Source organism: Eubalaena glacialis, chromosome 13, assembly GCF_028564815.1.
Source record: "Eubalaena glacialis isolate mEubGla1 chromosome 13, mEubGla1.1.hap2.+ XY, whole genome shotgun sequence".
In the NCBI taxonomy this organism is placed as follows: domain Eukaryota; kingdom Metazoa; phylum Chordata; class Mammalia; order Artiodactyla; family Balaenidae; genus Eubalaena; species Eubalaena glacialis.
The window spans coordinates 79635784-79759351 of record NC_083728.1 but is presented as its reverse complement, the minus strand read 5'-3'; the positions used below and the strand labels follow the sequence as shown (position 1 = coordinate 79759351).

The 123568-nt window shown below is 43.7% G+C and overlaps 6 protein-coding genes, 2 non-coding genes and 3 pseudogenes across 13 annotated transcripts in view; 6 read left to right on the top strand and 5 right to left on the bottom strand.

Moving 5' to 3' along the window:
* Positions 1 to 3832: 3832 nt before the first annotated feature.
* On the bottom strand, positions 3833 to 4387 carry LOC133104012 (large ribosomal subunit protein uL22-like; annotated as a pseudogene).
* A 32813-nt stretch (positions 4388 to 37200) lies between these two features.
* On the top strand, positions 37201 to 37297 carry LOC133104574 (small nucleolar RNA U3; annotated as a pseudogene).
* A 5979-nt stretch (positions 37298 to 43276) lies between these two features.
* On the top strand, positions 43277 to 43674 carry LOC133103012 (calmodulin-like; annotated as a pseudogene).
* Positions 43675 to 54964: 11290 nt separating this feature from the next.
* Positions 54965 to 55826, top strand: NUPR2 (nuclear protein 2, transcriptional regulator). Of its 2 annotated transcripts, none has more exons than XR_009703371.1 (2): positions 54965 to 55345; positions 55623 to 55826. XR_009703371.1 is itself a non-coding variant. In XM_061209285.1 (2 exons), the coding sequence occupies exon 1, from the start codon at positions 54993 to 54995 to the stop codon at positions 55284 to 55286; it is 294 nt and encodes a 97-aa protein (XP_061065268.1). In that variant the 5' UTR covers positions 54965 to 54992; the 3' UTR covers positions 55287 to 55292; positions 55623 to 55826. The 2 variants fall into 2 exon arrangements, 1 of the variants encoding a protein (XP_061065268.1); XM_061209285.1 differs by having other exon boundaries at positions 54965 to 55292.
* Positions 55827 to 61207: 5381 nt separating this feature from the next.
* CHCHD2 (coiled-coil-helix-coiled-coil-helix domain containing 2) lies at positions 61208 to 67186 on the top strand. Its single transcript, XM_061208634.1, has 4 exons — positions 61208 to 61371; positions 63542 to 63791; positions 65485 to 65635; positions 66889 to 67186. The coding sequence occupies exons 1-4, from the start codon at positions 61322 to 61324 to the stop codon at positions 66897 to 66899; spliced, it is 462 nt and encodes a 153-aa protein (XP_061064617.1). The 5' UTR covers positions 61208 to 61321; the 3' UTR covers positions 66900 to 67186.
* A 2308-nt stretch (positions 67187 to 69494) lies between these two features.
* Positions 69495 to 78421, top strand: PHKG1 (phosphorylase kinase catalytic subunit gamma 1). 2 transcript variants are annotated; one of them, XM_061209150.1, is made up of 11 exons: positions 69495 to 69657; positions 71857 to 71948; positions 72467 to 72645; positions 73079 to 73133; positions 75585 to 75650; positions 75929 to 76092; positions 76473 to 76563; positions 76700 to 76853; positions 76999 to 77124; positions 77226 to 77332; positions 77494 to 77580. In XM_061209150.1, exons 2-10 carry the CDS (start codon positions 71866 to 71868, stop codon positions 77310 to 77312), a joined length of 1005 nt encoding a protein of 334 aa, XP_061065133.1. In that variant the 5' UTR covers positions 69495 to 69657; positions 71857 to 71865; the 3' UTR covers positions 77313 to 77332; positions 77494 to 77580. The 2 variants fall into 2 exon arrangements, with proteins under 2 accessions (XP_061065133.1, XP_061065132.1); XM_061209149.1 differs by lacking the exon at positions 77226 to 77332 and having other exon boundaries at positions 77494 to 78421.
* SUMF2 (sulfatase modifying factor 2) lies at positions 78108 to 92091 on the bottom strand. 3 transcript variants are annotated; one of them, XM_061209151.1, is made up of 9 exons: positions 90988 to 92091; positions 87973 to 88129; positions 84689 to 84803; positions 84211 to 84255; positions 83695 to 83968; positions 82775 to 82830; positions 80520 to 80604; positions 80195 to 80339; positions 78108 to 78935 (listed from the first exon to the last, which is right to left on the bottom strand). In XM_061209151.1, exons 1-9 carry the CDS (start codon positions 91130 to 91132, stop codon positions 78851 to 78853), a joined length of 1107 nt encoding a protein of 368 aa, XP_061065134.1. In that variant the 5' UTR covers positions 91133 to 92091; the 3' UTR covers positions 78108 to 78850. The 3 variants fall into 3 exon arrangements, with proteins under 3 accessions (XP_061065134.1, XP_061065135.1, XP_061065136.1); XM_061209152.1 differs by having other exon boundaries at positions 83695 to 83845; XM_061209153.1 differs by lacking the exons at positions 82775 to 82830; positions 83695 to 83968.
* Positions 92092 to 92188: 97 nt separating this feature from the next.
* Positions 92189 to 101843, bottom strand: CCT6A (chaperonin containing TCP1 subunit 6A). The gene is made up of 14 exons (XM_061209148.1): positions 101601 to 101843; positions 101084 to 101147; positions 99528 to 99662; positions 98475 to 98648; positions 97826 to 97929; positions 97099 to 97209; positions 96708 to 96867; positions 96538 to 96620; positions 95779 to 95875; positions 95316 to 95463; positions 94758 to 94891; positions 94102 to 94204; positions 92838 to 92910; positions 92189 to 92584 (listed from the first exon to the last, which is right to left on the bottom strand). The coding sequence occupies exons 1-14, from the start codon at positions 101735 to 101737 to the stop codon at positions 92512 to 92514; spliced, it is 1596 nt and encodes a 531-aa protein (XP_061065131.1). The 5' UTR covers positions 101738 to 101843; the 3' UTR covers positions 92189 to 92511.
* On the bottom strand, positions 95128 to 95267 carry LOC133104547 (small nucleolar RNA SNORA15). The gene has a single exon (XR_009703611.1). It is a non-coding gene; the product is annotated as a small nucleolar RNA SNORA15 (small nucleolar RNA).
* Positions 98781 to 98914, bottom strand: LOC133104554 (small nucleolar RNA SNORA22). Its single transcript, XR_009703617.1, has one exon. It is a non-coding gene; the product is annotated as a small nucleolar RNA SNORA22 (small nucleolar RNA).
* Positions 101844 to 123177: 21334 nt separating the features above from the next.
* Positions 123178 to 123568, top strand: part of PSPH (phosphoserine phosphatase) — a 24975-nt gene continuing 24584 nt past the window's right edge. For both annotated transcript variants that reach the window (XM_061208814.1, XM_061208813.1), the window contains exon 1: positions 123178 to 123420. The gene's annotated coding sequence lies outside the window, so the exon portion shown is untranslated. The remainder of the gene's footprint in view (positions 123421 to 123568) is intronic.

Sequence of the window (123568 nt, the reverse complement as noted above, 5' to 3'; positions counted from 1 at the left end):
GAGCGCAAGCGCTCTGGAGCCCACACACCACAACCAGAGAAGCCCGCATGCCACAACTAGAGAGAAGCCTGCGCACGCACTGCAATGAAGCGAAGAGCCCACCCTCCACAGCAAAAGATCCCGCGTGCTGCAACTAAGACCCGACGCGGCAAAAAATAAATAAATTAATAAATTAATTATCAGCTCTGTGCTTTGTGACCACCTAGAGGGGTGGGATAGGGAGGGAGGGAGGGTGGGAGGGTGGGAGGGAGGGTGGGAGGGTGGGAGGGAGGGAAATGCAAGAGGGAAGAGATATGGGAACATATGTATATGTATAACTGATTCACTTTGTTATAAAGCAGAAACTAACACACCATTGTAAAGCAATTATACTCCAATAAAGATGTTAAAATTAATTAATTAATTAATTAATTAATTTTTAAAAAAGGAACACAGACAAGCAGGCCATAGAGTATCACATAATTATTAAAACCGAGCCATAAATTTGGCTCTGAGCTTCCTGGTGGCCAAAACTAAAAGAAAAATACATGTATGTTATTCTCACTGTCTCTAAGAAGAAACACACTGTTCTTGGAGATTGCTAGATTTTTCCTGGTTGCCGCTGGCCAAGAGATTTCAGTTTTATATAGTGATTTTGAGTAATTGATGTCCTATTAGTTATGTATTGTTGGGTAACAAATTACCCCAAACTTGCAGCTTAAAACAACAACAGCAAAAATCTCTTATTTTCTCATAGTTTCTGTGGGTCAGGAATCTGGGTGTTATTTAGCTGGGTCCCCTGGATCAGGGTCTCTCACAAGGATGCAGTCAAGATGTTGGCTGGGGCTGCAGGCATCTCAAGGCTGGAGAATCCTCTTTCAAGCTCACTCACAGGGCAGTTGGCAGGCCTCACGTCCTCTCCGGCTGTTGGCTGGATCCATCAGTTCCTGGCCACTTGTACCTCTCCATAAGAAGCTGCTAGCTTCCCTTAAAGCAAGGAATAAGACAGAGTGAGGGAAATGGAAGTCACAGTCTTTTTTGTAACCTAATCTCAGAAGAAACAGCCCATCACTTTTACATATTCTGTTACTTAGAAGCTAGTCCACCAACCTAAGTGTCCATGGATAGATGAATGGATAAAGGAAATGTGGTATGTACCCACAATGGAATATTATTCAGCCACAAAAAAAGAAGGAAATCCTACCATTTGAGACAACAAGGACAAATCTTGAGGGCATTATGATAAGTGAAATAAATCAGACAGAGAAAGACAAATACAGTTGACCCTTGAACAAGGCAGGGGTTAGGGGCACCAGCCCCCCTGTGCAGTCGAAAATCCAAATATAACTTTAGAGTCAGCCCTCCATATCCGAGGTTTCACAGCCACAGATTCAACCAAGGATCGTGTATTACTGTCCTATGTGTGTATTGAAAAAAATCCACATATAAGTGGACCTGTGCAGTTCAAGCCTGTGTTGTTCAAGGGTCAAGTGTACTATACAATCTCACATGTGGAATCTAAAAAAGCTGAAATCATAGAAACAGAATTGATTGGTGGTTGGCAGGGGCTGGCAGGTGGGGGAAACGGAGAGATGTTGGTCAAAGGGCACAAACTTCCAATTATAAGATAAATAAAGTCTGGAGATCTAATGTACACTATGGTATCTATAGTTAATAATATTGTATATGTGAAAGTTGCTAAGAGAGTTGCTAAATCTTACATGTTCTCATTCCCTCCCTCCAGGCCCAAAAAAAAAAACGGTAATTATGTGAGGTGATGGATGTGTTAACTGATCTTATTGTGGTAATCATTTCACTACATATGTATATCAAACCATGTTGTACATCTTAAACTTTCACAATGTTATACGTCAATTATATCTCAATAAAACTGGAGGAGAAAAAGAAGCAAGTCCCTAGGTCCAGTCTACACTGAAAGGGAGGGGATTACACAAAGGCATGAATACCAGAAGGGGAATCACTGGGATCATCTTTTTTTTTTTAATAAATTTTTTTTTTTTTTTATGGTTGCTTTGGGTCTTCATTCCTAGTTGTGGCGAGCGGGGGCTACTCTTCGTTGCAGGGCTCGGGCTTATTGCGGTGGCTTCTCTTGTTGTGGAGCACGGGTTCTAGGCACGTGGGCTTCAATAGTTGCAGCATGCAGGCTCAGTAATTGCAGCAAGCGGGCCCTAGAGGGCACGGGCTTCAGTAGTTGTGGCTCGTGGGCTCTAGAGCACAGGCTCAGTAGTTGTGGCGCACGGGCTTAGTTGCTCCGCGGCATGTGGGATCTTCCTGGACCAGGGATCGCGTGTCCCCTGCATTGGCAGGTGGATTCTTAACCACTGCACCACCAGGGAAGCCCTCATTGGGATCATCTTAAAGCCTGCCTACCACTGTCCTCAAAAAGATCGACTCTCTAACTCTCTGGTGGTTTTCATACTTCTGAGTGGACTCATTCTCCTGTAGCCCCCACCTTCTGGATTCCTTTACTGACTTGATAAGATCTATTGATTATCTGGTTTCTTTTACTCATCATTATGTCTGTGAGGGTTTTCCTACGTTATTGTACACAGCTGTGTAATAGTCCACTATATAACTAACCACAGTTTTATTTATCCAGTCTGTCCACTGTTGATGGACATTTGGCCAGTTTTTAGCTATTATGAATAAAGCTGCTGTGAACATTCTGTAAATGTCTTTTGGTGGCTGTATGCAGTCGTGTCTATTGGGAATACATCCAGGGGCGGAATTAGAGTCAGACAGTATTAGTTATAGTGCCTCAGCCAATTTAGGTCCTCCAAGGAGGAGATGCCAAAGTGAAATCAGATGTGTAAGAGACTGACAGGGGGCAATTCCTGTGAAGGATAAAGGAGACAGGGAACAAGAACAGGCATGGAGAGCCTCCAGATCATCACAAAGCAGGTCTGACCACTATGAAAGCTCTGCAGTCTCATCCAGGCTGACAGGGAGCAAGGCAGGAGTAGCCCCTATCTAGTAGCCCTGCCAGGCACAGTCATGGGCTGGGAGCAGCCTGGGGAGAGCATGGCCTCAGCATGAGTGCTGTGATCGATCCAAAGGTGTAGCCAGCCACTGGAGGCTACCGGCCAGCTAGCCTCTTTGCAGCAGACTCTCTTGAAGGGAGACTGACTGGTGTACCACCAGGGCCACCACACTACCAAACAGTCTTCCAAAGGGGTTGTACCAATTTAAGCTCCCATTAGCAAAGTATGAGAGTTCTGGGTACCCCACATCCTCACCAATCCTTGGCAAGGTCAGTGCTTTCCGTTTTAGAAAATTTGGTGGCTCTCTAGAGGGATCGTGGTGGTTTTAAAATTGCCTTTCCCTGAAGACCAATGAATCTGAGCTCTTTTCATATGCTTTTTGACTACTTAGATGTTCTCTTTTGTGAAGTGCCTATTTAAGCCTTTTTCGCACTTTAAAAAATGGGTCGTCTTTTTCTTATTGGTTTGTAGAAAGAAAGTCTTTATATATTCTGGATACAAATCTTTGTCAGTATGTGTATGGCAGATATCTTCTATGCTTTTTAAAAAAAAATATTTATTTATTTATTTAGGCTGCGCCGGGTCCTAGCTGTGGCAGGCAGGATCTTCATTGTGGCATGCAGACTTAGTTGCAGCATGTGGACTCTTTAGTTGCAGTATGCGAACTCTTAGTTGTGGCATGCATGCAGGATCTAGTTCCCCAACTAGGGATCAAACCCAGGCCCCCTGCATTGGGAGCGCAGAGTCTTCCCACTGGTCCACCAGGGAAGTCCAACCTTCTCCTATACTTTGGCTTGCTGTTTCCCCCCTTTTTTTTTAAATTTTTATTTGCCTTTATTTTTTTGCGGCATTTATTCCTGGGCCATAAGTTTCTGTTTCTTCAGTTTCTTCTGGGATATCTTTTTCTTCTGTGCAACGTCCTCTTCTGGTTTAGGAACAATCTGTTCTTTTTTAGTAAGGATCATCTCAATGTGGCAGGGAGAGCTCACGTATGGTTTGATCCGACCGTGAACTCTGTAAGTTCTATGCCACATCTTGGGGGCTTTGTTCAGCTGGATGTTCTCAATGACCAGAGAATCTACATCTAAGCCCTTAAGTTCAGCATTACTCTCTGCATTTTAGAGCATGTGCAGTAAAAATTCAGCACTCTTTTTGGGTCACCGACCCTGCGTCCAGCCCCACTGTTTGGCCTGGGCACACCTACCAACTCCACCATTGTAACGATGGAATGGCACACGTTGCTTCTTTAAAGTGACATCCTTCAGATACTTGGTGGCTTTTTGGATATGCATACCCTTAACGGCCTGGGCAGTTTCACGAATGTTCTTAAAGTGAACACGAAGATCTGAACCTCTTGATTTGCATGATTTTGTGGGGTTTTCTGGGTCAAGTGAATAGCACACCATTTTTAGAGGTCACCTCAGGCCGCTTACCGGAAAAAGTGCCCTTTCTCCTTCTTAATGGTGTTTTTTGCTGAACAACTGAAGAGACTTCTTTGAATTCCTCATACACATTCTACCACCTTCACCTTGGAGCTTTCAAACTCCTACTTACCCACATTTTAGATACCTCTTTCTCCTTGAAGGCTTTCCCACTTCTATTGTACTAATCGGGCTCACTAGGCCAGGGATTCAACCCCCCTCAAGACTCTCTCTGTCCACTTCCTACCTCTATGTGTCAATTTTGTTCTCTCAGGCCAGTTTTTTGCCTATAGAAGGAAAAGTGGTCCCATAGTTCCTCCATTTGCATCTTTGTTTTCTCCTGCCAGTAAGGAACTGCCTCTCCTCCCTTAAATCCAATTTTTAAAATCCTGATGAAGAATTCAGACAGCTCGACCAGCCTCAGGTCACTCATGAGCCCTGTAGCTAGAAAAGAAAGAGTGCTGGAGACGGCAGCCGCCCCCCAGACCTACAAGAGAGTCTATGCAAAACCAGTTTTCCTAAAACCAAGAAAGTGCTGTCCCCAGAAGCAGGAAGGGGTAGCTGGGCAGACCCAGCAGGAGGAAGCTGCTGTGGGAGGATGCTGGGGGAGGCTGCCACTGTTGGGGGCTCACAGGGAACAGCCCTTGTCTCTGTCCAGAAGAAGCTCTTCTGCTCTGTAAAGCGGTTCATCAACCTTTCTGTAGTGCCAAGAGGCAGCTGAGGCCTTCTGTACTTGGTGGGCACAACTCTGGGAGGTCACTTTGTGCCAATCCAAGAATGTGAACTTCAAAACTTGTACATAGGGAATTCCCTGGCGGTCCAGTGGTTAGGACTCAGCTTTCACTGCCGAGGGCCCTGGTTCCATTCCTGGTCGGGGAACTAAAATCCCGCAAGCCACGCAGGGCGGCCAAAACAAACGAACAAACAAAAAAACTTGTACATAGATGGAAACTTCATACGTTGCTGGGAGCAGTGTAAAATGGTGCAGCCCCTCAGAAAACAGGTTGGCAATTTCTCAAAATGTTAAACATAGTTACTCTATGGCCCAGCAATTCCACTCCTGGCTATATTCCCAAGAGAACTGAAAACATGCGTCCACACAAAAACTTGTACATGAGTGTTCATCACAGCATTATTCACAATAGTCAAAAATGCCCATCAACTGATAAATGGATAAACAAAATGTAGTATATGCATACAATAGAGTATTATTATTCAGCCATAAAAAGGAATGAAATGGGGAGTTCCCTGGTGGCCTAGTGATTAGGATTCTGGGCTTTCACTGCCATGGCCCCGGTTCAATCCCTGGTTGGGGAACTGAGATACTGCAAGCCACACAGCGTGGCAAAAAAAAAAGGAATGAAATACTGATATATGCTATAACATGGATGAATCTTGAAAACATTATGCTAAATGAAAGAAGACAGACCCAAACATAGAAGGCTACGTATTATGTCATTACTTTATTTTTTAATTGAAGTATAGTTGCTGTACAATATTAAATAAGTTACAGGTGTGCAACATAGTGATTCACAATTTTTAAAGGTTATACTCCATTTATAGTTATTATAAAATATTGGCTATATTCCCCCTGTTGTGCAATATATCCTTGAAGCTTATTTATGTAACATTCCTTTTAAATGAAATGTCTAGAGTAGGCAAGTCCCTAGAGAGAGAAACTAGATTACTGGTAGCCAGGAGCTGGGGTGATGGAAAATATGGAGTGATTGCTAATGGGTATGGGGTTTCCTTTTGGGGTAATCTAACATTCTGGATCTAGACAGTGGTGGTGGAAGCACAACTCTATGAATATGCTAACACCACTCTAAAAGGGTGAATTTTATGGTGTGTGAATTACACCTCAATAAAACTTATTTTTTAGGGACTTCCCTGGCGGTCCAGTGGTTAAGACGTCGCCTTCCAATGCAGGGGGTGCGGGTTCAATCCCTGGTCCGGGAGCTTAGATCCCACATGCCTCACGGCCAAAAAAACAAAACAAAAAAAAGAAAAGAAAACTGTTATTTTTTAAAATGTGTACATAGAGCTTCCGTGTTGTAATTGCTCACTTAATGTCTGTCTCTACCAACTGCAAATTCCGTGAGGGCAGTGGCTGGGTCTTTTGTATTCCCAGCAGTTGGGGTAGTGCCTGGCACAATAACACGCGCTGAAGAATTATTTGGTGAATGGATGACTGAATGAATGATACCAGCTTAAATGCCACCTCATTCAGGAAACTCCTCCCCCCCGTGCTCCCGAAGAGCACCCCACTCCCCCACCATTCTCTTTCCTGGAAGGACAGACTCAGGCTGGGACGAGTCTCCACTCCAGTTTATCACCCCAGCTTCTGGGGCCAGCTCCCTGGCCACATCCCCTTGGGCCACTGCAGCTACAGCACTTCATTCCTGGGGCTGGTTTTAGGGTCCCTTTCATCAACACCTGGAGATGTGCCTTTCTTCCTACTGAGCTCAGCTATGTGTTTAAGCTTTTCTTCTTTTTTTTTAAGATCTCCTATTTATTTATTTATTTTTAATTTTTGGCCGTGCCGCGCGGCTTATGGGATTTTAGTTCCCCAACCAGGGATCCAACCCAGGCCCTTGGCAGAGTCCTAACCACAGGACCATCAGGGAATCCCCTAAGCTTTTTTTCTTAGAAGGTTTTATCTCGTATTTCTGTATTTGTATTTCTGTAGTTTCTGTGTTGGCTCAATCCATCATACCAGAACCAGAAATCCCAAAAGGCTTCTATAAGCTTGTTCATGACCCCAAACTTGCTTTGCTGGTTTAGAACACTGTATATTTTCTGTCCAAGTTTTGAGAAAGGTCACAGCAAGGATACAGCAGGACGCTGTAGGTGTGGCAGTCGCTGGCTAGAAATCTTTTTTTTTTTTTGGCCACACTACGCAGCTTGTGGGATCTTAGTTCCTCGACCCGGGATCCAACCCGCGCCCTCAGCAATGAAAGCCCAGAGTCCTAACCACTGGACCGCCGGGGAATTCCCTAAAAATCTTTTTATAACAGAGTCTGTGAAATCCCAGGCCTCCCAGTGTCCTTCGGGAAAATCCCACTCAAAGTGAATATCCTATTGAAAGGGGATGGATGTGTCATCTTTGCTTTCAAGCGATAATGGATTCTGATATCATTTCATTATTGTCAGCACAGACGAAATGCTCTTTTTATAATACTGGATGAGGAGTGGGCTAGTAAATATCCTATGTACATAGATGACCTGCCGACCCACCAGATGAAGAGGCCGTCCACTGAGCACACATCTACATACCAGGCACTGTGTTGGCTTCTGATACGTTATATTTAAATTTCATAAGCTCTGTACAAGGTAGGTATCATTATCTCCAGTTTCCATGGGAGAAAAGTAAGTCTCAGAGGGCTAAGTACCTGGCCCAATTACTGTAAGAGGTAGAGCTTCACTTAGTACCCAGGCCGATCTGGTTTGTGTTCCCCATCTTTCCACCAGCCCGTGTGGCTTCCCTCTGAGAAGGCATCTCTCAATTTGACATGGGTGCTCTGTTTGTTCCCAGATGTATGAATGGATTATTCACCAACCATCCCCTTCCATTCTACTCTATGCGTGTAACCAAGTTCCAAGGTCTTTCCCTGTTCCTGCCTCAATGTAAAAACCAATATATCCCTGTGGTCTGTGGTAGGCTGGACCCAGGGTTACATGCTGACGTCTGCTGAAATTCCCTCTGCTCACTGCCATCCCAGATACCACGCTGGGGCAGCCTGAGGCTCCACTGAGATCATTTCCTCCCAAGATCCATGAATCTCAGCATGGCCACCCTGACCACCCAGCCCAAACTTGGTCCCAGAGCTCCAGTAGGAACCCTGAAGCTGGTGACGTTCCCCACCAGGCCCTCACCCCTGCCATCCTGTTCTCAAGATCTTTACCTGTATTTAATTCCGACAACAACCTCTGATGTAGGAATTATTGTTTTCTATGTTTTACAGATAAGGAAACTGAGGCTCAGAGAGGCTAAGTAAACTGCCAAAAATCACACAGCTAATAAGTTGTAGAACTGGGATTCAAGCTCCAGCAGGCTGGCTTCCTGATCTATGCTCTTAGCTTCTGTGCTATGAGCTAATATACACAGAGAATTCAGATTTCTTTTTCCTTAGCATTTACCACCATATAACATAATATATATTAATTTTTAAAAAATCTCTTTTATGTCTGTCTCTCCCACTATAATATAAGCCCCCCAAAGGCAGAGATCTTTGTCTGCTTTGTTAGCTACTGTATCAGCATCTAGAACAGGACCTGACCACAGAGTAGGTACCCAGTAAGTACGTTTTGCATGAATGAATGAATGAGCACTGAAAAAATGTTAGCTATCAGTATCTTTGCACAAATAATAAGCCCACAGCAAATATCCTTTTCCAAATAAAAGAGAAATTCTCCTCCCAGAGACTACTTTTTTCACCACCCGGTAACAAAAGGCAAAAACTCAAGAAAGCCTTTATAATAGAATTTGACCTCTGAATTTGTGCCTTCAGCACACCTCTCTCAAGTCCTCTGCTTTCCTGAGGATGTCAGTGTCCTTGTGAATGGCCATGCAACTCTCCTGACTCATTGTCCCATATCTTCCTCAACTCTGATGACCTTTGCTTCCATTCTACTTCAGCTGCCCACAGGAGTGGTCCTTGTGATCCTTTTGAATGGCCAGATTTCTGAAATCCTAAACACCTATACTCTGCTCTTTGTTCTTCCCTATTATAGCAGATTGCATTTTCCAAGATGGCAGCAATAAGGTCTCCCATCCTACATGCTCTTCTTCACTGTGATATTGGCCCTGCTCCCATCCAGAGTTTGGGGCTATGTTTCTTCCCCTTAAATCTGAGAGTCTGACTGTGGCAGAAATGATGCTCTGTGCCTTTTGAGGTCAGATCGTAAACCATTCCTCCATGGTCTTCTTGGGGTGCTTGCTTGTTGAAGCCAGCCACCATGCTGTGAGGAGCCCCAGGACACATGGAGAGGCTGCATTTAGGTCTTTGAGCCAAAAGCTGCAGGTCTTAACTGACAGCCAACATCAGTCGCCAGACATGGGACTAAAGAAGTCTTTAAGATAACGCCAGACTCAGCCACAGCAACAGTATCAGAGACCCAAGTGCAAACCACCTAGCGGAACCCAGTCAACGCCCAGAACCATGAAAAAAAAAAAAGACTATTGTTTTAAGCCTCTAAAGTTTGGGGTTTATACATTATGAAGTAAGAGTAATTGAAACACCCTTCTTTCCTTCTAGCTCTCTGATTCTCTCACTCACCAAACCTAGTCTCTCCCTAGAGACCTGCTGTGTCCTAATCAACGTTTTCCCCATTGTCCCAGCAGGAGACAGGTTGGGACATCTCCCTGATCTTCATGGCTATTTCAAGACCATTTTTCATCCTGCTTGGTTAACCTAAATGTCTCTCTCTTCTCCCGCAGTCTATCACCTTAAATACTCAATCTACGTAGCAAGCCCTGACTTTGCAGGGTTCCCTCCCTAAGAATTTCTGAGATTCTCTGAGGAGGGTCATATGCCACCCATAAAGAGATGAGTTAATTTGTCCAGGGTCCACACTCCAGCCAGCAGTGAAGCCAAATACAAGCTGCACCTGGCCCTCCCTGCACAGCACACTTTCTCTTCTTGCATATATTTTCTACACTATATGAGGATGAGAACACTTTTGAGCTAATCAATGTGCATGCTTTCTGTTTAAAGGAAGACAATAAATAATCCCTGGCAAGTTGCTGAATTCCTAGTGGGATTGAAACCCAATCCCCCTAAAAGTGAGTTCCCTTATGGAGTCCATGATTAATCTCTCTCCAAAACTTTATTCCCTTTCTTGTCCCCTCTGACCTCAATCCTCTGCTAACTGAACACTCATCAGAGTCAGATGACAAGAATGGCTATTGTCAGTAACATCATTAATGTGCTAAAATCGTTATTATAGATATCATCTTAATGTACAAACTCAGGTTGTTTCTCCAGAGCAAGATGAGCTAACGGGCCTCGAGCCATGGACCACCTGGCCAGAGAATCATACACCAGATACATCCTGACTCCCAAAACTGTGATTAAGAAATGTCACAGAAAGCAACCAACTCAGCCAGCTTTATTTGTGAAACAAGGAAATAAAGGCTTACTTCTCTTAAAAGAGAAAGAAAGAAAGAAAAAATGAAAGAAAGAAAGGGAGAAATGTCACAGAAAATTGGTGTAGCCACTAAGGAAAACAGCATGGAGTTTCCTTAAAAAACTAAAAATAGAGTTACCATATGATCCAGCAATCCCACTCCTGGGCATATATCCAGAAACAATGAAAACTCTAATTCGAAAAGATACAAGCACACCAATGTTCATAGCAGCACTATTTACTATAGCCAAGATATGGAAACAACCCAAGTGCCCATCAACAGACGATTGGTTTAAGATGTGATACACACACACACACACACACACACACACACACACACACAGGAATATTACTCAGCCATAAAAAAGAATGAAACACTGCCATTTGCAGCAATGTGATAGACAGAGAATATCATACTAAGTGAAGTAAGTCAGACAAAGACAAATATTATATGATATCACTTATATGTGGAATCTAAAAAATAATACAAATGAATCTATATACAAAAAGAAACAGACTCACAGAAATAGAAAACAAACGTATGGTTCCCAAAGGGGAAAGGGGGGGGGAGGGATAAATTAGGAGTATGGGATTAAGAGATATAAACTACTATACATAAAATAGATAAGTAACAAGGATTTACTGTATAGCACAGGGAACTATATTCAATATCTTATAATAACCTATAATAGAAAATAATCTGAAAAAAATATATAACTGAATCGCTTTGCTGTACACCTAAAACTAACACAATATTGTCAATCAAATATACGTACTTCAATTTTTTAAATGTCACAGAAATGTCACAAGATGATGATTAATCTCAGCCTTTTTGTTCTTCCCCTTTAAAAAATCCCCAAACTCAAAGCCCAGGATGGAGTGGATCTGAGGCTTGTCTCCCACTCCCTTGCTTGGTGCCCTGTAATTGCAGTAATTCTGTACTTTGCTGCAAACTTCTGCTGGCAGTTTGGCTTTCTGCACCGCAGGCACATAAGCCCTTTGCTCGGTTTCAGGATCAGGTGTTAAAAACAGTTGCCTTCAAATATAACTCCTATGAATGTTTATCCTCTGTTTATTTTAAAACTTCCTAATTAGAGGCTTTCCAAGATACTCTGTGAACTCCTCAACAATTCAGAGGAAGCCCAAGAATAAATTATTCAAAAATCATTAACAAAAGGCTTTACCTTCTCTCACGATTTAGTTGGCAATCTTTTCTTGCTGGTATAGAAAATATTTTTTAGAAGAGGCCTCTGTGTGTTAGGAACAAGGCTTCTTCTATCAATCTTTTGGCCAAGGAGATAGCAATAGTACCTGTCTCAAAGTGCCTGAGGAGGATTAAATGCATGGTGCCTGGCACATAGTAAGTGCCCAATAAATGCTAATTATTGTCATCTTAATCCTTGTCTCTATAGGTAAAAGAAAAATGAAGCATTCGGTGAAATTTAATTCTTCCATAAGCGATGGCTTAAAATAAACTGCTATTTGAAAACTAAAATTATCATGTTGGGTAAATGCTTTCCAAAATTTAACTGATCTGTATTTCAATAACTCCATGAAACACATAAATTTGTGTAGTTACTTAGAAGAACATTTAACAATTAATTTTTTTTTGGCCACACTGCACGGCTTATGGGATCTTAGTTCCCCCACCAGGGATTGAACCCACACCCTCGGGAGCGAAATCGCAGAGTTCTAACCACTGGACCGCCAGGGAATTCCCTTAACAACTAATTTAAAGTGCACATTCCTGGGCTTTGCTTCTTCCCTGATTCCCAGCAGAGGAGAGACCTGGGAATGTGTATTTTTGTCAAATCCTCTAGGTGATCCTTACAATCAGACAAATTCTGGCAGTAATATTGATTGGAGGGTTAAAGAGTGCACGGCTTTCCTGGGGAGGCTAATTAGTACCCCTACCTTGAATATTCTCCAGGTTAAATGATGTTGGCCCTAGAGCGGCTGTTTTCAAATTCTAATGTGCTCAAAAATCACCGGAAAAGTTGTTAAAAATTCAGATTCCTGGTCCTACCACCAAGAGATTCTGATTCAGAGATGGGGGGGGCACTCAGGAATCTACATTTTTCAACCAGCCCCTCCCCTCCAGGGCGAGTCTTTGAGAAGCACTTTCAACACTGGTCATTCACACGCTAGAGAGAAGCTAGACATATTTTTTTAAAAGAAAAAGTCTGACTTTGCTGTGTAATTTGAATTTCCCAGACCTCATCAATGTGTGCAAATAAACAAGGTTACCTTAAAATTGTAACTGAGGCTTGTGAATTTTGAACACCAGACGATTGTGTAATAATCAGTTCTCCTCCCCAGGTTTATCTGGAGATCTCAAAAAAAGTGTCTTCGGGTATGCGTGTGTTGTCTTTTTATTTGCCACACTGACGGTTCAAATCTCAGCTCCATTACTTAAAAAGGGGGGCAAGTTACTGTTGCTTATCTATTGTTGCCTCACGAATTATCCCAAAACTTAGTGGCTTAAAACAGCAACAACCGTTTTCTTATTTCTCAACGTTTCTGTGGGTTGGGAGTTTAAGAAGGGCTTGGTTGGTGCAGTATCTCCCCATATGATTGAAATCAGACAGGGGTTAGAATTGGGGCAGTAGGGGGAAGGAGAAGCAAGGGCTGGCTGGGTATCTCTCACTCTCCGTCTTCATGTAGTTTCAGGACCTCTCTGTGTGGTCATACCAGGTGGGTTAGTTTGAGCTTCCTCACAGCATGGCTTCCTCAGGCCACTCCTTCCATGGCAGCTCAGGGCTTCAGGATAAGTGTTCCAGTAAACAAGTTGAAAAGGGCATCTCCTTTTCTGACCTAGCCTTGGAAGTCACACTGCCCCATTTCTGCCGCATTCTGTAGGTTACAAGGGAGTCAGAAGCCTGCCCAGATTCAAGCAGAGGGGAACAAACACCATCGCTCAGTGGTAGGAGGATCAAGGGCACATTGCAGAATAACATGTGGGTTAGGCAATACGGTGGCAGCTTTGGAAATTTTTGGAAATCTCAATCTGCGACATAACAACCTCTATCCAAGCCTAACTTTCTCATCTGTAAAAGAAGGATAATAGTAGTATCTACCTTATAGTGTTGTAGTGAGGACTAAGTGAATAAATACATGGGAAGCACTTAGAATAGTATCTGGCATGCTCCATAAACACTAGCTATTATTATCACCAGTACTATCATCAATATTTCCATTGCTCACTGAACCAGAACTATGCAGTCATGGCCCTCCTAGGTCCTCAGAAGTGCCTGAGTCCAAGTACACCACTGCCTCTGGCCTCTATTTCCCTAATCACTGTCACTGTCTGTAAATCTTCCACCATGGCTAGTGTCCCTGTTGGCTGAGCCAAGACCCTGCAGCCGCTGGTTCCCATAACTTCTCAGAGATGCCAATGAGTGGACCGCACAGGACTGGCTGCAATCCACTGCTGTCACTGCCTCAGTGTAATTATTGCCACAATCCCAAACTCTGGCAGGCAGCCCAATATTTCCACAGAGGAGGGTGTGGGGAGACCCACAGGCCTTGTGTCAGGGACAGTAGATGCAATGGCAGCATTAGTTTCTGGAGGTGACAGTGACAGGGTTCTGGTGCCAGTGAGGGGGCAGGCCAGGGGTCCAGTTAGGGCATCAGGGAGGGGTGTCTTCACCAGAGCAGCTCCCAGACAGGACCTGGGCCCTTGTTGCTGCCTATAGAGCTTCCCATCATGTTTTCCCTGACCATCCAGCAATTTTGCAAAGTATCCAATATCCTTTTAATAAATTTCTGTTCTTTTTAAATTAGCCAGAGTTGATTGTGCTGCTTGCCCATAGTGCCTCGACCAGTACTGGAACTTTTAGCATTTTTTAACTTCAGAAGCTTCAGAGCACAGTGCCCTCAGCAGGGACACCAGCTCTATGAGAATGCCCTGGACCAGAAGACGTAAGGCCTGCCAAGGGGCTGTGGGCATTAACCAAGGAGGCCAGAGCAGGGGGAATGAACATGGTGATGCCCTGGGGTAACAAACCTGCCAGTTCTCAGGAGTACCAATAAGACACACTAGAAGACTCCCTCCAAGGGCAGGAGGAAGATCCTATGACAGCAGGTGAGGCTAAGACCCAGAGACATTTGGGATGTTCATAACTATTGACGTGACCTTCTATTTACCCACAGGCTGAGGCAGGCCCTAGGAAACCTGTTAGTCCACAACAACCTCCACGAGCCACCAGGAGACCTGTTGCCCAGGTCCTGGCCACAGTACATAACCTCAAAATAGGGGCCATCAAGGCTTGTTAGAATGTCTGGGGTTGAGAAGGAAAGAATTCTGAAATTCGTTGTTTGTTTACATTTTTAAAAAATTATTTATTTATTTTTGGCCGCGTTGGGTCTTTGTTGCTGCATGCGGGCTTTCTCTAGTTGAGTCGAGCGGGGGCTACTCTTCGTTGCAGTGTGCGGGCTTCTCATTGCGGTGGCTTCTCTTGTTGCAGAGCACGGGCTCTAGGTGTGCGGACTTCAGTAGTTGTGGCACATGGGCTCAGTAGTTGTGGCTCAAGGGCTTAGTTGCTCCATGGCATGTGGGATCTTCCCGGACCAGGGCCCGAACTTGTGTCCCCTGCATTAGCAGGCGGATTCTTAACCACTGCACCACCAGGGAAGCCCCTAAATTTTTAATTGATATATATATCAACTTGGTTTTTTTTAAAACAATGTTTGTTTGTCTTTACCCGTAGCAGATGATACAGGAAGGTGGTATAAAGAGAGGGAGAAAGGGGCAGAAAATAGGGAAAATAGAAAAAGAGAGAGGGAAAATAGGTTAAAGCTGACGATATCACTTTCATACAACTCTAGAGAATTTAGGTAGCAGCATGAAATGTCCAAGTCAGATGATTCAGGGTGTGCTGGTAGCATCATCACCATCCTCAGGGAAGCCTAGAGTTCATTTCTCAATGAAGATACTTCAAGGTTGGGATGCCCAGCCATAGGGAGGGAGGAGTCCAGGATCTGGCCAGGAGTGGGTCACTTACCCTGTCTTTGCCTCAATGTCCTCAAAGGAACAAGACAAGTGAGGACTCAAGCACCTGTTCTCGAAGAAGAAAGAAAAAAGGAGTCTCAGGAGTATCTTTAACAATGCTACGGGACTTCCCTGGTGGTGCAGTGGTTAAGAATCCGCCTGCCAATGCAGGGGACACGGGTTCAAGCCCTGGTCCGAGAAGATCCCACGTGCCCGGAGCAACTAGGTCCGTGCGCCACTACTGAGCCCACAAGCCACAACTACTGAAGCCTGTGTGCCTAGCGCCAGTGCTCCACAACAAAGAGAACCCACCACAGTGAGAAGCCCGTGCACTGCAATGAAGAGTAGCCCCCGCTCGCTGCAACTAGAGAAAGCCCGCGCGCAGCAACGAAGACCCACCACAGCCAAAAATTAATTAATTAATTAATTAATTTAAAAAAAAACAATGCTACGGGACAGTTCAGTTCAGAAACAGAACTGCTAAAGTACAGTTTGTTCTGTAAAGGAGCTACTGCAAAGGAGCTTGTAGGGGTCACGACTGCACACCCTGCTCCTGAATCCGCTCACACCAGCAGCCCTCTGCACAGCTGGCCAGTTAATCCTGTACCAGCAACTGTGGCCACTTAAGCCTTCTTATTTCATGAAGATGAAAAAATGAATGCTTGTTTTTTGGAGCAAAGAATGTGTCTCTGAAAATTACAGCTGAGAGGAACTTTCTAGATGACTGAGTCCAACCCCTTTGATAGCAAATTTCAGTCAAATTCAGTCTAAAAGCAAAACACTTGATACACTAAAAGGAGTTCTGGTCAATAAAACAATGTTAAGAGAGTGACGGTTTTTGACAATCTTGAATGATGTATTGGTTATTTACTGCTGCATAACAAATTACCCCCAAACCTTAAACCTTTAGTGGCTTAAAACAACAATAGTTATTGGAACTTCCCTGGCAGTCCAGTAGTTAAGACTCTGTGCTTCCACTGCAGAGGGCATGGGTTCGATCCCTTGTTGGAGAACTAAGATCCCACATGGCTTGCGGTGCAGCCAAATAAATAAATAAAAATAAAACAACAATAGTTATTATCTCACAGTTTCTCTCAGTCAGGAATCTAGGCTCCCAGGAATCCACAGCTTAGCTGTGTCCTCTGTCTCAGCGTTTCTCACAAGGCTGTGTCAAGGTTTCAGCCAAGGCTGCAGTCTTATCTGAAGGTTTGACTGGAGAAGGGGCTGCTTCAAACCTTCCTCACATGGTTTTGGCAAGATTCACTTCTTCACTGGTTGTTGGACTGGGAGCCTTAGTTCCTTGATGACTGTTGCCCAGAGATCAACCTCAGTTCCTTACTATCTGAGCCTCCCCAGGTAACAACTTGCTTCATCAGGGTAAGCAAGCAGAGAGAGCAAGAGAGAGTGCCAGCTAAAAGAAAGTGGTAGAGATGGAAGTCCCAGTCTTTTGTAAGTAACCTAATCATGGAAGTGACATCCGATCATCTTTGTGTATTCTATTCCTTAGAATCCAGGAATCAGGTCCAACCCACACTTAAGAGGAAGCTATTACACAAGGGAGTGAATACCAAGAGGCAGGATTATTGGGAGTCATGTCAGAAGCTGCCTACAGATGGTGTATAGAAGGTAGGGAAGGGGTTAGAATCACAGCAATGCAGAATTTTCTGGTTGAAAAGAAAAGGCCCTGTAAATCCCGCCACCCACATGATGCCTGAATTCCCAATATAGCTCCCTGCCAAGAGGCTTCTCATTCTACATCTGCACAATGACATGGTTAGAAATGGTCTCCTAGTCATGCTGGACGAGAAACCATCTGCCTATGATGTTCACCCATGCCCGTGCAGGCACCTTACAACCTGCGAAAATGGTGGAAAGGTCAGAAGATTCTATTCTCTTTAAATGATGGCTAGCTGCTTTCGCAAAAGCTGAAAGGTAAATTACAAATAAAGATTTGGTCTAATTTTTAAAGTAACCTGGAATATATAGAATGTTTCTGCAATTATTAGTCCACATATTTTGACATATAAAACACCAAAGATCTCTCAAAGGAGCTGGACAAATCAGCAAGTGTTAAAGAAAACAGCAGTGGGAGTGTCTAGTACAACCAAACCAGTCATCAAAGTCAGCAGTTAAAAATTCCAGAACCAAGAAAATAAATGGATCAAAAGAAAGGAAAGGCCCTTGTGCTTTACTCCTTTCACACAAAGGATATTTTTCATGTGTAATTCTGAATTTGGCAAGATGTCTGAACTGTGGCTCAGTGACTGGCAGACAGCATTTCAGAGTTTACAGCATGCTCTCTGGGAAACTGTCATAGCCAAAGTTACGGCATCATGTTTGACCCTCACTTATCCACAAGACCTGGCTCAAATGGCTGTTCATAAACGTCAACTTTAGTGTCAAAAGACATAAGATTGTAGAAGGTAATTAAGGTTATCAAAAAGCAATGAAGCCAAGAAGGAAGGAAAAAAGGAAGGAAAGGAGGAAGGAGGGGAGGAAGGTCCCTTCCTTCAAGTACTTCCCCCTCATTTTGGATGAATCCAAGATTATAGGAATACATTAATACCTACCTTCATGACCACAGCACTGTTTTGGGGTGTGTGCTTATTGGAAAACCAATCAACTAATTAACTCATAGAATGGCCAAGATGAAAAGGATCTTGAGGAACATGTGGTCTTATCCCTAATTTCAAAGATGAGGAAATCAGGTTCCACAGAGGCTAAATTACTCACCAAGTAGACAGAGAAGAGGGACACTTAGGTCAACCATTCCCACAAGGGGTCCAACGAGGAACAGCTGAAGCCAACACAGTAGTGTCACCTCCTACAGAGACAACCAGTTCCCTTTGCCTCCCGCACACCCTCCAGCAAGCAGGATTTCTCAACTTTGTGTTTGTGCAAACCCTTGAGCAGCGCCAGCTCCTGTACCAAGAGGCTCTCCACTCTGTTTGCAATGGAGGGCAAAGGCTGCGATGGTTCGGCCCGCTCCCAACTCTCTCCACAGAGGCCTGAAAACACATTTGTTGTTCCTAGTTAGGTGAGTAGAGACCAGGCTCATCGAGGAGGGGTAGAAGAGGCCAGACCAGCCTCAGGGATTGTGAGGTCCTGTCCTGATCCCTCTGATGGCTGGAGGGGGCAGTGAGGACTGGGCCATCCAGAATGACTGCCCAGCACCACAGCCAGCAGGTCCCTGGGGGTCCAACCCAGGAGGCACCTGCCAGTCCTGACTGAGCGCTCTGAGCTGGGTGGGCATGCCAAGTGACATCCCCAGGGGGCCTCCAGGGTGCCCCCCAACTCCAGGGTGAAGTCAAGGTCAGCCCCAGGCGCACACGGTACTGGTGCACAGCAGTAAAAGAGGACAATGCTGGTCCAGATCTGGCTGAGGGTCAGTGGGGACAGTTGTGGGCCTGGAAGAACCCCCAGGGAGAAGCCAAGGCCAAGAGCAGGCAAGGTTCCGGCCAGACGCCTCCCTAGTACAGGGCCTCTTCTCCTCCTGTTCTTTCTCTGCTTGGAGTGTGATTCCTCACGTGTGCTAGATCCCATGCACCCTGTTGTAGGCCTCTCCTTTGGGTATTTTGTCACCCTGTGCTTTTCCGTGCACTTCTCTCTAAAACGAGCTCATTCCCTTAAAAAAAAAAAAGAGGGGTTAAAGTTACTTTCCTCTTGAAGTAAAAGAAAAATTGTCAACCAGAGGAGAGCATTAACTGTTACTATTCTAGAAGACTTCACTGACCACCACACAGGGAACAGATGGGAAAGGGGGTAAACCCCCAAAGAATTTTGAAGCTAATGTTAGTGAAGGTTGAAATAATTTGTCTGCTTTTCTATATATTTTCCCTCAGCCCAAATGAAACCTAACTTTTAGCTCTAGATGCAAGATCGAAAAAACACGGAAATGCAAGACAACACGTTGAAAAGACCAAAGAGTGGAAGGAAGACGGTTGTATCCAGAGGTGTTCAGTGAAATCTGATGCTAAGAGATCAGGAAAGGAGAAAATGGAGGGTGAAGAGGGGGACATTTCAAGAGTTGAGCAGGTTATTTTTTATCAGACATAGTGTTTACTGGACTCTCCTCCATTAAAATATTGCCCATGGAAATAAGATTAATATTTATTCCCTATGATTCCCAGAATACCAAAAAAAAAAGAGAGGAGAGAAAGACAGGGGAGGAAGTTAAAAAGAGAAGGAGGGTTTGAAGGAGAAGTGGGGAAATCTCCAGAAAATTCCAGACAGGTCTAAGCCCTTGCTTCACTATTCTCCCCTCCAATTCTGTATTTACCTCCAGAAAGGATTCCAAGCCCTATTTTGACTCCTCTCTCCCATTTCTCAATCCATGCTTGTTCCTCAAGTATTTAGTTAGGGAGGAAAGCTGTGAGCTAGTACAATCTGCTCCCCTACCACCTCTGGAATTTTCCCCGTGGAAATTGGACACAATAAACTCAGACAATGGAAGCATTCACTCCAGGGCAGCCAGGGATGCCTTTGTTCTGGTGAACCAGAATGAAGCTTAACTAAATATGCCAGGGAGCAACTTAAAGTGGAAATGGAAAATGACTTTCCACTTAGGAGAGAGAGTAAAACACATTAGCAAGAGATTTTGGGTCTAAGAAAATCCAATGAGTTACAAAGGATCATTCTCATTCTGGCCTAGTGAGATCACGGTCGAAGTAAGTTAACGATTAAAGTTTGAGAAAAGTGCCTACGTATTTCATTTCTTTAAAGTCGTATTCCCCCCACCACTTTATTGAGGTATGATTGACATATAGAAAGCTGTACATATTTAACGCATACAACTTAATGTGTTTGGGGGTACAACTGTGTCCTCTTTTGGATCATATGGTAATTAGAATGCTTAAACATTTTAGACACACAGACATGGTACCTGGATCATTTAAAAGGCAATGGGTCATTATACTAGGAAGTGTCTAAATTTAGCTGTTTTGTAGAGAGTTCTATCTCTGATTAAAAGAGGGAGTTTAAAAGACTCCAACTAGGAACTATTGCACTGCTCTGGGCCAGATATGATTATCGCTAGATTGAAAGTATGATGGTGGGGATGACGGAGAAGAAGAGGCAGACAAGAGAGATGGTCCAGAGATACAACCAAACGGGACCTGGAGAGCAAGTGGATCTGGTGGCATGGGTAAAGGGAGAACTCAAGAAGGCTCCCAGGTGCCCGGGGGAGATGGCCAGTTACGGCACATGGCAGTGCCAGTCACTGAGCTGGCAGATAAAGCTGGGAGAATACATACCATCACTCAGCCAGTCAATACACTCTGACCAAGAGCCTGCAGAGGGCCGCGTGTCTCCAGCCCCATGACAGACATCTCACCTGCCCTGATTGCCTGTCTTCACGATTACAAAATGAAGCTTGTTTTAAGAATCCAATAACATCATTGTGTTTAACAGTTGGTGTAGATATTCAGAAGTCCTCAGACAGTGCACATTTAATGAATCTTATAAGTAAAAAAATTAGATAAAAGTAAGTGAACTCCATGAAGCCAAGAATTATGCCTTTTGGATGTTCCATTCGGTAATCCCTCCTTCTGCACCCTATGCCACTTAACAAGCATGCTGGGAGAACAGGGGAGGGAGGAGACGTGCAAGGGGCAGGGGGACACAAGCCACGGTGACACCCTCCTCCACCGGGCCGCCAGTTTGTCCATTCCTTTCTATAATCCACTCATTTAAAAACAGTTTCCCAAGTGTAAAATATCAGCTTTGTTCAATGACAAAATGGATACTCAAGGTTCGAATTCACTGAGAAGGAAAACAGCTCAAAGACCATTTGGGAAATTTTAAACTCAAAGAAACTGAAAACAAGTTCAGAGACAACAGTGGAAGTAAAACCAATTTTAAAAGACACTGTGTTGATCCAGGGAAGCCTGGTTGGTTTCTTGGCCAATCTCTTCCCTATGTCTTTGTCCCTCTCAAAGTGTGGGTGTCATTTTCAAACTTGGGAAAAGAGCTATTGGGGAACTTTTGTTCTTTAGAAGCCCACTGCTGCCGAAAGGCTGTTTTGACTCATAACTAAGCCACACCAACTGGGGGGCAGCCTGTGACAATGATTTCTGTTTGAGCAACACATGCTCTCGAGCTAAGAGACACTCCACTCTGTTTGCAATTGGATGAAGCAGGTGTCTGAGGAGAGACAGACCATTGTCTCCAGTATCGAAGGAATGAATTAAGATGTTGATTTCAAGGAGCCAACAGTTTCCCGAGAAGCCTCCACAGTCTGGCCCCACTGGGCCTCCCCGGACACTGAGGGTGAGGGTGAGGGGACCTGGGGCTGGGCCACGTTTTCTCCGAGGCCCTGTTGAAAACTTGGCCTGGAGTGAAAAGGAGCTCCTCACCAGTTATCCTCCTCCCTCTCCCCTCCTTGTCCAGTTTCTGGAATGTTCTTTAAAACAAAGATCAGTTACTTCTCAGCTCACAACCTTTCAACAGCCTCCCATAGTTCTTAGAGTAACGACCAAAGATCTTACTAGGGTCTCAGAAACCCTTTCTCACTGGCCCCTGTGACCCCTGTGACCTCATCTCCTGCCTTTCTGTCCTGCTGAGGCCATACTGGCATCCCAGCTATTCCTCAAACACACCAGGCACACACCCTTCTCAGGGTCGTGGCACTTGCTGACCCATCTCTCTGCGGGAGGACTCTCAGATCTTCCTGTGGCTCCATCTCTCACTTCATTTGGGTCTTTGCTCCAGTCACCTCCTCAGACAGGTCTTTCCATCTAAAACAGTCCCCTTAAAATACTCACACTCTATCCCCTTGCCCTGCTTCATTCTTCTTCATAGATGTATCACATCCTAATATTACATTGTATCTTTAATACTTATTGTTTGTTTACCTCCACCTTCTGGGAGAAGGAATCTTGTGCTTGATGAATGAACGAATGAATGAATGAATGAAAAAAGTGAGGACAACCAACAAAAGGTTATTCTCTTTTAATTAGTCCAGATTCAATACTAGGAAATGCCATCAAATGGAAAATTTCAATGCTTGCTAGGATTTCCATATAAAGGAGGTAAATCACAAAATCTCCCTCCCTTGATACGCATTCTTTCTAAAGACATTTATTGTGTGCCTACTATGTGTCAATTACTAGGTTCTGAGAATGAACAAGATGAGACTCCTGCCATGTGGAGCTTATGTTCTAATTTGGGGGGAAGGACATACAATTTTTTAAAATAAACAAATAGTGAGCTAATTTTTGAGTGTGGTATCTGCTCTGAGGGAACTAAGCAGGGTGGTGTGACCAGAAGGAGGATGAGTTCCTCCTTTAGACAGAGTGAGAGAGAAATCCTCTGCAGAGGTGATGCTTGAGCTGAGGCCTGAAAGACAAGAAAGATCCAGCCATGGAGAGAGGTATGGGAAGTCCATTTCATGCAGGGAAGAGCATGTGCAAAGGTCCTGAGAAGAGGAAACACTTGGTGCTTACAGGGCTGGAGCACAATGAGCAAGAGGGAAGAGATAGATGGAAGGTGGGGCCAGATCATGCTAGGATTTTGTTTTGATTTTACTTTAAACTCAATTCAAGGGAATTCCCTGGCAGTCCAATGGTTAGGACTCTGCACTTTCACTGTTGAGGGCTCGGGTTCAATCCCTGGTCGGGAACTAAGATCCTGCAAGCTGCGTGGTGTGGCCAAAAAAATAAAAAAATAAACTCAATTCTAAAACATTCAATGCTGTCAAGTGGGGGAGTCACATAATATCATTTATATTTGAAAGTCACTCAGTGTGTCAGTTATCTATTGCTGTGTAACAAACCACCCCAAGCTTAGTGATGTAAAATCACAATCACAACACTCACTATCATTCTCACAATTCTGGGGGCTGACTAAACTCAACTAGGTGGTTCTTGATCAAGGTCTCTTATGTGGTTGCCTTTAAACAACAGCTGGGCTGGAGTCATCTCAGGGTTTCCTTGCTCAGATATCTGGTGGTTAAAGTGGGCTGTTGGCTGGGACCTCTGCTGGGGCTGTCCAGTGCAACATCTACAGGTAACCTCTCCACATGGCCTGGGCTCACTTAAGGAATGGGGAATGGGTCCCAAGAGCAACGATCACAGGAGAGAGAGACAGGTGGAAACCATATCATCTTTTACGATCTAGCCTTGAAGGCATGGGTATTCTATTCTTAGAAGCATGTGACTAAGTCTATATTCAAGGGAAGGGGAACTGGATTCCACATCTTGATGACAGATGCGTCAAAGAATTTGCAAACATGTTTTAAACCACCACATCCTGGTTCCTAAGTGGAGAATAAATTATAGGGGGGCAACGGTGGAAGAAGGGAGACCAGTTAGGAGTCAGTGGAATATCCAGGCAGGAAATAACAATAGGGTGGAGATGAAAGAGGTGCAGAATGCTAGGGCACACTTGGGAGGTAGACATAATAGGGCTTGGGTAGTGGACTGGACGTGGGGCGTGAGGAGAAGGATGTCTGTGAGGCCTTTTGCTTGAGCAACAGGGTGAATATTGGTGCCATTTACTCTAATGGAGATGATTGAGGGAGGACGAGTGACTGGGAGGTGGGAGAAGAAAACCAAGAAATTCGTACAGGACATTTGGATTTTGAGATACATATTAGCTTTGCAAGTGGAGATGTCAAGAAATCAGCTGAATTTTAATTTGAGTTCAAGAGATAGGTGTGGGCTAAAGGTATAACTTTGCCAGTCATAAGCATCTACATGGCATTCAATCATAGGATAGAAGAGATCACCTAGCCGGAGGATGTAGGCAGAGAAGGGAAAAGGACCAGTCCTAGAGATGCTGCAGCATTTAGAACGCTGTTTGGAAGAAAATGCCCCTACAAGTGCTTTGCACTATAGATGAATCAGTAAATAAGAGCACAAGGACAAGAAAATAGCACCCCAGAATGAGATGAAAAGGGAAATTATAGAACTAAGGAAGCAAAGAGAGGGAATTCCCTGGCAGTCCAGTGGTTGGGACTCTGCACTCTCACTGCCAAGGGCCCAGGTTCGGCCCCTGGTCGGGGAACTAAGATCCCACAAGTGGCAAAAAAAAAAGAAAAAAAAAAGGAAGCAGAGAGAGGACCAAAACACCACCATGAAAATCTAATCAATTAGACACAAGGAAGAGAACCAACATGATCAAAAATCAGAATTATTAACGAAGGACGTGCTTGAGATAATCATAGTGAATTCACAGGAGAAAAGAAATAGATAAAAGCACCTGGAAAAAATTCATAATTGTGGAAATTAGAAAGAGACGATCCAGGGCTTCCCTGGTGGCGCAGTGGTTAAGAATCCGCCTGCCAATGCAGGGGACACGGGTTCGAGCCCGGGTCCGGGAAGATCCCACATGCCGCGGAGCAACTAAGCCCGTGAGCCACAACTACTGAGCCTGCGCTCTAGAGCCCACAAGCCACAACTATTGAGCCCACGTGCCACAACTACTGAAGCCCGCGTGCCTAGAGCCCGTGCTCCACAACAAGAGAAGCCACCGCAATGATAAGCCCGCGCACCGCAACGAAGATGAGCCCCCGCCCGCCGCAACTAGAGAAAGCCCGCGCACAGCAACAAAGACCCAGTGCGGCCAAAAATAAATAAATAAAATAAATAAATTTATTAAAAAAAAAAAAGAGAGACGATCCAACACTTGGTTGTAATTGATGACTCAGAGGCAGAGAACCTAAAAAAAGGAAACAGGAAAAGTATGCAGAGATATAGAAGGAGGTCATCAGCAGTCAAAGGGCACATCAAATACCTTGAAAAATTAATAGAGTGACTGGCCCAGAGCCAATCCTGGCTAAGCTATTGAACTTCAAGGAAAGAGAAAGCATTCCACAGGACTTCGGGCAGGAAAGCATGACCTACATCTGAGAAGAAACTTCAGCTAACCTCAGAACTTTCCGTAGCCTCTACCAGCTCAAAGGAAGGGCTGGAAAAAAAAAAATGAATCAACAATATTCCATCCAAAATGATGTCATCCCAAGTATAAAAGCTTTAAGCAGAAACTCTCAAACATGTACCAATTTGGGAAATAAATATGAGCTAAAACTGACACTGCAGTTTAAAAAGAATCATCGTATTTTGTATGATCTTTTTTTCACAACCTTAATGAATCTCAAAGAAACAAATATCACTTGTACATAAGCATTTCTCTGAAAATTTTTCTCAGAAAATCTTTCATCTTACCTTAGTTTCATTAGCTCCCAAGGAAAATTAAAGTTCACATTTGTATTTCAACTAAAATACATACATAATATGTAAAGTTATTTTTAATCCATTCATTTATCCAACTACCTATTAAACTACCTATTTGCACAGAAAGAGGTAAGAAATGATTATCACCTAGTGTTAAAAATAGTTATTTCCTGGTGGTAGGAAATTTTATGATTTGTTATTTTCTTCCTTGTGCTTTTGTATATGACTTGAATTTTACATAATCTCAAATTATTTTTACAAAAACAATAGTCATTCTAAAAATTCTTAAATTAATCAGTCATTAAGAATGTGCTACAGGAAATATTTAGTCAACCCCTATTATGTATTAGATATTTTGCACATACTGGATCATCTAATCCACATATAACTAACTCATCAAGGGAGGAATTATCATCTTCATTTTCCAAAAGAGGAAACTGAGGCTCACAGGTATTTGTTAATTTTCTAGAGTCACACAGCCAGGAAGGGCAGAGTCAGAACTTTGCCCAAAGCCAAAGCCAATGTCCCCCTTAGCAGCCTGCCTCCTCCTGGTTTTATCAAGTTCAACCACCACCTCCACCCCCACTGTGTGCACGTGAGTGCTCGCACACACACATTTCTGCAATACTCCACCTGCCCAGGCCAGGAAACTGTTATGACAAGCCAAATGCAATACTCATATCCTGGCCAAAGCTGTTATTCAATAGCTCTATGATTGGGGAAATAGCTGGTGACTTCACCCTGACAAGGGTCATACTTAGGTCTTAAGAGAAGTCATCATCACAGAGCCTCCTGACCTCTGTGAAAGGGTCTGATGTTCAGATATATATCCAGCCCTTTGAGATGCTCTGCTGGAAGGTGGTTGAAGTACAAAGTACTGTTGACTCGTCACCTCTGTCCACTTTCATTAGCAATGATACTTTGTACTTCTTTAGTGTTTGTTACAAGGGTTGTTTCAAAAGCCTGAGGAAACTTATCAATTTCTGGGTATTCAAATATCTCTTTCACAATGAACATTTATATATAGTCACACTATATGGATCAAAAATTCTTAATGATAGATGAAAAGCAAATGGCAATAAAAGTGTCACCCACGTTTCCCAGGCCATGCTAACACGAGCCTGGAGATGAAAAATGAGTCCACCATCATAGTTGTAAGAGAATGTCATGGTTTTGGTCCTACCTAACCTGCTCTCTGGGAACTCCATCTCATAAAATCTTGAGTTGCCCAGGGTGTGTGTGACATGTGTTCTTGGCTACCCCATTGGATCTTCCTCTGATGTGGCATGCTCGTAATCATGTCTCCCAGCATCGTGAGGGCCCTGTGTAGCAATGACTGCCAGGGCCATGGTCCACTTGAGGTCCCATCACTGCCACAGGACCCACACAAATCTGACCCTACTTCCACGTGTCCCTCTACAATCTTGTTTCCACAAGTGGTGGATGTAAAACATGAATCAAGCCATATAATTCCCTGGCTCCAAACCCTACAGTGGGGTCCCGCCACACACCCTGAATGGCTCACCATGGCCTGGGAGACCCTGCAGCGTCTGGCCCCATCTGCCTCTCTAACAGCATTTCTCTCTGGGCTGTGGGCTGGAAGATGATGAGAGGAACAGACTGAGAAGGCAACTCAGAACCACTTTCCCTTGATCCTGGCCCATCACTCTTGAACCAGACATGTGCGCCTTGGTGCTCTTTCCTCCTGATGAGTCCCCTATAAACAGACCCTGACAGCCTCACACCAACCTCAGGTGTGCCAAGGGGTGGGTGCCAGGGTGCTTCAGTAGCCTCATCACCTTCAACACCTCCACTAAAGTCACGCCAAAAAAGTCCCTAAATGGGAGTTCCCTGGTGGTCCAGTGGTTAGGACTTGGCACTTTCACTACCGTGGGCCTGGGTGGCACAGCCAAAAAGTCCCTACAATCTAAGCAAAAAGTGTGTGTTTGGTAGTAAGACAAATCAGGTAGCTGCAGCTCCCTCCAAACCCAACTACCCCAACCAGATTTCTGCCTCTACATCTTCTGAGGTGGAGATTCTGGAGCTGCCACTAATGAAAATGCTATGGTAAAAATATGAAAAAAGGGGCCACAGGATCTCGGGCAGAAGTCTCCAACTTCTGCTGGAAAAGTAAGAGAAGGTGGAACAGGTGACAGGTAGTTTTTTAAAAAATTTTTATTGGAGTATAGTTGTTTCACAATATTGTGTTAGTTCATACTGTACAGCAAAGGGAATCAGCTATACGTATATACATATATCCCCTAGAGAGGCAGTTTTTAAGCCAAGTTTTTGTTTGTTTGTTTTGATGTGGACCATTTTTAAAGTCTTTATTGAATTTGTTACAATATTACTTCTGTTTTATGTTTTGTTTTTTTGGCCCTGAGGCATGTGGGCTCTTAGCTCCCCGACCAGGGATTGAACCCACACCCGCTGCATTGGAAGGTGAAGTCTTAACCACTGGACAACCAGGGAAGTCCCTGAGCCAAGTTTTAATGTCAAATAAAAGATATCATGTAGGCTTGGCATGCCAAGCTAAGCAGTTCATTTGTCCAATTAATAAGTAGTATTCAAAATGGGCAAATATTACAATGTTTCAGGTGTACAGCAAAGCAATTTAGTTATATATATATATATATATAAAACCGTGTGTGTATATATATATATATATATATATATATATATATACATATATACTCTCTTTCGGATTCCTTTCCATTACAGGTTATTCCAAGATATTGAATATAGTTCCTTGTGCTCTACAATAGGTCCTTGTTGTTTATCTATTTCATATATAGTAGTGTCTATCTGTTAATCCCAAATCCCCAATTTATCCTTCCCGCCATATTCATAATTTTAAGTAGAGCAGAACATATATATAAATTAATGTACACAGATTGTGGTTGCATGCTCAAAAACGTTTCACTGATGCGATGTAGGAACAAAGTTTGGAGACCACTGTTATAAGCACCGGGAACCCATTTGAAGAACTTAAGCTGGGGAACAACAGGATCCGATTTTATTTTAGTAAAATCACTCTGTCTGAAGTGTGGAGAGTGAATTAATAGAGGTGAAAATACAGGCAGAGGCTGTAGGCTAGGAGCTACTCAAACCCTGCAAGCAAGGCTTGAACAGAAGCAGTAGGAGTGGGCATGGAGAGGGGGTAGGGGTGGGGGGCAGAGGGAAGGAGGGATGAGAAATATTCAGCAGACAGAATCCACTTGACCTGGTGGTCAACATATGGGACAGCAGGGGAAACAGAAATTTCAAGTGACTCTCGGGTCAACTGAATCACTGAGTGGAAACAGCATCCAGGATAAGGAAGCTACCTGTGAAGCAAGAGCTGGGTACTGGAGAAGCTGCTCACGTCACAGGAGTCTGCCAACAGGAGCACATCAGAAGCAGGAAGGAAAACTTCTTCCTCTTGCAATGTCTCCTCAGTACCTCTGCTGACAAAGCTGGACATCATACTAGCTGGTATAGAAAACATATTTAAAGGACCCATCTTTATTTTTGCAGAGGAGGCAATGAAGGATGGATGTGGATCTGAGAAGCAATAAATTAATAACTGGATAATCCACCCCTTTGGCTTCTCAGCTTCCATGAGAAATCGTCACTTTCGTCTGGATCCAAACATACGTTCCCATTCCAAGTTTTAGAATCCCATTCTTTACCAATTCATGCCCTAACTTTCACATGAGAAACGTGGTGAGACTGTGAGCTCAACTCTTGCTGTAATTCAACAACCCACATACTTAAATTTGTGTTTGATTTTCAACAATATTAGCCCTGTTGATACAAGAAATAAGAGATTCTTGTATAAGAATAAGAGGGCTATCATGGCAATCTCAGGTTCTTAAACCATGACTTAAGCTGAGAGTTAAAGACTTGAGCTTGTGGTTCTTCTCTCTGTAAGTGCTTAAGTACACTCACAAGAATCCGTCTCATACCACAGTCTTCAAAGTCATCATTACTGTTGTAACTGTCAAGTGCAGCAGCCACTTAGCCTCCAAGGTATGTGCTTCAGTTGGCATTTCATCACAATAAACAACAAATAGCTTGATTAATTGCAACCTCACTTCATGTGATAAATTACCAGCATCCCATTTTCCATTGACAAGGAGCTCAGCACTGTACTCAAAGCCAAAGCCATGACCAAACCTATCCCCAAATCCCACCTTTGCAAGTCTATCTCCTGGTACCACTGCTTGTACCAATCCTGTATCTGTCAGGATCCAATCAGGAGACATAAACCACACAAAAATTAAGCAAATAAAGAATTATTGTAACAGAGGATCAGAGGAACTAAGGACTGGCTAGTAAGAAGTAAAGAGATACATAGGATGGATAAACAACAAGGTCCTACTTGTCCCTATAGCACAGGGAACTATACTCAATATCAATATCCTATGATAAACCATAAAGGAAAATAATATGAAAAGAATGTATATATGTATAACTGAATCACTTTGCTCTACAGCAGAAATTAACACAACACTGTAAATCAACTATACTTCAATAAAATATTAAAATAAAATAAAATAATTGATATTGTAAAAAAAAAATAAAGAAGTAAAGAGAACTCTAAAGAATGTAAGAATAGCAGATGTAAAGAGTAGCTATTATCCCTAAGGAAGGATACCCCGGCCCCTCAGGGCTGAGATCCAGACGACATTGGTGGGGAGGGGGGGCGGGCACAGTCCTGAGGAATTGGATGGTAGAGTTATGGTGGGTGGGGTGTGCTAGAAATCCGCCTCCTGGAACTTGCTGGAAATCTACTTTTCGGGGTGCTAGATTAAGTGGTTAATGAAGGCATGTCTCACTGGAGGCAGTCCATTATAAAATCACCCAAGGGGTGTGCTGCGGAAAGCTGCTGGCCGTTAGGTGCTGCTAACCACCGCGCACCGCAGGTGCCTGGGAATAGTACACCCGAACCAGAAAGAAAAGCCCCGTGTCCCTGAAATGGATCTCTAGCGCCCTCTATTGACAGTACTTAATATTGCATCAGCTCACAAGGAAACACTTAAAGGACCCATCTCCACGTTTGCAAAGCAGACCATGAAGGGTGGATTTGGAGCTAAGAGGCATCAACTGGTAACTGGTACATGATACATCATTTCCACCTGCCAAAGAAAGAAGGGATGAAAGAAGAAAGGGAGGGTGGAAGGAAGGAAAAGAAAGCCGGCCCTTTCAGGTTTGCAGAGCCAGTCTGAGAAGGACAGGACAAAGACCCCATAACCACATAGGTTGGGGCCACTGTAACTTGATGACTGCCACCCTCCACTGGACCCCTGATACTTCCAAGGAGTTGTATGCATGTTTGCCAGCTTTTTATCTCCCATATTTTCCAGATGCTTCTCTGTGCTCTTCATCTGCCCCTCACTTGCCATCAGTGACCCCATCTCCTATTTCACAAAAACTTGGAAGCCATCAGACAGAAACCCTCTCAACTTTTTGCCCCTAAATCTACATATTATCCTGTATTCTGCCTTTCCTCCTTCCCTCATGTTATAAAGAAAGTGCTAATCCCCCATCTGGGGGGTTTCCTCTCTTCCTGCCTTCTCTGGAACCTCACACCAATTGTCTTCCCACTTTCCTGTATCTTTAACCTGTCCCTCTTTTTTAGTTCCTTCTCATTAGCATTTAAACTACTCATGTTTCTTCCATTTCGAAAAGCCCTCCCTAAACTCAGTGTGTTTCCCTGCGGCTACCCCTCTATTTCTTCCACTTCATAGCGAAATTTCTTCAGGGAATTGTCTGTGCTCAGTGTGTCCACTTTCTCCCTCCCCATTCCCTCCTCAACCCGCTCAATAGATTCTCACCAACAACCTCCATGGGCCCGAAGCCATAAGACCCTTCCTAGAATTTACCTTGCTCTTCCCCTCAGTAATAATCAACACTGTTGACCACACCCGCCTCCATACATGTCATTCTTCTGGTTTCCATTATGTTTCTTCAATTCTCTCCTATCTCTAGGCCCTCTTGGTTTCTTTCTGCATTTGTTGATTTACATTCCACTTATATGAAGAAGAGTTTCTCTTCCCCATTTATTTGTTCATGTTTTTAGATCCCTGTAGACTCATGAATTTCTGTATTTTTTCAATTGGTTTTAACCAATTATTATCCTTATTTACTTCTGTGGTCAAATTATCTCAGATTTGGCAAGTGAGACCCTTCAAATCACATTCTGTGTCTTTTGACACGTTCCCATCATTATTTGAACACTTCTTCCACAGCAAAATTTTCCAGGTCCATCTTATACATTCCCAAGCCTTGACTGAAATTAGTCATTTCTCAAGGAGCCTTGGTTTCTTTTGCTATCAGGAGTCACAGCTCCCAGGCTCTTTCAGTGGATGGAACAGGGAATAAATATATGTATACCCCCCACATACACTTTTATACCTCTAGTTATAGCTATATCTTTCTACATTATAAAGCATGAATTTACACCAACAGTTGCAATTCCAAGCCAACAACACAGGGCCCATTCTCGTTTCCCCTTTCCACCATATTTCTTCCTCTCTTCTCCAACAGTGAGAAACTTGGCTCCCAGTATCTCAATATATATTCAGAATCCGTCTCCATGTGCTCAATCCTCTCTATGTCGCCAATTAGTGGACCCCGGTGGGCTGTCCCTGCCGCCCCATTTCTTTGCTGTCCTCACACAGGCCACCATGACCACCTCATCTGGGCTCGTCAAGCCTAATTTTGGACTGAATTAGAATGGAATAATGAAAAGGAGGAAGAGGAAGGAAGCAAAGAAGGGAGTGAGGAAGAAAGGAAACAAGGGAAGAAAAGGAGAGAGGGAGGGTGGAAGGAAGGAAGGGAAAGGAAGCTGGCCCCTCCAGTTATAGGAGGCTGAGTCTGCCTTTCCAGCCCCTCCAATGTTTGTGCTCCTTACCCTGTGACTTCTTGACTTTCACTCTGCACCCTCTTCCTGGGTGAAACCATCCCCTCCCATGGCTTTCATCTAGTTGATGATCACACCAAAATAGGCATCTTCATCCTAGACTCTTCTTCTGGGTCTCTGACTTCCATACTGATGTGCCTACGAGAATCCACACTAGGATGGCCATAAGCATCCCAAATTTAACACGTCCTAAAAGCATCTTATTACAACCACCGCCCCCACCCCACCCCCGCCGCCGCAATGTGACCCTATTTCTGCATTTCCGTCTCTGTGAAAAGCACAAACAGAAGCACCTGTTGCCCAAACAGAAACCCAGGCATTCCCTTTAACTCCATTCACCACTCCTGATGATTCTGTCTCCTCAGCATCTCCTACATCCATCCATCCATCCTCTCCATTTCTGCTGCCTCGCCCCTGGGCCTCTCCAGCTCTCCCACTGAGCTGTCCGCTCCTATCAGTGCCTTCTCTGCACAGCAGCCCGAGTGATGCCTCTACCCCATGAATCTGATCGTGTCGCTCCCCCATTTAAATACCTTGCCTTTGGGATAAAGTCCAAACTCCTTAATGGTCCCTGCTCTGTCCTACCTCGCAGCATCACTGTTTTCCTCTCTCTATTTTACCTGCTGTCTAGCCCTCCTGAATCTCTTCTGCCCCCCAAATCCCCCATGCTCTCTCTTCAGGGAGCCTCTGGAGTGTGTTATCCCCTCTGCTCGGAACATTCTTCTTAAACCCCTACTCTCAACTGGCCTTGCTTCTGCTCCTGCTCATCTGACGCTTGTCAGCTTTGACATCACCTCCTCCTGGAAGCCCACTCTGATTTGCCAAACCTAGGTGAGGTGCTCCCCCCATGAATGAATGGAGATTAGGGAGCACGAGTTATTCATGCTTAATTTCCCAGTGCTGAGCTCAGCACTTGGTCTTGTTAGCACAGTGACAAAATTGTCACTGTGGGAGGCAAAATAATGCCCCCCACCCAAGACATCCATGTCCTAGTCCCCATTTAACTATGTTATGTTACACAGGAAGGGCGAATTAAGGGTGCAGATGGAATTAAGGTTGCTAATCAGCTGACCTTAAAAGAAGATTACATTGGTGGAAAATCTTATCTAGGTGGGCCAGGTGTAATTACAAGGATCCTTTAAATGCAGAAGAGAGAGGCAGAACCAGAGGGATGGCATCATGAGAAAAACTCGACCAGCCATTGCTGGCTTTAAAGACAGGCCACATGGACTTCCCTGGTGGCGCTCTGGTTAAGGATCCGCCTGCCAATGCAGGGGACTTGGGTTCGAGCCCTGGTCCGGGAAGATCCCACATGCTGTGGAAGCAACTAAGCCCGTGTGCCACAACTACTGAGCCTGCGCTCTAGAGCCCGCGCACCACAACTACTGAGCCCGCATGCTGCAACTACTGAAGCCCGCTCACCTAGAGCCCGTGCTCCACAACAAGACAAGCCACTGCAATGAGAAGCCCGCGCACCACAACGAAGAGTAGCCCCCGTTCACAAATAGAGAAAGCCCGCGCAGCAATGAAGATGCAGTGCAGCCAAAAACAAATTAAATACATAAATTTAAAAAAAGGTCCCAAGAATCAAAGTGTTTCATGGCCACCTGATGTGCTGTGTTTTGTGTCCTGCTGGAGACCTATAACCCAGCCGCTGCCTGATGCTGGGCTCCATGCACCTCCATATCAGAGCTGATAGGCTCTCTTCACCACGACCAAGCATTCCCAGAGTGCACCGGTCTATATATTATAAGCCATTAATACTGTATTTCAAACTAAGTGCTTGTTGCTAAAAAGGCCCAGTAAGCACATTTACAATTTTTCCGTTTTTGCAAATTCTGAAGAAACCAAGAACACAACTCAAAACTGTGTTTTATTTTGTTTTCCTTTATGACCAGCTACTATTAAAAATAAAAATTGATACCTCTGCATTAGTGTTCCTTTATGGTTTATTAGACAGTATTACCCCATATATCAGTTTATTTGGTGCTTGGAACAACTTGCAAATTATGATTATCCCCATTTTTCAGGTGAGAAGTCAGAGGTTCAAAGAGGTTTTGTAATTTGCCCAAGGTCACACAGCTAATAAATGGCAAAGCCAAGACTAAAATCCAGGTCTTTGGGTAGAAAATACTACTCTCTCTACGTTGGAAAGAACCTTAGTGATATTTATGTATTTATTTATTTATATTTATTTATTGGCTGCGTTGGGTCTTCCTTGCTGTGCACAGGCTTTCTCTAGTCGCGGCGAGCGGGGACTAGTCTTTGTTGCAGTGCGAGGGCTTCTCATTGCGATGGCTTCTCTTGTTGTGGAGCACAGGCTCTACAAGCGCAGGCTTCAGTAGTTGTGGCATGCGGGCTTCAGTAGTTGTGGCTCGCTGGCTCTACAGCGCAGGCTCAGTAGCTGTGGCGCACGGGCCTAGTTGCTCCTCGGCATGTGGGATCTTCCCGGACCAGGGCTCGAACCCGTGTCCCCTGCGTTGGCAGGCGGATTCTTAACCACTGCGCCACCAGGGAAGCCCCTTAGTGATATTTAACTCTGAGCCCAAATGAGAAACTGTAGCTCAAAGAGACTAAATGGCCTTCCCCAGGTCATCTGTCTGGCAGGCTCGTTTACAGCAAAGACAAAGCTTTCAGTCTCCACTCTTCACCCTCTACCCTAAGGATCTGCCTTGTTCAAAATCACCCATATACCCAGAGGTATAGAAAGGACTTGAATTATTAATCATTTAGTGATTAGGTTGAATAACCTGAGAGATATGGGTCACATTCTCTTATCACAAACCTCCAAGGGACTCTCCAAACATCTCAGTTCTACTAAAATATTGTACTAAACATGCTTTTAAAAAGTGGGCTGAGGGACTTCCCTGGTGGTCCAGTGGCTAAGACCCCGCGCTCCCAATGCAGGGGGCCTGGGTTCGATCTCTGGTCAGGGAACTAGATCCCACATGCTGCAACTAAGAGTTCGCATGCCACAACGAAGATCCTGAACGCGGCAACGAAGATCCCACGTGCCGCAACTAAGACCTGGTGCAGCCAAAAAAAAAAAAAAAAAAATATATATATATATATATATATATATATAATGTGTGCTGAAATCATCTTGGGACTGTACTGTGATATTCCCATGATGCTCAAATAGTATGTATTTTTCTGGGTTTTGGACAATGAAATTGATGTTACAGGGATTTTGTGACTGCTCTGCCTGATGCCACAATAGATATGGTCTGTGAGAGTAAAATCTATGGATGTTCAGAAGAGGAGAGACTTAAATAAACTTCTTTGTTGATAGAAGTACAGTGAGGGGCTTCCCTGGTGGTGCAGTGCTTAAGAATCTGCCTGCCGATGCAGTGGACACAGGTTCCAGCCCTGGTCAGGGAAGATCCCACATGCCGCAGAGCAACTAAGCCCATGCGCCACAATTACTGAGCCTGCGCTCTAGAGCCCACGAGCCACAACGACTGAGCCCACATGCCACAACTACTGAAGCCCGCGTGCCTAGAGCCCGTGTTCTCAACAAGAGAAGCCACCGCAATGAGAAGCCCGCACACCGCAAGGAAGAGTAGCCCTGTTCACCGCAACTAGAGAAAGCCCGCGCACAGCAACGAAGACCCAATGCAGGCAAGAATAAATAAATAAAATTTTAAAAAATAAATAAAAATAAACACTATGTATCAATAAATGCAGCCAAAATTCCGTTAACTCTCTTCACTGTTTAAAAAAATAAACAAATAAATAAATAAATAAAATGGCATCTTCTTTAATAACAACACCCAGAATGTTCCAGGCTAAAAAAGCTCTAATTTCACATTTGCTCAAGCATTGATCTGATGTAGCCCATATGACTCCAATCTTGGATAAAGTATGCAAAGAACATAATTTTATTTCCTCATTTATCAAAACTGATTAGGGAATAATTAATTAATGAGGGAACCAATAAGATGTTACAAGCTGTTCAAAGAATTCCCAAAACTGCATGTATACAAGACTATCAAGAATGATAAAGATGTGGAATCTAAAATATGACACACATGAACTTATCTACGAAACAGAAACAGACTCTCAGACATAGAAAACAGACTGTAGTTGCCAAGGGGGAGGGGGAGTGGGGGAAGGATGGAGTAGGAGTTTGGGATTAGCAGAAGCAAACTATTACATATAGAATGGATAAACAACAAGGTCCTACTGTATAGCACAGGGAACTATACTCATTATCCTGTGATAAACCATAATGGAAAAGAATATGAAAAAGAATGTATATATATATGTATAACCGAATCACTTTGTTGTACAGCAGAAATTAACATAATATTGTATATCAACTATACTTCAATAAAATAAAATTTTTTAAAAGAATGATAAAGTAAGTTTGATTAATAGATGAAAAACAACAACAACAACAACAGGCACCAACTGTGCAGGGGTCTCTCCTAATCCTTAGTAACAAAAACCTGATTGTACGGTTGGGGTGTTATAGGGGCTGTATAGTCAAAGAGGGACTGGTCTGACTTGAGATTTCTTTAATCTAGCTTCCCATTCTTGGTAGGATTGGGAAAGGCAGTATTATTTTTAAAAATCATTTAAGAATTCCACAAAAATAAAGACTATACCTTCAGGGATCATTTCTATAGTTTGTTACTAGAGAAGTTTCGAAAACCATAACTCAAAAAAAGTCATGTAGGGGCTTCCCTGGTGGCGCAGTGGTTGAGAATCTGCCTGTCAACGCAGGGGACACGGGTTCGAGCCCTGGTCTGGGAAGATCCCACATGCCGCGGAGCAACTAGGCCCGTGAGCCACAATTACTGAGCCTGTGCGTCTGGAGCCTGTGCTCCGCAACAAGAGAGGCCGCGATAGTGAGAGGCCCGCGCACCGCGATCAAGAGTGGCCCCCACTTGCCGCAACTAGAGAAAGCCCTCGCACAGAAACGAAGACCCAACACAGCCATAAATAAATAAATAAATAAACCCAAAGTTTAAAAAAAAAAAAAAAAAAAAGTCATGTACCACAATGTTCATTGCAGCTCTATTTACAATAGCCAGGACATGGAAGCGACCTAAGTGTCCATTAACAGATGAATGGATAAAGAAGATGTGGCACATATATACAATGGAATATTACTCAGCCATAAAAAGAAACGAAATTGAGTTATTTGTAGTGAGGTGGATGGACCTAGAGTCTGTCCTACAGAGTGAAGTAAGTCAGAAAGAGAAAAACAAATACCGTATGCTAACACATATATATGGAATCTAAAAAAAAAAAAAAAATGGTCATGAAGAACCTAGGGGCAAGACAGGAATAAAGATGCAGACCTACTAGAGAATGGACTTGAGGACACGGGGAGGGGGAAGGGTAAGCTGGGACGATGTGAGAGAGTGGCATGGACATATATACACTACCAAATGTAAAATAGATAGCTAGTGGGAAGCAGCCGCATAGCACAGGGAGATCAGCTCAGTGCTTTGTGACCACCTAGAGGGGTGGGATAGGGAGGGAGGGAGGGAGGGAGACGCAAGAGGGAAGAGATATGGGGATATATGTATATGTATAACTGATTCACATTGTTATAAAGCAGAAACTAACACACCATTGTAAAGCAATTATACTCTAATAAAGATGTTTTAAAAAAAAAAAGTCTGTGAGAAAGTAGAGGTGAGCTGCAACCCTGGGTAAGAGTCTCACTGTTCTATGTATATAAAGAAGTTAGAATGAGTATGAACTACAGCGTAGTACATTAATTATAGCTATCTAAGGTATTCTGATATTAAAAATAAAATATTTTCATTTTAATAAAAGGAGAATATTGAAGGTTATAAAAAAAAAAAAAGAATTCCACAAAAATAAAACTCAACCTTGACACCCCATATCCAGTCTGTCAGGAAATCCCGTTGATGATCTTCAAAATGTATTCAGGATCTGACCACTTCTCACCACTGCTATGACCCTGGTCAGAGCCACTGTCATCTCCCACCCACATGTTGCTATAGCTTGGTCTCCCTGCTTCTACCCAAATCTTCCTGGAGTCTTCTCAACTCAGAGCAGCCAGAGGGTCCTTTTAAATCAGGAGACAGATTGTGTCACCTCTCTGCTCAGAAGCCTTTCCTGATTTCCATATCAGTCAGAGTAAAAGCCAAATCCTGGCAATGACCTCCAAGGGCTCATATGATCTGCATGGACCCCACCTTGTCAACTCTCTGGCCTCTTTCCCCACTTCTCTCTCCCTCACTCTCTGTGCTCCACTGGCCTCCTTCCTAAGCCTCAGACACACCAGACAGTTCCCTCTTAGGGCCTTCATTCTGTTCCTTTTACCTGAAATGCTCTTCCCCCAGGTAGACCATTAGCCAGCTCCTTCACTTCCTTCAAGACTTTGCTTAATTTTTACTTTAATGAGGCCAACCCTGACCACTCTACTTAATACTGTTGTCTATGCCCACCCCCACTATTAATTTCCAATTGCTGCTGTAACAAATTACCATAAACTTAGTGGCTTGAAACAACACAAGTTTATTTTCTTACAGTTTTGGAGTAACAACCAAATCTGCCTTTTGGAGAGAGAACTTTGGGGGGCAGCATGGATGATGGATTGGATGGGGAGACAAAGAAGAAGAAAGGATGGAGGGAGAGGAACAGAGAGGAAGGGAGGAAATTAGATCATTTCTATTTACAGTTGACCCTTGAACAACACTGGGGTTAGGGGCACCCAACTGCCCAGTGAAAAATCCTCCAATAACTTTATAGTCAGCCCTTGGCCCTCTGTGGTTCTGCATCTGGATTCAACCAATTGCTCATCCTGTACTACTGTATATATTTATGCGGTGGGGAAAAAATCCACATATAAGTGGACTTGTGCAGTTCAAACCCATGTTGTTCAAGGGTCAACTGTACTAAGATTTTTCTGTTATGTTTTGTTTTGGGGGTTTTGTTGTTGTTGTACTAAGATTTAAATAATTGTCACACACAGGACTTGACAATTTCAGTTGCCATAACCCAGACAGTAACAGTGGGCTTGAAGAGAAAGCATCCAGAGATACTTAGAAGGTAGAATCAATAAGGTTTGTGATGACTGGTTTCATATGGATGGTGAAAGACTAGGAGGTCTTGAGAAAAAGGGAATCCATTTTTGTGGGTGCATATAATGAGTCTGGCTGGAGAGCTGTTGTCTTGGAGATACAAGGCATCTATCTGGATAGGAGTAGAAGGCATCTGGGGAAGAGTCTGGTGCTAAAGAGACGGATTTTGAAGCAGATAGGGAAGGAGCAGTTGAAGTTATGTCAGGGGATAATAAAGCAAAAAAATTAAAGGGGTGGGGGAACTGATTCCAGAACACTGAATATCACCTTCCTAGGGTGGGCACTGGAGGAGATGTTAGAGCTGAGGGGGTGTCCCTCCCACGCCCAGCACGCAGGAGCCATGTTGCCTCCTCAGTCTTTCTTCCTAGATGGTGAAGCCCAGAGTAGAGCAGAAGATACCGTGAAGAAAAAGAAGGAACACACAGACAGCTATAAGTTCTTAAAAGTTTTAAATGGTGTGTGAGAAGTTCACAACATTCAAAGGCTTATGGGGAAATTTTAGACAGGAAAATGTTACCAGGAAATGTGAGATAGTTTCATTTTTTAATGATGTAAAGAGCTCATAGCAAATGTGAGAAGGAATCTAAAAGCCTACAGGGACTGGTTAGAAAACTGTAATCCATCCATATAATGAAACACGACGTGACCACGAAAAAGATTAAGGTAGATCAGTAGATATAAGCATAGGTGCCCATGATGTATTAAAGTGGAAAGTATGAAGTGACCTCCCTCCCACTACCCCCCAAACTTTTTTTTTTAAATGTGCCTCTTCTTTTTTTTTTAATTTTATTTATTTACTTTTGGCTGCGTTGGCTTTTCATCGCTGTAGGTGGGCTTTCTCTAGTTGCGGTGAGCGGGGGCTACTCTTCGTTGAGGTGCACAGGCCACCAGGGAAGCCCCCAAATTGTTAACAGTAATTATCTTTTAAAATAAGAGCGTGGAGCTAAGGAGTACAGGACAATTCTCACATCTTTATTTAAAAATAAGTATTGGGACTTCCCTGGTGGCACAGTGGTTAAGAATCCGCCTGCCAATGCAGGGGACACGGGTTCGAGCCCTGGTCCAGGAAGATCCCACATGCCGCGGAGCAACTAAGCCCGTGAGCCACAACTGCTGAGCCTGCGCTTTAGGGGCCGCGAGCCACAACTACTGAGCCCACGTGCTGCAACTACTGAAGCCCGCGCACCTAGAGCCCCTGCTCCACAACAAGAGAAGCCACCGCAAAGCAAAGCCCGCACACCACAGGGAAGAATAGCCCCCAATCGCCGCAACTAGAGAAAGCCCACGCACAGCAGCGAAGACCCAATGCAGCCAAAAATAAATTTAAAAAATAAAAATTTAAATTAAAAAAAAACCTGACTTCTAAAAAAATAATAATAAAATACATTTAAAAAAAAAGAAAATTGGACAAAGACTTGAATGGCAGAAATATGTGGGCTGGGTTAGTGGTTCAGACTTGAGCAATGCACTTACATCTTGTAAAGGAAAAATTATGAGCCTCAAATGTTGACCTATATTATTTTTATTATGATGCTACTTAAATATGTACAAACAGAAAAGTAGATATAAATGCCTTATTCTAAAAAATAAAATAAATGCCTTATTCTTATAGCTCCTTGTACAAGGATAAAACCAAAGCAAGTTAGAAAATTAAATGTAATTGTACAGTAATATAAATATAAAATATATTTTAAAAACAGTAAAATTCAAATGAGCAGCATTCAGTTAATATGATGATGTTTTCTGAAAAGGAAATTCAAATTAAACCCACAAGGTACAATTTCCTACCCACTAGAATGGCTAACATTGAAAACAATGACAACGCCTACCCTGGTTGGCAAGGAAGAAGAGCAACTGAAACATTCACACGTTGTTGGAAAATGTAAGATGGTAAAACACTTTGGAAAATCTGGCAGCTACTCATAAAGCTAAATGTCACCTACCATATGACCCAGCAATTTCACACCTAGATATTTTCTAGAAGAGTAATGAAAATATATGTTCACAAAATATACATGTACAAAGTCTTTTTATGCATACCATTTTTATTCTTAACAGCTAAAGATTGAAAACAACCCAATGACCACAAACAGGTGAATGGAAAAGCCAAGTATGGTATATTCATACAGCAGACTTGTACTCAGCAATAAAAAACAAGAGAATGCCAAAGCCTGATAGTGCAAAACTAGTTCCTGACTGTAACAAATGACTTTTTCTTTCTCATTTGGTGGTTACCAATGCCACATGCATTTATCAAATAAACCAATGAATTTGCAAAACCCAGTGAATGGGAACCCTCTTACACTATTGGTGGGAATGTAAATTGGTGCAGCCACTATGGAAAACAGTATGGAGGTTCCTCAAAAAACTAAAAATAGAGTTGCTATATGATCCAGCAATCCCACTCCTGGGAATATATCCTGACAAAACTATAATTCAAAAAGATACATGCACCCTTATGTTCATAGCAGCACTATTTATGATAGCCAAGACATGGAAGCAATCTATTTACTTATTTATTTTTTTAAATTTTGGCTGCCACGGTTCTTAGTTGCAGCATGTGGACTCTTAGTTGCAGCATGCATGCAAGATCTAGTTCCCCGACCAGGGATTGAACCTGGGCCCCCTGCATTAGAAGCCCGGGGTCTTACCCACTGGACCACCAGGGAAGACCCAAGACATGGAAGCAATCTAAATGTCCATCGACAGATGAATGGATAAAGAAGATGTGATACACACACACACACACACACACACACACACACACACACATTGGAATAGTACTCAGCCATAAAAAAGAATGAAATATTGACACTTGCAGCAACATGGATGGACCTAGAGATTATCATACTAAGTGAAGTAAGTCAAAAAGAGAAAGGGACTTCCCTGGTGGTCCAGTGGTAAAGAATCGTCTTCCAATGCAGGGGACGCAGGTTCGATCCCTGATCAGGGAATTAAGATCCCACATGCCACAGGGCAGCTAAGCCCATGAGCCACAACTACTGAGCTTGCGCACCTCAACAAGAGAGCTCGCGTGCCGCAAACTACAGAGCCCACACGCCCTGGAGCCCATGCACCACAACTAGAGAGAAGCCTGCACGCCTCAACGAAGACCCGATGCAGCCAACAAAAGAAAAGAAAAGAAATAAATAAAATAAAATAAATTTTAAAAAACAACAAAAAGAGAAAGACAAATACCGTATGATATCACTTATATGTGGAATCTAAAAAAATGATACAAATGAACTTATTTATGAAACAGAAACAGATTCATAGACATAGAAAATGGACTTGTGGTTGCCAAGAGAGAGGATGAGGTGGGGGAGGGAATCGCTTTGCGGTACACCAGAAACTAACACAACATTGTAAATCAACTATACTTCAATTAAAATAAATAAATAAATTTAAAAAAATAGCAAATGCACACATAAGCTTTTTCCATGTAAGTTTTACTTAAAATATGTATAAATATAAACAGATAAACATTAAGAAGTAATAGTATTTCAGAGTGTCTGAGTGGAGCTAATGAACTGAACGTTTGTGTGACTGTCACTTGAAGACAAGTGGCACTGGCAGCATGGTTGACCAGCTGAAGGGAAAACAGAGTTCAGAATTGAAAGCTTTCCACTATTTGACAAGGATGGTGACGAACATCAAAAAATTGGAGACTGTAATGAGGCCTCTTGGGCAAAATTCCCTAGAAGCAAAGTTTCAGGATAAATTAATGAAACAAATGGTGATGGAAATAGTACAATTGACTTTCTGGACTTTATGACAATGATGACAAGAAAAATGAAAAACATAAAAAAGAAATTAGAGAAACATTCCTTGTGTTTAATAAGGATGACACTATCTGTGTTGGTGCGACATAACTACATCACATGATAAAACACCTTCAAGAAAAGTTAACACATGAGGAGGTTGATTAAATAATCATGGAAGCAGATATTGATAATAATAGTCAAGTAAAAACTGAAGAATTTGTATAAATGATGTCAGCAAAGTGAGACCACTGTAGAGAATATGTTAAAGTTCCTGTGCAAATTATTTGCCTTTTTTTTTCTTGTTGTCAAAAGAATATGCATGAGTAGTCATTAGGACTTACGCCTCTGTGTTTTTCTTTTTTTTTTCTTTTAATTTTAATTTTAATTTTTGGCTGCATTTGGTCTTCATTGCTGTGCATGGGCTTTCTCTAGTTGTGGCGAGCAGGGGCTACTCTTCATTGTGGTGCGTGGGCTTCTCATTTTGGTGGCTTCTCTTGTTGCAGAGCACGGGCTCTAGGAGCACAGGGTTCAGTAGTTGTGGCATGCGGGCTCAGCAGTTGTAGCTCATGGGCCCTAGAGAGCAGGCTCAGTAGTTGTGGTACACGGGCTTAGTTGCTCCACGGCATGTGGGATCTTTCCGGACCAGGGCTTGAACCTGTGTCCCCTGCATTAGCAGGTGGATTCTTAACCACTGTGCCACCAGGGGAGCCCTATGTTTTTCTTCCTTATCTCACTATCACTACCGTATACCTTATTTTTTTTTTAATACATCAAGTAGCAAGTTGCACATGGCTTGCTAAATTACTGGTTCTCAAATTTTGGGGGTTCAGCATTCCTTTACATTTTAAAATTTTATGAAGATCTCTAAGACTTTTTGTTTGTATGAGTTATATACATTAAAAGTTTCCATATTAGAAATTAAGACAGAATTTAAAAATATTTGTTCATTACAAAATAATAACAAAACCATTACAGGGGGGCTTCCCTGGTGGCGCAGTGGTTGAGAATCCGCCTGCCAACGAGGGGTACATGGGTTCGAGCCCTGGCCCGGGAAGATCCCACATGCTGTGGAGCAACCAAGCCCATACGCCACAACTACTGAAACCCACATGCCTAGAGCCCGTGCTCCGCAACAAGAGAAGCCACTGCAATTAGAAGCCCGTCCACTGCAATGAGGAGTAGCCCCTGCTCACCGCAACTAGAGAAAGCCCGCGTGCAGCAACAAACACCCAATGCAGCCAAAGATAAATAAAATAAATAAATTTATTTAAAAAAAAAACCCATTACAGGTTGACATAAATATTTTTAAAATAATTATACTTTCCAAAACAAAAAAAGCACATCAGTGAGAAAAGTGGACTCATTTTACATTTTTGCATATCTCTTTAATGTCTGGATTAATAAAAGACAGCCGGATTCTCATACCAACATTCAATCTGTTGTGATATCACACTTCATGTAGCCTCTGGAAAATTCCACTCTACACTAATGAGAGAACAAGAGTGAGAGGCAGATAATGTCTTTAATAGTGTTGTTAAAATGGTTTTTACCTCATGGGTCCCCTTTGCTCACAGTTTGAAAACCACTAACCTACGTCCTTCAACACATCTAAACTTAGATGGAGTTGGTCAAATACAAGAACACCTAAGTTACGCCTTTTTAAAAATAGTTTTCTTTAGGGACAGTCAGCCTGTTGTATATTTCAGAATTCTGAACTATAGAGAATCCACAATATATACCTAAAGTTGTGCTATTGCAAAGTGGGTTTATTATCCAAGTACTCATACATCATTATTTTTTTACTACTGATCCTATACCAGAAGCTTTGTCTTATATTGATACTTGCTTTTAAAGATTTGTTTGGCTCTTAAAGAAAATCTGATTGTGGTACTATTTACCTCAAACAAGTTATATATTTGATTTCCAACTTAAAAATTACAATTAGTTTTGTAGGAAACTGACATACTATCTTTCAAAATGACTGTACAATTTTACATTCCCAGGAGCCATGAATGAGAGTTCCTGTTGCTCCACATCCTCACCAATGTTTGGTGTTGTCAGTGCTTTGAAATTCAGCCATTCTAATAGGTGTGTAGTAGTATCTCACTGTTTTAATTTGCAATTCCCTAATGACATATGATGTTGAGCATATTTTCACATGCATATTTGCCATCTGTATATCTTCTTCGGTGAGGTGTTTGTTCAGATCTTTTGCCCACTTTTAGTCAGGAAGTTAGTTTTCTTATTGTTGAGTTTAAAAGAGTTTTTTAATATATTTTTGATACCACTCCTTTATCAAATATGTGTTTTGCAAAGATAGGGAAGACCAGGGAAGTCCAAGTTTTTCATTTCATTTAATTTTATTTTTAAAAATATTTTATTTATTTGTTTGTTTGTTTGTTTGTTTGGCTGCACCGGGTCTTAGTTGCAGCACACAGGATCTTTTATTTTTCTATTTTTTAAATTTTAAAATTTTTTTATTTTTTAAATTGTTATTGGAGTATAGTTGCTTTACAATATTTAGTGTATACTGTACAGCAAAGTGAATCAGGTATGTGTATACATATATCCCCTCTTTTTTGGATTTCCTTCTTATTTAGGTCACTATAGAGCACTGAGTAGAGTTCCCTGTACACGGGATCTTTTAGTGGCGGCATGCATGCAGGATCTAGTTCCCTGACCAGAGATCGAACACAGGCCCCCGCATTGGGAGCACGGAGGCTTATTATTTTTTTAATTTATCTTTTATTTACTTATTTATTCTTATTTTTGGCTGTGTCGGGTCTTAGTTGTGGCACATGGGATCTTTGTTGCCGCACACGGGCTCTTCGTTGTGGCATGTAGGCTTCTCTCTAGTTGTGGTACATGGGCTTCTCTCTAGTTGTCGTGCGTGGGCTTCAGAGCATGTGGGCTCTGTAGTTTGCAGCACGTGGGCTCTCTAGTTGAGGCACGCAGGCTCAGTAGTTGTGGCGCGCAGGTTTAGTTGCCCTGTGGCATGTGGGATCTTATTCCCTGACCAGGGATTGAACCCACATCCCCTGCGTTGCAGGACAGATTCTTTACCACTGGACCAGCAGGGAAGTCCCAGGAGCATGGAATCTTAACCACTGGATCGCTATGGAAGTCCCTAAGTTTTTAATTTTAATAAAGCCCAACTTATCAATTTTTTCTTTCATGAATCATGCTTTTGGTGTTGTAACTGAAAAGTCATCACCAAGCCCAAAGTTACCAAGATTTTTCACCTATGTTATTTTCTGGGAGTTTTAGTTTTGTCAGAGGTTGGGGGAAGGGAACGAAGGACAGAGAGTGGAATACAGAGGATTTTTTTTTAAAATTTATTTATTATTTATTTATTATTTATTTTTGGCTGTGTTGGCTCTTCGTTTCTGTGCAAGGGTTTTCTCTAGCTGCGGCAAGCGGGGGCCACTCTTCATAGCGATGCGCGGGCCTCTCACTATCGCGGCCTCTCTTGAGGAGCACAGGCTCCAGACGCGCAGGCTCAGTAGTTGTGGCTCACAGGCCTAGTTGCTCCGCGGCATGTGGGATCTTCCCAGACCAGGGCTCGAACCTGTGTCCCTTGCATTGGCAGGCAGATTCTCAACCACTGCGCCACCAGGGAAGCCCCAGAGGATTTTTAAGGCAACGAAACTATTCTTTATGATACAGTAATGATGGACACATTTGTCAAAACGCATAGAATGTACTACACAAAAAGTGACCCTTAATATAAAATATTGGACTTTAGTTAATAATAATGTATCAATATGGTTCATCAGTTATAACAAGCATAACACAATATTTCAAGATGTAAATGTAGGGAAACTGTAGGAGAAGGGGAACAAAAGAATAAACTGTTATCAAGCAAGAGAAGTAACAATAGCAAAGATAACAAATCAGTTGTAAAGACTCCAAGTTCTGTTTCAGTGGTAAAGACTAGCCTGAAGCACTTTCTTGAGGTGTTTTGCAGCATTTAAACCCCCCCAGGGGCTCAACTACCAGATCAATTGAAACCTAAGGGATGATGATGTTGACCTTTTCTGACCCTTGATACTTCAATAAACTAAAGCTTGGACTCTGTGGACAGCCCAAGCCCCTTCATGAATATGTATACACCCTTAGCTTAAAACCTCCCCAATTTTGCTGTTTGGGGAGACACACTGCTTCGGGAAAGATCTCCAGTGTTCTCTTTACTTGCTGCAAGTAATAAATCCTCCTCCCGCTCTTTGGCTTGATTGTGACTTTTGGCTCCACACCTACCAAGAGGCAAATCCAGTTTTCCCTAACAGCACCAACCCCCTGTCTCTGTGGGGCACTGTGTGTCCACGGCTGCTATTTCCCCTAGGAGATGCTATATTCCAGCCTCCCCTGACATTTTATATCCCCCCACAGCTCCCGGCATAAGGCCTTGCAATATGGCAGGCTGCTGAGTCAATGTTGCAGCTCTGACTTCAGATTTCATCAGGGCAGTTTGTGTTTCAGAAAGTAAACAGAAGAGGATGGGCCCAGCCCGGCAATGGCCAGCTTAGCAGTCTGAAGACGTGAACTGTTCAAAATGTGGTCGATGCCTCTGATTTTCTGAGTCTACGTTTATTCCCAGGGCTCTTTGAATGAAACAAATTCACTTCTCCCGAGGAAGCCTCAAAGCACACCGCCACTGAGGGTGGATTTATCTTTCTAGAACTCATATCTTAAATCCCCCTCTTTAAATCCTCTTCCTCTTTAAATTACCTCCCATCCATCTGCAGGGATAGCAAACACAGATCTCAGTGAGGCAGGCAGCCAGCTTCAATGAGGAAAGGAGGCCCATGTAATGTGGGGACCAGTGGGAATTGTGGCAAACTGAAAGGCATACACATTCAAAGGTTCTTAAAACTGTGCTGGTCAAACCAAATGTATGAACAGGAAGCCCAGTTCAATCACCAGCAGCCAATGTGGGGTGTTTGATTTATATTTTATATTACAAATTGCTCAGTATAAATTACAGGGCCTTTCAGGTCCAGCCACTCTTACCCATGTCCCTACACTCTGCTTACATGACATACTTTCACACATTCTCCCTGTCATCTTTGCTGGTTCATTCTTTTCCCCCCAACATTTACGGAGCACCTAATATGTACCATGCACTATAATATTAATAGATGCTGAGGAAACAAGGGTGAACAAGAGTTTCAGTCCTCATGGAGCTTGTAGTGTAGTGTCGACGAAAAATTAATCAGTCCATCTAAGAAATGGAAAATTTCATTCAAGCCAAATTGAGGATTATAACCTGAGAACAGCCTCTCAGAAAGCTCCAAGAACTGTTCCGCCTATTAGAAGTCAAAGCACAGTTATATAAGTTTTTTTGAGACAAGGGGCTGTACATTAAGTGACGTATTATTGACAGTTTACACAATCCAGATCTGTAAGTGCAAAGTAGTGGGTCATCGTGACCCCTTACAAAATCAGGAAGGAATGTTATCTTTTAAGGAGTTGTCTTGTTGGTGCTAGGAGAATGTTGCTCTTTATGGCTGAGCAGGTATTTCTGCCTATGGGGAGGTTTGGTCGATGCATAATGCAGATACACAATGCACAGTAGAGGGGAGAGAGGAGGCCAAAGGGCAGAGAAAAGTTTTTATGTTTAAATTTTTCTTTTCTTGCCACGAAGTATGAATTTCATGTCATGGTAGTGAGGGGACATACATGTTAACAGACAGTTACCAGACTGTGATAAGCATTATGAGAAAAGTACCGGGTTTGACTGAAATATACACAAGGGGCGCCTAGCCAGATCAGAGAAAGATAGGTTTGGGAAGTCTTCTCCGAGGAGTAGATATCTTAGCCGAGGCTAAGGATGAGCTAAGGAAGCAAAGATGAGAGTGAAAGGGTGAAGGTGGTGGTAGGGAGAGGGTTTCCTGGAAGAGGGAACAGTACTAATAAAGGTTCCTAAGGAAACATTCCATGTGGCTGGAGAGTAAGAATACAGGGAGGGGTGGCACAAGATGAAACTGAAAAGGTGAGCAGAGGCCAGATCTTTCCAAACCTTGTGGCCAAATGAGTCAGATTTTGTCCTAGGGGCAATGGGCAGTGACCAACAGTTTTTAATCAAGGACTCACATTTGTCTTTTAGAAGAATCTCTCTGGCTTCATTGTGGAGAACAGGCTGAACAAGGGGTGGAAGCAAAGAGGATAATTAGAGGGCCCTCACAATAAACCAGCCAGAGACGATGATGGCCTGGCATGAGATGTGGCAGTGGGGTGGAAAGCATGGACCAGACTTGGGAGATAGAATTGATATAACTCAGAGATTTAGTGATGGTGGGAAGAAAGACAAGAGGAGGTGTTAATGATGAACTTGGAGTGCCCTGATCCCCTCCTCATCCTTTCAGCTTAATTCTCTCAGTCTTCATGGACCCTCTAGGTATCTTCTTACCCACTACCCCCAATACTCTGTCCCACTACTGGTTTAGCACACCATACTGTATAATGGTGAGAGACTGGGCATCCTTCTTCCTTGCTGTGTTGGGCAGAGACCCTGTATCACTCAGGGTCAAATTGGGAGATGGAAGCCACACAGCAATTTGAACAGCGAAATTTTAATACATATAAGTGTTAACTATAATAGGGGATTTGAGTAAAGTGGGATTGGCTGCTAGCCAAGAAGTAAAGAGAACTCTAAAGAATATAGGATCGGCATATATAAGGTGCATCCATCACCCCCTAAGCTGAGGTAGAGGACCAGGGCTGAGATCCAGACCTTGCTGGAGAGTTACACAGCTGTGGGTAACTGGATGGCACAGAAGTTGCTCAATGCTGGGCCAACGGTGAAACCAAGTGAGGCCCTGTGAGGCTCCCAGGTATAGAGGCCCTTTTGTCCCCTGTTTCTTATAGGCAAGACTCCAGTCTTCATGACCTTCCCGGAGTTGCAAAGGGCAGATTCGAACAGTTGCTAATCAAGGGAGGAGCAGCCAGGAAACCAGCTGAGGCAAGATGAAAGGGGCCAGAGAAGCTCACCAAGATTAGGAGACCCATCACCTGAGACGAGATTAAGGGAGTGCAAGCCTCACGCACACCCTAAACTTGTCAGAGACCCCACCTTTGAACCACTGTTGTAAAACCCCTCATCAAATCCTCCCGGGTTGGGACACATAGCTTTTCCAGGCAGGAGTCCCCCTTTGCCTGGCAAAGTAATAAAGCTATCCTTTTCTACTTTACCCAAAACTCTGTGTCTGAGATTTGGGACCGGTGTACAGAGAAGCTGAGCTTTACACAGCAATGGTAGTTGCTGGAAATTTGCCCTCCAGAACTTGCCAGAAACCTACCTTCTAGGGTGTCAAGGAAAGTCATTCTTGGAGAGGTATCTCAGTGGAGGCACCCTGACACAAAGCCAACCAAGGATGGGAGGATTCAGGGGAAAACTACTGGCTGGGTGGTGCTGGCCACTGTCACTGCAGGAGCGGGGCTCTGGAAGAGCTACATGAGCTGCAGAACCCTGGTGCTGGGGAGGCCATCTGCACTGCAGGAGCTGAGCACTAAGGAACCCATGCATGCTGCAGGAGCCTGCTGAAAGAGTACATTAGAATGAGAAGGGAGACCCCTTCCTCCTGCAATTACTCTCCGGAGCCCCTCACCTGACAAAGACTAACATTGTGCCAACTGGTAAAGAAAAAAATACTTAAATGGTCCAGCTCCAATTTTTGCACAGCAAGCAATGAAGGGTGAATTTGGAGCCAAAAGGCAATAAATTGGTAACTGGCACAGACCCCATATTATTTATCATAGCTGCTGGAGTACCACAGGGGGCTGAAAATCAATATGGCAAGGAAGGTTAGGAAAGGAGAAATGTATATACAAGTCTGTTGCCCATTTTTAAGCTGGGTTGTTTTTTGGTTGTTGTTGAGCTGTAGGAGTTCTTCATATATTCTGGATATTAAACCCTTATCAGATAAATGATTTGCAAATACTTTCTTTCATTCCATAAGTTGCTTTTTCACTCTCTTCATAGTGTTCTTTGATGCACAAAAGTTTTCAAGTTTGATGGTCTAATTTATCTATTTTTTCTTTTGTTGCCTGTGCTTTTGGTGTCATATCCAAGAAATCATTGCCAAATCCAATGTCATAAAGCTTTTCCACTACGTTTGCTTCTAAGAGTTTTATAGATTTAGAGCTTATGTTTAGGTCTTTGATTCACTTTGAGTTAATTTTTGTATTGGATGTAAGGTAAAGGTCCAATTTCATTCTTTCGCATATGGATATCCAGTTTACCCAGAACCATATGTTGAAAAGCATTTGGTCATATATGCAAGAGCTTATTTCTGGGTTCTCTATTCTGTTCCATTGGTGTATATGTCTGCCTTATTCCAGTATTACATGTTTTGATTACTGTAGCATTTGTCTCTTAAATCCTGTGAAGAATTAAAAGTGGGGTTACAAAAAAATTTATAACAATAGGTTTTATTTATTTATTTTTGGCTGTGTTGGGTCTTCGTTGCTGTGCGTGGGCTTTCTCTAGTTGCGGCGAGCAGGGGCTACTCTTCTTTGCAGTGCGCGGATTTCTCATTGTGGTGGCTTCTCTCGTTGTGGAGCACCGGCTCTAGGCGCACGGGCTTCACTAGTTGCAGCACGCGGGCTCAGTAGTTGTGGCTCACGGGCTCTAGAGCACAGGCTCAGTAGTTGTGGTGCACGAGCTTAGTGGCTCCGCAGCATCTTCCCGGACCAGGGATCGAACCCGTGTCCCCTGTATTGGCAGGTGGATTCTCAACAACTGCGCCACCAGGGAAGCCCCAACAATAGGTTTTTATATGTGCCCATGTATTTACCTTTAACAGGGATCTTTATGCCTATATCTGGCTACAAGTTACTGTCTCGCATCCTTTCATTTCAACCTGAAGGAATCCCTGTAGCATTTCTTGTAGGACAGGTCTAGTGGTAATGTGTGGGAGAGTGGTATGGGGGGAAGGGGGAATCGGATGAAGGTAGTCAAAAGATACAAACTTCCAGCTATAAGACAAATATGTACTAGAGATGTAACATACAACATGATAAATATAATTAACACTGCTGTATGTGATATACAAAAGTTAACAGAGCAAATCCTGAGTTCTCATCACAAGGAAAAAAATGTTTTTCTATTCAATTTTGTATCTATATGAGATGATGGATATTCACTAAACTTACTGTGGTCATCATTTCATGATGTATTAAGTCAAATCATTTTGCTGTACACCTTATACAGTGCTGTACATCAACTATATACCAATAAAACTGGAAGAAAAAAGGTATATCAGGGTAACCAAAGAGTCTAAATTCATGAGGGAAAGAATCCTAGCTAATAAATGTGGAAGAAAGGATTGAATTAGAAAATTACCATTTCACAGCCCCTAATGAGATAATAGCAAATGAACGCAACAGCAAATAAAGAAATGAACTATGGTTGAAACTATTAGATAAAAGCTTAATGTGGAACTATACAATTGCAGGGGCAGGCTGTCACCACCTGAGCCTATTGATCACTAAAATTGGGACCATGAGCTATTGCGGGTCTCCTGGTATGATACCAACACACATCACCTCCTAGCCTCTAGAGCCAACCTCCATTTACACGATATGGGAGAGAGAGGAAGAAGTTAAATGACACGACAAGGAAACAGAAAAATCCACAAAGTGGGGCATTTTACAGGACAACTGACCCAGTTTTTGCAGCAAGTCATGACACGGAAAAATGAAAAGGGCAGGGGCCCACCCTAGATTATAAGAGACTTAAACACCATACAAGAAAATTTCATGTGTAGATTCTGTATGTATTCTGAGTTGTATGTTTTCTATTGTCTTTTAGACAATCAGAAATTTGATTCTGGACTGGGTTTTAGATGATAACAGGGCCAAGTTGACTTTGTCAAGTATGAAAATGGCATTGAGGTTATGTAAGAAAAAAGTCTAGTTTTTTAGAGCTGTATATTGAGATATATAGCAGTAAAATGACACAAGGTCTGCAGCAGAGCAAAACAGAAAGGCGTAAAGCAAACCTAACAGGATCTTGATAATTGTTGAATCCGTGTGATGGGATACGGGAGTTCTTTGTTCTATTTTCACTTCTGAGAAGGTCTGAATATTTTCATAACAAATTCTAAAGAGAGTTTTAAAAAGAGATGATGTGTGGGAGAGTGGTAGAGGGATAAATATTAGTTTCTCTCTTTCCCAGTAGCAGGTGTAAGACACGTGTGTGGAAGAGAAAATCCTCTCTGCGTTTTATTAAAAACTCTCTCTTGCGATTTGCTCATTTAAGGAACTAACAAAATTGCCCTCGGAGCGTGGTATGTAGGCCACGCCCCACCAGGGATACTTCAGAGAGCAGAAAAAAACTCAAATTGGCAACTTGGTCACAGACAGAAACTCAGCAAGATCAAATACCTGAAAAGGACTTTTTTTTTTTTTTAAGTATTGAATTATTTTCGATCTATTAAAAAGAAAATCCCCGAGGGGATAGATGCAATTTTCGTGGGAAGAGAATTATCTGCGCTAGTTAAACCAAACCAAAACAAAGGCATTCTCCGCAATAACTCCCTGAGAGCAGCGTTTACGGAGACAGTAATTAGGTAATTAGACCGGGGAGTCACCGCAGAGCCTCGGGTGCCGCAGGGTGTTAATGACTCCTGCTCAGCTGTGCAGCTGCCCTCGGCGAGGAGGTAGGCCTGGCCTTTTCTGAGCGCAGGGCACTCGGCCTGATTCCTCTCGCCTCTGCAGCTCTCGGGGAGCATCCTTCCCCCAACGCCCGCGGGGCCGGGCGCACCCGAGGCTGGCGGGTGGGACGCTGGGCTCGCGCTGGTTCCCCCGCGCGGCCGCTACCAACTCTCGGCCCTCACCCCAAAACTGCCGGCGCATCAAGCTACCACAATTTTAGCGTCCCCTGGCCGCAGGGCTTGGGCACCTGCTGATAATCCGAAATTGCACGCGGTTCCCGGCCTTGCACCAGGCAGGGTGACTTTCCCTTCTTAATCGCTCGCTCGCTTAATACAGTTAATTCGTACCCCTTATCAAACACGTGGGCTGTGGAAAGGAAAAAGAACTAATGTGTGTATGTCCCTACCAGCCAGAAATACTTTTAGCATTCCAGCGCATTTCCTTTCACTCCAGACATGTTTTAAAAATATATTACTGGGATACCAGAGATACTACTTCAGAAGCTCATTTTTCACTTTGCATCATTTATTGAGCACTTACTCCTGTCATCAAATAGCCTAACAAAATGTCCAATGCTGATAAAAGTCCGCCGGAGGAATGCACAGCTCCCTCACACTTGATACTTGGATAATTTCCCATGTTTGACCGACATAAACAAGTGTTTGGTCGAATTTTGCCAAATACCCTTCTCGCTCCGGCGGCGCGCAGGCCGGGATGGAGGAAGGGATCACGGTTCCAGGTGCCAGATCGCAGAGGCCTCGCGCGGAGTACCTTCCCGGCTCTGTGACGTCGGCCCTAGGCCCCGCCACCTTCGGCGGAGCCAATCGAAGCGCTGGGGGAGGGGGGGTGGCTCCAGAAACTCGCGCGCGCAGGGGCGCGCGCGGGCGACGACGAGGCCAGGCGCGATGGACCCGGCCTTTCCCGGTGTCCAGGGTCAGGCCCAGCCGCCGCCACCCGAAGCGTGGCCGCTGGTTGGCTCCGAGGAGCTCTATGACTGTCCGGATTACTACTACCTGCGCGACTTCCCGGCCTGCGGGGCCGGACGCAGCAAGGGCCGGACGCGGCGCGAGCGGGAACTGCGCACGAACTGGCGGGCGCCCGGCGGCCACGAGCGCAGGATCGCGCAGAAGCTCCTCAACGGCCAGCGCAAGTGTCGCCAGCGCCAGCTGCAGCCCCGGCCGCGCACCCGTCTCGCCTGAGCGCTGGTGCGTGCGGGCAGCCACGGGCCGGGGCCCAGGAGAACCGCGCGAGCGCCCTGGTAACGCTCCGGTCCGCCCCCTGCGACTCGAACGCGGCACAGTCGCCCCCTCCTGAGGCTGCCCTGCGTAGCGAGTTATTAGCTGGGCCCCCTAAACTCCCAGCCTATCTCCCGGCGGCAGTTAAAATTCTACCTTTTGGAGTTTTTTAGTTGGGTAGAAGGGGCTGGGAAACGCAGAAAACATCTTTCTAAAAATACAAGTAAGGGATTTACTTCCAGTTTTTATGCACGGACTAAAGAGAATAACTGATTTATGTTTTTGTCTGGTTTTCAACAGGATACCCATACCCGAAGGACCTGATAAAAGTATTTTCTCTGACTCCAGCTGTAACTGTGGTCCTAAGGGGAACAGTCCATGTTGCTCAACAGAACTTTTTTCGACATCGCTTAAGTTCAGTATCTTTTCCTTACTGATTGTTAATTAAGTAACATCCAAGTGGGTATGCCTGTTTAGGGTTTTTAATTAAAAGAGCAGCAAGAATGGCATTTTAACTCTTCTGGTGTTTTGTTTTTTTTAAGTTGCTGTGGTAACTTGTTTCAAGTCCACAAATATTTGAGTTCTTATCTGCAAAGAAGAGGTCACAAAGATGAATGTGGGCAGAACAAAGATAGGAATTTGTCAAGATTTCAACCCAAGTGTCATATACTACTGTGCAGGCTTAATATTTATTTGCCAGAATAGGAATATTTTAAATTGTAATGCTGTACGCTAGGTTCTCTGCGCTGCTGACCCCACAGCAATCCTTTGAAGCGAATGCTATCTCCATTTTACGGACGGGATTCTGAGGCACAGAACTCAAGTAACTTTCCAGAGGTCATACAGCTAATTAGAAAACGTGGCATAACAGATACTCAAAAACATTCACTCTTCCCAGCATCACAGTTTTCCTCAACTGTAGACATCCTTCTGTGGTTCAGAACCACCCACAAACTCCATGTCCAAGAACTAGGGTTATAGTTTAAAAATTATGCAGAGTATGGCAGGGTCCCTTTTCTTTCTCTTCACTCTGCATTCAGTCAGGTCTCTGCGCCCAGCGGTGAGTCCTTTGTTGGGGGAGAAGGGTGGTGTTCTGGAAGGAGCAACTTGAATTTTAATCCTAGCTATGGGTGTTCATCAATCTGGCATTCAGCAAACTTCTGAGTGGTAGCTACTTTCAAGTTCCACCACGCTTCAGGTTTTGCATTTGTAAAATGGGAATAATATTGGGTTACCTCGCCAAACAGGATTATAGATAAAATATATAAAATGTCTGACACCCTTAAGGGCTTGGCACATAACCGGTGCTCAATAAATGGTAATTATTTTTAAGTTTACAGAACATGATCCCTCTTCTTCCTCTCTAGTCACGAAGTCTTTTTTCTTTTTTTTGGCCGCACCATGCAGCATGCAAGATCTTAGTACCCCAACCAGGGATGGAACCCTTGCCCCCTGCATTGGGAGTGTGGAGTCTTAACCACTGGACTGCCAGGGAAGTCTTAAATTCTTTCACTCACTTCATTAATTCTTTTAAAATGTCTCCGACTTTCAGGCAGTGTGGTATGGTAGGAATCTTCGCTTTGGAGTCAAACACCTGTATGGACTTGGGCAAGTTGCTTAAACTCTAAGCATCTGTTTCCTTACCTATAAAATAGGGATGATACAGTACCTATTTCAAGAGTTCTTGTGAGGCATAAATGAAATAACGCACGTAAAGCTCTCAGTGCCTGGTATACAATAGGCACTCAAATAATTAGTAATAATGTTCCCATCACCACTGTCTTAGCCTTCAGGATTTTTTTGCTTACCCCTAGTCTCCCTCTGCTATATCTCAGACATGTCCAGATTAATCTTCAGAAGACCATTTTAATAATATAAAGACCCTCAGTGCTGCTCTAACTTTGCAGGCCAAAAAGCTTAGATGCCTTATATTATGCTGCAAATCATCTATTGGATTTTTTTTTTTTTTTTTTTTTTGGCTGCATCGCGTCTTAGCTGTGGTACATGGGATCTTCACTGCGGCACACGGGATCTTTCGTTGCAGCGTGCAGGCTTCTCTCTAGTTGTGGCATGTGGGTTTTCTCTCTCTAGTTGTGCCACGCGGGCTTAGTTGCCCCGCAGCATGTGGGATCTTAGTTCCCTGACCAGGGATGGAACTCGCGTCCCCTGCATTGGAAGACACTGGACCACCAGGCAAGTCCCCATCTATTGGATTTTCTTAAGTTTGTTTCTCACAACTTCCAAAAACACACTGGTTCGTGACACACGTCTTCTGTCCTCTAAATTCATATTCAATTCTGCTTCTTCCTTTGAATCTGTGCTGTGCTACTCAGTGCGCCCTTTACAATTTTAGTTTTTCTAAAACTAATTTCACCTAAGTGAAAGTGGCACCAAGTGCCACTTTCTCCCTGAAGCCTTCATCCACACTGAATGTCCATTCCTTTAAAATCCTTTAGAACTTCATATAAACACCACTTAACCATTTGTTTTATAGTATTCTGTACTTTTAGATCAACAGTTTAATTCATTCATTCATTCTTTTTTGTATGATATGTGCAAGGCACTATATTCATATAAGTATGTCTTAGTTATCCAAAGAAAAAACTACATTTACAGTGTATGGACCTTAATGTCTTAAACATCTCAGTTCCTACACAATTCCTGCTGTAAAGTACAGCATACCCAGACAGACATCAGCTATGTTAAAGCAACACTGTAAGATGTTCTAACTAGATTTTGCTCATTTTAGATACTAGAGCTTTTAAAATTTAAATATGGTCACTGTAGAAGTTATGTGTATTAGTTACCTATTGCTGTGTAACAAATTACTATCTCAGTTTCTGTGGGTCAAGAATTTGGGAGTGGCTTAGCTGAATGATTCTAACTCAGGGTCTTTCAGGAGGCTGGAGAGGAATTAGGCTCCACCTTTTGAAGGGAGTGTCAAGGAATTTGAGGACATATTTTAAACCACCAATGTAGGTTTAATTATTGTGTGTTCACTGTAGACAAATTGGAAAATATAGACAAGCCAAAAAAAAAAAAAAAAAAAAAAAGGAAGAAAGAAATCACTATCCAATGGATAACATCACTACTGGGATGTATATAATTACAGCCTTTAAAATATAAAAGAACTTTCTCAAAATACAAACATACTATGTATTCTACTTTGTAACCTGCTCTTTCACTTGGTATTTTGTGAAGATACTTCTCACTTCAGATATTCTTTCACAACATTTTAAATGGCTGCATAGCATTTCATTGTATGTATGTATTATAACTTATTTAACTAATTGTATATTGCAGGACACTTAGGTTATTTCACATTTTCCCTATTTTATACATTTTGTTAAATCAACATCCTTATGGCTAACTTCTTTCACATTCATGACTTTCTCAAATTCTTAGACATGGAATTTCTGGAACAGAGTTTGCACAGTTTTAAAACTTCTGATATTTACCACCTAATTTCAGTAGAATTTTTACTGCAATCATCAAAAGTCCATTCAGCCAAATATCTGTATCAAGTATCTGTAACAATGCCTGCAAGAGTTCGTTGTTCAAATTTTGATCACTGTAATTGCATTTGTTGAGAATGACTGAGATCACTACGGAATAAGTTGTTATATAAATTTTACTAAAGTGTGAACTTCAGCACACCTAACCCGCCAAACTGCAAATGATAGGTAGCAGAATTCTATTTATTTTCAATTCCCACTTTTTTGCTATTCATTTTAACTTTTTACATGTTCTTGTCTTTTGAATAGAGGTAATACATTAACTGTTTCAAAATCCAAGAGATAGAAAATGCTACCAGTAAAAGTCTCACCCCTGTGCCACTGCCTGAAGGCAACCAGTGTTATCAGCTAAAGATATTTTATGCATGTACACTATGGGCTTTTCTCTCCATTTCACAAATAGCACCCTATACTCAATTCTGCCCCTGGCTTTTATTCTCTTGACAGTTTATCTTGGAAATCATTTCATATCAACACACAGAAAAACGTCTTTCTTTTTTATAGCTGCATATTGTGTGAATGTGCCATAATTTTTTTTTAACCTGTATTCTGCTGACAGGAATTTAGATTGTTTAATCTTTTACTATCACAAAATAACCTTGTACAAACATCTAATTTTCTCTCTTCAATTTAGGAATTAATGACTTAGCTAAGTATGATTAAAATTGTCTCTGTTCTGGTCTGCATGCCTGTCTGTCCAAAGCTCTGCTCACTCTAAGCTCTTCTGGTGCCAGAATGTCCTTTATAAATAAGGTTTCTTTCTCCCATCTCTTTTTATGAATTATCCAAAGGCGAATACAAAGGCTTATCATTTGTAAACCTTTCATTTCTTTAAAAAGTTCTGTGAAAATAAAACTTTGTTTTTCACAAAAGTTTTTTGCATTATTTACCCCTCAGTTCCACAAACATTCTGCTGTTGCTGGAAAGGCTGTGTTAAACTCTGCTACCTCTGGTGGAAGGGGGAAATTTCTGATTGGCATCCAAGCAGAAATGGAGGTTCTACCTCTGCTTTCTCTCCTCCATAAATCCCACCCCACCCCCAAGGACTTTCCCATGAAGCCCCCCATGAAATGCCACTAGTTAACTTGTCCCCTACTGCAGAGGCGCTAAAATGTACTGTTAAAAGCATTTCAGGGCTTCGCTGGTGGCGCAGTGGTTGAGAATCTGCCTGCTAATGCAGGGGACACGGGTTCGAGCCCTGGTCTGGGAGGATCCCACATGCTGCGGAGCAACTAGGCCCATGAGCCACAACTACTGAGCCTGCGCGTCTGGAGCCTGTGCTCCGCAACAAGAGAGGCCACGATAGTGAGAGGCCCGCGCACCGCGATGAAGAGTGACCCCCGCTTGCCGCAACTAGAGAAAGCCCTCACAGAAACGAAGACCCAACACAACCAAAAATAAATAAATTAATAAAAAATAAAAAAAAAATCATTTCACACCAAGTATCACTGAAGCACAGATCCTTGGGGCCTTTGCAATTGCCATTCCCTTTGCCAGGAATGCTCGTACCCTTGATAAACACAAGGCTTGCTTCCGCACTTCCTCAAGGACTCCATTCAAATACTTCCTCTTCAAAGACTCATGCCCTCTCCAACCCCTAACTCCCTACCACCCTTACCCTGCTTTCGCTTCATATCACCACCATCTAATTTATGTAGGTGTTTGTCTCTTGCCTCCCTGAATTTAAACTCCTTGGAGGTAGTCTTATTTCCCGCTTTATCTCCAGAACCTAGCTAGCACTTGGAGATCATTCAGAACATCTCACTTAATTATCAGTGAACGAATACCCTACCAATTACGGGCACAAATTCTATAATATATGAAAGGGGTTTGAAAATGTATGAAATACATAAATGTAAGGCATTATTACTGTCTGAATTTAACTTTTGTTGACTGGATCCACGGACAAAATACAAGTAGAACCAACTCATCTCTGTCGATCCCTAAAGTTTTCCGTCTTATTATGTGCCCACATTGTGCCTCAAAAAATATTTACCCAAATGAGTAACTTAATGGTGAGAAAGGTTAAGTAACTGGCCCAAGGTCCAGCGACAATCACGCCAGAGCTCTGACTCACTCTCTCAAGATTGGAGCTGACCTACCATGTTAATAAGGCAAACGTTTGAAGGTAGTAGCGACGGTTCTTGTGCCCTAGGAAGCAAACAGCTCGCGGTTGTGACTCGCGCTAGGCTCGGAGGACAAGGTCTGCACGACAACACGGCCACTTCCGGTTTTCTAAACAGTCCTGGCGCCGACCTCCTGACGTCAACCGTGCACGACAAGGCGCCGCCGTGACGTCCTGCTCTTCCTGTGACCTTCAGACCCGCGGAGACGTCGGCGAAAGGAAAGCCTCTGCCTGTGCTCTGATTGGCCGCGCGCTGAGTCCAGCCCCGCCTTCCGACTTCCGCTCTCGCTCGTCGCAGAAGCAGCCACGGTCTCCTCCGAGTCTCGCGCTTGAAGACCCCGCTTCGCCACGCATTTAAGATGCCTCGTGGAAGCCGAAGCCGCACTTCCCGCGTAGCCCCTCCGGCCAGGTGAGGCCACCGCGAGGTTTGGGGTCCTGCCGGCGCCGTGACGCAGAGGGAGGTTGCGCTGGGCCTCGGGGCGGCGGGGCGGCGGGGGACGGGGGCGTCCGAAGGCTGGGGCGGCGTGGGCCCGCCTCCGGTCGTCGCAAGCTGGTTGTAGGGCTTTGGCTAGTTTTCCCGTTAGTGGCAAACTTGCTAATTTGGAATGTCCATGAATTATTACTTAAAATACTTAGAGTCCATTTTAAGTTAAAACAGGCCACTTCTAGAAAGAAATGGATATTCCTAAGTGTAATTTGGCTGAAACGTCAAAAATAGCAAGAAGAGCTTCCCTGGTGGCGCAGTGGTTAAGAATCCGCCTGCCAGTGCAGGGGACGCGGGTTCGAGCCCTGGTCCGGGAGGATCCCACGTGCCGCGGAGCTACTGGGCCTGTGCGCCACAACTTCTGAAGCCCGCACGCCACAACCACTGAAGCCCTTGTGCCTAGAGCCCATGCTCCACAAGAGAAGCCATCGCAATGAGAAGCCCGCACACCACAATGCAGAGTAGCCCCCCCTTGCGGCAACTAGAGAAAGCCCACGCGCAGCAACGGAGACCCAATGTAGCCAAAAATAAGTAAATTAAATAAATTTTTAAAAAAATAGCAAGAAAAAAAAAGTGTAAGGTAGTATAATCAGGAGAAATGATCATATTTCAATTCAGTAAATAATCTTTGAGCACCTTCCAGGAGCAGTGAGCATTCTAAGGGCTCAGCCCAGTAGGGGACACAGTCACTAAGGCCTCACGTGTACATGACGTTTTCTAGTTCATAAAATACTTGTAAAATGTACTGCCAGTTGCACCTCCTGATAGCCTCAGAGGTAGATGTTTTCCTGTTTTACAGGAATAAGGAAACTGGAGACTCAGAATAAGTGACTTGTCCAGGGTCATGCCACCAGTAAGTAGAGAAGCCAGGTCTCAGACCTGAGTTTTCCGGTGACAAATTAAGGACATTTAGCAGAGTACCACGTTCCTTCTCTAGACTAAGGTGAATTGTGTTCAAACTGCATGCTAGGAGCGTAGGGAAGGAGTTCACTTAATGGAAAGACGCTGCTATCCAAAGGAGGGGAAACCACATTTTTGTAAAGTTAGACCAGATACCACCTGATAGGAAGTGAAGTCATAAACTTTTGACCTAGCATCATTTGAGGGAAGAGTGCCCAAGGAAACAATCTAAAAATGCAGAGTTTGTATAATCTGTGTGAAAGATTTTTGGAGCAACGTTGGACATATTAGTGAAATTTTGAAGGCATCCAAATGTTCTACAGATGGGAAATAGTTGAAATCAGTTTAGGTATAACAGTTCAGGCAACTCACTTCCACTTACTGGGCTTCAGTTTTCTAATCTGTGAAATGAAGGAATTGGACTAGTTTATTTCCCCATATGACTATCTTTCCGTGTTCATTCAATTGTTACCAGCTCAGTGAGACCTCCCTTGACTGTCCTAAAATTGCAGCATCCCACAACATGCTGTCCTCTCTCTCAATATTTTTTTCTTAATATTTATTTGATCCCTCAATAGGATGTCAGCTCCACGAAGGTAGAGGCTTTTGTCTCATTAACAGTTACATTGATTTTTATGACGTATTGGAATAACTGTTCTCTAAAGATACTATAGACTTTGTGAATACATGGAAATGGTTAGAAAAAAGCAGGGGAGAAAAGGTTATACTTGGTGATTACAACCGTCAAAGGTTAAAGAGAAAATGATGTAAATAGTTCAGGGAATTGTGTTCTGTAAGGTTTTCTTGTATGTATGTAGTATTTGCGTTTAATAATTTAAAATGAAATCCTGAGGTTATTTTAATATACAAGGGGTTTTTGTTTGTTTGTTTGTTTATTTAAGTTGACAATTTCCTGGGACTTCCCTGATGGTCCAGTGGTTAAGACTCCCGCGCTCCCATTGCAGGGGGCCTGGGTTCGGTCCCTGGTCAGGGAATTAGATCCCTCATGCCGCAAAGAAGATCCCGCGTGCTGCAACTAAGACCCACACGGCCAAATAAATAAATATTATTTTTTAAAAAAAGAATATAGCATCGACTTAATATCCCGTTGGATTTATTAAAAAAAAAAAAGTTGACAATTTCCAAACTTGGTTGGGAGTGGGAACTTCATACTTTCTGTTCTTTTCTTTCACAGCCGGGCACCTCAGATGAGAACTGCGCCCAGGCCAGCGCCCGCAGCTCAGCCACCAGCAGTGGCTCCACCATCTGCTGTTGGCTCCCCTGCTGCTGCTCCCCGGCAGCCAGGTATGATGGCCCAGATGGCAACCACTGCAGCCGGCATGGCTGTGGGTTCTGCCGTCGGCCACACTCTGGGTCATGCCATCACTGGTGGCTTCAGTGGAGGAAGTAATGCTGAGCCCTCAAGGCCTGACATCACTTACCAGGTAAGATTTGGGGCAGCATTCTCTTCGGTGGTGTATTTTATGAGAAAACCTAGTTAGTTGTAAGTGCCTTATGTATTGGGACTGTCTCCACATGTGGAGAATGGTTTATCCATATTTGGCAGCAGTTGCGTTAGTACCTTACTTAGGCCAGCGTCAGAGAGTCCTGGACAAATGGTGTTTCTTCTCAAGGAGTAGAATTGTGGCAGTTCAACCTGATGCACTGTCAAACAGCCACATTCCCCTTATTTTAAGTATTTTGGGGAATTCCCTGGTGGTCGAGTGGTTAAGACTTGCCGCTTTCACTGTCATGGGCCCGGGGTTCAATCCCTGGTTGGGGAACTAAGACCCCAGAAGCCGTGTGGCCTGGCATAAATAAATGAACGAGTGAATGAATGAATGAATATAAATATATACACATATATATATACACATATATATGTTTTGTTTTGTTTGTCCTGGTCACGCTTAACTAATTCAGTCTCAATCTTCGTTAAGTGTTCAGAAATCTTTTTTTTTTTTTTTAAATAATTCTTTTTTTTTTTTTTAATTTTATTTATTTATTTATGGCTGTGTTGGGTCTTCGTTTCTGTGCAAGGGCTTTCTCTAGTTGCGGCAAGTGGGGGCCACTCTTCATCGCGGTGCGCGGGCCTCTCACTATCGCGGCCTCTCTTGTTGCGGAGCACAAGCTCCAGACGCGCAGGCTCAGTAATTGTGGCGCACGGGCCTAGTTGCTCCGCGGCATGTGGGATCTTCCCAGACCAGGGCTCGAACCCGTGTCCCCTGCATTGGCAGGCAGATTCTCAACCACTGCGCCACCAGGGAAGCCCCAGAAATCTTTTTAATGGCTCTGTGCGCTCTCATCTCTTACCTGATATTTGCCACTGCCCTTCTTTCTGAGATATGTGAATTTTCTCCTCTAAGGAGCATGGGTGTATACTCTATTGTATTTCTGATGTACTTAAAACTCTCATCCATCTATTTTTCTATAGTAGGCCCATTTTTTCCTCCATGAAACATCACTGAACCACTGGTCTTTAGATGCCCAGATAACCACTTTATTTGCATCTTTGTTCATGAATCTTTCTGATTACAACTGGGATTTTTGTTAAAGCTCATTTCCTTCTGCCTTTAATTTTTTTCACTGTCCATGTTATTAGATAGAAACTTTAATTTGCATCTGGTTCTAGTTCTGTTCCCCCAGTTAACCTCAAAGAGTGGCTATTGCTCTTTGTTCAGGTATAAGTCTGATTTCCTTTTTTTTGTTTTTTTAAATTTTTATTTATTTATTTATTTATTGGCCGCATTGGGTCTTCGTTGCTGCGTGTGGGCTTTCTCTAGTTGCGGCAAGTGGGGGCTACTCTTCCTTGTGCGCAGGCTTTGGGCGGGGGCTACTCTGCTTCTCATTACAGTGGCTTCTCGTTGCAGAGCGCGGGCTTCTCATTGTGGTGGCTTCTCTTGTTGGAGAGCATGGGCTCTAGGCGCACGGGCTTCAGTAGTTGTGGCTCGCGGGCTCTAGAGTGCAGGCTCAGTAGTTGTGGCGCACGGGCTTAGTTCTTCCGCGGCATGTGGGATCTTCCCGGACCAGGGCTCGAACCCGTGTCCCCTGCATTGGCAGGCAGATTCTTAACCACTGCGCCACCAGGGAAGTCCCTGATTTCCTTTCTTAACAGTACTGAATGTTATGCCTTTGCAGGAGCCTCAGGGAACCCAGCTGGCACAGCAGCAGCAGAATGGCCCATGCTCTTTTGAGGTGAAACAGTTTTTGGAGTGTGCCCAGAACCAGGGTGACCTTAAGCTTTGTGAAGGTTTCAGTGAGGTGCTGAAACAGTGCAGATTGGCGAACGGTAGGTGATATATCAATCCATGGTTGAACTTGCATCTGCTTAATTCACTGAATGGGACCCCTGGACCTTATAAAACTTAGGGAGTCTGTGTTTGATAAATTAAACTGACAAATTAGAGGAGATTTTGTTTAAATTACTCTAAAAATAATCTACCTCTTCTAACAAGGAGCTGGTCCAGAGTTTTCTAGTCATTATCTTAGGCTTTTACCTGCTTAAGGAAGAATCAGATTCAGTTACGTTCTGAATCTGATTCTTCCTTAGGCAGGTATAGATTAGTGTGCCAAGATCTTATCGTGGTTATTGCATAGCCTTAGTGCTGATTTCACCAAAGTCCAGGAATGAGCACAAGATCTGATAGAGCATTGTCATTCTGCACACCTCATTTGAGAGAGGCAAGTTTTATTAAATCCCTCAGTGGGACTTTGAGATTTAGGTTCTCTGGAATGTTGGCAGTCAACTTGTTTTTGTGTGATTTCCTCCTATCAACCTAAGAATTCACCATCTATTAAAAATGATTATTTTCATTTTCCCGCCTGCATTTTTATTTATTTATTTATTTATTTTATAGTTCTGCAGATTTTATTTAGAAACTTAGAAAGGGTTTTTGTGGATAAATCTATAGTTGATTCTCATGGAGTCACAGAGTATATTTAATATATACAGAGTCATTTTTCAGGCCTCTTATACTGAATTGGTCTAGGCCAGAGGTTGACCACCTATGGTCCACTTACCAAAGCCATCCTGACACCTGTTTCTGTAAATAATTTTATTGAAACACAGCCATGTCCTATTCATTTAGGTATTGTGTATGGCTGCTTTCCATGGCAAAGGAAGAGTTGAGCAGTTGTGACAGAGACTATATGGCCCACAAAGCCAAAAGTATTTACCTGATTCTTTACAGAAAAACGTTTTAAAACCCTGGTCTGGGCCAGTGGTTCTCAAAGTTCCCCACCTTCATTTATGTAGGAAATAGGGGAGAAGTTAATCCTTATAGGTGGTCGAACTGTGGAATTAAGAGATTGCATGGCCAGGTTTATCAGAAGTCTTTGATGAAGCTACGTCTAATACCAAAGTAATTATATTTCTGCTTCAAAGTGTAGAGTTGAAGTTTTATTGGTTGCAGGATGCCTTAAACAGCTTATGAAAGAAATTAATAACCTTGGGCTTCATCCCTGCTTTCATAATTTGGAGGACTTCTGTTTTGTTGAGAATACGTAGCTAGTGCTCTTTTAACAAACCTTTTCTGTTTGCAGGGTTAGCTTAATCAAGAAGTTCCAGTTGAAGGCATGGAAAATCATCTCTCATGACCACGTTGATTTAGCATTAAAAATATAATTGATAGTGAGGATATAAAGTGTGAAGCCACCAGTTAAACCGCTCCTCAATCATTAATAGCTTTTGTGCTTCAGGATTGCAGTGGAAGAGGGTATTCTCACCATATGGAAGCTCACTGAGATGATATTGAGTTTGGGGCTAGGAGGATGTTTGTGTGGCCTCTTAAACATGCTTTTGTTTGTGAATTAATTAGAATAAAGTGATTTTATTTCCAAATGTGTCTCAAGTATAAGGTTATAAATCACACATGGTATACACATGCTGAACAGAATGCATTTTGCAGAAGAACACAGTTGTCTCTACATGTCTTTAAGTGTATCTAGTCTGTAGTCTCTGGATATTAAAGTAGTGGCCACCTGGAGGATCTGGCAGAGCTTCCTGAGGAGCTTTGGTAGAGAAATAGTTATGTAAGGAGTAGCTCTCTAGCAAACGTGCTGCTCATTAAAAAGATTCCAGGTGGTACAGGCCTTTGGAGCCAATGTTCAGTAAACTGAGCAGTAACGAAACTAAAATACTAACTGTTCTAATCAGGTGAATGATAAAGGAAATGTGGGAGCAGACCCATTACACGTGTGGGCTCCCTGTGGCCAGGTCAGCACTACATGGCATTGTTAACCTAGGTTATCCAATTAATTGGTTGGAGATGAAAATTCATTCTCGATACAGGCAGTTTCCCTGCAGATGTTTTTATTCTACTTAAGGCATTGTAGCTTCCTCTTCCTGAAAGACTCAAGTTGCCCTCTCCAAGCTGTCTTAAGTCCATGTTGGACTCAATTTCGGGTGCATCTTTTTTTTTTTTTTAAATGAACCCAGCTCCATCCCTCACAAAGAGCTCAAAATTTCATTTACTTCTGGGAGTTGACCTCCAGTCTCCATTATGCTCTGCAGTTTTCCTACTTTCAAATATACCTTTCAGAGTTTCCATTATCTGATTTTTTTTTCCTGTTACTGCAAGGTGAGTGAAGTGCTGTTGAGTAAGTGAATTATTCAGTTGTTACCTCCTTGTCCTCAGCGGTGTTCTTAGAGTGCCCCATTCTGTACCTAATCATTCACTTCCTGAAAGAGGCCAAGACTACCTTGCCCAAGGACCAAAATGACCACAGACAATTCACTACTGGCCAGTCCCTCAGCATATTCCCTCCTGGGTTCATCAGTGGGCTCCTTTCCCCATTTTCCTAAAGGCTCAGGACCTCTGAGTTCATAGTGTTAATGCCCCTTACGTCCAAGGTGTGATGCTGTATGGTGGGTACCCAAATATGGTTGAATCACTGAATCAAAGGAAAATGAACCACTGACAATAAAATGCAAGAGTCTTGGCTGACCTGGCCTGCCCCTGGTGGGAGCCATGGCTACATAGAGAAGGTCACAGGGAATAATCCACCAGGTGTATTGGCCTTTTGCCCTAAAGTCAGAAGGGATTTTTGTTATGTATTGAAAGTGTAAGCCAGCAGGCGTCTGCAGCTTAGAGTCGGGGAAGAAGGCTTATTGACAGTAAAAGGAGAATTCAGTGTTTCCATCTTTGGAACCAGATGTTGCATCTCGATAAGCTGGAGGCCTTTAAGAATAGGGACAAAGTCATTTACAACTCCTTTCTGTATAGCGGTTCAGCAAAGTATTTCCCCAGAGTGGAAGAGATGGCGAGCGTGATACAATGGAAAGAGCACGTGGGCCTACATCTGAGGTTCACCTAGGCCCTCCTACTCGCCTCATCGAGCAAGTCACATTCTCTCTAAAATTGGCTTAATACCAGAATTTTGGGGGCCCAATGAGAGTGCATATGAAGCGCATTGTAAAATGCTCATTAAATGGGTTTTTGTGGGCTCAGCACCTGTATGAAGCAGTGTATTACCCCTTTCTTCGTTTGGTATATTAGAAGAACTAGGGGTTTGAAGAACAGGTAGTTTTAGAATGAGGGTGAGCATTTAAGAAGTGTCTACTTGTGAGCCAGCATGTTTCATACATTATTTCCAACTCTGTCAGCCTCTTAAGCTAGACTCACACCGATGAGGACCCTCACCCAAAGAGCCTAAAGCCACACACGGTTAGAGCCCATGTGCTTTTCCTGGCACATGGAACTCCTCTCATTCATTAGAAACTGCAGGCTGAAGTTAAGGATGAAATGGAGGCAGATCAGAGATGGAGTCCTGAAGGGAATGTTCCCTAGCCTTTGAGGTCTGCATTGGGTCAGGCAGCCACACAAACCGTAGCTGAGCGGGTCCCTGTAGCAGCCAGGGCTGCAGGGTGGGCACGCCAGTGTGCTGGGGTGTCTCCAGGGCTCTGCTCTCAGCACACACAGGAATGGCTCCCAGAGAAGCCAGCGTGTTCCCAGCAAGCTGGCTTTATCTCCTCTAAGCCTGGAGTTTGAGTGAGCTCCAGAGGGAAGATGGGTCACCTTGTGCTGTCCTGCCTGCTCCCAGGCCACCGGAGCTTCCCTCACCCTCCAGCAGAGGTCACCCCTGCTGAGCCTTGGCCTGCATGCCAGCTTTGCAGCTGGGATTTATTTTTGGCACATCAGCCTTCCGTCCTCAAGTAGCAAAGCCTGAAGGAAGAGCAGCAAGATATCCTGTTCTGGCCATAAGCGTCTGCTCGGGACACGCTTTAGCTCTCTGTTGTTTCCTGTCCCCAGGGGGCTCCTGGACCTTTGGGATTCCTGTCACGTTCATTCCAGGGCCTGCGAGGACATAGAGGTGAGTAGCTGGGTGGGGAGCGGGAGAGGCTGTGGCGTAGAGAAGACAGAACCCCCCACATCCATTAGACCCACCTCTCCCTGCTTCTGAAGGCACATGGGCCCAGAAGAGTGGCAGCACTGATTCTCTAAGTTTCAGGGAGGCATGTCATGTTCCAAAAAGGACCAGGCTACCTACTCCCGTTTGGGGACCCTTTCCAAAGGCATCTTTGGTAAGGCATGGGGAATGCAGGCGGGGGCAGTGGACAGAGGCGCGAAGTTGGCCCCAGGTTAGGCCTAGAGTAAGGGCATGAGGCAAGATAGACCTCCGCTGCCCACCCCAGGAGACGGGAGTGCTGCTGGGGCTCAGTGGGGCCGGTTGTGCCAGGGAACGGGCCCTGATGGGACGGCATCCCGGGCTGGGTCCACATACACCGTCTGTGCAGGGAGGGCTGCAGGAAGGAGAGATCTTTCCTTGCCCAGCTTTGGGAGGTGGGGGGAGGAGGGGGAAGAGATGCCCCTCGTGGGAACTTTAAAGGGCTTACCAGGGACTGGGCTAGTTTTTGTGGGGAACAGACACTGCGGTGCTCAGCTGGGGTTGCTGACGGGGGTGGAGCAGAGGCAGCTCCAGAGCCTGCTGCTGGCAGAGGACACTGTTGTTGTTATTCTCATCCTTCCTCTGGTAACCAGGCACCCAGCAGTGGGGACACCAGCCTTCCTGAAACAGCCGGCCTGTCCTGAGGCAGCCAGGGCTGCTGCTTGGCTGGTCAGCAAATTGGCCTCTTTGACAGGCCAGACCTTCTTGGACCCAGAAAGGGCGGTGGAAATGGGTCCGGAGGCATCTTTGGCCCTGCTGAGAGGCAGCTCATGCCCATTTTCTATCTGCCCCTCTTCCTGTTGGTACAGAATTTTCTCCCTTCCTCCAGTCCTCTGTGTGAGGTAGGAGTTCTGTACCCAGTGGCCTCTATGTTCCTGAAGCAAAGCCGGCCAGCTCCTCTGGGTCTAGGCCTGAGTGTCCTGGCTCCGTTCTGCCCCACACTGCAGCAGGACCACTCAGGGCTCATTGGCCATCGTTAGGTAGGACACAGGGCATTCTGAGGACATGACCATCCTGCTGGCAGGAACCTGGACCAAAGGGACACCTCCAGCCATTGACTTATATCTACGGAGCAGCACCTGCGACACACCTGCACTGGGCACAGTGGGGAGGGATGGTTGGGATGATCTAGAGATGATCACAGTGGGATAGAGATGAGACAACAAGTGATACCAGAGGCTGGGACCAGGACTCACCCATCAAACTCTGCATCCCTCAGAGCACCTGGCACAGTACTTCTCAGAGTATGAATGGAAGGAAGGAAGGAGGGAGGGAGGGAGGGAGGACAGAAGGAGGGAAGGAAGGAAGGGTGAAGGAGGAACAGTGATCGCAAAAACTAAGGGCAGAACGGGTGAGGAAGCAGCAATGGGAAGCACAGCAAGCCTGTTCCAGGAGGAGGGGTGTTTTCTGGGTACGACAGTTACAAGTGGGGGAGATAAGGGGAGGTTATGGGAGCAGCCTATTTGAAAATGAAACCATGAAGCTTCTCACCTTTTCCAGAAGTGCAGAGAGCAGGCTGAGGAAAAGCAGGACCAGCCTCGTCGCCTCAAAGAAGAAAGAGCGCTTTAATTTGTCCTTTGCAGAATTTCTCGGTGGTGCTTTCTAAAATCAAGCGTGTGCTGGCCCTGTCAGAACTAACCTTGCAGCCTGGTGGCCCGATTCCTGCCTCGAGCCTGGGCTGGGGCCTGGCTGCCCACCTGTTGCTCCTACTGGGGAGCAACAACTAACAACGAGAACATGCCAGGAGCCACATGGTCACCTGGGGTCACAAGAGCTTACAGCCAGTGGGGAGAAGCAAGTTGGGCTCTTTCCAAAGCTTTTTTAAAAATTCATAAACATATATTTTGAATATTCACAAGAGGCCAGACCTATGCCAGGAAATACAAAGATGAGGGAGAGGGACTTCCCTGGCGGTCCAGCGGTTAAGACTCCGCACTTCCAGCGCAGGGGGCACAGGTTCGATCCCTGGTTCCTCTGGGTGCCTGGTTACGAGGAAGGAACTAAGATCCCGCATGCTGTGCGGTGCAGCCAAAAAAAAAAAAAGGGAGAAACAGTTTCAGCCCTCAAAGAGCACATCCCCCAGGTCAGGAAGGCTGACCGCTTCTTTCTGTTCCCCTCTTTAAGGAGCTGAACATGACCCAGGACAAGGCACTGATGGACTCCCGTTCTGCACAGGGCTTCTATGAGAACTACGAGCCCAAGGAGATCCTGGGCAGGTAAGGCCCGGACCTTCCCCATGAAGTTCTGTCCTGGGCTCCGGCCGGCACTGCGGGTGGGATCAATCTCTGCTCGACCCTGAGCACTGACCCCATTTCCATCCCGAAAGCACTGTCCACTTGGAGAATCTCTCAGTTCGGGGTCCTGCCCTCCTGCACCAGGATGGAGGAAGCGGGTATAAGAGCACCCAGATTAGAGACCTCTCCCAGCAAAGAGCTCCCCCAGTTTGGGGCCAGGGTCAGGAATCAGGTGTCAGAGAGAAGCTTATGGCCCTGAGAGGGTGCAGCTTCTTCCTCCGTGCCGAGAAAGCACTGAACTAGGAGCTAGGAGGCCCCAGAGCAGGCTTCCTCCTCTTGGGCTCCAGGCAAATCGCCCTCTCTGTGCCTTCTCCATCCTACCATCCCCCAAAGCTCACAGGGAGTTGGGGGACAAGGCAGGACATCTCTGCTGCGGCCTGGATCTGGGCCTCCCCCTGGGGTGAGGGGCCCCGGGGATGATCTGTCCTCTGCACCCCCAGGGGAATGAGCAGCGTTGTCAGGCGCTGCATCCACAAGCCCACACGCCAGGAGTACGCTGTGAAGATCATCGACGTCACGGGTGGGGGCAGCTTCAGCTCCGAGGAGGCGCAGGAGCTGCGAGAGGCCACGCAGAAGGAGGTGGACATCCTGCACAAGGTCTCAGGACACCCCAACATCAGTGAGTGATGGCCCCGAGCCGCGGCGCGGTGCCCTGCCATGGGTCTGCTCTGATAACCCAAGCCGGGGAATGTGGCCCCAGTGCAGCTAGCCAGAACCACCAGTGTCTCCCGCATCCCGAGGCCCTGAAAGCCCAGTGCCCAGAGGCTTGAGGCTCCCGGCTCCACCCTCACTGCTCCCGGGAGTCAGCTCTAAGCCTCCTCCTCCAGCCCCACAGAAGGGGTGACAGGCAGGGCTGGGTGCAGGTGCGGGAATGGGAGTGTGAAGTCCCTGGGTGCCCCCTCCCCTGGTGCGCCTCCTTTGAACACCATCGCGATACCCCTTCCAGCTTCTGAGTCCGGCCACAGCGGCCTTAGTCCCCTTCCCCCCGCGCCTCCACTGCCCCCGCCTGGGTTCCTCTGTTGCCTGAGACGAGCGAGCCATTTCCATTTCAGTACAGCTGAAGGACACTTATGAGACCAACACTTTCTTCTTCTTGGTGTTTGATCTGTAAGTACCCAGGCCTGGGGCCTATTGGAGAGGCTTCTATTGTAGTCCCCCACCCAGGGCTTCCTGGAGACGAGCAGCCAGCCCCTGACACCATGGATGCCAAATAAGGTCACAGACACTTTAGGCAGATCAGCCCCTGGAGTCAGGCTGCCAGGTTTTAAATCCTGGGTCCATCACTTATGGGTTGGATGATTTCTGTCAGTATCAGCTTTCCCATCGGTGTTGCAGGAGTAATAATGGCACAGTGACTGGCACAATGTAAATGCTAATAATTATGAACTACCATGATGATGACCATGGTGGTCATTCAATACTTACTCTAGACGTTGAGGATACGCAATCCTACTTCATGCACTAATTTTCACAGGGCGTGAACAGAAAGCAATCAAGTCATAAAACACACACAGAGTTACACATATACACATATATGTAAAGCTGAGCAGGGGTCAGAGGGAGTGGGCAGGGAATGCTCTCCAGGAGGTGACCTGAGCAGAGACCTGGATGAGGGGAGGGAGGGATCTGAGCCAAGACCTGGAGAAGGAGCCTCTAGCAGAGGCAACGGCCAGAGCAGGGGCCCGGCAGGGGTGGGCTTGGCATGTTTGAGGCTCGGCAAGGAAGTCAGGATGGGGGAGTGGAGCAAGCCTGTGGCGATGGCAGGATGCAAGTTCAGTCAGTACCAAAAAGCAGATTATGCAGGCATTTTGGAGGTAAGAATTTTGGCGGGCCAAGGGCAGGAGGGTGATGTGATCTGACTTACTTTTATAAAGGATCCCACTGACTGTAAGGAGGCAAGAGTGGAAGGAGGAAGCCAGCAATATGGGGGCAAGAGGCCCAGCAGGGAGACAGGTGGTAGAGATTGTATTTGGGATGTGGTTCAAAGATTGACGTCATCATCGTTGTCGTCAGCAGCAGCATCAACAGCTACATGTCACTATTCCCCTGCTTGTGCACCAACAGGGCTATTGAGATGAGCTCCTTGTCACAGGGCCCTCTGCCCCCAGGGACCAGTGGGCCTTTTAGCTGTGAGAGCCTGTTTTCTCAGGAAAGGAAAAACGATACTGTCCATCTCACCAGGCTCCAAGCATCAAATTCGAACAACACAAAGTGTTCTGTGAACCGTGCACTCAGACTTCTTACCGTTTTTACTGGAAAAGGTTCCCTAGGAAGGGAACTCTCCAGCTCCCATGCCCCCGCTCCATTGAGTCCTCACTAAAGACCACACATCTCTGTTGCACGAATCATTGTTGGAGAGCTGTCTTGACTTCTCCATACATAACTGCTAATTTAGGGACTAGCTTTACTTGAGAAGATTATTCAAGCAGATTTTGTATTGCTGGAACACTTCATTCTGTAGCCATACTGAACATGTGCAGTGTTAAGTTTTTCTTGGAGACACAATTTAACTTGGCCTGTGTGTACAATTCACCCGCCAGCTCCAGGAAGGCAGGAGCCTGCTGATGGACCTTGCAGGGTCCCAGTGTTGTTGACTGGTAAATCTTTTTGCTGCTGCTGCTATTAGTGAATTCTCCTAGCGTGTTTAAAATGGAATTAAAGTGATCAAAACTGGAGGCACACACTGCCTTTTAGGGACACAGTAGCAATCGTGTATGAAACGAGGCTCACTTCTGTAATTTCTGGGTTGCTCCTCAAACAGAACTCAACTCCCCGCCCCACCAGTTAAGTTCAAGGATTTTCTTGCCTCCCTCAGATACTGGCCAGAATTCTTCCCTTGGACCCTGCTTTTCCTGGAGGGGCAGGCAGGATGCACCTTTCCTATTTAACTTTCCTAGGACCCCTCCAGACTTGCCCAGCTCTAGCTGTCTCAACTCCGTTCGGTGGCACTGTCCTGTAGAGTCCTTGGGGGCAGCTCAAATGTCTCTAACCTTTGAAGAAGTTGCTTGGGGAAGCTATTTTTAATGCTGCCCCAAATTGCCCTTCAGAGTATAACTAGATGATTCTAGCAGAAACCTCTTTCTAGATCATCCCAAGTGAGAAAATGGAACCGCAATTCTTAATCCTAAGAAATCCTAAAATAGGTAAAACTGCTCTTCCATCACTACTGTTGCTTCTGTTTTTTCCTGGGGAAAACCAGGATACTCCTGTCCTTCTGATCTGGGTCTGGGGCCTTGTGCCAGTGGCTCAAGTTCCCTCTCCCCCCTCCCAACCCTGACTTTGACCCTGAGGGATCCCAGTCCATGCTGTCACTCCCACGCACGGGGGGACCTTCGCACAGCTGCCATCCCCCAGCCCCCAGTCTCCCTTGTTCTTCTTTCAACCTTCCGAGACAGCCTCTCCACTCACTTCCCTAGCTCCTCCCCACAGACCTTGGTCCTTTGTGGGGAGCAGCCCACTTTGCCCCTGGAGGTGTTAGGGTGGGAAAGTTTTCTGGGAGCAGGGTAAGGAGGGGGTAGCCTTGGGGCACATCCAGCTACAAACCCTCTGTCCCCACAGGATGAAGAGAGGGGAGCTCTTTGATTACCTCACTGAGAAGGTCACCCTGAGTGAGAAGGAAACCAGGTGAGGGTCCACTTGCCCCTCTCCCTACTTCCGGCCTGAGTCCCTTGCTTAGGCACCGCGGTCTTGGAGGAGGCGTGGCATGCGCCCGTCTGGGTGGGTAGTGTGCTCCGCTGGCTTTGGTGGCCTCCTTTCCTCCTTGACTCAGCCAAGGTAGGCCTGGCCTGTCTTGAGTCCTCCCTCACTTGCAGTCCAGCTGGCTTATGGGCTTTGGTGTCCCTGCCTGTTACCTGACCCTGCAGAGTAGCAGATGAAAGTAACCTGTTCCTGTCCCACCCCAGAAAGATCATGAGAGCCCTGCTGGAGGTGATCTTCACCTTGCACAAACTCAACATCGTGCATCGGGATCTGAAACCTGAGAACATCCTCTTGGATGATGACATGAACATCAAGCTCACAGACTTTGGCTTTTCCTGCCAGCTGGAGCCAGGAAAGAAGCTGCGAGGTCCGGTAACATGGCCTTGGCCCATGTCAGGGGCTCAGGCTCTCTCCTCAGCTCTCCTAGGAACAGAGGTTGCCTGGGTTTCCCCCCCAGAATAAAAATCCTACCATTTCAGGGCTGGGTGTTTCTTCCCCGGACTGGGCTGAGCCAGGTTCCCACTGCCTGCATTCCAGGCCAGGATAGCTAGAAGTGACCAGGCCACTGATGGTCCCCCATCGAGTGGCCACGGGACCCAGCACCCTGGCCCTGCCCTTGGCCCTGGGCCAGGCCCGTGTTCAGAGTCCCAGCCCAGCCACCACTTCGGTTCCTTCTCCATTGTCTCTTTGGGCTTTCCTCTTCCAAGTGCCTCTGCTGACCTGTTCTGATGGAAACTGTCCCTGCAGAGGTCTGTGGGACGCCCAGTTACCTGGCCCCTGAGATCATTGAGTGCTCCATGGATGATGACCACCCTGGCTATGGGAAGGAGGTGGACATGTGAGTGTGTTGGGGGGAGGGAGGTGACCCGTAGGGACAGGGATGCCCCCATGGCCGGGAGCACCTGGCTAGGGAGGAGGGCGCGGTGGGAGCTCCAGCTGGCCCTCCTGCCTTCCTCCCCGCTGCCCGGTGCCAGGTGGAGCACAGGGGTCGTCATGTACACCCTGCTGGCCGGCTCCCCACCCTTCTGGCACCGCAAGCAGATGCTGATGTTGAGGATGATCATGAGTGGCAGCTACCAGTTTGGCTCACCAGAATGGGATGATTACTCGGACACTGTGAAGGACTTGGTGAGAGGAAAGGCCTCCTGGCTCGGGGGTCAGGCGAGGGGCAAGTACAGTGGGGAGAGGGGAGTGTACCATGCATGCCACGGGATGGAGGCCCTGCCAGGAGGGACCCCCCATAAACGTCTTCCGTTCTGTCTCGTTCTCTCAGGTCTCCCGCTTCTTGGTGGTGAGCCCCAAAGGCCGCTGTTCGGCAGAAGAGGCCTTAGCGCATCCCTTCTTCCAGCAGTACACGGTGGAGGAAGTGCGTCACTTCAGCCCCCGGGGGAAGTTCAAGGTACTTAAGCTCGCCTGCCACTCAGGGCCCTGGGGCAGGTGCCGCAGGCCCCTGAAATCCGAGCTCCCGGTGCCCTTCTTGGGGACTCCTTACACCCACAGGGTTTCCAGAGCACCCACCCTTCTCCTCCCGCCCAGCCCTGTGATGGTTGCAGCTCAACTTCTGGCTTCTGGCTCCGACAGCCTTAAGCCCTGCGCCTGCTGGTCGGGTGAGAATGGGGGTAACGGGGGTGGGGGGCGGGAACGCTAGGACAGGCCCAGCGGAAACCACAAAAGCCTTCGTGGCAAACAAGCTCAGGGCCTGCCGTCACGGACTGGGAAGGAAACAGGCCGTGCGGCGGGTCCAGCTCTCAGGCCAGGCCCTCCGCAGGTGATCGCCCTGACGGTGCTGGCTTCCGTGCGGATCTACTACCAGTACCGCCGGGTGAAGCCCGTGACCCGGGAGATCGTCATCCGAGACCCCTATGCCCTCCGGCCCCTGCGGCGACTCATCGACGCCTACGCTTTCCGGATCTATGGCCACTGGGTGAAGAAGGGGCAGCAGCAAAACCGGGCGGCGCTCTTCGAGAACACACCCAAGGCCGTGCTCCTCTCCCTGGCTGAGGAGGGCTACTGACGGGCAGGCCGGCAGGGCAGGCGGGACGGGGGTCAGGCTGGGAGGAGAAGCCACCGATATGGAGGGCACAGGAGTGACAGCATGTGCAGGCCTCTGTCCAGAGGGGGCGCTTGGCCCCGGCCCGGACCCCAGGAGCTGGGGCCACCCTCCCGTCTTGGAGGCGTCACGCGGTGGTCAGTGCAGTTGGAGCCAGGCCCACGGGGTGGGGGACCAGCTGTGGTCCAGAACCAGGAGCACCCTGCCTCTCCATGGCCCAGCTATACCACCATGTCCGCTTGTCCTCACGGGAGGCCCACAGTTACTGACACTCGGTGTACCGCCTTTAGGGTCCCAGGGTGAGGATGAAAGAGAACAGTCTGAGAATCGCAATCACAGGAGATTTTGCTGACCTCACAAAGTCCAGTGACACCACGGGAGCAGGTTCTTCTCTGGGGCCATGTTTTTAGAGGCATAGGGCAGCCCTTACATAATAATAGAAAGGGAAGCTTCTGCTGTTTGTCTTTGTGGAGTATTATTCACTCTGTGCCTCCCATGATACACAGTTGCGCCTGGTAAATCCGTCGTTCTCCTAGACCCTTTTAAGACTGACATTGTGCTTTAAAGAGCCCACAGAACTGCATTTCACATACGGTGGAAACTAGGTTCCCTTGGAGGTGCATGAAACCCCACAAATAAAGCAAATGAAGGAATCATTTTCCTTCTACAGCAACTTGCTGGGAAAACAAGGAGACCTGGGGAAATTCTGCCTTGAGCAAACAATGTCAGGTCCCCGGGTCAGACAGCGAGAAAGGAGGAGGGAGCAGATTTAAAATTTTTTCACAAACTGCCTTTCAGAGCACTGTGCCCCAACTGTTTTGAGTATGTGGCCCCCATACGGTCAATATTTGACCTCTAAGAGAAACATCCGGCTCCTGGGCACAATCAGTAAGTTGGGCCCCTTCTCCAAGAGACAGTGGCGCCCCTCCGCGGAGGTCAGGGTCCTTTCCTGCCCGGGGGAGAGGTGCCTGCCGCAGAGGATGGGGGAGGGGATGGACGCAGTCCCAAGTTTGGCTGTGTTTGGCATGTGGCCAGGGAGTGCCACGGGGGACTCCTCTCATCTCTGTGTGGCTGCTCACAGCTCCCCAGGCGGTCGGCCTACACTGGAAGCACAGCGGAAGCCTAGGTTGTCTGAGGCTGAATCTGGAGTGTTGCCCATCCTGCCACCAGAGAAGGGGAGAGACAATGGACATTTGTTGAGAAAGGGACCCGGGGCCTAACCCAACTCTCCTGCTCCAGCTCCCAGGGCCTGCTGTGGTCTGGGGCGCCTGAGGACTGGTGGGGGGGCATACACAGTCTGGAAAGGAACCTAGTGTGAGGGTAGGGCCTGAGGGTGTGCCATTCCTGGGGGAAAGGGGTAAGAAGGGACCTTGGGACAGAGTGGAGGAAGTGAGGGTGGTCCTGAAAGACTGAACTGGAAGGAAGGAAAGGCCACAAGTAATAACTTGGACTGTCGGTAGTTTAGAATAACTCAGCCGAAAAAAACCTGTCGGCAAGAAGTGAGACTATCATAGCACCAATCAGTACCTCACACTTTCCAAAGAAGTTTCACATGTATTCCTTCATTTGCCATTTCCCTTACTGCTCTGGAAGGAGGGTTTTGTTCACCATCTCACAGACCCAGAGTCAGACACTAGAAAGATTTAAATGTCTTGCCCAAGGCCAACCACTGCTTCAGTGGCACAACAGAATCAGTGGCAAACCCAGTTTCCTGGTCCCCAGGCCAATACTTTCTCCACTACTTTGTCCTAAAGAAAAAGGTGAGGAAAATCCAGGGGGCTCAATGTATCAAATGCCTGCAAACCTGATACCCTGAGGCCACAGGAACAGTGGCTTCTCTACAGTCCTTATGGAACCCAGGAGCAGGAGGAGTTGCAGGGAGATTAACCAAAATAAATCTACAGATGAACAAAGTAGAAAGTCCTAGAAGGGGACTCGGGAGCCGGGGACTCTACCATTCAGGTGCCACCACTAGCCATCTGTGTGAAATGAGCAGGTTCCAGGACCTTCCTGGGCCTGTTTTTTCTTGATTGTAAAACAAAATGGCTGTAGAAAATGACTTTTCATGTGCACACTCGTTGGAAGAGTCAATATTTCCATGACCCCTGGCCATGACCTATCGATGTGGCCATTCCACTTCCCTCTCTCTGCAGGCCTAGCTCTGAGGACAAGAGGGGAAACCACATAATTAAGATGCTGGACATAGAGTCTGCCTTGGTGCTGACTGCTGGCAGGAAAAGGCACCAGCAGTCCCAGGCTCTTGGCTTTTCATGGCAAGTGTGGCTTGCTTCCTCTTCTGTACCCACAGCCCCCAGTGGAGGGGGAGGCACGGCAGCGGTGGCCATGCCAGATCTGGTGCCACCTGTGCTCTGGGAGACCAGGACCCAGACCCTCAGCCCCCAGCTACTGAGCGCCTCACCTGGTGGTGACCCGGGCCCGGTGATTGGCAGAGCCGTCCGCCGTGTCGATCCAGGACGCCCCCCGGAGGACACGCATGTCCTGGTCGGCAGGCTGGTATGGTGACGCTGTCCACTCCCACACGTTGCCCACGAGGTCAGAGAGCCCTGAAGCACAGCGGCGGGTCTGGCCCAGGCTGGGGAGCGCCACCCCCGCCCCTCCTGGCCATCGATGGCCCTGGGGAGCTAATGCTTCCCGGTGCTGCTTCTCTCCGCCTCATCTTTCAGGCAGGACCGTCCCACCAACCAAGCTGTGAACGCTGACAGCAACCCGACGAGCAATCTTACCGTAGTTGTTCTGTGGGGGGAAAGCGTTCACCGGGGAGACTCCGTGGAAGCCATCCTCAGCCTTGTCGCCCTTGGGGAACTTTCCCTGAGGGGGGAGAAATTTAGGCTGAAAGATTTACCATCCCGTCCCAAGGCAGCTGCTCCCACCTGCCCAGAGGAGTTTAAACCAAGGCCATCTTGCGGTATCCTCTCGGGTAGGGGAAGGGCACGGGGCAGTGACCCGAGGTTCCCACCCTGAGCTCCCAAACCAGCTGCCTCATGTCCTCCACCATGACCACCTGGCTGGATTAGGAAGTGTGTCGTTTCCCCTGTGTCCACACCAGCCTGCCCCACTCCCACTTTCTCGACTTCCTCCCCATGTGCCTTGAGAAGAAAGGCTCTGCCTCCCCTCCTCCATGACCTGCACCCGTCTCCTCAGGAACCAGGATGCTCATCCTGTGCTCCCCTGTACCATCGCTTTCCCTTCTACCACCAACAGGCTTAACTCTCCCTCATCTGCTCTGACCCTGCCTTCCTCACCTCCTGCTTTTTACCGCCAAAATTCTGGAAAAGTAACCTGTATTTGCTGATGCAATTTGTTCAACTTGTTCATTCTGCTTCTCATTGAAATTGGAGTTCAGCTGCCCCTGCTCTATGCAGGCTGATCTTATGAAAGGGAAGATGAAGGGGCTACAATTTACTCATCGCCAACTATGTGCTAGGGCTGCTACATCTATGTCTTTAATGCTGACCAGGTTGTGAGGCAAGTATTTTCTCCCTTTAAAAAGCTAGCACCTGGGACTTCCCTGGTGGTGTAGTGGTTAAGAATCCACCTGCCAATGCAGGGGACATGGGTTCGAGTCCTGGTCCGGGAAGATCCCACATGCCGCAGTGCAACTAAGCCTGTGTGCCACAACTACTGAGTCTGCGCTCTAGAGCCCGCAAGCCACAACTACTGAGCCCGTGTGCCACAACTACTGAAGCCCGCACTCCTAGAGCCCATGCGCCACAACAAGAGAAGCCACTGCAATGAGAAGCCCGCGCACCGCAACGAAGACCTAACGCAGCCAAAAAAAAAAACCAAAAACAAACAAACAAAAAAACTAGCAACTGAGACTCAAAACAGTTAATTTATCAAAGATCCCATGGTGAATAAGTCAGATAAGACTTTTTGCAAAGCTCTGATCCCAAGATCATCTAAAAGGTCAGTCTACCTCTCAGGCCCTTTTCAAGGCTTCACCCTAAAATGCTGGTGCTGGGCTCCCCTCATGCTGCAGAGTCCCCCTGGGGAATGTCATTCCTGCCTACAGTGTATGCTGTTGACTTCAAACCAGTTGCTCTGACCCAGACCTCTGTCCTAAGCTCCAAACTCATACTTTCAACCTCTTACTGAGCATATCCATGACCCAAAGGCAGCTTAAGCTAGGCTGATCCTAAACTGACCAAGTTCTATCCCTCTGACCCCCAACATGCATATTATCTATTCTGGATAATGGTCACACCAGCACCCTCTTGCCCAAGCTTGGATTCATGCTTGAGTCCTTCTCTCTTCCACTCCTCCATGTTTGGCGAAGTACCAAACCCTGTCTCTCCTCTCAGGCAGGCATCTCCCACCTGGCTTCCTCTCGATTTCACTTCCACTTCATGCAAGTGTTCACATCCCCGGGCCATGGCCGCAGCCTTGGATTCAGAGACCTCCTGCAGCTCTACTTCATTTGATCCCACACAAATTTTCAACAATCAGCATCCCCCAAATCAAAATGATGTTGTCGCTCCCCTGTTTCAAGACCTCTGTCGGCTCCCCACTGCCTGGAGGGTAAAATCTAAAACCACATCTTGGCACCCCTGGTCCTTCATAATCTGCCTCCAATCCACTGCCTATTTCACATCCTATACCTCCTGTTTCCCTGTGCGCTAGCCTCTCCAAGTCTGGCATGTCTCTGAACACACAGCACCCTTTCCTAATCCACTGCTGACAGGCATGTTGTTTCCTCCACTTTTCTCGTGGCAAACTCCGGTTCAATCAGCTCGAATGTCATGTTCACTGTGAAGTCACGCCCCGCTCTTGCAGCACAAGAGAGCACACTCCCAGCACACGCTGCACATCTTCACTATACGGCCCCACCACGTTGTCTTCTGCTTTACCCCTTTACCAGCTTTCAGTTCCATTAGAACACGAAGGCCTCTGAGTCCCACAGCCTAACACAGTGTCTAGCCCACAGCAGGTCTCAATCAACACTCTGAGAAGGGACAGGAGTGAGGAACGTGTGTCTTACCTGCCACAGGTTGGTGCGGTTTGGCTGGAACTCGTTTCCCCAGGGGTAAACCTGACCTGCCAGGAGGGCAAGGAGACAGCGGAGGAGGGAGAGGTGAGAAGTTGGGGAAGAAGGGAAAGGCAGAAAGAGCGAGGCAGCCGAAAGGAAGTGAGGAAGTGATGAGAACAGAAGAGTAAGATTACTTACTTTTACTTCCCACGCCCCTCCCTTCCACTCACAGTATTGCACTCGGAGGCCCTGGCTTCTGATTTGCTCCAGGACAGGACAATTCTAGGTGTGGTTCTGACCAATGCCATTCTGCAAACTATCTGTTACCAGCTCATGCTGGGATAAGTACAGAAACTGAGAGTAATCATTGAGAAACTTGTTCGTTAGACTTAGACTGGATAAATGAACAAGCAACCTCATTTATCACATTCATAACTTTGACTATTGGTATAGCCAGTGTTCATTCAAAGACTGTGTAGAGGTGTTGAATATGGGAAATTGCTATTTCACTCTAACTTTCTGTTTAGCTAGGATTGCAAACTAACAAAGTTATAAGCAAATAGCAATGTTATATTAATCCCTATACAGCTATGGAAAAGGTATACAGTGTAGGTAATCCTTTTCTTTTTCCCTATGCTATGTTGTTCTGATTATACTTATTGAAATGGAACATGTCTGTAGACTCTGCAACAATTAAAAAAAATATATGTCTGGTTTTTTCATTCCATTTTCCAGTTATTAATTTTTATGCTATTTTATGGAAGTATTGGTCTGAGACGGATTAGAAATAACACCACCAACAACTGGGCCATCACTACACAGTGTAAGCAGCACTGCTCTAGGGAGCACAAACCTGTCCCACCCTTTAAAGCCCCCCATGCAAGGCAGGATGGGGAGAAAGAAAAAAGGGAAATCGCTTAGCATCTCTATACCCTTCAAGCCCCCTCGGGCAGCAAACTCCCACTCTTCCTCAATGGGCAGCCGTTTCCCCCGCCAAGCACAGTAGGCACGGGCATCATTCCAGCTCACGTGTACCACTGGGAGCTCCAGTTTCTCTCGGATGCCAGAGCCGGGACCTGCAGGCTGATAGCCAGGATGAAGTGAGACAAGCTTCTGGGAGCTCGTGGAAGTCTGAGGAAGGCTAGGCTTAGGGTGCCTGAGTTCAGCTTTTACCACAGATGGAGCAAGGAAGTGGGAAGAGAGAGCCTGGTGAGTGAGGAGAGGTCCAGAGTCAGAAAGAAGGACTAAACATGAGACGAAAGGGAGAAATGGGATGGGCCAGGGGTAAAAGGATTAGGGCAGAGAAAACAGGGTGGCTTGGCTACTTCCCTGAAATTTCTCTGTCATCCTTTTAAACTCAGTATTTCTAGATGGGCAAGGATCTAGGGAAGCCAGGCCTCCCAAGAGTCAACAGGGGTAGAAAACAAAGTAGAGGAACCAACCCTTACCTGCCTCCAGAATGCCCTTTCCACTGGAAGCCACCAGAGAAGAGGCTGCAAAAAGGAAGGAACACAACTGAAAAGATGCTCTGACCCAGCGAGGGCACCTTCCTGACTGACACCCAGGAGGCAAAGCAGAGACTTCAGGCTGAGACTCAGGTGGTCCAAGTGAGGCTGTGTCCAAAATCTCACCACCCGTATTGGAGGGAGGCTTCTCAAGGGGTTCTCTTGTTGGTCCAGGGACTATCTTGAACCCTGTGTGTATCTGCATCTTTACAGAGTCTCCACGTACAGAAACCAGCACAGGGTGAACTTCCTGGGAGTGTGTGTTCATCTGACTCTTCCAGGGTGGGTCTCTGTTGCTTCCTCCCTGTCTCTGGTTCTCAGGTTTGATTCTCTACTGTGGCCCAGGGGACCCCAGATCCCACAGGATCCTCTGTCTAGGTCCCACTCCCATTCCCTCAGCGGCAAACCTAGGTTCTCTTACCTGCATTTTCTGGGTTGCTCTGTTTCTAAGCTCATCAGAGACAAGGTCCTCAAAGACAAAGCTCCACCCAAACACCTCAGCCTCTGTCTGGTACTTTTTCTCCCTGACAAACTCCCTGAAAAGAGATGTTTCATATGGTTTAGCTAATAGGGTTCTGTGCTCCACCCTCACCCTCTCCTGCTCCAGAACACCTCATACACCCTTATCCTATTAGTCACACATCACAGAAGTTTCATGAACTACAAGGAATTAACCTGAGAGCCTGAGCAGATTTTCTTTTAAAATCTGTTGCTGTGCGTGCAGTTCGCAAACAGGAGAATTCACTCTTTTTGGTGTATAGTTTTGTGAGTTTTGACAAAGCACGTAGTCACTATCACAATCAAGATACAGAGCAGTTCCATCAACCACCCCCTAAAATTCCCCTATGCCTCTGCAACCACTGATCTGTTGTTTGTCTCTATAGTTTTGCCTTTCCCAGAATATAAATTCACATAAATTGAATGATACAGTATGTAGTTTTTGGGGTCTGGCTTCTTTCACTTAGCATACTGCTTCCAAGATTCATCCCTGTTCCTTTTTTTTTTTTTAGTTTGTTGCTTTTCATTGCTGAGTAGTATTTCATTGGATGTATAGACCATATTTTGTTTATCCATTCACCAGTTGCAGGTCATCTGGGTTACCTCCAGTTTTTGGAGATAATGAATAAAGCTGCTGAGAAGATTCAAGGGTGGGAATGGGTCTCTCTTCGGAAAGGTCTTCGTCACATACCTAATGTCACAACAATCACAGGAGGGAGGCAGAACAGGGGTTATTATCTCCCTCTAACAGATGAGGGAGATTGAGTCAAACAAAAATGACTTGCCGACATTTTAGAACGGATTTTCATATAGTTTGGTATGGCTGAGCAAATTTCAGCAAGCAGATTTCCAGGGTAAGATGGATTGTTTTCACTGGGCTAAGAGTATTCCATCTGTGCCAGACCTCTGATATGAGAAGACATTGTTCACCCATCAAAGGGGCATTGAGAATGGAGGAGGAGATGAGATTTGGTAGCAATAGCTATTTACCAACCGCTGACCACCTGAACGGTTTGAGACTCTTTTACCAGAGAGGCAAAGACAGATTATGGGTTCTAAGAAAAGTTTAGGGGCTTACTGGAGGTGACATTATATTTCCATAATATAAAAGGTCAATTTAAAATATAAAAGAATGCATCTAGGGCTTCCCTGGTGGCACAGTGGTTAAGAATCCGCCTGCCAATGCAGGGGACACGGGTTCGAGCCCTGGTCCGGGAAGATCCCACGTGCCGCGGAGCAACTAAGCCCGTGCGCCACAACTACTGAGCCTACGCTCTAGAGCCCGCAAGCCACAACTACTGAAAACCGCGCGCCTAGACCCTGTGCTCCGCAACAAGAGAAGCCACCGCAATGAGAAGCCTACGCAATGAAGAGTAGCTCCCGCTCGCTGCAACTAGAGAAAGTCCACACGCAGCAACGAAGACCCAACACAGCCAAAAATAAATAAATAAAATAAAATTAAAAAAAAAAAAAAAGAATGTATCTACCTAGCTAGCTATTTCTGGTTGTCATGATGCGGTGCAAGCCTGATCAGAAGTGATTTCTCCTTTGATTTTAATAACTTTCCTGTTTAAAAATATTTTTTTTAAAAGCATATATAACATCATATTATATAAAAATGAGGAAATAGAGGTAGGTAAAAAGAAAAAAACTAAAATCATCCATTATCACACCAACTAAGATATACCTGTCCATATTCTCTCCCTCTTCACCCCACAACCAAGGATTTTTAAATCGCTTTCAGAAGGTGCTTCCTGTAATTATTTTCATTTGGAAGTCACAAAAACATGAGCAGAATCTGTCACCTAATGCCATGTTGCATCTTCCAGGTCTTTTTTAATGCATATACATTCTATACATATAGTTTTAAAAAATGGGATCATACCCTACTTAGTATTTTGTAACCTACTTTCTTCACTTAACACTTCAGAACTATCTGTTTTTGACAACAGGATTTTTAAGGGCTGCTAAGTAGTCTGTTATATTGATACAATATGTTTAAGTGATTCTAAAATTGTTAACATTTGTTTACAAGATGACATTGTAAATGTATTAGCGTTGTATCAATAGCTAAATGTTTTTTAGCTAAATGTTTTCAGACAACTTTTAATTCTTCAAGACAAATCCCTAGAGGTGGAACCAATGAGTCAAAAGGCCTGAGGACTATACTGACAATCCTTATGCTTACTTCAGCCTGTGTCTCCTGCATCAAATTTTCCCCAAAACTTTTTATCCTGAAAAGTTTTAAGTCCACAAATGTAACATTTAAGTCATTTCTCACATTTGCTTTATTGTCTTCCCATCCCCTCCTCTTCCTTTCCCTCTCCTCTCTATATACTCCCTCCTCTACCATTTGGAGGTAAGTTATACATATGTCCTGGATCATTTTCTTCTTTGGCCTACCCAAAACATATCACCTTGGAGACACTGACGCAGCTCAACATGGTTTCTTAGATTAAGCTGGAACCAAAATGTTTGATTCTGGAAACAACGCCATTTCCCTAAGTAAATGTAAAGGGAATTTAAGGGACTCTCAGCTACTATGACCCTTCTCCCAATTCCTTCTCCCGTTGCAGAGGTTTCTGTTCAGTGTCTGGCTTCTGCCCATATTTCTCAGCGCTATGCCCAGTGCACTGGACAATCCACTGGCTCAAGAGTCAGAGGATCTGAGTTCCAGGCCCAGCTCTGCCACTAACAGAAATTTTGGACTTCAGATACTTTTTTTTTTTTTTTTTTTTTTAAATTTTGGCTGCGTTGGGTCTTCGTTGCTGCACGTGGGCTTTCTCTAGTTGCGGTGAGCGGGGGCTACTCTTCGTTGTGGTGTGCGGGCTTCTCTTGTTGCGGAGCATGGGCTCTAGGCGTGCGGGCTTCAGTAGTTGTGGCGCAAGGGTTCAGTAGTTGTGGCTCGTGGGCTCTAGAGTGCAGGCTCAGTAGTTGTGGCGCACGGGCTTAGTTGCTCTGCGGCATGTGGGATCTTCCCGGGCCAGGGCTCGAACCCGTGTCCCCTGCATTGGCAGGCAGATTCTTAACCACTGCGCCACCAGGGAAGTCCCTGGACTTCAGATTCTTCATCCTCAAAACGTTGACAACACTTATCTCACTGTACCATTGCAAAGATGATATGTGGTAGTGAACAAGCTAATCTCCTTTTAAATATTATGAAGATTAGAATAGCCTTTACTTCTCCTGGAAGAACACTGGTTGTACCTGAAGTCTTTGTTGGTGACAGGAAATATGTCGATGGCAAAGGGTTTTACCGTCACCTCCTGGACAGGTCCTTCACCATCTCTGCCATCTGGTGAATTTGTTCCCATCTGGAATCTCCCACCTGGTAGCTGGACCATGTTGGTCGTCTGCCCATTCCCTGCAGAGAAAAAAAGAGTCGAATATATATAAAAGAAGTGGCAATATTTGGATCATATGTAAAACTCATAATGCTATAATGAAAAAAACAATGGAGGCTTAAAAAATTTGGCGTTAGGACTTCCCTGGTGGCGAAGTGGTTAAGAATCCGCCTGCCATTGCAGAGGACACGGGTTCAAGCCCTGGTCTGGGAAGATCCCACATGCCGCGGAGCAACTAAGCCCGTGCACCACAACTACTGAGCCCGCAAGCCACAACTACTGAACCCTTGCGCCACAACTACTGAAGCCCGCACGCCTACAGCCCGTGTTCCACAACAAGAGAAGCCACCTCAATGAGAAGCCCGCACACCACAACGAAGAGTAGCCCCTGCTCACCGCAACTAGAGAACGCCAGCGTGCAGCAACGAAGACCCAACACAGTCAAAATTAAATAAATAAATAAATGTATTTTAAAAAAAATTTTGGCTTTAAATTCTTGTTCTGTCACTTAATTTGCTGGGTGACTTTGGGCAAATTACTTAGTCTGGATTTCAATTTCTTCATCTGTAAAATGGGGATAATATCTAACTCAAATGCATGGCTGTATTAAAATAATGTGTGAAATGTTTAGCTCATGGTAGGTTTTCTTTCTTTCTTTTTTTTTTAAATTAATTTTATTTTGTTGCACCGGGTCTTAGTTGTGGCATGCAAACTCTTAGTTGCAACATACATGTGGGATCTAGTTCCCTGACCAAGGATCGAACCCAACCCAGGCCCCCTGCATTGGGAGCACAGAGTCTTTTTTTTTTTTTTTTTTTAATTTTATTTATTTATTATTTTTGGCTGGGTTGGGTCTTCGTTGCTGTGCGCGGGCTTTCTCTAGTTGCGGTCAGCGGGGGCTACTCTTTGTTGTGGTGTGCAGGCTTCTTATTGCGGTGGCTTCTCTCGTTGCGGAGCACGGGCTCTAGGTGCACAGGCTTCAGTAGCTGCAGCACACAGGCTCAGTAGTTGTGGCTCACAGGCTCCAGAGCGCAGGCTCAGTAGTTGTGGCACACGGGCTTAGTTGCTCCGTGGCATGTGGGATCTTCCCAGACCAGGGCTCGAACCCGTGTCCCCTGCATTGGCAGGTGGATTCTTAACCACTGCGCCACCAGGGAAGTGGCCGGGAGCACAGAGTCTTAACCACTGGACCACCAGGGAAGTCCTGGTAGGTTTTCAACAAATGTTTATTTCCTTTCCTTACCTCTCTATTATTCTTCTGCACGACAACCTTTTGTCCCAGCGAGATAAATATAGACACTATACTCTGAAATACATCTATCAACTTTCTACCCATACTACTGCTCATGTTGTTTCTCTGACTCTTCCTTTTCACTTGTTTGAACTCTTATCAATTCGTAATGATTTTCACCATTATATCATATGCTCCAGAAAGAAAAGAACTACATCTGTTTTGCCAGTGTATCCCTGGCACCTAGCACAAGTGCACAATAATTATCATCAAATGACTGAATGAACTGCTTTACACTTGCTGTTTGGATACCTCCAAAAATCATAGAATTAAAAGGATCTTTATTTCAACCCGCTCATATGACAGGAGGAAACCAAAACCCGAACGGAAATGACTTAAACAGCTAGTTAACAGGAGAAACCCAGGTCTCCTTACTTCCAGGTCAGTGCTATTTCCAAAAGGTCACACTTCTCTGGCTTGACGTACTATTTCGTTATGTTTCTACCTAACGGTGTCTAAGTACTATAATTTCCCTAAAGGCAGAGTCCACATCTTTTCATGTTCCCCAGTATCCCATCTTTGGCCCTTTTCTCATTCTCATTCTGACACACTCACACATGATTTCGTCCACTTTAAGGGGGGTGAGGGTTGGACGAGAGAAAGCAGGAAATTCTCAGATTAAAAGGGAATTAAGAAACGACATACAGGGACTTCCCTGGTGGCGCAGTCGTTAAGAATATGCCTGCCAATGCAGTGGAGACAGGTTCGATGCCTGGTCTAGCAAGATCTCACATGCCGCGTAGCAACTAAGCCCGTGCGCCACAACTACTGAACCTGTGCTCTACAGCCCTTGAGCCACAGCTACTGAGCCTGCGTGCCACAACTACTGAAGGCCACAAGCCTAGAGCCCATGCTCCGCAACAAGAGAAGCCACCGCAATGAAAAGCCGGCGCACCACAACGAAGAGAGTAGCCCCCGGCTCGCGGCAACTAAAGCCCACGCGCAGCAATGAAGACCCAACACAGCCAAAACAAAACAAAACAAAACACACACACACAATAGCAATATATGAATTTTATTTTGACACTAATTCAACAAGTAAACTATAATTTAAAAACATTTACAGTAGGTGAACTTGAACACTAACTGGATGTTTAATGGTGTTAAGGAATACGGTTAATTTTTTAGGTGGGAAAGTGATACTTTTTTTTTCGTGACTTCTTGTCTTTTTGGCTATTCAAGTTAAATATTGAGGAATAAAATTGTATCGTGCCTCGATTCACTCCAAAATGAATTTCCCAGGGGAAGGAGAAAGTGGGAAGGGTCCCAAAGAAGCAAGATTAAAGCCATAAATTGGCAACCGTTTAAACTAGGCAACGGGTACGTGGTGGACGGGAGAGGATCGTTTTATTCTTTTTTTATGCTCAAAAGATTCCAGAATAATAAGTTAAAAGTAAAAAAGAAGTGAGATACACCTCGCCAAGTTGGCCGCCTCTGGGAGGCACCTCCGGCCGCTGCAAGATCGCGCAGCAGGCGGGCAGACCGGCCATCGTCTCTTTCCCCGCCGGAGCCGAGCGCCCCACCCCTTTTCTCCTGCCTCCAGGGACGAATGGCGCCAGGGGCAGTCGGGCAGGCCAGCACACTGACCTAGTTCGAGCCACGGGCCGGAGAGGAGCGACAGCAGAGTCAGCAGCGGCGACAGCGAGGTGGCCATGCCGAGAACACAACCCCGGAAGCCCCACGAGACGCGCCACCGTGCGGCTCTGCTGCGCACGCGCCCCGCGCGCATCATGTCGGCGGCCGTGCCCCGCGCACGCGTGCGCACTGCTCCTCTACGCGGCCCCACCTAGAAATTAGTCCTGGGGCCGAAGCTCCAGTGTTGCCGGGCCAAGTAATTAAGAGAAGGCAATTTTCTCAGCGTTGGGATCGAGAGACCCTGCCATTCCAGAAGCCCCTTCTTTAGCTTGTGAACATTTGGACGGACTGATTTCCTTCCCTTTTCTGCCCTGGAGTACCATTGCAAGATCACAGAAAAGGTTTCAACTTCCAATTTATTGTACGCTCACTGTAGGCAACTGCAAAGTCCTCAAAACGCAAAGCTTAGCAACACACAACTTCCCTTTCAAGGTCTTCAAATATACCTACTGTATTTTGTGGCAACATGTAGAAGAGAACAGTAATTTGGGTGAGAAAAATAGGACACTAGAGGGTTTGGAAGGGATATCAGCCTAAGCAAGGTTCTGAGGTGCAAAAATACCATCTTGCCTGAAAATCTCTTACCTCACCAGGTCCTCAGTCACCACGCCTTCAGCCATGTATTTAACCTCTGCCTTTCCTATTTTGCCACTTTAGACTTGCAGCTCTAGTTCCATCTTTCTACTCACTACAACGTAACATTTCTGGGAAGCAGTTTAGCAAAGCTACTTCAAAAGCATGAAAAGTCCAATTTATCCAATAGTTTTTTTTACTCAAAAGCAGCTGTCCCCAACCTTTTGGGCACCAGGACCGGTTTCGTGAAAGACAGTTTTTCGAGGGGGGTGGGGGATGGTTCAGGCAGTCATGCAAGCAATGGGGAGCAGCAAATGAAGCTTTGCTTGCTTGCTCCCTGCTCACCTGCTGTGTGGCCTGGTTCCTAACAGGCCGCTGAACAGTACTGGTCCTCCGCCCAGGGGTTGTGGGGGACCCCTGCTCAAAAGGATTTATACTAAGGAAGCAGGAATGCTTTCAAAACCTTAAGTTACTTACGTCTTATTTATAACTAGCATAAAAATTGAAAACTTAAATGCTTAATGACAGGGAACTATTGGAGATAAAATAATTCATTAGAAGAATTATTAAACCATTAAAATGTTTTTCAAGGAATATTTAATACGGTAGATAATATATGCTTATCTAACATGTATTTTTATATCACTGAAGCTAAAGCAAAACATCCTGTTTATTGGTAAGTATGGCCTGTATGTGTACACTACAGTGCAATTTAAAAAATACTGTAATTATAATTTCAGAACTTCAGAATCTGAACAGATGCCAGTGTTCTCTCCTTTTTTTATATGGGAAAAGAAAATCCTTTGAAAATCATTTGAAGCTTGGACAAAAATTCCATAGCTATATTCTTAGGATCACTCTGTAGAATCTTCATGATTCAGATGATACAAGGGAAGCTTCAATTCAACCTTTTAGAGAAGACATTCCAGCTCTCATGATCTCATCAACCAGGAGAATGTTGGTGGCAATCACAGTGCTGAAAACGGGGGAAAAAAAATCAGACTACTCAGGTTTGAGGTATGAACTCTAATTCAACTCAATCTCCAACTAAATTGCACAAATTATATCCAGTCAAGTTTCCCCTTTCCTTTGCATACATAGAAGGCTCACTTAGTTGCTACTTTTGACTGATTACCTTTTCTTATGGAAAGAAAATTAAACAAAACATACCAATTTTAAAGAGTATGAATATTCCCCAAATGCTGTAATTTTGGCTTTCCCAAACTTACCAGGAATGAAGAAGCTGTTTCTTTACACAATAGTTATCCCATACGCCTACTTCTGCTGCTACCATTGGCTCACCTGAAAAGTAACCCAGTATTCTTAAAATCATATAGAGCAGGTCATAAGATCAGAATACTGTCTGAAAGAACTAATAAGGGTATTTTGTGCTGCTTTACTCATCAAATGGTCACTCATTTCCTCCAGTATTATCTATGAGAACCCAAAGTTCCTCAATTAGCCCAGTGTTGTACTCCAGACCATGACTCCTGTGCACAGCAGCTTTGATGAGCGGCTGACCTCTACTTAGAATGCTTCCAGTGATAGGAATGCTCTATTTGGTTATCAAATATTTCAACATCTCTGTATTTCTGGAGACGTTCCTATTTGTCCATATTAAAGTATAGCACCTGAACTATAATCTGGCAAAACAGGCTTATCATTACCCTCATTCCAGAAACCTTTTAAATTAACTTAATTGGGAGACTGGGATTGACATATACACACTACTATATATATATAAAATAGATAATAACCTACTGTATAGCACAGGGAACTCTACTCAATACTCTGTAATGACCTATATGGGAATAGAATCTAAGAGTGGATATATGTATATGTATAACTGATTCACTTTGCCGTACAGCAGAAACTAACACAACATTGTAAATCAACTATACTACAATAAAAGTTAATTTAAAGAAAAGAAACCTTTTATATTAACTTGAATGTAAATGATGCTGTTCACAATAGGTCTTACACATACTGCACAGATGTATCTCAGTTATCTCTCTTCCACTTTGTACTTTATACTATAATTTGGATTACACTGGCCTAAGATCAGGGCTTTACTCATTTTATTAGATTTGGTTCCCTCTTCCAGCATTTTTTGCTATCCTCAGCCTTTTTTCACCCATGAGTATGATCATGAAATGTATCATTTTAGTCAAAGTCCCTGATAAAAAACAGTAAAGCAAGCTCAACATGAAACCCTTCAACATTAACCCAAACCACCTACCACAACTCAGCAATATCAACAAATCCGTACTCTTCTAAATTATTCAAATGTCTCCTCGATTCCCTTTATTTCTGTATCTAGTCATTACATTTTTGTATCATACTTTAGAACCCAGAGATCCCGGATAGCACTGGTGTCAAAGAGCAAAAGCAACTCCAAGATTCTTCTCTCTCCCATTTTTTTTTAATCCTTCCTGGTCTTACCTCACCTATAGTATCTAGTTCACCCCCTACAAACAGTCACATCCTCCTTACCTGTGTTCAAGTCTACACCCACAAGTTGACCTGATTCTGAATGTTCTGCTTTAACTTTAACTAGTGTTTCCTGAAGGTCAAAACCAGAGTTCTGAGCAAGAACCTAAAGGAAACAAATTTATTTAAAAGACAGGACCTAATAACAGATAGTCAACTCTGTAATAAATGAACAGTATTTCCAATTAATAGTTAAAAAAAACAAAACAAAAAAACCAAACCTTTAATAAGTAAAAACAGACCAGTATTTATGTTCACTTCAGAGAATGACTAGATATACATTACCAACAAACTCACTAATCCACCCCAAGCTCGGCAATACACTGGTCATAAACTGTACCCTCAAATAAGCATACAATAGAAAAATCACAGTATTAACCTTAGTTTAAAACAAAAACAAAAAGCAAGCTTGTACCCCTACACTGCAAACCCTCTTAAAACAGCTATCTCTTGCCATCTGAAACATCAGATATTCAAGCCTCCCCTCCAGAGGAACCAATGCATCTAGATAATGAGAAATACCTGTTCTAGTGTTAGGGTGAAAACTGATGAACCCTATTTATTCAAAATCCACATTATGAAAAAACCCACATTAGCAAAAAGTTTTCATCAGAGGAATCATTTTGGTGTAGTTTAGAAAACAGTTAAAGCATTCACACCTTGGGAATAATGAGCAATGCATCAGCAAATGCTTGAACTCCAAGTTGGGCCCTGCCCTTTACACTGGGCTTGTATTTAATCAGGGCTTCTGCCATTGCCACTTCCACTGCACCAGCACCTGGAACTACACAGCCTGTTGGGTGGGAGGAAGAGAGAAATGCTAAGCTACAAAGAAAATAAAACTGCAGAGGCAATTTTAAGAAAATACATAAATTAAAACACACACAGGAAATCCATTAATTTGAGAATTCAGTATAACCACAGCAATTTTAATATTACATTTGAAAGCAATACAGGCAACATATCAAACAGCAGAATGATTTAACTAGCACATGGAAAATCCTGAAAGCTCTTAGTATTAGTTCATTTATTTGTATCCCCTTTTAACAACAGCATGCCATGAAAAAACTTAGCATACCATCATAGCCATTTTAAAGGTAAAACTTTACTTTTGCATGGTGTCTGGCTGTGTAAACTACTGATAAAAAGAACACAGTATTCAGCCATGCCTTTTAGACTAGCAAAAGAATACCATTTAAATACAGTGACCATCTTACCATCATCAATAGCATTTTTAACAGCCCTCAAGCCATCTCTTATTGCATCTTTGATCTGAGTAAGTGTGTGCTTATTTGGTCCTTTGATCAATAATGTGACCGAGCGAGGATTGTTACAGTTCTCAATGAAGGTGAACTTCTCTTCTCCCTGTGTGAAGAGACAGTATTTTCAAAAACCAGGATAAGGTTGTGCAAAGAATGACCAGATGAGAGGGACTTATGAAGGAATAAGTAGCATATTAATAGGGCACAGCACTGATCACATTAAAGCAAATAATTTCTTTTAAAAAGTCACATAAAAGAAATGTGATTTTCCCATCAATGGCTTATCATTACTACATATAAATCATCAAAATGTATATTAACAAAGCAAAAATATCATCCGAAGTTTGAATGAATTTTTAACTACTGAAGAATTCATGAGCCAAAAAGTAGTATTATTTTGGAAAGAAAATACACTTACCAATGTATATTCATAGACAAGTCCTGCATGTCCCAAACAATCAGGATTTAGGTCATCAAGAGAATTTAGGGCTACCCCACCACAAGCAAGAGTCAGCCTGAAATATTCAAGTGTTTTAAGGGAGATGCAGAAGGGATTTTATTAGTTATGTTTAGAGATTAATATTTTTAGAAAGCAATCTTTTTCAGAATTACATGTGAAAATCATATTCTAAAATATATTTTAGCTTAAGCCTTTCCATTCACCACCAACTAGCTGAAAACTGGTCTTTTCTCCTAACTCTCCATTTAAACCACTCTTAAGTCAGCAAATACTCCTCTGATATGAAATCTAAAGGTGCACAGAGCTCTTCATCATGGTGAGCTCTTTGGAAGAAAGTATTCCTCTGAAACCCTTGATGCTGTCTCTTGACATGGAAAAATATGTACTGTATAGATCATCGTTTAAAAATAAAACAAGTATATCAACAATCATAGCAGCACTATTCACAACAGCCAAGGTAGAAACCCAAATAAATGTCCACTGACAGATAAATGAATAAACGAAACTAAATGTGGTATACCCATACAATGGAATATTATCCTTAAAAAGAAATGTGATCCTGGAAAACACAGGTAAAATGATAAATTTTATATTATGTATATTTTATCGCTATAAAGAATAAGAAAATCACAAAAATAAGAGGGAAAAAATAAATAATCTAAGTTAACTTGCAAAATAAGTGAAATTCATGTCACACAGATAATCTGCTATCCGTACCTTTCCATATTTCTCCTTTTAGCTCTGCGCAGAGCTACTATGCCTTCTTTTGCAAGAGCATCTAAGGAAAAGGGGTCAATTCCCTGTAACAACAACAAAAAATAAGTTTCAATATTTTACCTTTAAAATAAAAATAGATACACACTAGTTCATAAAACAAAATTTCTCACCTTTTGATTAATAACAACAAATCCTTTATCTGAATCACCACAGACTTTCTTTTTCAGGTCTATTATTTTTTTAACTCTGTCTTCAATGAATTTTCTTTCAGCTTTCACTAGTTTCTCTCTCTCCTCTGCACTCTTGTAAAAAAAGCCAGAATTCACTTCTCTAAAAAAAGGAAGTTAAAGAAAGGGGAGGAAACATTTAGCAAATAGTCACCGAGCTCCAATTCCACCCCTGGTACGTTTTCAGAGGCTATTTCCTGTAATTTTCCGAAACCCCATTGAGGCATTATTGTCCGTACAGCGGGGAAACTGAGTCTCACAAAAAAGTAACTTGCCCCAAATATCAAGCTCTTCCACCTCTCTTCCATTTTTAAGGAGCTATATATAAACTCACGTTTTTTCATATTCTAATGACACGTTGCATGTGAGGATGTACGCATCTTCTACTCTCTTTTTCATATCAGGATGCCGTGCCCCATGGTCCAAAACAAGACCTCTGATCAAGCTGTTACAACACATAAAAATTATATTCTTATTGATTTCCAGATGGGGTGTAACATATGCTAACAAAACTAAAACACTGAATTGAGACTGTATTGATAATTTTCACACAATCAGCTTTATTTCTTGAGCTATTTGAACAGGACTTTTGGGTAATACCTAGGAAGGTTCAATTGTGAAAAAGCAGAATTCCAGAACATGACAAAAACAAGCCATTCAAATGAAAGTAACAACCCTGTCTTATGCAGAAGATTCCACAGAGAAATAGTCACAAGTTTGGTAGGCTATTAAACTGTGATCACCTCCTTTAAAAAATGCTTTCAAACTAGGTCTTTGAAATAATTTTCTTTAAAATTCCCTGAAGTCTCCCATATGCTCTGTTCAATAAATGCCAAATGACTGATGTAGTTGACTTTCCAGAATCATTCTATGTAAAAATACATCATACCATTAACTTCATTTCAAGAGGAAATATTGATACTACTGAGTAAATGAAATACTCATCTAGGCAATATACGTTAATTCAAAGACAGAAAAAAAAACAGGCAAAATATATGTATTGTATAAACTCCTTCAAGTTTGTAAACACTCTTTTTATTTCATAGCATTCTACCACCTACCTTGTATCGGTTTCAGATTTATGTTTCATCTCCATGATCTCAACCATGAAGAGGTCAATAGGTTCATCTTGTTTTTTAATGGCTAAAATGGAGTCCACTACAGCCTGCAACAGAGTATAATCATTCAATGAATTTGACTAGCAGAAGTTGAGACACTTATGTTGTTTATTCTTCAGAAAAGTTTAAAGCAGACAGCTTCTCGTCTTTAAAAATCTCTGAACTGATCTAAGTCTTTTTTTACACGCTAATAGAATGCATTATCTGTAAAGGGCTGAAGTCATCTACATTTCTGAAACCTCAATTTGTAATTACCTAAAGAATCACTGACATCTCTACTATTAGTAGCTTTTTAATAAGGAAATCTCCATTTTAGAAACTCCATTTACTGAAAGCTCTGATTATACCTTCATAACCTGGCCAGGTATGCTATTACGATTTTCTCACTTTACTTATTTTTTCTATTTTTAGAGCCACAGATCAGGTTATCACTGCCACAAAAATGAACCTACTTACTCCACACAGGATGGTACTGTGAAGACTTCAGATGGCATTCTATAACTGGAATTAGTAAGAATACTGATGTTTCCAGTTGCCAGGGGTTTTCAGTATAGGTGTAATGTACCAGACACATACCAAATTTAACACATACCTCTGTTAAGACATCAGCAAGTTCAGCATGAACTTTAGTACGTAGAGATGTTCTGGCCACATCTATAAGTGTTTCCCTGTCCATCTCTTTGCTTACTTTGACTTGTTCCAAAAACTGAAGTGCCTTTTCCTTTGCAGCTTCAAATCCTTCTGTAATTATTCTGGGATGAAGACCCTATAATAAACACACAATTACAAAACCACCACTAACAACAGAGACCTTCAGTTAGATGCAACTATAGTTCACGATAAAGCAAATTTATGAAGGGATATTCTGGATCATTCATACCCTTAAACACAATTAATATAATGTGCTGACTTTCTGAATACATTTAAAAGGATAAATAGTCCCTTCAATGCAGAGGAAAAGAACAGACATTGCTCTAGCACAGAGTCAAAGCCAAGGGAACTATAAAGCACACTTGGGTGTTCACTGTGCAAACCACAAGGGATAACGCCCAAAACTCAAAACTGTGTCATAACAATTGGCAGTCAATAGGACCATTAGGACCAATAGGACCATCATATCTTTCCTATAAGTGATATGAAATTAATTCACACCATTTACTAATAAAATAAACAGGGAGACTAAGAGTCTGCTTTCTCTCTCTTCCCAGGAAATTCTTCCTAACATCAGATTAGTACTCACTGAGGTTTGCTTTAACCTTGGAACTACTGAGGGCTAAAAAAGTTGTAGTATTCTTATTTAAATTCAAGGTTTTTGTTAGCTTTTTCCTTAAAAATATGCCTAATCCTGAATATTCCATTTCTAGATCACAATTATTAATCTGTTATAGGCATATAAAAACTGTATATGCAATGCAACTTGATAAAAAACACCTTTCAGGCCAAGGAAGATTCTTCAACTCATCCAGGATCATAGTAAATTTGTGTCAGAGTAGGATACAGACCCTTGTTCCCATATTTAACCCCATGCTCTTTACATTCTATTATATGGCCTCAGTTACTACTAGCACATCAGTTTTTATAAGTAAATCTAAGATTATTTCCTATACACAATAAAATATCACAGAAACACGAGAATCATGTATACTTCAGAAATGTAGAGATCCGCCTGCTTCAGGAGCTCTCCAATAATTAGGACATTGGAAGTGGTACCATCACCAGTTATGTCATCCTGGGCTGTTGCTACTTTGGCTATTAAGGAGGCTGTTGGGTGTTGAATTTGCTGCAGGTAGAGAAAGAAAAAAATTTGTGGGACAACTTAAAAATGAAAACAGTCCAAATATACCTTAAAATGTGTGAAGGGCTAATCTATCTGCACAAAATGCCCAAGTGTACACCTACATATTACTCTGATTAAAAACACTATTAGCTATTAGTTTATGATGACAGAAACACCTTCATATATAAATTTGTTTCCTTCTCAGATTATCTCCACTTTACTGATGAGGAAATGTGAGACCCAGTTAAGGTTAACTCAAGGTGATAGAACAAGTAAGAGCAATAATTTCAAATCCATGTTCCATGCATGCCTCTTTATGACAAATTTAAGATTCTTGTGAGAATAAACCAAGTGCCTGTTAAATGAAAGCCTGGCTGCCCAGTTTACTTGGCACTGAACAAATAATTAAAATGAAAAAAAAAAAAAAAAGAAAAACTTAGCCTCTTTAGCAAAGATCATCAGTGGATGCTAAGTCACTCTGGAAAGGTTTTGGAAAAACAGAATATTCATTATGTTTGTCACCCACAGATTCTTAATTACAAAGGCTCCAACATGGCTCCTGCACTGCTTTTGTCTTCTTATACTCCTTTAATCCTGTACAGTTGTCCAGTCTTTTATGTCTTTGGGGACACTCACAGTTTTAAGAATCTAAGCAGACTATCTCATTCAATTAGGGAAAATTTAAAAGTCATGTAGAGACGGCTTTTCTGACATCAAGTTTAAACTAACTATGACTCCTATTGTTCTCTGCTAGCACAGGCCACCACTTAAGCCACCAAACAAAAACTACACCTTCTAGGTTAGCTATTCCTTACTGAAGATATTTACAAACACCTGGAATGCTGAAGGCATGATACACTATTATCAAAACCCTAAATTTTACTCTAAACTCAAAACATAGGCAAGTCATTTCCTTTTCTAGGATTTGAACTGTTAGGTTTTGGAAACTTAGGGATGAGTAAAATGACTGCTCCTCTCAGTAACTTCAGATTCTTAGTCACTGGGACTTTAAAAATGGTAGTTTTATTTCTCCTCCAATTGGTGGTGAAGTGTGATACAACAGAAGAAGTGCTGTTTGAAAAAGTATAACCATCCTGTTGCATTTTGCCTCCCTGATTATGTCAACTGCTCTCAGTTTTTATTAGAATTTTAGTAATTAAAACCCTTTAACGAAGGCCTTAAATGGCAAGGGTAGGGGATTCAAAAGGAAGTTTATTAGACTCCAAGGCTCCTCACTGTACTGTGCTGTCAACAACAGTACTGATTACACTTTTTCTACTTCTTCCGTTGTCTGGAAAACTACCTGTTGAGAAGGATGAATATGATTTTCTCCTACTTTGTAAACGAATAGTAAAAGTCTTCCTACGAATCAAATGTACTATGGAAAACCAAGACATTTTGGACCTAGTCTAGCAGCCTCTCACCATTTCATGAAGCAGCACATTTCCATCTTTAGTGAGCTTGATGTCTCCAGCACCAGAAACAAGCCTGTTCAATGGGCAGAAATGAATCACAGTGTGACTTTTTCAATGGAGACCAAATTAAGAGGCCCATAAAAATCGGGCTTTACCCAGATCCTCAAGAGCTGGGGCCAATGGTTGGTTCTCTGCTTCCGGTAACAGGAATGGTGCAATGCCCACCCCCTCCCGTCTGGGGAACAGTCCTCAGGGTCTCTTAGGTCCCAAGCGCGCCGGGGGGGGGGGGGGGAGGCCGCGCCGCGCACGTGAGCAGCTTTGTTCTCGGCGGAGACGGCATCGACCACCAAGGAAACGGCCAGGGCAAGAAACAGGACCGACCCTGGACAATGCGGGGAAGAAAGGCCGCCGCGGCGAGCGCAGAGGCCCGGAGGCGGCGGGCTCCAGGCCTCGGTCTCCGGCGCAGGCCCGAGACAGCGCGAGGTGCGCTGTGCCCGCCCAGCCCTCCCCGCCAGCCGCGCCTTACATCTTCATGGTGCCCTTAGGCCCCAAGTTGGTCCTCAGCACGTCCTGCAGCCCCCGGGCCGCGCTGATGTTGACCGCCAACGCCGCCTGGGCTCGGGCCACCTCAGCCTTGGGATTCAGGGTCTTCACGGCCGCCATAGCTGACCCAGCAGAAGAAAATGGGGGAACCCGGCGTCCGGAAAGCCCAGAGCCGGTTCAGCGTGGCCGGGAGGCGCTATCCGGGTCTTCTGGAAAAGTCGGGTGCGCCGGACCCGCCTCCAGCGTGCCCGCGCGCCGCCGCCATTGGGCCTCGGGTCGGCCGGTGCCGCTCATTGGGTCGCGGCCGCACGTAGCCCCGCCCCTCGCATTGGCAGCGGCGCCATTGCTCTCGGGAGGAGCGTTTACCCCCGGCAACAAGGGCTCGCGGGGTCCCAGTGCGCTGCCCAGCCCCCGGTATAGCTGACCCCGGACCTGAGGGCGTAGGCGGAGCGGGCTTGTTGGCCGCGTGCGTCAGGGCGTGAGGGGAGAGGCGGCTGCTCTTTCCCCGAGGTCTCTGGCCGCAGGGTGTAGGGTGGGCCTTCTCCCTCCCCCACTCGCTCCGTTTGCCCTTTTTCTCGCCTTGCTGCTTTCATCCCGGTCACTAGTTTTCTTGACTGTGTACTGTGTGCTGGACGGTGTTCTAGGTGCCGTGGGGGTTACAGAGTGGATCTGATAAGGACTCTCGCCCAGTATCCTAGGCGTTTTAGGCGTAGGGAAGACGAAGAGATATAATGCCAGGTGGAAAGTGCTAGAAGCCTTTAGAAAGCTACCTGATTGGTGCGATGGCAATTGAGGAAAAGCAAGAGTCAGTCCACCCTTCGGGCACACGACACAGTGCTGAGGCTTCAGGCCTTCAAGGCAGTTTTGAAAACTCAAACTTCGTTGAGCAGTGGTGTCCAGCCTTTGAGAGGACTCCTTTATTCTGAAAGATGTCCACAACTGTTCTCTAGTATCCACTTCCCGCCCCCTGCCTAGATACCAGGTATTCGCTAATGTTTTGTATTTTATTTTTATAGGTAATGACCAAAACTGTTAAGAATTCAGAAGGTGCCAAAGGGTATAAGGTGAAAGTTCTTCCTCCCTCCTCTAGTTCAACTTCCTCCTGGCATGTACCTTTAGCTACATAAGTTTCCTTTAGATAGTGTGAATTCCCCAGATGCTGTCTGAATTTCTAAATAAATACGTATATAAATATAAGAAATTTCCCCCACACAAAATGGCAATTTATAATACACACTATTGGGTGTGTTACACTTAAAGTATCTTGGAGATTGTCACATATCAATACAAATACGTCTTCCTCATTCTTATTAACAGGTGCATGATATTCTTTATAAGAATGACCTGATTAGCCAGTCACCTACTGGTTAACATTTAGGTTGTTCCCAGTCTTCTAGCGACTACCGTGGTATATAATGCTTTTAAGTGGCTTTGTGTATTTGAGAATCACAAAAGCATCTAAGTTTGAGTTACACAGTAGAAGGAGATGCATGATTAGTTCTGGAGCTCCTTAATCCTCAAGAAGCAGGTAACCTAGTTAGGGAGATAAACTTGTAAACAAATGACAGTAAAGTATAGGATGTTTTATTTAAAGGATGAATGCATTGCTCTGAGCACAAAGGTATTAACTCGGAGTATCAGGGAAGGCTTCTTGGAGGAGGTAAGTTTTGAATGATACATAGATACTTTGCAGGAGAAGAGGGCTTAGGAGAGTGATATCAGACAGAGAGCGACAGTGGAAGGGCCTGGCATGCCAGCGGAAGGTGGGTGGATAAAATTTGCAAGAGACAAATCTGGTGAAGTAGCTTGTCCTGACTGTTAGGGTCTGGTTTGCTAGTTAAGAAGTCTGGGCCTAAGCCTGCCAGCAGTGATAATCCACCCAAAGAACTAGTGATGAAGATAACACTGGAGGTGGAATGGAGGATGAACTAAGGGAGAAGACTGAGGATAAGGCAATCAGAAAGAAAGGGGTTGAAAAGTCCATGCAGAAGGTGATGAAACATTTTTAATAACATAAACAAGGGGGAAAATCATGTTTTAAATAGCATGTATAATATGTTCTCAGTTTTTTAACCGTTCCCCATGCATCTATACAAAAAAGGACAGAGGATATGCATCAAATATTAACACTGGGGACTTCCCTGGTGGTCCAGTGGCTAAGGCTCCGCACTCCCAGTTCAGGGGGCCCGAGTTCCATCCCTGGTCAGGGAACTAGATCCAACGTGCTGCAGCTAAAAGATCCTGTGTGCCGCAACTAAGACCCGGCGCAGCCAAATAAATATTTAAAAAGATATTAACATTGACTATATTAAAAAAATTCATAATGTTTTCATTTTTGCAGCCCCCCCAATTTATGTATCCATAAAAGCGGGGTGCAGAATTATATACATGAAAATATGAAATATACAAAGTATGTCCAGTGTCTTATTTTTATGAAATCATGTATATGCGCATATGATTTCATAAAAATATTAAATATTTAGGGGACTTCCCTGTGGTCCAGTGGTTAAGACTGCGCTTCCATTGCAGGGGGCACGGGTTCGATCCGTGATCGGGGAACTAAGATCCCGCATGGCACCGCCAAAAAAATACATACATATATATTAAATATATATATAAAGGACAGGAAGGATGTCCTCAAAATGTTGAACATTTTGTTTCTATCTTTGCCAATTTTATAGGTGAAAAATGGTATCTGAAAGTTTTGGGGTTTTTTTTTGGCTGCACCGTGCAGCTTGCAGTATCTTAGTTCCCCCACCAGTGAAAGCGTGGAGTCCTAACCACTGGTCCACCAGGGAACTCCCTAATAGTTTTGTTTGTTGAGGGTGAGTCTGAGCATATATCTTATATGTAAGAGCCATTTGTAGGTTTTTTTCTGTGAACTGTCTATTTACGTCTTCTGTTTTCCTATTTGGTTTCTTATGGATTTGCAGGAGCTCTTTGTGTTTTCTGTGTTGCAATTAATTTGTCCCAGTGTTATTTATATTTTGTATTTATGCCTTTTTTTCCAATTAAACATTAAAATTTTTTTCAGGTAGTCAGATGTATCTTTTTTCTTTTATGTGTGTTTGAATTTTGTGCTACACTGTGTAAAACAAGCTTTACACACAAAAAATATTTTAAAATTTCTCCCATGTTTTCTTTTGTATTTTTAAGGTTTTGTGTTTCATTTTAATCGTTGATTCATTTGGAATTTATTTTATTTTGGTAAGGAATGAGATAATCTGTGATATAATAAAAATATATATTTGGTCTTTGTCCGTGGTTCCTGGAACAGAACTAAAACCATTTGTTTTCTGAGAGATAGGAGTGTCTTTTGTTATTCATTACAGTCCCCTTTAGAATATACCTGAGTCTGTGCTATTGAGGTGAGTCAAGGTAGGGACCCTAGATAGCCTCAGGGTGGGGGCTGGTCACTAGGAAGACCAAACATGTGATTAGAGGATGGGAAGTCTCAGCCCTGTGCCCCCAACCTCTGGAGAGTGGAGGGGGGCTGGAGATGGGTTATAAAAATGCTTGAACAATCAGTTGGAGTGAACACATTGATGTCCTGGCAGGGTGGTACATCCAGAGGGCATGGTAGCTCTGTGTCACTCCCCCAGTACCTTGTCCTGTGCATCTCTTCCATTTGGGTGTGCCTGAGTTGTATCCTTTCTAATAAGCTACTAAACCTAAGTCAAATGATTTCCTGAGTTGTGGGTCAGTCTCAAAAATTTTCAGTTTCCCCTAAGGAGGGGATTTTGTGGGAACCCCCGAATCTGTAGCCAAGTTGGACAGAAGTGTGGGTAGCTTAGGGACCTGGGACTTGCAACTAGTGTCTGAGTGGAGGCAGTCCTGTGGTCTGAACCCTTAACTGTGAGGGTTGCCCTAACTCCAGATAGTGTCAGGATTGAGTTGCTGGACACCCAGTTGGTGGTGGAGAATCAGTTGGTTTCTGAGAATTGGTGCTTGGGAAAAACTCACACAGAATCCAATTTAATTTTTCTTCCAGAATAATTAATGTTTTCCACCATTAATGTGTAATGTAATTATTGGCATATGCTACATTCCCAGATGTATCTGGATCTACTTTGGACTATATTCAGTTCCATACTGTTATATGTTTCAACACCATATTGTTTTATTTACTATAGTTTTACAGTATGTTTCAAAATTTGGTAGGGCCAGATCCTCTTCATCAGTCTTTTTTCAGAAAATTTCTGGCTATTTTGCATGTTTGTTTTTCTTTTTAAATAAATAATAGAATTAATCTAGTTTTTAAAAATCTCTCTTTTTTTTATTACTTTTTAAGTAAAATACATGTTTTAACAGGTGGAATATTCAAATTTATGCAATGGAAGTGGAGATAGCAAAAGGCCAGGGGATAGAGGCATTTCTGACATCAACTTGCTTACCTGCTGAATTAGCAGTTTGCTTGTGCTATAACCGTTATTTGTAGGTGCGACTTAGGGTAGGCTTAAAGTGCTGGGTGGTGATTTGAGTTCAAACAATAAAAAACTGTATTTTTTCAATACTGTAAAAAAAAAAAAATTGAATTTCGAAACATGTGCTACATAGTTACAATTTCTAGTCTAGGAGTCTGAAGAGGTCAAGGAAATTCCAGAAAAGGGGCAGGTTTTGTATGGGGAGGTGAGGTAACTATATTGATTTTGGGTAATGTTTCTTCTGTTGTTGACCATTCATTCTCTGAGTGTCTACTGTGTTGCCGAGTACTGTGCTTGGAGTAAATATACACATGAAAAGGGAAGGCCCCTTCAAAGACTTCCCAGTGTAGAGAGACAAACACACAATAACATACATAATATATACAATATACTAAAGACCTGTTATGGTATGTATAATCTCAGTGCATGCTATTTAGAGAAGACTTCCTAAAGCAAATCTTTTTCTTAACTATTGAAAAAATATATTTGATTTTCTTATTACAAAAATAGTACATAATCATTATAGAAAAAGTAGCAGAAGCAAATAAATTTAAAATAAATTCATAATCTCATCGCTCAGAGGTGACCATTTGTGGTGGTTAATTTTATGTGTCAATGTGGCTGGGCCATGGTGCCCAGATATTAGGTCAAACATTACTCTGGGCATTTCTGTGAAGGTGTTTTTTTTTTTTTTGGATAAGATTAACATTTAAATTGGTGGATTTAAAATTTAAACATTAAATTTACTCTATTGTAAAGCAGAGTATCCTACAATAACGGGTGGGCCTCCTCCAATCAGCCCACGGCCTTAATAGAGCAAAGACATATCTCCCCCTAGCAAGAATAAATTCTGCTAGCAGTCAGCCTTTGGGTTACCAACCCTCTATGATCATGTGAGCCAATTCCTTAAAGTAAATCAATCTCTCTCTCATTTTAACGTAGATGATGCCCTATATGTCTTCACTTTAACAGTAGATACGCTGTGAGGCTGTATATCTATATATCTAGATTGATATGTATAGATATCTAGATACACATTCTGTTGGTTCTGTTTCTCAGGAGAATCTTGACTAATACAGATTATGGTGCTGATAAGGCTTCTAAAGGAGCAGAATCTTAAGGATGAATTTTCTGAATTGGTTCTGGGGTTTTTGGAATTGGCTCTCTAATATTAGATTTAAAGACTAATGATTCTGTTTCTAATAATAAAGAGAGTTGTAGTAATGGTATAGTTCATGGCATGTTATGAAAATAGAAATATGCAAAATATCCCAATTGGATGCTCCTAATCAAACACAAGAGGCAAGGACCTGGGTAACCATATATATGATACCTTCGAACATTTTTGTCAAACTAATGAATATAATGAGGTTGGCTGGTTGCTTCTAATGTCACTGGACAAAGTGGGGGAAGAAAAGGATGGGATCAGGGATTCAAATTCTCGGCTTAAGCAATATATAAATCACCTGAAAGCTTCTATGTCTATCCTGAAAGAGACTTTTAGCTCCTATAGCCACAGGGCTGAGATTGCTGAAATCTTATCATGTGAGTGGCTGAATTACAATGCAAATTGAAAAGTGAGGGCATTATGAGGAAGGAATGGGATCTGAAATTTGGAGTGGGACGTGTGAGAATACCCTGATGAAGCTGGGGACATTGAGCCCCTACATTCTGTTGAATCTTCTTTGCCAGTGGAAGCAGCCTCTCTAACCCTGTCTGTGGAGATTTATGCTACGTTGCTCTATGAAACTGTAATGGCCTCCCCTGAGGCAGTTGCCTTGCAAAATACTGGTGATTCTCTTCAGGACTCACCCCTTTTTGCTTCTGAAACTGTAACTAGACTAAAGTCTCAGTAGGCCCTGGAGGCACAAGTAAGTTACATGAAGAAGTGGCCTAAATATCCATGATCTCAACTCATGCTATCTTACCTTCTCTCTCTGCACCTATGGCCTCATAGGAAGTTCTCTGTGATCAGTTGACAGAGGATGAGAAAACTTGGACCTGGTTTACTGATGGTTCTGCAGGACATGCAGGCTCCACCTAAAAGTGGACAGCTGTAGTACTATAGCTCCTTTCTGGGACATTCCTGAAGGATAATGGTAAAGGGAAATCCTCCCAGTGGGCAGAACTTCAAGCAATGCAACTGGTTTTTCATTTTGCTTAGAAAGAGAAAAGGCCTGATGAGTGATTATATGCCAGTTCATGGGCTATGGCCAATGCTTTGGCTGGATGGTCAGGGACTTGAAAGAAACATGATTAGAAAATTGATGACAAGGAAGTCTTGGAAAGAGATACATGGATTGACCTCTCTGAATGGGTGAACAACGTGAAGATATTTGTGTCCCATGTGAATGCTCACCAAAGGGTGACCTCAGCAGAGGAAGATTTTCCTAAGTGGCTAGAATAATTTATTCTGTGGATACCAGTTGGCCTCTTCCCCCAGCCACCCCTGTCATTGCCCAGTGAAGTTATGAAAAAAGTGGCCCTGGGGGCAGGGATGGAGATTATGCATGGGATCAGCAACATGGACTTCCATTCACCAAGGCTAACTTGACTACCCCCACCGCTGAGTGCTCAATCTGAGCACTGAGGTTGAGTGATATGACACTCAATCCCTGACATGACACCATTCCCTGGGGTGATCAGCCAGCTACGTGGTGGTAGGTTGATTACACTGCACCATACGTCTGTCATGGAAGGGGCAACATTTTGTTATTGGAATAGACACTCCGGATATGGATTTGCTTTCCCTGCACACAATGCTTCTGGCAAAACTACCATCCATGTACTTAGAGAATGCCTTATCCACCATCATGGTATTCCACACAGCATTGCTTCTGTTCAAAGAACTCATGTGATAGCAAAGGAAGTGCAGCAATGGGCCCATGCTCATGGAATTCACTGATGTTACCATGTTCCCCACCCTCCTGAAGCAGCTTGATAGAATGGCAGAATGGCTTTTCGAAGACTCAGGTATTGGGCTAGCTAGGTGGCAGTCCCTTGCAGGGATGGGAAAAAGTTCTCTGGGAGGCTTATGTGCTCTGAATCAATGTCCAATATACAGTGCAGTTTCTCCCATAGCCAGGATTCACAGGTATCTAGGAGTAGAAATGAGAGTGGCAGCCATAATGACCCACTAGTAAAATTTTCGCTACCTGTCCTCATGACCTTATGCTCTACTAGCCTACAGGTCTTAGTTCCAAAGGGAGAAATGCTTCTACTAGGAGACACAATAATAATTCCATGGAACTGGAAATTAATACTGCCACTCAGCCACTTTGAGCTCCTCATGCTTCTGGGTCAACAGGGAAAGAAGATTTTTACTGGGCTGACTAGGGTGATTGATCCTGACTACCAAAGGGAAATTGAGGAATTCCCTGGTGGCCCAGTGGTTAAGACTCGGAGTTTTCACTGCGGGGGCCCATGTTCGATCCTTGGTCAGGGAACTGGGATGCTGCAAGCTGCACGGTGCAGACAAAAACAGCAACAACAACAACAAAACAAACAAAAAAACAAAGGGAAATTGGACTACTCCTCCACAACACAGATATGTCTGGGATACAAGAGATCCCGCAGGGTGTCTCTTAGTATTACCATGCCTGTGATTAAAGTCAGTGGAAAACTATAACAACTCAATTCAGGCAGGATTACTAATGGCCCAGGACCCTTCAGGCATGAGGATTTGGGCCACTCCAACAAATAAAGAACTGTGACTAGCTGAAGTGCTTGCTGAGGGCAACAGGAACGCCATATGGGAGTGGAAGAAGGTAGTTCTAAATCCCATCGGCAACCACACGACCAGTTACAGAAACGAGGACTGTATTTGTCATGAGTATTTCTTCCTTATGTTATTATTAATACATGTGCATGTGTCTTGAGCAAATATCTTTGTTTTCTTCTCTCATTCCTTTATCATGTAACATAGTCATGGAACATTATTGACTTTATGTCATAGTATTTATTGTTAACTTTATAGCATAGTTTTTAAGTTATGGCATATCAGGAAGAAGAATAAACATCACCCAAGGACTTTGCATCCTCTTCTGGGGAAAGGGTTAGGGTGTTTTCAGTTGTCTATGCAGGAGAGTTGTATCATGTTAGGCAAAATTATGACCTTGTTATTGTCTTTATTCGATTATTAAATTTGAGGAGATGCATACGAGTGCCAACTAGACAAGGGGTGGACTTGTGATGGTTATGTGTTAACCTGACTGGGCCACAGTACACAGATATATGGACAAACATTATTCTGGATGTTTCTGTGAAGGTGTGTTTTGGATACGATTAACATTTAACTCAGTGGACTTTGAGTAAAGCAGATTATGCTATATAACATGTGTGGGCCTCATTCAATCAGTTGAAGACCTTAATAGAACAAAAACCTTACCTCCCCCTAGCGAGACAGAGTTCTGCCAGCTGACTGCCTTTGGACTTGAACTGCAGCTCTTCCCTGGGTCTCCAGTCTGCTGCCCTAACCTGCAGATTTTGAACTCACCAAGCTTCCACGGTCACGTGAGCCAATCCCGTAAAGTACCTCTCTCTCTCTCTCTTTCTCTGTCTCTCTGTGGTGTGTGTGTATGTGTGTGTATAGTACAGGTATACCTTGTTTTATTGCACTTCATTTTATTGCATTTCACAAATATTCCACTTTTTACAAATTGAGGGTTTGTGACAACCCTGCATTGAGGAAAGTCTACTGGTACCATTTTTCTAACACCATTTGCTTATTTCATGTCTCTGTGTCACATTTTACTAATTCTTGCAATATTTCAAGTTTTTTCATTATTATTATCTTTGTTATGGTGACCTGTGATCAGTGGTCTTTGATGTTACTGTTGTAATTATTTGGGGGCACCATGAAACCTGCCCACATGAGATGGTGAGCTTAATAAATGTGGGCATTCTGACTGCTCCATCTACCAGCCATTTCCCCATCTCTCTCCCTCTCCTTGGGCCTCCTTATTTTCTGAGACACATAAATTTTTTTTTTATATTTCATATTTCAAATTTTAATTTTTTTTGAATTTTATTTATTTTTTATACTGCAGGATCTTATTAGTTATCCATTTTATACATATTAGTGTATATATGTCAATCCCAATCTCCCAATTCATAATGCCCCCCCCGCCCCCGCCACTTTCCCCCCTTGGTGTCTGAGACACAAAAATTTTGAAACAGGGCCAATTAATAATTCTACAGTGGCCTCTTGAGTGTTCAAGTGAAAGAAAGGGTCGCATTTCTCTCATGTCAAAAGCTAGAAATAATTAAGCTTAGTGAGGAAGGCATGTCGAAATTTGAGACAGGCTGAAAGCTAGGCCTCCTGTGCCAGTTAGCCAAGTTGTGAATGCAAAGGAAAAGTTTTTGAAGGAAATTACAAGTGCTACTCCAGTGAACACACAAATAAAAAAGCAAAACGGCCTTATTGCTGATATGGAGAAAGTTTTAGTGGCCTGGTTAGAAGATTAAACCAGCCACAACGTTCCCTTAAATCAAAGCCTAATCCACAGGAAGGCCCTAACTCTATTCAATTCTATGAAGGCTGAGAGAGGTAAGGAAACTGCAGAGTAAAAGTTTGAAGCTAGCTGAGGTTGGTTCACGAGGTCTAAGGAAAGAAGCCGTCTCTATAATGTAAAAGTGCAAGGTGAAGCCACAAGTGCTGATGTAGAAGCTGCAGCAAGTTATCCAGAAGATCTAGCGAAGATAATTAATGAATCTGGCTACACTAAATAACAGATTTTCAATGTATATTAAACAGCCTTATATTGGAAGAAGATGCTGTCTAGGACTCTTATACCTAGAGAGGAGAAGTCAATGCCTGGCTTCAAAGCTTCAAAGGACAGGCAGACTCTCTTATTAGGGGCTAATGCAGCTGGTGACTTTAATTTGAAACTAGTACTTATTTACCATTCTGAAAATCCTAGGGCCCTTAAGAATTATGCAAAATCTATTCTGCCTACGGTTTATAAGTGGAACAGCAAAGCCTGGATGATAGAACATCTGTTTATAATATAGTTTATTGAGTAATTAAAGCCCACTGAGACCTACTGCTCAGAAAAAGATTTCTTTCCAAATATTACTACTCACTGACAATACACCTGGTCACCCAAGAGCTCTGATGGAATGTACAATGAGATTAACGTTGTTTTCATGCCTGCTAACACAACATCCATTCTGCAGTCCATGGATCAAGGAGAAATTTTGACTTTCAAGTCTTATGACTTAAGAAATACATTTCATAAGGCTATAGCTGCCATAGACAGTGATTCCCCTGATGGATTTGGGCAAAGTCAATTGAAAATCTTCTGGCGACTTCCCTGGTGGTGCAGTGGTTAAGAATCCGCCTGCCAATGCAGGGGACATGGGTTCAAGCCCTGGTGCAGGAAGATCCCACATGTTGCGGAGCAACTAAGCCTGTGCGCCACAACTGCTGAGACTGTGCTCTAAAGCCTGTGAGCCACAACTACTGAGCCCACATGCCACAACTACTGAAGCCCGTGTGCCTAGAGCCCGTGCTCTGCAACAAGAGAAGCCACCGCAATAAGAAGCCCGCGCACCGCAACAAAGAGTAACCCCCTCTCGCCACAACTAGAGAAAGCCCATGCACAGCAGCAAAGACCCAACACAGCCAAAAATAAATAAATAATTTTTTTAAAAAAAAGAAAAGAAAACCTTCTGGAAAGGATTCACCATTCTAGATGCTATTAAGAACGTTAAGAAAATATTTGTAATTTATGGGAAGAGGTCAAAACATCAACACTAATAGGAGTTTGGAAGAAGTTGATTTCAACCCTCATGGATGACTTTGAGGGGTTCAAGACTTCAGTGGAGGAAGTAACTGCAGACGTGGTGGAAACGAGAGCTAGAATTAGAAGTGGGAGTCTGAAGATGTGACTGCATTGCTGTAACCTCCAGATACAACTTTAATGGATGAGGAGTTGCTTCTTATGGTTGAGGAAAGAAGATGGTTTCTTTTTTCTTCTCTACTTTTTAAAAAATATTTATTTACTTATTTTGGCTGCACTGGGTCATGTGGGCTCTTTTTTTAGTTACGGCATGTGGGCACTTAGTTGTGGCATGTGGGTTCTTAGTTGTGGCATGCAGGATCTAGTTCCCTGACCAGGGATCAAACTTGGGCCCCCTGCATTGGGAGCACGGAATCTTAACCACTGGACCACCAGGGAACTCCCAAGAAAGTGGTTTCTTGAAATGGAACCTATGCATGGTGAAGATGCTGTGAAGATTGTTAAAATAACAAAGGATTTAGAATATTACATAAACTCAGTTGATAAAGCAGCAGCAGGATTTAAGAGGACTGATTCCAGTTTTGAAAGAAGTTCTACTGTGGGTAACATGCTATAAAACAGCATTGCACGCTACAGAGAAATCGTTCATGATGGGAATACTCAATTGATGCAGGAAACTTCATCACTGCCTTATTTTTAAAAAATTGTGACAGCCACCCCAGCCTTCAGCAACCTGATCAGTCATCAGATATCAGCAATACGCTCCACCAGCAAAAAGATTACAACTCACTGAAGACTCAAATGATAGCAGTTTTTAGCAGTAAAGTATTTTTAGATTAAGATGTGTACTTTTTTTTTTAACAAATAATGCTATCACACACTTAGTAGACTACATTATAGTGTAAACATAACTTTTATATGCACTGGGAAGCCAAAAAATTTGTGTGACTTGCTTTGTTGTGATAGTCTTTTTATTGGAGTGGTCTGCAGTGTCTCCAAGGTATGCCTATACACACACACACACACACACATCCCTATATATGTAAAGATATATATATATATATATATATATATATACATAACAAAAATCATACAGTATTTGTCTTTTTGTGACTGAATTATTCCACTTAGCAGACGTCCTCAAGTTTCACTCGTGTTATAGCATATTGCAGAATTTCCTTCCTTTTTAAGGCTGGACAACATTCCATTGATGGTATATACCACATTATGCTTATCCATGCATCCATTGATGAACACTTGGGCTGTTTCCATGTTTTAGCTATTGTGAATAATGCTGCCATGAAACGGGTGTACAAATATCTCTTCGAGACCCTACTTTCAATTCTTTTGGGTATATACCCAGAAGTGGAATTGCTGGGTCATATAGTAATTCCAATTTTAATTTTTTGAGGACCCATCATACTGTTTTCCACAGTAGCTGTACCATTTTACATCCCCACCAACAGTGCACAAGTGTTCTAATTTCTCAACATCCTCATCAACACTTGTTGTTTTCTGTTTTTTGATAGTAGCCATCCTAATGGGTATGAGGTGGGTATCTCATTGTAATTTTGATTTGCATTTCCCTTATGATTAGTGATGTTGAACTCCTTTCATGTGCTTATTTGCTATTTGTATATCTTCTTTGGAGAAATATCTATTCACGTCCTTTGACCATTTTTGAATTGGGTTGTTTTTTGTTGTTGTTGGTGGTGGTGAGTTTTAGGAGTTCTCTGTATATTCTGAATATTAATCCCTTATCAGATATATAATTTGCAAATATTTTCTCTCATTCTGTGGGTTACCGTTTTACTCTGTGGATACTGTTTCTTGATGAACAACATTTTAAAATTTTCATGAAATCCAATTTGTCTATTTTTTATTTTGTTACGTGTGCCTTTGGTGTCATATCCAAGAAATCATTGCCAAATCAAATGTTTTGAAGCTTTTGTCCTTTTTATTCTAAGAGTTTTATTGTTTTAGGTCTTACATTTAGGTCCTTGACCTATTTTGAATTAATATTTGTATAAGGTGTTAGGTCAGGGTCCAGCTTCATTCTTTTGCATGTGAATATCCAGTTTTCCCAGCACTATTTGTTGGAAAGATTGTTCCCCCCATTGAATGGTCTTGGCACCCTTGTCAAAAATCATTTAACCATAGATGTTTATTTCTGAGCTCTCTATTCTATTCCATTGGTCTATATGTCTGTCTTTATGCCAATACCATACTGTTTTGATTACCATAGTTTTGTAGTAAGTTTTGAAATCAGGAAGTGTGAGTCTTCCAGTTTTGTTCTTCTTCAAGCTTGTTTTAGGACATATACAGGGTCCCTTGAGACTCCATATGAATTTTAGGATAGGTTTTTCTATTTCTGCAAAAAATATCATTGGAATTTTGATAGAGATTGCATTGAATCTATAGATTGCTTTGGGTAGTATTGCCATTTTAACAATATTAAGTCTTCCAATCCATGAATATGGGATGTGTTCCATTTATTTATATCCTTTTTAATTTCCTTCAGCAATATTTTATACTTTTCATTGTATGAGTCTCTCACCTCCTTGGTTAAATTAATTCCTAAGTTTTTTTTTTTTTTCTTTTTGGTGCTATTGTAAATGTAATTTCTTGTCAGATTGTTTACTATTGGTGTATAGAAATGCAACTGATTTTTTCGTGTTAACTTTTTAATCTGCTACTTTGCCAAATTCATTTATTATTTCTAATAGCTTTTTTATGGAGTCTTTAGGGTTTTCTACATATGAGATCATATCATCTGCAAACAGATAATTTTACTTCTTCCTTTCCAATCTGGATGCCTTTTATTTCTTTTCCTGCCTAATTGTTCTCGCTAGAACTTTCAGTACTATGTTGAACAGAAGTGGTGAAAGTGGGCATCCTTGCCATACTCCTGTTCTGGAGGCTGGAAAGTGCAAGATCAAGGTGCCAGCCTGGTCAGGTGAGGGTCTTCTTCCTGGTTCACAGCCAGTGCCTTTTTTCTGTGTCTTCATATAGTGGAAGGGGCTGGGGGTCTCTGTGGTATCTCTTTTATAAGAGCACTAATCCTTTTCATGAGGGCTGTATTATGTTGCTGTATTATGTTGCCCCCATGGAACTTGAGAACAAGGAGAACTGATGGAAATAAAATGATGCTTATGCTGTTTGCTATGCTGTAAGTGATAAAGTCCTTTGTCTCTGATCCAGGAGTCTCTGTTTTTGGCCACCATCTATGAAGCGGTATCAGGCTAACTTATTAGTTTGTAAGTAGGATAAAATTAACTCTCAGACCTGACAGTTTCCCAAATGGTAATTTTCTATTTTGATCATTCTTTTTTTTTTTAACATCTTTATTGGAGTATAATTACTTTACAATGGTGTGTTAGTTTCTACTGTATAACAAAGTGAATCAGCTATACATGTACATATATCCCCATATCTCCTCCCTCTTGTGTCTCCCTCCCACCCTCCCTATCGCACCCCTCTAGGTGGACACAAAGCACCGAGCTGATCTCCCTGTGCTATGTGGCTGCTTCCCACTAGCTATCTATTTTACATTTGGTAGTGTATATATGTCCATGCCACTCTCTCACTTTGTCCCAGCTTACCTTCCCCCTCCCTGTGTCCTCAAGTCCATTCTCTACATCTGCATCTTTATTCCTGTCCTGTCCCTAGGTTCTTCAGAACCAATTTTTTTTTTTTTTTTAGATTCCATATATATGTGTTAGCATATGGTATTTTTCTCTTTCTGACTTACTTCACTCTGTATGACAGTCTCTAGGTCCATCCACCTCACTACAAATAACTCAATTTCTTTTCTTTTTATGGCTGAGTAATATTCCATTGTCTATTTGTGCCACGTCTTCTTTATCCATTCATCTGTCGATGGACACTTAGGTTGCTTCCATGTCCTGGCTATTGTAAACAGAGCTGCAATGAACATTGTGGTACATGACTCTTTTTGAATTATGGTTTTCTAAGGGTATATGCCCAGTAGTGGGATTGCTGGGTCATATGGTAGTTCTTTTTTTAGTTTTTTAAGGAACCTCCATACTGTTCTCCATAGTGGCTGTACCAATTTACATTCCCATCAATAGTGCAAGAGGGTTCCCTTTTCTCCATACCCTCTCCAGCATTTATTGTTTGTAGATTTTTTGATGATGGCCATTCTGACTGGTGTGAAGTGATACCTCATTGTAGTTTTGATTTGCATTTCTCTAATGATTAGTGATGTTGAGCATCCTTTCATGTGTTTGTTGGCAATCTGTATATCTTCTTTGGAGAAATGTCTATTTAGGTCTTCTGCCCATTTTTGGATTGGGCTGTTTGTTTTTTTGATATTGAGCTGCATGAGCTGCTTGTATATTTTGGAGATTAATCCTTTGTCAGTTGCTTCGTTTGCAAATATTTTCTCCCATTCTGAGGGTTGTCTTTTCGTCTTGTTTATGGTTTCCTTTGCTATGCAAAAGCTTTTAAGTTTCATTAGGTCCCATTTGTTTTTATTTCCATTTCTCTAGGCAGTGGGTCAAAAAGGATCTTGCTGTGATTTATGTCGTAGAGTTTTCTGCCTATGTTTTCCTCTAAGAGTTTTACAGTGTCTGGCCTTACATTTAGGTCTTTAATCCATTTTGAGTTTATTTTTGTGTATGGTGTTAGGGAGTGTTCAATTTCATTCTTTTACATGTAGCTGTCCAGTTTTTCCAGCACCACTTATTGAAGAGGCTGTCTTTTCTCCATTGTATATTCTTGCCTCCTTTATCATATTTTGATCATTCTTTATATATTTATGTTAATTGGAATTCTACTGTAAGGAAGCTCTTTCCCTTCTCCCCTTCTCTCAAGGATTCTTGTTTTATTCTTAGATTGTAGTCAGTTATAGTCTTTATTTTGATCCTCAAATTAGGAGCTCTTCAAATTGGCTCTTTTGTTTTTTGACTTGTCCCCATCATTTTCTGAGCACTTTACTTTCTGGCAGCACAGTACAAAATGTTCCAAATGCATCTTGTATTTTCTTAGCCCCAGCCGTGAAACCAGCCATTTCTCCAAAGAGCTCTGGACTTCTTATTGGTTAATCGTATTTGGAAAGTAACATCTGGATGCTAGGTATGCTTACTGCTACTAGGGTGTCATTGCCACTAGACCGTCTCAGCAGAATATTTGTATGAACACATATACATCTATATCAATCTGCATATATACAAAAACCATCCATTTATACTCATACTTTCAATTCTAATCCAATACCACAAGGTTCATTCTAGTACTTCCCCTTTCCTTATTTGTAACTTCTTTATACAACAGTGAGAAATCATTCAGTATAGTTTTAATTTGCATTTCATGTAAGTGAAATTGAGCTTCTTTCCTATGTTTTAAAGCCATTTGTTTTTCTTTATCTGAGCACTGACTGTACATCTTCTCTCATTTTTCTATGGATTATTGGTCTTGTTCTTTTTTCTAGGACTTCTTTTTTTTTTTTTTTTTTTAGGACTTCTTTTTATATTAGGGAAGTTAGTTCTGCAAATATTTTTTTCTCACTTCATGATTTGTCTTTTATAAAAAATTAATTAATTAATTAATTAATTAATTTTTGGCTGCATAGGTCTTCGTTGCTCTGCCACCAGGGAAGTCCCATTGTGTTTTTAAATATCAAGGCAGAATGTATATTCAATCACAGTTTCATTTTTTCTGTGGCCAACAGTTTTCTAGTTTTCTATTGTGTATTTTTTGTCTATGGGTAAGATTAGCTGCTCTTTTCTACCATTTTAATAGTAATTTTGTATGAAAGGTTGCATTAGACTGCATAACAAAATACCACAGACTGGGTGGCTTAAAAAATAAAATTTTTTTCCCTCAAAGCTCTGCAGCCTAGAAGTCCAAGATCAAGGTGTCGGCAGGTTTGGTTTCTTCTGAGGCCACTCTCCTTGGCTTGCAGATGGCTGCCTTCTCACTGTGTCCTCACATAGTTTTTGTTCTGTGCACACTCGCAATTCTGGCATCCAAATTTTCTCTTTTTATTAGGACCCCAGTCAGATTAGTTTAGGGCTCAATCTACAGAACTCATTTTAAATTAATCATCTCTTTAAAGACCTTATCTCCAAACAGAGTCACATTCTGAGGTACTAGGGGTTAGAACTTTAGCATACAAACTTCTGGGGTACACAGTTCATCTCATAACAAAGGTGTTTGTCACTTTCTTCTTTCTTTCTTTTTTTTTTAAACATCTTTGTTGGAGTATAATTGCTTTACAATGGTGTGTTATTTTCTGCTGTATCACAAAGTGAATCAGCTATACGTATACATATATCCCCATATCCCCTCCCTCTCGCGTCTCCCTCCCACTCTCCCTATCCCACCCCTCTAGGTGGTCACAAAGCACCGAGCTGATCTCCCTGTGCTACGCGGCTGCTTCCTACTAGCTAGCTATTTTACATTTGGTAGTGTATATGGGTCCCTGCCACTCTCTCACTTCGTCCCAGCTTACCCTTCTTCTTTCTTTTTTTAATCCATTATTAAATGAATTGTGTTTTCCAACCATTTTCAAGTGTCTTCTGTGAAGGAAGGGCAAGAGAGACCAAGGTAGTTTTCCAGGCTTCACAGTGCAAAGGTTTTCAGCTGCCACAATCAGACTGTCTCATTCAATGTGGCCCTTTTTGTAGTTTTTGTGTAGCCCTGCTTTCTTTGCTTCTCTGTTCTAAACAGGGCTTTTGCCCCAGACCTGTGCTCTCTGGCATCATCACTAGTCATTGCACAAGGAAACATAGCCCCTGCATTTTAGGTGAGCTCTTTATCTACTTTCTGAGATTTTCATATCTGAGTTTCCCAGACATTCTTTTGGACATTCTGTACCTCCTCTTTCTACTATGTTCCCTATAGCTTTAACCCAACCTCAGTTCGTTTTATCTCTACTTCTGCTCTAATTGTTTAGAACAACAAACATTTTCACTTTCGCATGAACTTCTCATCCTCAGTGAATCTATTTTCTCATCCTCTGGGAGTCTATTTTTGCTGGTGTTTTCTGGGATCTGCTGCTGCTGGTTCCCTTAAACACTCCAAGAGTCTCTCGCCATGCAACCTCTGCCCAGTCTCAGCTGCTCTTGGTAATCCTTACAGGTCTTGTAGTCTCCCGCTGCTCTTTGTCTCCTAGTATTGCGGAATATGGGATTTTCATGTTTTTTTTTTCTTTCCTTTATTTCCCTGTTGCTTTATATAATTCATGGGGTGGGGGGGGCGGACATTCAGTCATACATAACTGCAGTACCTATATCATAATCATATTGCTTTGTAATGTAAAATTTCCCCATTTTTCTCCATTATAAAGATAGCTGTATATTTTCCCTAATGCCAAAGATAATACATAATGCATAATCATGTAGAAAATTCAAGTCATACAAAAGAGTACAAGGAAGAATGAAAATCATTGAGAGGCAGCTACTCAACATTTTGGTAAACATTCCAAACGTCTTTCAGTTACACACAGATTTATAAGAATAAGCTCATAGTATATATGCTGTTTTGTATTCTGCATTTTTATTCAATAATATGTCCCAAAGTTCTTCTTTGTCAATAGATATAGATTTACACCATTCTTTTTTTTAATTATCAGAATTTATTCTTCCAAGCAACTATTATGACCTAAGAGAAGTTACTTCAAATATATTTTTAAATTTTATTGAAGTATAGTTGATATACAGTGTTGTGTTTATTTCTGCTGTACAGCAACACGATTCAGTTATACATATATATATTCTTTTTCACGTTCTTTTCCATTATGATTTATCACAGGATATTGAATATAGTTCCCTGTGCTATACAGTAGAACCTTGTTGTTTATCCATCCTATATATAATAGTTTGCATCTGCTAATCCCGAACTCCCAATCCTTCCCTCCCCCTTGGCAACTACAAGTCTGTTCTCTATATCTGCGTAACCAAATAAAGTAGAAAGGTAAATTCTTCATTCCTTTTACTCGCCAGGATTAACTACTCCCCAGAATTAACAGCTATATGCAGACATAGATATATAATCATATACCGCACATGTTTATAGACATATACAGAGTTTTCTTTGTTCAAAAATGGGAATTAAGCTATATATAATGTTCTGCAACCTGCTTTATTCACATGACATATCATGGACATATTTTCAGGGTGTGACATTTTGAATGTCAGTGTTTACATTAAATTGTATTTTTTCTTTAAGTATATTCTTTTAAAATGTTTATGATGTTTTCATATAGGCATTTAATGTATTGATATAAAATATTACATGTATTATAAAATATTTTATATATACACAGATACAAAAAAAGTCCTGTATATGCACTGCCCTTAAAATAAAGGAATACTGTCAGTACCATTAAAGAACTAAGTCTATTTATTCTCTTTCCAGTCTCATTTCCTTTTCTGTCCCTAGAGGTAAGTACCATTCTGAATTTTATGTTATGAGTTATCGTTTATGATATTGAGTGATATTATCTTTTTAAAGTTTCCAGTCAATGACTATTTATATATATACAGTACTGCTGTGAACATTCTCCTATGTGACTCTCAGTACTCATGTATGAGAGTTTCTTCTGAGTGCATTCTTGAGGTGGAATTGTTGGGTCATAGAAAATGTGCAGGTTCAATGTTGCTCAATAATACTATATTGTTTTCTAGAGTGACTGTTCCAACATTCTATATTTAAGAAGGCTATTTTATTAGCACTGAATTACTTTTTTAAAAAAATAGTACTTGATTGTAACATAGTTAATCATTAGAAAATTTGTTAGCTTATAAAAATGTGATCTATAGAAAACCTTTCAGGAACACTAGTATTACTTGTATTACTTTTTAATAGCCAGTTATGATTAAAACTTTGCAAAATAACTTGCTAATGTTTTGATTATGACTTCATTATACTATATTGTGTTTAGTTTAGGTGTGCTATTTAACATATTCCAGAAGAACAACAATAAGCATATTATAATCTGTTTATATAGTTATACCTTGTTTGATTGTTACATGTATTACTTCCTGATTGTTACATGTATCTGTGACCGCCCATTAGCTTCCTCTGGACATTTTTTTTTTTTTAAATGGTATGTGTTCTAGCTAAACAGTGCCTACAACACTGCCACCTCACACCCACAAGTGTTAATACAGGTGTAAATGTGAGGTGGGTACAGGGACCGTAAATACCTGACAGATTTTATTTGGTATATTTTATCTGAAATCTATTTAATATTAAACATCTATGAAATATGAATAATAGCAAAAATGAACTCTTTTACTGTTTCACATTTATTGTACTTGGGTTTCTTTTCCTCTTGAAATAAATTCTCAGTTACCATTTTATACTTATATACAAGAAAATATTTGGTGTTTAACAACTCGTTTCTTTTATTATACTTATTTCTAAATTACTTATCATAAAATATAAAGAAGTTCTTGACTAGACTGTTATTTTAGACCCCTTTATTTTGCCCTCCCCTACTAATTGTATAATCTTTTACCTCATATTTCAAAACATCAAAATTCCTCCTTTCCATCCTTCATCAAAACCATATCTGGCAGATCTGGGAGAAATTAAACCGGGTGTGCCCCAAACCTGCAAACATTTTCTTACTAATGAAATCTGAGAACATTGAACTTCAAAGGCACATGTGACCACGGAGCATCAGGACTTTTGTTTCTGGATAGAATTGTGTTTTTTGAGGGGTCCTGTAGCAAAGGGCAGGGATGCTGTGACCGAGCGAGTCTTGCTCCAGCAACTGCATCCCCTCTGCCTGAATGACCAGTTTTGGAAGGAGCCTGCAGACGTGACTGTCAGTATCTGAGGTTTCAGGTTGTGTTTTAGGGTAGGACCTCACTGCCCAGCTCCAGCCAGCTGTACCCAAAAGTAAATGTTTGGGGGCAATCACTCTTATTTATTGTAGTCAACATAAAAGTAGCTGGGCAAGTGACACCTAGAAGAAAATAAGATGACAAAAAAAAAAAAAAAGTGTGCAAAGACTCATTTCGTCACTCACGGTTTTTTGCATTTGCGAATGTAAGTAGTTTTTGAAGTTCTCTTGGGACCTACATTCCTACAACAGCATAAAGCCAAACGTGGATTTCAAAAAAGGTCCCTAAGGGGCTTTCGTTAATTGCAAAATCAGTGCAGAGGTCCCTCGCTTCTCTCACGTACTCTTATCCCAAGTGGTGGTGGCGGTGGAGAGCGCTTGGGTAGCACGCGAGCTCTTTTGTTCCTCCTCCGCAAAGTGGAGGTGGTGTGGCCCGAGGCTTTGCGGGATAGCGTCCACCGCGGAGTTCAAGTCTAGGTCCGCCAGCGCTGAGCCCCCGGAGGGAGGAGGGGGCGGGCTCAGGGAGTCCCTCCTTCGGGGGCGGGGCCAAGGGCTTCTTCGCTGCCCGGCCCTGCAGAGCGGAGGTCTGCAGGCTCCAGTTTAGTAAAGCGCATGCAAACCCGGCCAGAAGCCACCGCACTTATCAGCAGATCTCATGATTGTTTGGTAAAGGCTCTGCGGGTCTACACAGGTCACATCCCTCGGAACTCCGCGACTCCACGTCGGAGCCAGCCCTCGGCCCCCCTGCAGTCGGACGGTTACAGCCGCGGGAGACCTGGAGGCGGTGGCAGCGGCCCAGGAATTAGCAGCAGCGCCCGGGTAAGTCTGGGCATGTGTTTATCTCTCCGTGTGCCCAACTTTCTGATTACCGGTCTGCCTGTCCTACACCCAGGGCCTCTGTGATTCTACATTTATTTTCCTTAATCGGGATAGATAAAATATTTCATGGGATTCCAAGGCTTTCTTT

Excerpts from the sequence above, each read along its gene's own strand:
- NUPR2 (XM_061209285.1), top strand. The coding sequence starts at position 54,993 with ATGGACCCGGCCTTTCCCGGTGTCCAGGGTCAGGCCCAGCCGCCGCCA.
- CHCHD2 (XM_061208634.1), top strand. The coding sequence starts at position 61,322 with ATGCCTCGTGGAAGCCGAAGCCGCACTTCCCGCGTAGCCCCTCCGGCC. Across the intron at positions 61,372-63,541 it reads CGCGTAGCCCCTCCGGCCAG|CCGGGCACCTCAGATGAGAA; the intron begins GTGAGGCCACCG and ends TTTCTTTCACAG. Across the intron at positions 63,792-65,484 it reads GGCCTGACATCACTTACCAG|GAGCCTCAGGGAACCCAGCT; the intron begins GTAAGATTTGGG and ends ATGCCTTTGCAG.
- PHKG1 (XM_061209149.1), top strand. The coding sequence starts at position 71,866 with ATGACCCAGGACAAGGCACTGATGGACTCCCGTTCTGCACAGGGCTTC. Across the intron at positions 75,651-75,928 it reads CTGAGTGAGAAGGAAACCAG|AAAGATCATGAGAGCCCTGC; the intron begins GTGAGGGTCCAC and ends GTCCCACCCCAG. Across the intron at positions 77,125-77,493 it reads GCCCCCGGGGGAAGTTCAAG|GTGATCGCCCTGACGGTGCT; the intron begins GTACTTAAGCTC and ends GGCCCTCCGCAG.
- SUMF2 (XM_061209151.1), bottom strand. The coding sequence starts at position 91,132 with ATGATGCGCGCGGGGCGCGTGCGCAGCAGAGCCGCACGGTGGCGCGTC. Across the intron at positions 84,804-87,972 it reads GTCACCAACAAAGACTTCAG|GGAGTTTGTCAGGGAGAAAA; the intron begins GTACAACCAGTG and ends ATCTCTTTTCAG. Across the intron at positions 82,831-83,694 it reads TGCCCGAGGGGGCTTGAAGG|GTCAGGTTTACCCCTGGGGA; the intron begins GTATAGAGATGC and ends CCCTCCTGGCAG.
- CCT6A (XM_061209148.1), bottom strand. The coding sequence starts at position 101,737 with ATGGCGGCCGTGAAGACCCTGAATCCCAAGGCTGAGGTGGCCCGAGCC. Across the intron at positions 95,876-96,537 it reads AAAAGGAGAAATATGGAAAG|GCTGACTCTTGCTTGTGGTG; the intron begins GTACGGATAGCA and ends TGAATATTTCAG. Across the intron at positions 92,911-94,101 it reads GGGTGTAGACTTGAACACAG|GTGAGCCAATGGTAGCAGCA; the intron begins GTAAGGAGGATG and ends GTTACTTTTCAG.